General features: G+C 54.5%; 5 protein-coding genes across 7 annotated transcripts; 1 reads left to right on the top strand and 4 right to left on the bottom strand.

Moving 5' to 3' along the window:
• Positions 1 to 346: 346 nt before the first annotated feature.
• ALG1 (ALG1 chitobiosyldiphosphodolichol beta-mannosyltransferase) lies at positions 347 to 8,513 on the top strand (the record flags this gene model as incomplete). The annotated part of the gene is made up of 13 exons (XM_084249208.1): positions 347 to 554; positions 1,430 to 1,507; positions 1,637 to 1,740; positions 3,012 to 3,160; positions 3,844 to 3,933; positions 4,127 to 4,237; positions 4,514 to 4,635; positions 4,797 to 4,835; positions 5,152 to 5,211; positions 5,832 to 5,942; positions 6,188 to 6,302; positions 7,030 to 7,105; positions 8,382 to 8,513. 13 exons carry the CDS (start codon positions 347 to 349, stop codon positions 8,511 to 8,513), a joined length of 1,395 nt encoding a protein of 464 aa, XP_084105334.1.
• A 1,017-nt stretch (positions 8,514 to 9,530) lies between these two features.
• Positions 9,531 to 54,362, bottom strand: EEF2KMT (eukaryotic elongation factor 2 lysine methyltransferase; the record flags this gene model as incomplete). 3 transcript variants are annotated; one of them, XM_084251061.1, is made up of 8 exons in its annotated part: positions 9,531 to 9,701; positions 10,567 to 10,716; positions 11,429 to 11,712; positions 11,790 to 11,923; positions 13,489 to 13,590; positions 14,818 to 14,898; positions 16,407 to 16,469; positions 54,267 to 54,362. In XM_084251061.1, 8 exons carry the CDS (start codon positions 54,360 to 54,362, stop codon positions 9,601 to 9,603), a joined length of 1,011 nt encoding a protein of 336 aa, XP_084107187.1. In that variant the 3' UTR covers positions 9,531 to 9,600. The 3 variants fall into 3 exon arrangements, with proteins under 3 accessions (XP_084107187.1, XP_084107186.1, XP_084107188.1); XM_084251060.1 differs by lacking the exon at positions 54,267 to 54,362 and adding an exon at positions 18,252 to 18,347; XM_084251062.1 differs by lacking the exon at positions 13,489 to 13,590.
• Positions 19,543 to 33,729, bottom strand: LOC311180586 (ectonucleotide pyrophosphatase/phosphodiesterase family member 7-like; the record flags this gene model as incomplete). The annotated part of the gene is made up of 7 exons (XM_084248505.1): positions 19,543 to 19,600; positions 20,477 to 20,597; positions 20,972 to 21,042; positions 21,673 to 21,971; positions 22,868 to 23,494; positions 31,164 to 31,309; positions 33,474 to 33,729. 7 exons carry the CDS (start codon positions 33,727 to 33,729, stop codon positions 19,543 to 19,545), a joined length of 1,578 nt encoding a protein of 525 aa, XP_084104631.1.
• Positions 34,619 to 51,449, bottom strand: LOC311180585 (ectonucleotide pyrophosphatase/phosphodiesterase family member 7-like; the record flags this gene model as incomplete). The annotated part of the gene is made up of 9 exons (XM_084248504.1): positions 34,619 to 34,654; positions 34,744 to 34,806; positions 35,880 to 36,029; positions 36,293 to 36,539; positions 38,569 to 38,689; positions 39,804 to 40,068; positions 41,514 to 42,140; positions 48,126 to 48,271; positions 51,197 to 51,449. The coding sequence occupies 9 exons, from the start codon at positions 51,447 to 51,449 to the stop codon at positions 34,619 to 34,621; spliced, it is 1,908 nt and encodes a 635-aa protein (XP_084104630.1).
• Positions 54,363 to 54,649: 287 nt separating the features above from the next.
• On the bottom strand, positions 54,650 to 70,505 carry LOC311181807 (ectonucleotide pyrophosphatase/phosphodiesterase family member 7-like; the record flags this gene model as incomplete). Its single annotated transcript, XM_084250248.1, has 6 exons — positions 54,650 to 55,553; positions 56,733 to 56,853; positions 57,970 to 58,198; positions 59,097 to 59,723; positions 65,694 to 65,839; positions 70,250 to 70,505. The coding sequence occupies 6 exons, from the start codon at positions 70,503 to 70,505 to the stop codon at positions 54,650 to 54,652; spliced, it is 2,283 nt and encodes a 760-aa protein (XP_084106374.1).
• Between the last annotated feature and the right edge of the window lie 51,391 nt (positions 70,506 to 121,896).

The raw sequence follows: 121,896 nt of genomic DNA, 5'->3' as shown, positions 1-121,896 counted from the left end.
CAGCGCGGGGGACAGGAGAGTTCTGCTGCGCCAGGAGGGTCATGGTGCGTTGCTTGACCCCTTGCTCCACCAGGGAGGCCCCTACTCATTCTTACACCCCAGGGGCTCCTCAGGTTCTGCGGGATCTCAGTTAAGAGCAGCCCAGTCCCGCCCTGGCCCCGCCCACCGCTCCCTGGCCCCGCCCACCGCTCCACGGCCCCGCCCACCACTCACTGACCCCGCCCCATATCATGACAACGCCCACACCTGGCCCCGCCCCGCCCCCCCGCGGACACTCGTCCTGAGCCTGCGCACAGGGCGCCTGCCCGCGGGAGCGCCGTCACGTGACCGAGACCGGCCCGCCAAGATGGCGGCGTCCTGCGCGGCCCTGCTCGCTCTGTGTGTGTCCCTACCGCCGCTGCTGCTGGTCGTGTGGAAGCGCTGGCGGCGGGGGCGCGCAGCCCGGCACGTGCTGGTCGTAGTGCTCGGCGACGTGGGCCGCAGCCCCCGCATGCAGTATCACGCGCTGTCATTGGCCAAGCGCGGCTTCTCCGTGTCCCTACTGGGGTTCTGCAGTGAGTGCTTCGAGGGTCTGGGAGGGGGAATGGCTTGCTCAGCCATTGACCCTCGGCTTTGATCGCCCTAGAGGGGCCGGGACGGCGGCACCCCTTTCCTTAACCCCACGTCAGGCAGCTCTCCGAGGTTGGATTGGGGCAACCAGATTATGGCCTGGACAGCTGTTACTAGGTGCTGTCTGTGGGTGCTACTCTGTGGGTCTCTGAATGGCCTGCGTTGTCAAGTTGCTCTTGGCAGAGTCTCACATAATCCTCCCAGTAAGTGGAAAGACAACTGAACTCAGGTGCCTGTGACCCCAGGGCCTGTGCTGGTAACCACATCCTCTGTTGTTGGGGTAAACATACTGGCGACATGTGTCTCCTGTCCACTCCTCACCTGCAATGCAGAGCTCTGCAGGCTGATGTTTTATTTGCCCAGCATATTCAACTTTCCCCTTTAGTGTGCAGGGGCAGGGTGACAGCTCCTCCCTCCACCTCCATGCTGCCATCAACCCCCATCAGGGTACAATGGGAGGACCACTGCTTACCTGTGGTCCCTGCTTGGAGTCTGCTATCCCAAGGTGTGGGGCTTCCTGGAATTTCCGTGTGGTGGGATAATTCTGCCTGCAGAGACTAGAAAAGTTTGAGTGCCCACTGTGTGCCAGCCCTTGTGTTAAGTAATAGTGGATGGACTCAGACCCTCCCTGTGTCAACAGTCTGGTGGGATCTGGACAAAGATTGGCCTCATTCTCTGTTCTGGATACTGAGGAACAGAGAGAGGTTTGAAAAATTCTTATTTTCCACAACACTCTCCACTATTCAGCTTGAGTGGGAGGAATCATCTGACTTTAAATTTTTCGCCCTGTCCGGGACATTAAAGGGGACATTATTTTCAGACTCCAAACCCCACGATGAACTCCTGCAAAATGACAGAATTCAGATCGTGAGTTTGACAGAACTTCAGAGACTTGCAGGTAGGATGAAGTCAACTTCAGATTCCTCTGAGTGTGTGTGTGTGTGTGTGTGTGTACACGTACACGTGCGCACACATCTACAAATTGCCAGGAACTCCTTGGTGGTGACGGTTGTTTTCTGACTTGCAGTTGGACCTCAAATTCTCCAGTATGGAGTCAAAGTTGTGTTTCAGGCAGCGCACTTGCTGTGGAAGTTGATGTGGAGGGAGCCTGCAGCCTACATTTTTCTCCAGGTATATGCAACTTCCCTCCCCTCTTTAAAAATGCACAAATTGATAAGTAATTTGGGCATTACTTCATGTGTATATATAAACTTAATAGCATGAATAGGAGATTATGGGCTGTATTCCTTCTGTTTAAGGTACACATCCATGATATTTTTTCGTGATATTTGTACCCATAGATTTTTTTTTTTAAAGATTTATTTATTTATACAAGAACAGGGGTAGAGTCAGAGGTGCGGGAGGGTGAGAGAACCCACCAGAGACAGAGCAGGGAGCAGAACAGGCAGACAGATGGAAGACACTGCTGAGGGGAGTAGCAGGCGAGGCAGGAGAGGTCTGCTGTGCCATGTGGATTTGCTCCTGGCCGGCTGGGAAATGAACCTGCACTGCAGAGGCTGTGGACAGCTTCACAGCACGGCGCTCAACCCACTGTGCCACCGAGGGGAGCGGCCCTAGAGTTTGTTATATTTATTACTTAAATGTTTTACATGTGTTGACTCATTTAACTCTTCACAACAATCCCAAGAAGTAGCTCTTGCATTGCCAACATGGTAGAGCTGGATCTAGGCCTGGAGAGGTTCTTTCAGCAGCCCAACCTCACAGAGCTGGTGGCACTGGAGTTGGGATTTGAACCAGGTGGTCAGTCTGGAGTCAGATCCTCAGCCTCTTCCTTTATCACTTTTAAATCTTATAGTGGCCCTTGACCACTTTGTCCCAATATATGATGTACCCTAATATATTTATTTAATCTCATCTTAGTGGACACTCAGATTCTTCTTGGCTTCTTTACTTTTTCAAATAGCATGGCCCAGCATGTCATTATACATCTGTCTTTTGTATGGGTCCAGTTTCTTCCTTAGGATAAATTCCTAAGAGTGGAAGTACTTGGTGATAGCTGACACACTTTCAAATGTGTGGCCAGTCCTTGAGTGAGGTTGGGTAGAATTATCTCCCACCTGATGGACATGCCTCTTACCCGAATTCTCATGACCACTAGCTGTTGTCAGGGCTTTGAGAGTTTGCATTGTGATAGGTAAAACCTACACCCTTTGTTCCATTTTTCATCTTCTTAATTTTCATTGATCCAAGACGTTCATTGACCAACTTTGTTTCTTTATGATTTTTTCCTACTTTTTCCGGTGAGGAGGAGGGTCTTCTGCTTATTGATTACCAAGAGCTCTGTAAACATACCTACTCTTTGCATGAAATATTGCAGTTATTTTCACTCAGCTGTTGATTGCCTGGGTACCCTCCTTCTCATTCAAGCCTCTTTTTCCCAGAACCCCCCAGGCCTGCCTGCCATTGCCGTCTGCTGGTTTGTGGGCTGCCTCTGTGGGAGCAAGCTCGTCATCGACTGGCACAACTATGGCTACTCCATTATGGGGCTGGTGCACGGCCCCAGCCACCTCCTTGTTCTGCTGGCCAAGTGGTGAGGGCCTGGGAGGAGGGTGCAGGTGCTTTTCCTAAAACTGTAGTAGAAAGAAGGGCGTTGGAGTTGGTTACCTGTGGGATTAAGGGCAAGGCTGGTTACAAGTGACAGAAACAGACCTAAGCAGCAGAGGGTGCTTGTTGGTCCCTGAAGTTGCAGTTTGGATCCCCAGGGCATCACTGTAAAGAAAGATGTCCGCTCTCAGGCTTTCTCTGCATCCAGAGTGAGGGCAGGCCCTGGTCCCCGGCACAGATGTGGCCTTGAGCGACTGCTTCCCTTTCCATGTTGCTTCTGTTCTGCCCTGTCCACAGGGCTAATTGCCACTAACTTGTGTCTAACCTTTGCTAAGCTCCCTTTGAACTGTGGTAAGCAGGCCTGGCCCCATGGCTTCTGCCGAGCAGCTCTGACTTCATGACTAGGCCTTTCTTGAGCTTCTTTCTATAGCGAGAGGCTGGATTTCCCCTGCAGGGATACACTGTAGTACATCAGAGTAACTGTAGTTACACTGAGAAGCCATGGGCTTTGGTGGAAGGGGCGCAGGCTGAACTCAGGTGGTGCAGGCTCTGGGAAACCCTGGCCCTGCAGCCCCTTCACATGGGCAGGGGGATCCACATAGTTGTTGGGCGGGGGTGGGGGGCTCTCTCCACCCAGGCTCCAGGCTGACCAGCCACACATCTTTTCAGGTATGAGAAGCTCTGCGGGCGCCTGTCCCACCTGAACCTGTGTGTGACCAATGCCATGCGGGAGGACCTGGCAGAGAATTGGGGCATCAGGTACATGTCCATGGGGCACGGGGAGGTGAAGCTGCGCGGTCCCGTTGGTGAGGTGCCTGGAGGTTCCAGGGGTTCTAAAGCATTTTATTGTCTCACTCTGAGACTTGGCTTCCACAAATGCCCTTCTCTTTCTGGATGCTCCTGGGTCTCCTCCTCCTTGGCCCTCCCCTGCCCACCAATGATCTCATTGCAGAGCTGTGACCGTCCACGATAGGCCGGCATCTTTCTTTAAAGAGACGCCCTTGCAACGGCAACACCAGCTCTTCATGAAGCTGGGCCACACCTACCCTGCGTTCAGGGCCCGGTAGGCCTCCTGTCTTCAGCTGCCTTTTGTGTTCTCTGCTGTTGCCTCTCCCTGCCACCACCCTGCTTCCTTACTGCATCCCAGCCTCTCCTCTACCTCATCACTGTGGCCTCCATACCCAACTGAGGCTGTTAACACCAGGACTGACTGTCGGCTTTGGGTGGTCGGGTCAGCTCCGTGGCTCTGATGTGGCTGCCCCTTGACCTCTGGGGACCTGCTACCCGGGGTCCACAGGCCTGCGTGTGGCATCTCACAGCTCTGTTTCTGCCCCTTCAGCTCTGAGCCTTCGGATCCTGGTGTGGAGAGGTCGGCCTTCACGGAGCGGGCAGAGCAGAGTGGGCTGGTGACGAGACTTGGGAGGCGGCCGGCGCTGTTGGTCAGCAGCACGAGCTGGACAGGTGTCAGAACCCGCCCGGCACAGGGGCACCTAATGGCTGTGCTCTTCTCACCCCATGCCAGTTCAGGGGGAAGGGGGGGGTGCATCCCGGGAAAGGGAAGGGCACTGGGCTGGAGGGAGGAGGCCTGGAAATTGCCCTGACACTCCACTCTCTTCCTGTAGAGGATGAGGACTTCTCCATCCTGCTGGGAGCGTTAGAAAGTAGGTGTGTGGCTGTGATGGGAGGGCTTGTGGGGGGCACCCATTGAGCTGTGAGGTGCTGTGGGCCTTGCCTGGGTCCTCTGCAGTGTTCCTGCCCCAGGGCCACGTGGCCGGCCAGCTGGAGGACACTGGTGGTGGGGTTGATGGTTCTGAGTCCCCATTAGGGTCACCGAGTGACCAGGCCCTAGATCTGAAGAGTTGCCTGGGAGTGCGCTGGGGGTCCCTGGCTGTAGCTGGCAACAGCACCCCTCTCCCACCCGTCACTCACCTGACTGGATGCTTCTGGTTACTATCGGGTTTATTTTTGTAAATGCAGAGTTTGAGCAGCTGGTCCTGGAGGGAGCGCGCCTGCCTTCCCTGGTCTGTGTGATAACAGGTACCACCTGGCTCGTCCATGCTCCATGTTGAGTGGCTCTGTGGGCTGTGGGCCTTGCACACTCAGGTGCCATGCTCAGGTGCTCCTGACGTTGGCTTTTCTACACCCTCTTGATGGGGAACCAGGCTTAGGAGGCCTCGGCAGGGCATTGATACAGTAGCCCGACCTCAGTGAGACTGAGCTTTCTGCCTTGGTGTTTCCAAGTGTATTTTTACACTTCCACTTAAGTGGAAGAGGCCATGGTCCCCTGTGAAGTCTCTCCCACAGTGGCCCAGAGGCAGGAAGAGCTGAGGTCGGGGTGGGTCCTGGCCCTGGGTACTCCGGGGCGGCCAGGAGCCCAACCCCACGCCAGGCACCTGGGGGCCTGCCCATGTGCAGAGCTGTTTGGGGTCGGCACCCTGTGTTTGCCAGAGTGTCCTGAGTTTTCCCAGCCTGAGGTCCCTACGCCAGGATTGGGGGATGTTCGGGGATCAGGGATCCTTTGTGGACCGGGCCCTGGCGGAAGCCTGATGGGAGCTGCCCGTATGCCCTGTGCTTGGGCCTTGAGGGACCTCTAGGCCTGGGGCTGTGGGGCGGGGACAGAGGTGGGCCCTTGGCGGGACTTTGACTTTCTCTGCCAGGCAAAGGGCCCCTGAAGGAATTCTATAGCCGCCTCATCAGCCAGAAGCATTTCCGGCACATCCAGGTCTGCACCCCGTGGCTGGAGGCGGAGGACTACCCCCTGCTTCTAGGTAAGGGGGTCCCCAAGAGGCTTGCAGGAAGGGGACTTAAAAGTTGATGTGGGGTGTGCCACAGTCTTTTTCTGGAAAGGTCCAGACTGTAAACATTTTACTGTGGTTAAGTTGAAAAAGTGAGTCCATTGAAATAAAATAGGGGTGCGAGGCCAGCCCGTGGTAGGTGGCGTAGGGCGCGTTTCCACTTCCCACGCCCTCCCAGACCTGCAGGGTTTGTGGTCACAGCGCCCCCTGCCTTGCAGGCTCGGCGGACCTGGGCGTGTGTCTGCACAAGTCCTCCAGCGGCCTGGACCTGCCCATGAAGGTGGTGGACATGTTTGGCTGCTGCCTGCCTGTGTGCGCCGTCCACTTCCGCTGGTAGGAGCGTAGCCAGGTCTTCCTGTCGGGGCTCCCAAAAAGCACCCCGCTGATGCAGGTGTCCGGGCCGGGCTGGGGTGGAGAGCAGGCTGGGTGGGCGAGGCTGCCTTCCGTGTAGATTCTCATGCAGTCAGGAAGCTCCTCTTGGGGCCGTGTTCCGGGATCGAAGGGCAGCTGGGATTGCCCACACTTTACACAGTTTTATTTCTCCCCATCTGAGTTTGCTCACTTGTGTTTGAAGCAGCTAAGTGAGCATAACTCTTTCTCCACGTACACGCCGTGGGCCCGTGTGGAGAGGGCCGTGTTAGGAGAAGCTCGAGAAGCAGGTGTCTTGCCCCTGGCTGAGCGGGAATGTGGGGTGCCTGGCCCATGGGACAGCCGGGCTCTGCCCCAGGCCCTTCGGTGTGCAGAGCCGCCCGCAGTGGGTGACCTTTCACCTTGTTCTTCGCTGGGCAAATAAAAACACCTCGCTGAGCATGTTCTCACGGAAAGGAGCAGATGGCACAAAAGGTCCAAATTCTTTTACTGCCCTTCCTTCCTGGAATTGGCCTGGATTTCCCACAAGTGTCCTTCCGGGTCTTTTTCTGTTCAGATGCCAAATCTCCCAGACTTGCTGATATCAGACATGACTGTTCCTGACCCCAGGGTGGCCTGTGGGTGGGGTGGAGGTTGGGGGGCTTCTGGTTCCTTCCCTAGACAACTCTCAGCCTCCCTGGATTCTCTGCAGCTTGCACGAGCTGGTGAAACACGAGGAGAATGGCCTAGTCTTCACAGACATGGAGGAGCTGGCAGCTCAGCTGCAGGTAGCACATCTGCCCCTATCGTTGGCCACTGAGCCACGACCCCCAGTGCCTTGTTCCTGCAGCCAGTGGGACTTGGTGGGTCTGGAGGGAAAACTTTGGCCTCTGAGGATGGGCCTCGGGCTGGGGGCCTTGGGCCTCATTTACCTTTGGGTTTATGGCGCTGACACCACACAGGAGGCTGGGGCCAGGCAGCCATGGGCACCATTTAGGGAGCGATTGGACCCAAGACGTGAGGTGGGGTGGGAGTCTTCAAAGGGTGCTGATTTCTTACTACAATGAGGAATGTGTTGTCATTCTCTATATTGATACTGAGGGTTGGCAAACCTTCTGGAAAAGCCCAGATAGAAAATATTTCTGGCTTTTTTTTTTTTTAAAGATTTATTTATTTATGCATACAAGAACTGGGGTACAGGCCAGAGATACAGGGGGTGAGAGGATTCACCAGAGACAGAGTGGGGAACAGAACAGTCAGATTGACTGAAATACACTGCTGAGGGGAGCAGTGGGCGAGTCAGGAGAGGTCAGGAGAGGTCTGCTGCGCCATGTGGGTTGCTCCCTGGCAGGCAGGGGATTGAACTCATGCAGCAGAGGCTGCGGATTGCTTCATAGTGTGGTGCTTAACCCCTTGTGCCACCAGGTAGGCCCAATATTTCTGGCTTTGCCACACTGTCTTTGTTGGAACTACTCAGTCCTGCGGTGAAGCGTCCACGTTGTGTGGCTGTGTTCCAATAAAACTTTATTTAGAAAGACTGGTGGCAGGCTGGGGTTGGCCACAGACCATAGCTTGCACCTGAGTTCAGCAAAGAGGAGAGCACCCAGGTGTGCCTGGTTCCCAGCCTGTGGGCTGGGCGGAGGCTATGGGTGGGGGTGGGCTATGGGTGGGTGTCAAGGTGGCAGCTGCAGGCACAGAGTATGGCTAGTGGGGTGTGGCTGGTGAGTACTGTCAGGTAACAGAGCAGGAGTGGGGGTGTGTGGCTCATGCCCAGGAGGGATGGAGTGGCTTGTGGGGCAGGGCTTGGGACTCAGAGCTGTGTTTGAGCAGTTCACCAGGCTGAGTGGCAGCTGGGCTAGCCAGGGGGAAGCCCCGCAGAAAGACACAGTGGTGGCCCCTAAAATGCTGTCATGTGTGGGCGTTTCTGAAGCGTCCCTGGCCTGGCTGGGGTGTTTGGGGCGGGCAGGCCAGGACCCTGGGAAGGAGGGACGGCTCCCAGGTGGGACCTGGGTTGGATGGGAAGTGTTGGTGAGAGGACGTCAGTCCCGCTTATTTTTCTTCTAGATGCTTTTCACAAATTTTCCCGATCCTTCTGGCAAACTAAACCAGTTCCGGAGGAACCTGCGTGAGTCAGAGCAGCTCGGTTGGGACGAGAGCTGGAAGTGCACAGTGCTCCCCCTGATTGTGGACACGTGACCCCAGACCAATGCCTGAAAGCGCTGACCTTCCTGCTGGACAGTGGTGGAGGCCCCCACGCCCTTCCTGCCTCCTCCCGCTTCTCCCAGCGGCAGCCGAGTCCCTGGCCAAACACGGGGGAGCAGCGCCACCCAGTGGCCGCAGCTGGAAGGACGCAGGCCCGCGTTGGGAGGCAGCTGTGGAAGGGTGGGCATTGGGGGTGGCTCTGTGGCCGGAAGCTGGGTCAGCCTAGTTCCCTCTTAGGAGCCTCTGAATCACTCCTCTCTTTTCTTCTGTTCTCAGAGCCTCTTCGTTCCCCCAGTTCATTCCTTCTCTTTTCTTTGCTCGTGGTGTCTTCACACAGCTCTGTCTCCAGGTGTCCCCTTTGCAGGCATCTGCCCTGCGGTGCCCCAAAACTCGATCCTCCTCGAACACTGCCCCACAGCTGGCGCCGTGAGGGGGGGCCGCCTGTATCCAGGAGGGAATGCACTTGAGATGCGCACACACATACATAGTTTGTTTTTGTTTATTTGCCCAAGTAAGACCAAAATTTCCATTTCTGATAGATGGTCGTTTGCTTAAGAAACAAAATTAGGGCCTCCCCGGTGGCCTAGGGGTTAAGTCTCAGCGCTGTCACTGCTGTGGCCTGAGTCTGATCCCCGGCCAGGGAGCTACCCACATGGCGCAGCAGACCTCTCCTGTCTCCCGGCGCTCCCCGCAGCAGTGTAGAAGAGCAAAGAAAAGAGAAAGGAATGAACTGGGGGAACGAAGAGGCTCTGAGAACAGAAGAAAAGAGAGGAGGCCCTAATTTCAGTGGATCCGTCTGTTCTGCTCCCCACTCTGTCTCTGGTGAATCCTCTCAACCCCCCACACCTCTGGCCTGGACCCCAGTTCTACGCAAAAACAAAAAACCCAAAATTGCTGGCAAAAAGAGGCACTCACAGACTCGAACCGGTGGTTTTATTAGAGTAGTTTGTGGCTCCTGATTCGGAACTTAACATTCCTCATGCATTTGAGACCAGTGAAAGTCCCATCAGCTTTCCCCTATAAAAATCCTTTCTAGGATAGTGAGTTAATTTCACACACGTCTTCCAGAATGCTGGTTTGCCTAGAGCATGAGCCTCAGAATCCCCATCTCGGAATGCTCTTCGTAGGGAAACAGTTTCTGGTCATGAGGAGGCACTGCTTCCCATGGGATCCCAGCTTGGCCTGAAATGGAGCAAACACTGAGGACACCACCCTGCCGGGGCCTGGGCAAGCTGGTTTGCTGTGTCACTGACTCCAGGCCCCGTCTAGCATTGGCCTCCAGGGGCAGACCAGGAGCAGCGGTTCAAAACAGTCATGGCAGCCAGGTTTGCTGCCTCTACCCCGGGGCCTGTGCTTAAGAGGGTCGTGGCCCCTGTTCCCGCTCTGCTGCCGCCTCCACCCCATCACCAGCCTAAGCCTGAGTCTGCTCAAGCGCTCACGGTTGCACTCGTGAGTACAGGACTTTGTCCCAGGTTTTTACTAATGGAAAGTATGTAAGAATCATGATGTGAAGGTGTGGGGTGTCTAAGATCCTGTCACCCACGTGTAACACTGTTAATGGGTGTATACTCCAGTTTCCTCATATGGAGAGTAATGTGAAGATGTTTTTTAAAAATAAAAATGGACTTAAAGCATCTATAGTGTTTGACAGTTTGCTATTTTCACTCAAAATATACTGTAGATGTTTTCACCCCAGCACCCGAAAGCCTGCCTTCTCCCGAGCCACACAGCACAGCTGGCCCGGCTCTCTGAAAAGGCGGTGGGAGCTGCCTCCACAGCCTGTGCTTGACTGTCTGGCCAGGTCCGTCCTGACCCTGCTGGCATTGGCCCCTCAGTGTCAAGGCAAGGACACTGAGGCCCAAAGGCACTCACAACCTACTATAAACACAGTAGGGCAGCAGCCTTGGCCCCCTGGTATCACAGTAGGATTCCCCCGCCAGCACCTGTTGCTTGGCTCTCTCCACCTGAAATACCTACTCCCCAGCCCCTACTGTGCCCCCACCTGCGGGGCAGCATGTGGGCCTGCCGCCTGGGCAGCCCGGCTCACCTAGCTGGGTGGTAAACAGCTGGCACGTCTCTGGGTTGCGGACAGTAAAGGCGATGTAGGCATCAAGTACCTCCAGGCCCGCCCGGCACACGGAGAGTCTCTGCAGGGCAGTGACCAGGGAGAGGACAGTTTCCGGGCAATACAGCACATCTGTGACAGAAACGCCAGGTCACCAGAGAGGACTCCCTCTGGGATCCAGAACCCCAGGCAGGGCTCAGGGCTGTGGGTGCTAGGGCCAGAGGCTGTGCCTGCAGAGGAGACTAGTGAGCTTGGAGGAGGATGAGAGGCCTGTTTGCCAAATGACCCTTCTCTCAAAGACAGCAGGGTGTGGTCTTAGGACACAGATGTGCAAGGGGACCCTATGGCCACAGGGCCATGTAGACAGGACATGACATGACAATGCAGACATGTAGAGTGGACAGGAGTACAGACGGGCAGAGGTGGGCTCTGGGCTCCTCCCCCTACTCCATCCAGGCTTGGCCTGACCCTCGGCCTGGCCTGGGAGGCCCCCCTGACATACATGGGAAAGGGGAGTGAGCCATGGCCTGTGGCCCTGGAAACGCCAGGTTGCACGGCTGTCTCTGCCCCATGTCTGAGACTGAGGGGCGGCCTTATTGGACACCTGGGGGTGAAAGGGCAGGTGTGGCGGGGATGGGGCAGGTGCCAGATCTTGGGGTTGATCTGGCCACTTCCTTTAGGTTCTGGGTGGCAACCTCAACGTGTCCCTCAGGCTGCCGGAGAGGGACACGAAGTCCTTCTGCTAGCTGTGGCCTGGCTACCAGGGGCAGGCCCAGCTGTCCCATGACGCCTTTGTAACAGGAGCCTTTCCAGAAGCCCACACTCCCGTCTCTGCCCGCAGCACCTGCCGCGATGACGACGTCTGGTTGGAAGGCAGCGAGCTCAGGGCCGGTCACGACGTCCCAGTCCAGCTGGGCAACTGTCACCCGGGGGCTCTCTGGGTGTCCTGCGTGCTGCTCAGGGATGGTGACCTCTGGTTCCAACGAGAGGCCATTGAGAAGGACGTTCCCTTGGAGCTGCTCGAGGACACGGCTGTGACAGTCGCTGAAGACGTAGGCGCTGGGATGGCACGTCTTGCAAATGGCCAGGCCTGTGAGGCCTGCCCCACTGCCCAGCTCTAAGACAGTCCTGGGTGCGAGAAGGGGACCAGTGACCCTAACTGAGGGGCACGTCCCACCCCCTGTGGTGCCCTGCCCTGAGGTCACCTGTGAGCGAAGGCTGCCGGGTTCTCTATGGCCCATTCCGCGAGGTAGAGGGCAGCATTCCACGTGACCAGACCTGTTGTGCCGTGGGACACAATGGCGGTGCTCTCCGAGAGGGTGACCGAGTCCCCAGAGGGCTGGACAGAGACAGGGAGAATTAATTCAATTAAAAAAATCACAGCCAGAGGCTGGCCAAACACGACCCATGCCAGGGAATACTACGCAGCAACAAAAAGGAACGAACCAACGATCACACCCAATCTGGATGGACCCAAGGGTGTTATGTTGAGCCAAAAAGTCAATCTCAGAAGGGCATCTGCCCAACACTCTCACAACAATGGCAAGAGAAACAGCAGGTCGGGGGGCCAGGATGTTGGGGGCGGGGTGGAGTGACCACAGAGCAGTGGCCTGGGGGAGCACTTTGCGGGGACAGATAGTTCGTGTCTTGATTGGGGAGCCGCCTGCGCAGATGCATGTGTGTGATGAATGACGTGGGACCTCATGCCCTGGCCACCACAAGTCTGGCTGTCACCTCGGCTGTTTCCTTCAGGGGATCTGGGGGAAGGCACCGGGGACCTCTGGGTTCTACTTCTGCAGCTTCCTGTGACTCTGTCATTGTCAACCACCACCAAAAGTCACAGCTCTTGGGGATCCTAGCTCAGTGCGCAATATCACCCTGGGGGCCCTTCCTGAGTTCAGCCTGATGTCTGGGGCTGGGAATTCCTGGCTGGCAGCGCTGGGACAGCAGCCCTGAAACGCGTTCTTGGACCCAGGGCTGCTGAGAAAGGCACATCCAACAGGCAATCCCTGGGGGTGGAGCTCTGGGCTCCCTGTGACGTGTTCCTCCACACACTTCCCTGAGCATCCAGGGGGTCTGGGGTCCGGCTGCCACTAGGTGACCTCAGTCTCAGCCCTAGGCCAGGCCGGTAGGGGAGGCAGACCAGAACGAGCACACAAGGTGACTAGTGGCCCAGACCCATGAACCTCGAGATGCCGTCTAATAAAATACTGGACCTCACAGAACCCCTCTGACCATCTAAGAGAAAATGCCACATGACACAGAGGGACAGAGTCGAGATGCCCAGCAGGCACTTCCACAGCAGTGCTTTATGCTAAAGAGGACGGCGCGCGTATCGAGGGACTCGAGGTGGGATGTGAGGTCGGGTTCCAGCACAGGCGGCTCTGCCAGAACTCAGGGACGGTCTTATTAAAGGACCTTCCAGAGAATGAACAGCAGACAACCACGCTGGCTGGAGAGATGTCTCACACCCTGGGGATGGCCAATGGGGGCCTGGTGGGGGCGGCTGAGGGCCCGCCCTTCGCCGCCCTGTACTGTTTCTTTTGCATGGCCGCCTGGCTCGAAGTTCTATCTCATCAGAAGAGGTTAAAAACAAACAAAAGACCCGGGACCCTCTGGCTGTGGTGAGCAGACTGGATCTGTGGGGCATGGAGAGGGAAGGGCAGACGGGCCACGAGACCTGTCCAGGTGGGTAGGATGGCGGCTCAGGCCCCCGTGAGGCATCTCTGGGGGATGGAAGGCCAGGTCCCTGCTGCGCAGCTAGCGTGCACCCCTACTCTCACCCCAGCCCAGGACAGGCGCTTCCGCCTGATGTGCAGGTGAGGACACCAGAGCTGCTGAGACAGCACTGGGCCGTGTGAGGCCGATGGGCCCAGTAAACTGCGGGGTGTGGGCATGTCTTACCAGCAGGTAGCTGCGGTGGCACTGGGTGGTCTCCTTGGCCCTCAGGACCTCCGCCAATGCCTCGTACAGCTCATCCAAAGGCTCTGTGGGAACAGCCTCATGCTGCGGGGCGGGCAGAGCGAGAACTTCAGCAAGATGTTTGAGCCTCAGGCATCAAACAAAGGCTCCACCTGTTTGCTCTCTGTCTTGTAAAAATGGATGAGGGTCTTCACTCAACGTGGATGGGAGGAGGGGTGGCTGGCTCAGAAGGGCCCCCTGTCTTCTGAACACTTCACTCGCTGGGGCCCGGGGGAGGGCAGTGGAAAGGTGTGTGATGGGTTCAGAGCTTGTCAGGATGCCGGAGACGGACAGAACACGCGGGGCTTTGAGGTGGCCCAGGCACAGGGCCAGGATGGGCACCCACACGGAGGGTGTGGCCCACCAGAGTAGCCCCCTCTTGGAGGTGTGGGGGGTGCTGCTGCTCATGCCATGCTGGGGAGAACTGGGGGCTGTGGGGAAGCAGGGATCGTTCAGTGCGTTAGGGGCCTGTCCAGGAAGATGTGCGACTGTCCACTGAGGAATGGCCTCTGTGATGCCCTCTCTGATGTAGAAGCAGCAAGTCTGGGCTCATCCTTAAAACAGTGTGAACAGGCAGGAAAAGAGGCCAGACCAATGGATTCACTGGGTGAGACAAGAAGGGGAACTAGTTTCAAAAGTACTGCAAGGGGGGGGCCTCTCTGTTGGCGCAAGGGATTAAGTCTCAGCACTATGAAGCTATCTGTAGCCACTGCAGCAGTTCAATTCCCAGCCAGAGAGCTACCCACAAGGTGCAGCAGACCCCTCCTTCTCCCCGCTGCTCCCCTCAGCAGTAGATTTCAGTAGATCTGCCTGTTCTGCACCCTACTCTGTCTCTGGTGAATCCTCTCACCTCCTGCTCTTGTATGCACAGATAAATAAATCTTAAAAAAAAAAAAAAGACCTGCTACCCCTGAAGGGGACTGTGTGGCCAGCGGGAGACGGGCAGCAGCAGGAACCTGTCACCCACTGGCTGGCAGGACAGGAGGAGGTGGGGTTTTTAGCACCAGGGGCTGCCTGGTGACTGGGAGCTTCCCGGGAAGCTGTGACCACAGAGGAGGTGCAGCACTGCTAGGGAGCCCTGGAGGCGGACAGAGAAGGCCCTGACCTCTGCACTCTCACTGGAGAGGCCCCAGCCACTGGGGATTTGTAGAGGGGTAACGAGCCCAGGATGGACCTGGGTCCCACCAACACAGCGGGTGGTGAACTGCCTCTGCACAGCCCCCCATGTCCCGGAGGTGTTTGGCTACCAGATGGACAGGGCCCTTCACTGACCTTTCTGATGAGCTCCGAGAGAAAGGCCCGGGCATATCTCACGGACGGTGGATGTTTCACGCACAGAGGATGTTTCACTGTCTGCGACAGGACACAGAGTTTAGCTGGAGAGATGGCCGAGGTATCCTAAGAGCAAATCTGTCACTGACCCCTTAGCAAAGGCAGCCAGCCCACTAGATCTGGCCAGGTGACCTCATGCACCAGCGAAAGTAAGTCTTAATCTGGTTTGTTTCCTAAAGACACGTTTCCACTGCAGCGGCACCGGCAGGCAGGAGCTCGCACATGGGGTTATGCAGACACCCTGCTATAGACTGGATGTTTGTGACCTCCCCCCCAAGTCCAGTGCTGAAGCTTAGCCCTGAAGGTGACGACGGCAGGAGGTGGGGAGTGGGACCTGGAGAGAGGGGAGGGGCTGGGCCACTGGAGCCTGTTGTTTGGGGGGACATGGTTTTACTCCAGGGCAACAAAATCTCCTGCAGCCCCTGGAGCTTCCTTGTGGGGAGCGAGGTCTGAACATGATCCCCAGTGAATGCTCCACCATCTCTGGGGGAAGGTCGGGGTGAGAATCAGAATCGGCTGCTTTCAGGAGCTCCATATCTCTGGGTCGGGTCGGGGCCACCTGGCAGTGCTGGAAGCCATTCCCGCTGCGGCTGCCGCTGGGGGCCAGACAGAAGCTCCTGCCACACTCCTCCCCCTGGGAATTCTGACACCCCGGATGGTCTTGCTGGCTGGGGGTCTATCACCTTCCTGGATTTGTATACAAAATGTATCGTAGGCAGGGCCTCCTGGTGGCACAGGGGGTTGGGACGCAGCCTATGGGGCTGTCCGCAGCCACTGAAGCATGAGTTTGATCCCTGGCCGGGGAGCTGCCTACATGGCACAGCAGACCTCTCCTGTCTCCCCGCTGCTCCCCTTAGCAGTGTATTTCAGTCAATCCTCCTGTTCTGTTCCCGCTCTGTCTCTGTGGATCCTCTTGCCTTCTGTGCCCCGGTTCTTGTATGCATGAATGGATAAATCTTAAAAAAAAAAAAATGTATCCTAGGCATTTTTTCCCGGCAGAGGGTCCATAGCTTTGGACCCAGAAGGTTCATGGCCTTTAAAAAGGTTAAGAGCCAGGAAGCCATGTGATTGGAATGAGAGCCACATGGCCAGGGTGGGGTGGGTGGAGGCAGGCCGGGCACTCTGGAGGGTCCAGCTTCTACTTGCACCCAGATAGGCCCTGGAATCCCACCTCCGCAAAGAAAGAATTTGCTCTACCTAATCCAGAACTAAAGAGACAGGACTGGGCAAGACTCGCCTCTATATTTTTTTTCCCTAAAAATATGAAGGACATCTCTGCACAGCTCTTAAATTTGAGATGGTTTCCCACAGCTGCCACCTCACTGAGGATGATTTAAACCACACCACTCTTGTGTCTGTTCTGCATTCCTCTCAGAAAGCTCATGGGCCAGAGCTGCGAGGTGCTCACACCAAACGCAGGGTTGACCCGATGGTTTCTTTCTACGGGACACGCATAGCTCCTGACATCTGCTGTGCCTTCCTGGTGAGTCAGGAGGGGTGATGTGGCCCAGTGAGTCTGGGGTCCTTACCTTCTGCAAAATATCCAGCAGCAGCTCAGAACCTGAGGAGCCCCTTAATTTTGCTTCCAGGCTCTGTTCAGAGAGAGAGGAGAGGGAAGAGCAGAATGTCAAGGGCATTTTCACAGGAACATTAAACATGCAACAGGACATGTTGGCAAAGTGCTAAGTGATGTCTCCCCAGGGACCCGGGTCTAACTGTTAGTGGCAGACACAGGCGGCAGGACACCTCCTCTTGGGAAGCCCCAGATGACACCTGGAGAAGTCACAGAAAGAATGTCCGAAGACAAGTTCTGGGTTCGTGTGAGCTCTGGCTACGCAGGCCCCATCCGCCACAGACAAGCCATGTGGCTGAAGTGGTCATCAGGAATTACAGGGGTGCCAGCACGTGGTGTCTTAGCTAAAACGGACACACAGGACGTGCCTTGTCTGCACTGCCAGGTCCACTCTGCTGTCCTCTCTGCGGATCAGCAGTGAGCTCAGGCTCTCAGATCTGAATCTTCCAGCTCACATCCTCTGCCAGCAACCCGGCCCCACCACCTGCTCCCTCCACTCGGGCCACACCGGGAAGGCTCCCTTGCCTCCTCCAACCTCAGGAGCTGGTTCTCACCTCAGGGCCTTTGTGCTCCCGCTGCCCAAACACCTGCCCTGGCCAGTGGAACCCCTACTGCCCTTGGCCAGCCTTCCTGTTGAGTTGACACACCTCTCTGTGCTCTGCCTCTACAGCCACGGCCTCTCCTGTGCTGTCCCGTGCGTGCATTGGCCTGTCTAGTCTCTGGCGCGCCCATGTGGGCAGGGCCTCCTCGGGACATGAGCTGTGGCCCTCTGGTCCTGCCTCATGGAGGCCGTCAGCAAACATTCGGGGTGAGGCTATAAGGACTAGTAACGCTCGCTGTCTCACTAAGAGCCTCAGCTGCTGCGAGCTCCCTCATCCTGGCAACAGCCCAAAGCTTTACCACTAAGAAAACTAAGGCGCAGAGAGGTACAGTGGCTGCCTCCAGGTACCACAGCCTTGGGCCCGCGGCCCGGCCTTCCTGCAGACGGCACCTCTCTTCTGGTCACCCCTTTGTGGTGAAGCCCAGATGACAGCGGCCGCGCCCCCCTCTGGGTGCTGGTCCCGCCTAAGCTGGTCCCGGGCCTGAGCGCTATGCGGCTGCTCATTCCTTGTGGACAGTGCGGTGGACACTGGGACCTGTGGAGGCTGTTAGAAAGGTTTACATTTTGGGTTAAAAAATGTGAAAGTTCCGTTGCGACCAGATAGGAGAGCTGGAAACGCCGAGTGTGCTTTGGGGAGGAAAGAGCGGGAGCGAGGAAGCAGCACCCCGGGAGACGGCAGCGGCCCGGGGAGCTCGGGCGCCTGACCCGCACGGAGCAGGGGGACCCCGGCCTCGCTCTCCTCGGGCTGCCGTGCCCACCCACCGCGCGCGGTCCCGGGCCCCTGAGGCTCCGTCCTGAGCGACGCTGGCCCGGCGCGGGCGGTCCCCGCGCTGCTCCCGCAGGGTCTCCGCGGCCCGGGCGGGGCTTTCCGTGCGGGCAGCGCGGCCCCTCGGTGCCCGGAGAAGCGGCTTGTAAAGAGCCACGAAAACGCGCGTGGGCCGCCCGGGCCCTGACCCCGCGTGGAAAGCGAGCGGGCGGGACACCCCGGTCCCCGCAGGCCCGGCCCGGAGGGCGGCGCGGAGGAGGCGGTCGGCGCGCGCGGGGCCCGGACCCGCGCAGGAGCCGCGGCCGGAGGAGGGAGGGGCGGCCCCGCCCGCGCCCGCCCGCCCGCGCCCACCTGCCCGCCTGCCCGCCTGCCCGCCCACCTGCCCGCCGCTTCCACCTGCCCACCTGCCCGCCCACCTGCCCGCGCGCGCCCACCTGCCAGGGGAAGGAGCTCAGCGCGCGCGCGGCCAGGAAGCGGCGCTCGAAACTCTGCAGCAGGCGCGCGGCCTCCACGCGCTCCTCCAGCGCCATGGCGGGGGCGGGCGCGGCGTTGCCCGGGAGACGGGAGGCGTTGGCGCTCCCAGAGGGGCGGCCCGGGGCGCGCGCAGCCCGGGACTGCGGGCTTGGGCGGGGGAGGAGCACTCGGGCCTGGAAGGGGGCGGGGCTTGGGGCGGAAAGGCGGTGTGAGGGGCGGGGCTCCGCGCACGGGGCGGTGCTTGGGCTCGGCAGGCGGGGCTCTGAGCATGGGGAGGGGCGGGGCTTGAGCTGGGCAGGCGGGGCTCCGCACATGGGGCGGTGCTCTGGCCGTGGGGGCGGAGCTTGACCGTGTTTGAGCCGCGGGAGGCGGGGCCCGAGGCGCGATGGGCGGGGCGGGGCTCGGGGGCGGGGCCAGAGCGCGGCGGCGACTTCGCGCCCGGCGCAGCGACGAGGCCCGGGAGCGCCCGCTGGCGCGGCCCAGGTAGCCCTTCCCGTCCCGGCGCGGGCGCCCCTGGCGGGCTGGGGCGGGGCCGTGCGCCCTCCTGCCCGCGGCCCCGCCGTGGACCCGCCGGGAGCGCCGGCCTCGGCCCCGCGCGGGTCGGGGCTTCTCCTCAGCGGCGTCCGCGCGGGCCCCGCGCCCTCGCTGGCCGCAAGGGCGTCGAGGCCGGGGCGCCCGCACCCCAGCCCGGGGCCGCCGTGGGGTCCGCGCTCGCCGGGGCCTGCTGGGGGCCCAGAGCCCGTCAGGCGGGGCGGCCGCCCGGAAGGGCCGAGCTGGGGCCCGCGGGCGGGGCCGGGCCCAGGCCGGCAGCGGCGCCCCCAGAGCCCGCGGACCGCGCCGGGACCCCACAGCCGGCCGCGGGCGAGCTCGGGGCGCCGGGCCGAGTGGGACGGACCAGCGGGGTTCCCGCGGACCGGGGCCGGGTGACCGCCCGCGCAGCCCCGGGCGTGGGGCCGGGCGGGATCCCAGAGCTCCTCGCCGGGGCCACAGTAGCCGGGGCGGGCGTGACCCCCAGTAGGCGCGGCCCCCCCCACCGGGGCCTCTCCCGCGCGGTTCTGCCGCCGCACCACGTGGGCTCGGGCCCGACACACACATCGTCCCCTTTATTCCCCGACTCGGGAGGCGGCCGGGGCGCTGCTGGGCGTTTACAAGCAAGGACGGTGTCGGCCCCGGGCGTCCCCAGCCGGAGGGGGGGACGCCCGAGCGGGAGGCGCACGGGGATCCCGACGGCGCCGAGTCTCCGTGGCAGCTTCAGAAGGCGGTCGCGCCCCGCGGCTCCGCTGGGCTGCACTGGTCGCTTGTCCGGCCGCTGTGGACGGGGAGACCAAGGGACAGGTCAGCTGCACTCATCACAGCGGCTTACGTGAGGGAGGGGTCTGGGCTGGGGAACATGAGCAGAACTGGGGAGAATGGCGAGCCCGAGAGGACTTGAAAGCCCCACGCCCCCATCCTCACTCCCGGCTGGAGCCGAGCCACGCCTTTCCTGAGGAACTAGCAAAAGTCTCCGTGAATTCTGTCACCTGCTCCAGCAAACTTGCAAACGCAAGGAAGGGTCGTGGGAACAACCGGTGACAGCTGGACAGTGATGGTGTCTAGGGCGGCGGGCGGGGGCCCAGTCCTGTTGGCCTCAGCCTGAGGAGTGGGCTGCCGTCTCCAGGCAGTGTCAGAATTGAGTTGAACTGTCGCATCCCCTCCCAGTGGTGTCTGGAGAATTGTTGGTTGTTGGTGTGGGGAACCCTCTCCTCATGTTTAAAACCAGCAACCACCAGAATCTAGAAGGGCAAGGCAGGACCCTCCCTTCCAGGATTCTGGGCGCCTGGGCCTGCCGCCCGCCCGAGTGTGCACTTGCAGCCCCAGATCTTGGAGACAGCATGTTTCTGCCGTTTTCTGCCCTCCAGGGTGGTCTTTTGTTAGGCCTATCCTAGAAAACGAATACAACTGGTGTGTGATTTTTGGGGCCCAGTGCAAAATGGAAATTTGCCAAGTTTCAGGGCAGTGGCAGTAGGTCATTAAAGCCGGCGGGGGCTCTTCTGACCCGGGGTCCAGGTGAGCACCCAGGCAGCCGGCCCAGGACACCCGCCCAGGCTTCGGGGCTCCCAGGGTGCCGCAGAGGGCAGCAGGAGATGGTGAAATGGATCGTGAGAGTGTACACGGAGGCCCCAGGAAACCCAGGAAAAGCACTCACGTCTTTTTCCGCTGGATGGCAGTGTACGTGACCGCAGAGAGAAACACAATCAGGAGCACGGCTGTGACCGTTCCGAGGCCGATCACTGTGTTATGCAGCGTCTTCGAAGTGATTCCCCCTCCTGTTAAAACACCAGGCGGTTTTGAATAGTCTGATCAGGAAGAGGCTGTTCTGCTGCTCCAGGTGTCTGGGTTGTTCCCCCATGCAAGCGCTAGGGAATCTTTATTGTGGAAATGAGATGCACACTGCTCCCGGACAGTGTGTGCCGTGGAAGGACCCTGCAGGACACGTTGTTGAAAGCCGGTTTTCTAAACAACCTAGTTGCCAAATGACCCACCTGTCTAATGACCACTTTGCCAAAACACCAATTTGCTCAAAGAATTAATTTACTGAAAATTGGTTTGTGCGGCATCCTGCTGATCAATACCTGGCACCTTGGCTCCACTGGGCTAAGGGCTGGGTTGGGCCCAGCCAAACTCTGAAACTTAAACGAACCTAAAGAGTTGGTTGAGCTGGTTATCCGTTTACTTGGCTCTCGGCCAAAGGGCCTGCCTGCTGCCTGCTGCCTACTCAGTCACAGGAGATGGTGGGCAGAGGCTTGGGGAAGGCTGCCAGAGGCGTCCTGTGCATTGCCTGTCCATTGAGACCTGTTGCTCTCAGCACGCGAGAAATCAGAAATCATCGGGCAGTGACCAAGGCTCTCAGGTGGAAGACAAGCTGGTCGGGGTTTATAAGCCACCCAAATCCCAGAGATGGTACCATTCTTGTTTTAAATTGCCTGGGTTTAGGGTTTTGAAGAATTAGAAATCTCCTTTACAGAAACGCCGCTCCCCCTTTCAGCATTGAGGGGACTGAAGGCTTGTGTGAACAGCCTCCTCTGGGCTCCAGCCAGCACGGAGCTGCGGAAGGCTGCCTGACTGTGGGTCTGCAAGGGGCTTCTGGGGGCAGGCCACATGCCATTTCTGAGCTGCGCAAGGATTATCACCCACCTTGGAGAGTCTGCCATTTGCCCCAAAGGCACTGTTGAAAAGTCCCCATCCCTTGAGGGGTTCCTGCCTCAGTTTAGAGCTGTTACTTGTGTTAGGATGTGGCATGGGAGGGGTTTGAGGCGTTGGAAAACAGGCCTGCTCTGCCAGACCTGCACTCCTCCGGAGACCCCCTCTGACTCTTCTCTATCTCAGCACAGAACAGGCCACCTGGTGATTTTTTGCCGGTTGCTTTGTGCCTCACCTGAATTCTGGTCCGTGGGCATTCCCTGCGTGACACCTGGATTCTGGTCCACGAGCATTCCCTGCGTGACGGCCAGGGAGCCATTATGGGGCTCAGGGGTCACCCCCAGGAGATGACACATGAGTGGGTAGATGTGGATGCTGTCAAAGGGCTCAGCGAGGTAACCCTTCTTGAAATCTGGCCCGAAAGCTCTGAATATGGTCTTCATGTCCATGAAGTTGTTGTCAAAGCCGTGGTCGCCTTTGTTGACATAAAGGATGAGTCGCTGAAAAATAACAATAGCGAAAGGACCATTTTAGATTCCAAATGGTGGAAAGAAAACTGTCCCCGAGTGTGTTGCTGGTCAGAGCCACGAAATCTTTGTAACCGTGAGGACGCGGGTCTCCGCAGCGGCGGTGCGAGGAGCAAGGACCCGGAGCTCTTTAGGGAAGAGAATAGGAAACACACCCCAACAGCGTGGAGACGACGCCCTGACAGTGACCGTTCTCCAGCGCAGCTTGCTCTGTGCCGTGAACTGTTCGGAAGGCTTTTAAATTACATGTTAACTCCCCCTACCCCTTTTATCCTTTCACTGCAGCCCACAGGGCGCTGTCATTGTCACCCGCATTTTACAGATGAGGAACCGGAGGTGCAGAGACTCGGGAACCTGCCCTGAGTCACGCAGTGGCCAATGCTGCCGCAGGTTCCTGGTCCCACACGCTCCCGTTCAGAGAAGAGAGAATTTCTGAGGGCAGGGAAGTGGGTGTACATCGTGGGGGAGGGCGGGGGAGGAGGGGGAGGTAAGGACAGTGGGGTCACACCTCAGCTTTCTACTTCTAATTCCAAACCACTTCTCTCTGACGTGGGTTTCTTCCTCCTTAAAACTGGGGCAAATAAGAAGATCCGTTTGACAGGCACTTGGGAAGACAAAATGGAGTCACTCCTGGGAGACTGCCTGCGGTGCTCACCCTCAGTCTTGGTCGGGGGGTTTGTCACTATTTTTGCACAACGGTGACCAGGACAGGGCTGGGGGGTGGCCGTGGGGTGGGGTGGGGACATGTTGAAAGCAGCGATCAGGGCACATCAAGCGATCACTTCTGTTTTGATTTTTTCCAGACTGTCCCTCCCTGGTGGCTGTCTCCGGGGTCTCAGACGGCTCCACCCAGCTTAGAATCGACTCACCCCGTTGATGTTGTAGCCGGGATCTGTGTACATCAAGATGGGCAGGTTCCGCTGGTGTTTGGCATAATGGAAGCGCTCCGGAAACTCCTCCTTCTTGTAGACGTGGAGGTGAGGGTGCGCGTTCTTCAGCGCCTGGTAAAGCTTTTCCTCTTGCCCCGGTTTGGCCAGGATCATCCCTAAGCCGCCATAGTCCACAAGGTCAAACTTGACCAGATCTCTGTACTTGACGTAGTTGGTCAAGAGGATCTCGGTGACTTCGGGCTGCTTTTTGATCGTGGTCATGCCGTGGTCCGACGTGATGATGACGTTGAGGCGCTCGGTCAGGCCGTGCCTCTTGATGGCCTCCAGCAGGTACCCGATGGTTCTGTCGATCTGCCGGATCATCACCCTCCTGTTCTCCGTCTCGGGCCCAGAGCGGTGCCCCACATTGTCTGGCTCCCCGTAGTACAGCGTGACGAAGTCAAAGTCTTCCTTCTCGAACCAGCCCATGACGATGTCGATGTTCTCCCTCCATTCCGTCTCGTTGCTGTTTGGGTGAGTGTAGGACTCCACTAGTGCCCGCTGGATGGCCTCACCGTCATATTTCGCTCCGCCTCCGGGGTAGTGGAAGGACGCTGTCTTCCTCCCCTGTGAGCACAAGAGAAAGTTTGATCAGGGCTCTTCATCAGGCATGTCTCTCTGCCAGTCAGCCAAGTCTGACATGTCACCAGCCTTGCCCCAGTCCAGAGGCCCTAGGGAGCAGTGGCTGGGGCCGCCAGTGTTGCCCTTTATTCCTGGTGTCACTGAGTCCCACCGCTAAAACCTGTCAGCTGCAAGACATGCCATTGTGTACTGTGATACCTGGAAGAGAAATGCTGGCCTTTAAACGGCAGCACCCCCGAGTTGTGACATGCACCTGAGCTCTAGAGGGGCAGATGGGGCGGGGGAAGTTCCTCAGCCTGGAGGTAGACGGTACTTCCTGGGTCAGCTATGGGGCGAAGGCAAGGGACTTCTTTAATCCCAGTGCTCCCACCTGTTGCCAGAACCTGTTGGAAGCTTTGTGAGGATTAAGGCAGATAACTCAGTGCTGGGTGCCATGGTTTGCACATAGTAGGTTCTTTTTTCTGTGTCGAGATAGAATAAGCCTCCGCAAACCTGAGGTCTGGTGCTGCAGGAGGCCTTGTTGCTCCAGCCAGATAGGATACTGACAAGCAGCAAAGAAAAAGGGCCTCACACCGTGGGGCTGAAGATCTGGCATTCCTTTGCTTTTTGTTCTTGGTCAGAGAGAGAAAAAAATTTATCAAAAAGTATATTAGGCAATAAATTATATGTATCAGCATATTGTAAGTAAATAGCATGAAAAATTGTTTGTTTAGAAATTAGTTGTTGGGCAGTTTGGCCCACTTGACAATGGGAAATGGTTTATTAAACATGCCTGACAAGCATTACAATACAATAATTATAATAGGTCCTTCTATTTTGTTTTCTCTTGAAGTTTCTTGGGAAAGTTTTTAATATGAAGCTATTTGAGTTAAGGAGTTTCTAGGTAGAAAAAGTTCTGATAACTGAACAGCAGCTGGTCTCCGGCTGAAGGTCATGTAAATAGAATAGTCCTTTGATGCTTAGGCTTTAGCTGATAGGGATGCACTGGCGGTTATTCACTGTTTTAAATAATTGTCTAAATGAAAAAATAAGTAGCTTTAATGTTAGGTTTGGTTTATTATCTATTAACCTTGAAAGCTGCCGTCTAGCTGAGACCCGTAGGGGCCAGTAGTCTATGGGAAACAATATACTAATTGTTTTTGCTTTACACATGATAATGTATTTCCTTATTATTATTACTAATAATGAATAAATAAAGACCTGCTGAGTCTCTCGGCAGAAGATACTAGCACCTCACCAAGTGTCAGTGTCTCCTCATTCTACCTCATTCCCCTTCCCCTCAGCCCTTAAGTTTCAATTCTTTCGTTTTCGCCGACGCCGTCTCATCCTTTCAGGAACTTTGACACGACATTTTGCCGGAGGCTGGTCCCCGGCAGTCTGGTATTCATTAGTATGTTTTCATGCCCCAGCATCCCCACCCCGTGTCTGTTCAGAGCACCTGACCTCCTCTGCCTAGGCTGGTTCTGTTGGCTTCAGGGGTCAGGCGGCTCTATCTGGCCAATCAGGGGACATTGCATCCCCAGACCACAGCAGAGGGGTCAGCCTGGGGTCCATGTCCCAGCTGGTGCCACGGAGATGCCATCTCCGGCCTTCTTCTGGGGCTGGTGGGCACAGGAGAAGCTTTGCTGCTGGTGCCCATGTCTAAGGCTTGTGAAATGTGAGGGTGCTTGCCAGAAGGGGAGACTGCCAGCTTGCTCCCTGCACAGGGGTCTGCTCATCCACGGGCCACCCAGAGGCCGGACAACCCAGTGGTGAAAGTGCGCTCTGTGCTGGGTGCCAGGTGATGCACGGTGCTCAAACCCTCCACCTCAGCTTGCTCAGCTGCCAGACAGGGGTGATAGCATACCCTGGGTGCTTGTGAGGGCTGAAGGCTTACTCTGAGTGGGACTGACTTTTCAGACCAGAGTTGTGGTGATTGTAACCACATAAGAGACTACATGAGTGAAAATTTCTGGCGTGGCCTCCCTGGTGGCGCAAGGGGTTAAGCACCATACTCTGATGCAATCCGCAGCCTCTGCAGCAGGAGTTCGATCCCCGGCCAGCCAGGGAGCCACCCGCATGGCAAAGCAGACCTCTCCTATATTGCCTGCTGCTCCCCTCAGCAGTGTATGTCAGTCAGTCTGCCTGTTCTGTTCCCTACTCTGTCTCTGGTGAATCCTCTCACCTCCCCCTCATCTCTGACCTGTACCCCAGCTCCTGTATGCATAAATAAAATAAATCTTTAAAAAAAAAAAAAAGGGGAGTGTTCTAGAAGTGTTTACTCCCCATCATAGAGGTATTTTTTTTTTTTTTTTGACAAGCCTTCATAAAATTACTAGGAAAAAAATCCTATGTCTGCTCATCAGTGAGGTGGGCTGGCACTGTAAGTCATTCCTCATCCCAGATCTGACACAGACTAGGCACACATCAGGGTTTTAGTTATGGAGTGATTGGTCTGGTATTTGGGGAACAAGTCCTTTTCTTTGTGTCAGCTAAACTATTGACTTGAGGACTGTTCGGGGAACTTCCTGTGCAACACAGACTGGGATGTTCTGGAAAACACTTTAAAGTTGAAATGCGTGGGCCTCCCTGGTGGCGCAGCGGTTGAGCGCTGGGTGGCGAAGCTGCCCGCAGCCTCTGCAGCGCCGGTTCGATCCCCGGCTGCTCCCCGGCCACTGGAGGAGAGTCCCACATGGTGCGCAGACCTCTCCTGCCGCCCGCTGCTCCCCTCAGCAGTGTACTTTGGTCCTTCTGCCTATTCTGCTCCCCACTCTGGCTCTGGTGAATTCTCTCACCCTCCCGCGCTTCTGACTGTACCCAGTGCATGTATAAACAAAACAAATAAACAAACAAACAAATAAATAAATAAAACATGCCTCTATTAAAAAAAAAATAAAGTTGAAATGCGAGATGGTGATGGTGTGAACTCGGCCATTTGGTGTGTACATGACTGACCATGAAGAGCTGTGTGATGATTGCCTGGTGCGCTGGCCATTCAGTGAACAAATGACAAGGGAAGTTGAGAACAAATGAGTAAAATGATGCCAAAATATCCCAGGAGAGAGAGAGAGAAGCAGGAAAGCAATCTGTAAGTTGTAGGGGTTGCTATTGGGGACCCCCCCAGATCCCCAGGCCCACCTTTGGGGTTGGCTGCTGTGACTGTCAACTTGCCCATTTTCTGGAAAATCTCCCTGAGCCAGGTGGTCTGTCAGACTCACCTGATAGGTCTCACCTGTACCCCTAGCAGCCCGTGGCCAGTGGCTGGCTGGCAGGACACAAGACCAACTAACTGGCCTCAGGTAGGGATTACGTGGAGATGCAGCATATGCTTCAAAGCTCCCTGTGGGATTGGCTGAGCTCTCCCCCAGTACACTGCATGTGCTGAATCCCTGTCTCAAGCTCTGCTTTTAGGAAAGGACCTCAGATGGAAGTCTCAGCAGTGACTATTTTGTAAGGCTCGAGAGCTCTGCTGTCCATAGCTACATGACAAGCATTGAGCTTTCTGCCTCCAGCAGCCATTTCTACATTGTGATCCAGTTTCAGTTTCTCTAGTTTGCATTTTCCCCCGGCTGAAATGATCCTCATTTGCTTACTTACTGGTGGTCTGTTTCCTTCCTCTGGAATCAGGGAGTCAGGGACCGTGTCGATAATGTTGACCACCCTTTTCCTGGCTTTTTGGCCTGGCACAGAGTGGGTGCTCACCGTGGCTCAGATATGTGTGGAGCAAATACATGAATCTCAGCTCCTTTGTGGGTAAGACACCCATCCTGTTCTCCTGGTTGACTTCCGGAAATAGTCCCAGAGACAACTCCTTTCGTTCTAGCATCTTACCTGTCACCTCTGTAGGTAACACACTTTCCTTTCTGACAGTAGAGTCTCTATGGTTGCTTTAACTTGCAAATCCCCTAATAATAACTTTTTGTATTTCAGATTGGCATTCGATATAATTCTCCATTTTCAGAGAGGGCACTTTGTTTACCTTACATATGAATTGACTTTGCCCTGAATTATGGAACCGAGTGAAAGGGTGAAACTTTGAACATTTTGTAGAGCACAGTTTGGCTCTTTTGTTATTTCGGATAAGCTTTCATTGACTTCACGGGGGAGGAGGCAGCCCTGCATATTCAGTTGAGTTCCTGACGTTTGCTTGTGAAATCTCAGACCTTCCCACCTTGTTTTCCTGTGCTAGGTGCTTCACACACTTACTTGGAAAGGCGTTGCAAGCTGCTGTCCTAGGAGACTATGATTTCTCTCATTTGGCCCCATAGGAATTTTAGGAATTGTGCATCTCCATGAAATGAGCTCCGGAGAGAAATGTGCATGTGAGTGTGTTTGCATGTGTGCATGTGCGTATGCACGCGCACTCACACCCACACAAAGTGTTGTTTTCAAGAAATACTTCTGAGAAATAATCTGAGCACTTAATTGGATGCAAAGGAGTGGGTATTTACCAGTCTACCCTTTAATTAGCATAATCAGTGTTTCCAGTAGCAATAGCAATTGGAAAATCACTACTTTTATTAGGTTCATTATTCTCCCTTGGTGGAGTGCTGCACCCATGTGGTGGTAAACTTAAGTTGCTTCTTCAAAACTAGCACTTCTGATGGGCAGCGTCTATCTACTGGGTCTAGGAGAATCCACCAGGCTCTTTAGAACCAAACATTGGAGGACATGTTTCCATTTGCTCTTGCATTTTGTCTCTCGTCAGCTGATAGAATGAATATCCATAATTTCGGGAGGCCCGTGAAGGGTCCATCACAATTGTGCTTGGATGGGAAGGATGAGTAGTTTAGGGAAAGAAGGTCAGTACCTGTCTAGGCATTGACTATGAGGGAAGAGACACTCCATGCTGCAGCGGGTGAGCGCAAGATTCACTGTGAGGCCCCTGTCCGCAGAAGTGCCTCTGTCATGGTTAAGATTTCAGAGTTGTGACCCCAGTTCAAATTCTAGTTCTGTCTCTGGCTGCTTTGTGACTTTGAGAAGTTATGGCTCTGCTCTGTGCCCCACTTTACTCATTGGTTCAAGGGAATAATGATAATGCTCACCTATCCATTGTGATCCTTTGAGATGTATAGAGTGTTTGGTGTGTGGGCCGAGCCATGAAGGTTATTTTCTGGGGTGATGGAATTTACTGGTACAGTTTATGCCTCAAAGATTAAACACCTGATGGAGGAAGGTATTGAAAGCCCAGTGAGGGTAAAAAAGAATGCACTGTGATTCCCCTAGAGCTTGTTGTCTAATGGGATAGCTACGGGCCACATGGGGTATTTAAATTGAAACTGAGATTTAAATTAAATTTGAAATTAAATACAATTAAAAATTTAGCTGCTCAGTCTCAGCAGCTGGTGGTCTCCAGATTGGACAGCACAGAATAGAACATGTCCATCCTGACAGAATGTTCCATGGATTTGTTCTGGCTTCCAGCTGAAGGAGGGCTAAAATGATTCCACCTCTTTGAATAAGAAAAACTGACAGTTTTGAGCATTTCATTCTAAGCAGCGAATGGTCATTATCTGAGTTGGTCCCCCATGGGCCACGTGAAGCATGGAGAACTCGGGCAGTCTCATTGGGAAAACTCACATGGGAGAGGAAGTTGTCGCTGAGGTCACCCAGCTGCAGAGGGTGAGCTGTCGGGAACCTGCCCTAGGAGTCTAGGTCCACTGCCTGCTGCCAGTGTGCTGGGTCACACCACCCTGCAATGCATGGCGGGTAGAACACAGAGGGGAGTGCCCGGGGCAGCATAGAGCAAAGATGGTGACTTGGGGGAGAAGGAGGAGGTCTATTCTGAAGTGATGACTTTGAAAGCTCATAGAAAAAACACAAGGTGAATAGCAAGCACAATCCTGAGCAAGACAAGAGAAAGGGAGCATCGTGTTACCTGACCTTAAGCAATACAATAAAGCAACAGTCATTAAGTCAACATGGTATTGGAATCAAAACAGACACATGGTTTGATGGAACAGAATCAAAAGCCCAGAAATAAAGCCAATACTTATAACATGATAAAAGAGTCACAATCATACAATGGCAAAGGAGAGTTTCTTTAACAGTTGTGTGGGGAAAACTAGACAGCCACATGTAAAAGAATGAAGCCGGATCACTCTCTAACTCCAGACACAAAAAAAAAACTCCCAATGGATTATAAACTTCAAAATAGATACAATGCCGCAGTAAGAAAATATATATAGGAAAACACATTCATGACCTCAATGATAAAGACTGGATCCCTATGACAAAGGAATAGGAGTAAAAACAAACAATTGGGATTACCTCAAATTAAAGGATTTGTACATAAAAAGATACATAACTAGACTAAAACCATATTATACTGCATGGAAGAAAAAATTTACAGCTTCTAGCGCTGATAAGACGTATTATCCAAGATATACAAAACACACATTCAATTTAGCAACAAAAAGCCAAACAGCCTAATTGATAAATGGGCAGCAGATCTGAATAGACAATTCACCAGACGGCGATCCATAAGGATAATGGATGGATATATGTATGGAAAAATGTTCTTCATTGCTCTTCATTGTTCATCATTTCATAGGAGGTGTCATCTCATCTCACACATGTGAGAATGACACACACGCTAAGACCCCACAGCACGCGGGAGAGGGTGCAGAGAAGAGGATCCTGCTCCATTGTTGGCGGGAATATAACCTGGGGCCGCCGTTTTGGGAAGGGGTCTGGGTTGACCTTACCACCCTCACGGAAATACCGTGTGATCTGGCAGTCCCATCCCTGGGCATCGAGCCGAAGAAGCGGAGGCATCAACTTAGAAAATCGTAGGGGCCGCAGTGTTTCTGGCGGCGCTGTCTGCAGGAGCCAGGGCGTGGGAACGGCCGAAGTGCCCTGACAGGACTGGATAAAGAAGTGTCTGCCCGCCCAGTGGAATACTATTAGCCCACGAAGAAAGACGGAATGTGATCATTACAGCAAAATGGAAGGAGTTCGAAGGATTTCTGTGTTGTAAAGCAAGTCAGAATGACACAGGCAAATACTGGACGTTTTCATATACGTGACAGAACAAGGAACCCCAGCAGATGCGCCAACAGAGCAAAGTCATTATAAAAACTAGTGGATACGGAAGATGAAGTGATCGTGAAATGAAGTTGAGGCTCCTGAGTTTAAGAGGCATGGGGGAGCGAGAACGGGTCAGGGAGATAAGGGATGGTGGTGGGAATAAAAAGAGAGCCAGAAAGTTTTGGGGACGGGCAGTTTAACTCTGATTTGTGCCTTTTGGAAGCAATGATGTATGGCCCCTGAACCCTTCAAGCTAAAGTTCTCTTCAGAGCTTTCCACAGTCCGAAGATGCGCTAAACAATCAACCTCATTCCTCAGGCTTCTGTGCCTGAGTCGTAGACGGGAATTTATTAGACCTTGTAGGGCTGCTGGGTCCAGGCCTCTGGGGGGCCCTGGAGGTGCCATCTCGTGGAGACCCGCTCATCCTCAACAGCTGAGACCCAGCGGGTGAGTCTCCGTGCCCACTGCGTCATGCCTATCTCCATTCATCTTTAATCAGCTCCGCTAAGTAAGTCAGCACCGTCATGCTCCGCAGTTCACACTGACACAGGCTGCACCACCTGCCCAGGGTCACTGAGCTTTGACCCACAGGAGGATGAGAATGAGAGGCGGGGTGCTGGAAGCGGCCCCCGGGGCTGTGACGTACCTGTCTCTGTGCTGTGATCCAGAGGGGCAGCACCCCGTTGTCCCACCACTCAGTCTTGTTCTGTGTGGTCTTGAAGTCTAACTTCCAGCCCTTCTCCGCGTCAAACATCATGTTGTGAATGACTCCATGGTCTTCAATCCAGCGACCTGGGGGTATAGCGGGGTTGTGTGGATATGTCCCCGGAGCAGACGCTCACTTAACGACCACCTCCGCCACCATCCTGGCTGGCCTAGTTCCTCTGGGCCTCGGACTTTTTTGAGGCACAAACACTGGTAGTCTCAAAAGAAGGCTGATCCTGTCTCAATCTGCTAGACTGGTCTGCTCTGGGAACAAACTTGTTGCCCCTCTGATAGGGTCTCCTGGGGATCAGGGGTTAGACCTGGGGCCATTCTGGAGCTCCCCACTGGGTGCCACACCGTTACCTGTGCCTTTAAACAGAGACTGCTGCTAGCTCCCTGGTTATGTGAGCCCCATGGACGCCCTCCTTGTGGTGGGTAGAATTCCCAGCTTGCCGGTGTCCGGGAGCACGTTCCATTTATGTTGGGCAGCCAAGTCAGCTAATTCTGAGGGAGGCTGACCCATGGACCTTTGTGCCTGGCCCGGGCCCCGCCCATCCTTGCTCCCTGCCTGAGACCTGCTGGCCTTCCACCCCCTGGACTCTGGGCAGAGGCTCGGCTGGGAGGGGTGGGGTATTACCATGATATCCCATCACCTCCCTCCCCATGCTCAGCAGCCCAGGGGTGTTCCTACAAACACCCATTCATTAGTCATTGTCCAACAGTCCCTTTTATCATAGCTTTTATCATAGTCACTTTTATCATTCCAGGCCTGACCCTGGAATCTGATGAGGTCTTTAGGCATTGGCAACACCAACTTTTATCCACTATGTTGTCTATTAAATAGAAACGCTTCTTTTCACATGGAGGCAGACAGAGGGCGGATTGGGCCCAGTTCATGAAGACAATGCCAGTGGCTTTTCTGGGCCTGGGTGGCCTTTGTTTCAGTGATACAGCATATTCAGGCTTAGCCCCATTGCCTAGAAGTGCTGAAAATAGGCAGAATGACAAGGGCTTGCAATGATCCTTAATTAAACCAGACACTGGGGGGCTGTGGGCACGCTAGTGGCAGGGGTGGAGGGCCCGGGGTCTGGAACCAGCCAGGGCTGAGTGTGGCAGCTGGGGACAGCTTCGCATGTCCTGTGAGCCTGGGCCGTGCCACCGTCAAGAGGGTAACTGCCCCACTTTACATGGCTGCTAGGAGAATTGAAGGGGAGGAAGCTGTGGTGCCTGTTGAGCATTTTCATAAGCCAGGTACCAGGTTCAACCCCAGAAGTGTGGTTCTCAGTGGGGGCCAATTGTCCCCCAGAGCCATCTGGCGACATGTGATCACAGAGGGAGGAGCGGTGCTCTGTTTGCACAGTGGGTAGAAGGCAGGGGTGCTGCCAACACTGCAGAGTGCATGGGGTGCCCACCCCAGAGACAGACCTGGCCCCGAGGTCAGCAGTGCCAAGGGCGAGACACCCGCTTTCCAGTGGAGGCAGAGCACCCAGTGCGACAGATGGCAGGTCCCGTTAGAAATAAGAGGGCTGCACTCTCATGCCTTTTCTACTTGGGTGAAAGAGAGTGGTTCTCTGACGCTGCATCATTGGTTATTGATCAGAATGCATCTGCATGGCCTCAGATCTAGAAGGTAACACAGGCCCACAGTCCAAAGTCTCCTTCCCAGGCCCCCATGGAGTCACCAGTCTCATCGATCTTGTTCTGGACGAATCTCTAGAGATTGCAAGTGCATATAAAGGCACGTCATGTGTACACATACATGCATCATGCATATTTATACACACCACCTCATGCACACACACGTATGTGTGTAAACATGAGCACATATGCCATCAACACATACAGGGACTCCTCTGGGTTACAAGGAGACCATGTCTGAATACCCTTCGGGAAGCACTGGTGTCCCTCCAGCTCTCTAGTATTAAGTAGGGGAGTTACCTGATCCAACTGAGTTCTTTAAACTCCACTGTTTTATTATCTTTAATAAATTCTTCTAATGGTTTACTTAAAAAACAAAGATTATCAGACATTGGGTGGGGATTGGATGGAGGATCAGATATCCTTTAGGAGGTTGTGGCCCAGGTTCTGTAGCCGGTAGGGTTCTGGAAGCAGCCCTGGTCATCTCAGGAGAGGCTGAGCTAGTGCTTCTTTCAGGGGTGATCCTGGGGTGTGTGAGCTGCTGAGGTCTGCCCGGAGCTCACCCCTGTCTCAGGGTGTGACAGCCAGCTCTCAGCCCAGGGAGCGAGCTTACCTGTGATGGTGGTGAAGTGGGATGGGGAGGTCATCGTAACGAACGGTGGCGAAAGGTACTTGGCCTTCACACCCTCCTTAACCAGGAGGTCCATGTTGGGGGTGTCCACGTCCTGGTCATAGTCCCAGCGGAAGCCGTCAAAGGAAATCACCAGCAGCTTGTTGAAGTTCTTTCTCCCGGAGGCAGGGTGGCCAATGGCCCAGCCCAGCAGCAGGGGCAGCAGCAGCAGCAGCAGCAGGGACCTGAGCCCCGTCATGTCCCCAGGGTGGTGCACGCACACACTGCAGAGTTCACTGGCCCACTCCCCTGTCTCCTTTTTTTATCTGCAGCTGAACAAAGTCCAAATTGATAATTCTGATGTGCACATATTTTCTCCCATTCATTAAGGCCGTCTTCATTTTAATGGTCGTTTCTTTCACAGTGCAGAAGCTTTTGAGTGAGGGAGCCCCCCCTTGTTTATTTTTGCTTTTGCTTCCTTGCCTTGGAGTCCAGTCCCCAGAGACATCCGTGAAGCCAATTCATGGGGTGTTTTGCCACGTTGTCTTCTTTGTAGCTTCGTCCAAGTTTCAGGTCCTACATCCAAGTCTTTAGTCCATTCAGAGTTAGTGTGTGAGTATGGTGTGAGATTCTTTTGCATGTGGCAGCCCAGTTTCCCCAACACCATTTGTTGAAGAGACTTTCCTTTCTCCATTGTATCCCGGTGTATTTGTGGTAGATTAATGGCTCATATGGGTGTATTTCTGGGCTCTCAATTCTATGCCAATATTCTTTTATTCCAATACCGCACTGTTTTGAACGGGATGCCATGTGACTGGTATGAGATCCACGTGGTCAGGCTGTGGTGGGGTGGTTGCAGGCCTGGCACTAGGGGGTCCAGCCTATACCTGCACCCAGATGTGCTCCTGAATCCCAACTTTGCAAAGAAAGAATTTGCTCTACCTCATCCAGAACTAAAGAGACAGGCCTGAGCAAGACTCAGCTCTGTATTTTTTCCTTAAAAAATATGAAGGACATCACTGCACAGCTCTTAAATTTGAGATGGTCTCCCACAGTTGCCACCTCACTGAGGATGATTTAAACCACACCACTCTTGTGTCTGTTCCACGTTCCTCTGAGAAAGCTCATGGGCCAGAGCTGCGAGGTGCTCACACCAAACGCAGGGTCGACCCGATGGTTTCTTTCTACGGGACATGCATAGCTCCTGACATCTGCTGTGCCTTCCTGGTGAGTCAGGAGGGGTGATGTGGCCCAGTGAGTCTGGGGTCCTTACCTTCTGCAAAATATCCAGCAGAAGTTCAGAACCTGAGAAGCCCCTTAATTTAGCATGCAGACTCTGTTCAGAGAGAGAGGAGAGGGGAGAGCAGAATGTCAAGGGCATTTTCACAGGAACATTAAACATGCAACAGGACGTGTTGGCAAAGTGAAAGTGATGTCTCCCCGCGACCCGGGTCTAACTGTTAGTGGCAGACACAGGCGGCAGGACCCCTGTCCTTCAGAAGTGCCAGGTGACACCCGGAGGAGTCCCAGAAAGAATGTCAAGACAAGCTGTGGGTTCGAGTGAGCTCTGGCTACGCAGCCCCCGTCGGCCACAGACAAGCCATGTGGCTGAAGTGGTCATCAGGAATTACAGGGGCGCCAGCACGTGGTGTCTTAGCTAAAACGGACACACAGGAAGTGCCTTGTCTGCAGCTGTTTTTTGTTGTGTCTGTTCTGCCTCTACAGCCACGGCCTCTCCTGTGCTGTCCCGTGCGTGCATTGGCCTGTCTAGTCTCTGGCGCGCCCATGTGGGCAGGGCCTCCTCGGGACATGAGATGTGGCCCTCTGGTCCTGCCTCATGGAGGCCGTCAGCAAACATTCGGGGTGAGGCTATAAGGACTAGTAACGCTCGCTGTCTCACTAAGAGCCTCAGCTGCTGCGAGCTCCCTCATCCTGGCAACAGCCCAAAGCTTTACCACTAAGAAAACTAAGGCTCAGAGAGGTACAGTGGCTGCCTCCAGGTACCACAGCCGCGGCTGCCCGGCCTTCCTGCAGACGGCACCTCTCTTCTGGTCACCCCTTTGTGGTGAAGCCCAGATGACACCAGCCGCGCCCCTCTCTGGGTGCTGGTCCCGCCTAAGCTGGTCCCGGGCCTGAGCGCTACGCGGCTGCTCATTCCTTGTGGACAGTGCGGTGGACACTGGGACCTGTGGAGGCTGTTAGAAAGGTTTACATTTTGGGTTAAAAAATGTGAAAGTTCCGTTGCGACCAGATAGGAGAGCTGGAAACGCCGAGTGTGCTTTGGGGAGGAAAGAGCGGGAGCGAGGAAGCAGCACCCCGGGAGACGGCAGCGGCCCGGGGAGCTCGGGCGCCTGACCCGCACGGAGCAGGGGGACCCCGGCCTCGCTCTCCTCGGGCTGCCGTGCCCACCCACCGCGCGCGGTCCCGGGCCCCTGAGGCTCCGTCCTGAGCGACGCTGGCCCGGCGCGGGCGGTCCCCGCGCTGCTCCCGCAGGGTCTCCGCGGCCCGGGCGGGGCTTTCCGTGCGGGCAGCGCGGCCCCTCGGTGCCCGGAGAAGCGGCTTGTAAAGAGCCACGAAAACGCGCGTGGGCCGCCCGGGCCCTGACCCCGCGTGGAAAGCGAGCGGGCGGGACACCCCGGTCCCCGCAGGCCCGGCCCGGAGGGCGGCGCGGAGGAGGCGGTCGGCGCGCGCGGGGCCCGGACCCGCGCAGGAGCCGCGGCCGGAGGAGGGAGGGGCGGCCCCGCCCGCGCCCGCCCGCCCGCGCCCACCTGCCCGCCGCTTCCACCTGCCCGCCGCTTCCACCTGCCCACCTGCCCGCCCACCTGCCCGCGCGCGCCCACCTGCCAGGGGAAGGAGCTCAGCGCGCGCGCGGCCAGGAAGCGGTGCTCGAAACTCTGCAGCAGGCGCGCGGCCTCCACGCGCTCCTCCGGCGCCATGGCGGGGGCGGGCGCGGCGTTGCCCGGGAGACGGGAGGCGTTGGCGCTCCCAGAGGGGCGGCCCGGGGCGCGCGCAGCCCGGGACTGCGGGCTTGGGCGGGGGAGGAGCACTCGGGCCTGGAAGGGGGCGGGGCTTGGGGCGGAAAGGCGGTGTGAGGGGCGGGGCTCCGCGCACGGGGCGGTGCTTGGGCTCGGCAGGCGGGGCTCTGAGGATGGGGAGGGGCGGGGCTTGAGCTGGGCAGGCGGGGCTCCGCACATGGGGCGGTGCTCTGGCCGTGGGGGCGGAGCTTGACCGTGTTTGAGCCGCGGGAGGCGGGGCCCGAGGCGCGATGGGCGGGGCGGGGCTCGGGGGCGGGGCCAGAGCGCGGCGGCGACTTCGCGCCCGGCGCAGCGACGAGGCCCGGGAGCGCCCGCTGGCGCGGCCCAGGTAGCCCTTCCCGTCCCGGCGCGGGCGCCCCTGGCGGGCTGGGGCGGGGCCGTGCGCCCTCCTGCCCGCGGCCCCGCCGTGGACCCGCCGGGAGCGCCGGCCTCGGCCCCGCGCGGGTCGGGGCTTCTCCTCAGCGGCGTCCGCGCGGGCCCCGCGCCCTCGCTGGCCGCAAGGGCGTCGAGGCCGGGGCGCCCGCACCCCAGCCCGGGGCCGCCGTGGGGTCCGCGCTCGCCGGGGCCTGCTGGGGGCCCAGAGCCCGTCAGGCGGGGCGGCCGCCCGGAAGGGCCGAGCTGGGGCCCGCGGGCGGGGCCGGGCCCAGGCCGGCAGCGGCGCCCCCAGAGCCCGCGGACCGCGCCGGGACCCCACAGCCGGCCGCGGGCGAGCTCGGGGCGCCGGGCCAAGTGGGACGGACCAGCGGGTTCCCGCGGACCGGGGCCGGGTGACCGCCCGCGGCAGCCCCGGGCGTGGGGCCGGGCGGGATCCCAGAGCTCCTCGCCGGGGCCACAGTAGCCGGGGCGGGCGTGACCCCCAGTAGGCGCGGCCCCCCCCACCGGGGCCTCTCCCGCGCGGTTCTGCCGCCGCACCACGTGGGCTCGGGCCCGACACACACATCGTCCCCTTTATTCCCCGACTCGGGAGGCGGCCGGGGCGCTGCTGGGCGTTTACAAGCAAGGACGGTGTCGGCCCCGGGCGTCCCCAGCCGGAGGGGGAGGGGGGGAGGGGGGGGACGCCCGCGCAGGAGGCGCACGGGGATCCCGAAGGCGCCGAGTCTCCGTGGCAGCTTCAGAAGGCGGTCGCGCCCCGCGGCTCCGCTGGGCTGCACTGGTCGCTTGTCCGGCCGCTGTGGACGGGGAGACCAAGGGACAGGTCAGCTGCACTCATCACAGCGGCTTACGTGAGGGAGGGGTCTGGGCTGGGGAACATGAGCAGAACTGGGGAGAATGGCGAGCCCGAGAGGACTTGAAAGCCCCACGCCCCCATCCTCACTCCCGGCTGGAGCCGAGCCACGCCTTTCCTGAGGAACTAGCAAAAGTCTCCGTGAATTCTGTCACCTGCTCCAGCAAACTTGCAAACGCAAGGAAGGGTCGTGGGAACAACCGGTGACAGCTGGACAGTGATGGTGTCTAGGGCGGAGGGCGGGGGCCCAGTCCTGTTGGCCTCAGCCTGAGGAGTGGGCTGCCGTCTCCAGGCAGTGTCAGAATTGAGTTGAACTGTCGCATCCCCTCCCAGTGGTGTCTGGAGAATTGTTTGTTGTAGGTGTGGGGAACCCTCTCCTCATGTTTAAAACCAGCAACCACCAGAATCTAGAAGGGCAAGGCAGGACCCTCCCTTCCAGGATTCTGGGCGCCTGGGCCTGCCCCCCGCCCGAGTGCGCACTTGCAGCCCCAGATCTTGGAGACAGCACGTTTCTGCTGTTTTCTGCCCTCCAGGGTGGTCTTTTGTTAGGCCTATCCTAGAAAACGAATACAACTGGTGTGTGATTTTTGGGGCCCAGTGCAAAATGGAAATGTGGGGCCCTTTTTCCAAAAGCCAAGTTTCAGGGCAGTGGCAGTAGGTCATTAAAGCCGGCGGGGGCTCTTCTGACCCGGGTCCCGGTGAGCACCCAGGCAGCCGGCCCAGGACACCCGCCCAGGCTTCGAGGCTTCCAGGGGGCCACAGAGGGCAGCAGGAGGTGGAGAAATGGATCGTGAGAGTGTACACGGAGGACCCCAGGAAACCCAGGAAAAGCACTCACGTCTTTTTCTGCTGGATGGCAGTGTACGTGACCGCAGAGAGAAACACAATCAGGAGCACGGCTGTGACCGTTCCGAGGCCGATCACTGCGTTATGCAGCGTCTTCGAAGTGGTTCCTCCTCCTGTTAAAACACCAGGCGGTTTTGAATAGTCTGATCAGGAAGAGGCTGTTCTGCTGCTCCAGGTGTCTGGGTCGTTCCCCCATGCAGGTGCTAGGGAATCTTTGTTGTGGAAATGAGATGCACACTGATCCTGGGACAGTGTGTGCCATGGAAGGACCCTGCAGGACACGTTGTTGAAAGCCGGTTTTCTAAACAACCTAGTTGCCAAATGACCCACCTGTCTAATGATCACTTTGCCAAATGACCAATTTGCTCAAAGAATTAATTTACTGAAAATTGGTTTGTGCAGCATCCTGCTGATCAATACCTGGCACCTTGGCTCCACTGGGCTAAGGGCTGGGTTGGGCCCAGCTAAACTCTGAAACTTAAACCAACTTAAAGAGTTGGTTGAGCTGGTTATTCGTTTACTTGGCTCTTGTCCAAAGGGCCTGCCTGCTGCCTGCTGCCTACTCGGTCACAGGAGATGGTGGGCAGAGGCTTGGGGAAGGCTGCCAGAGGCGTCCTGTGCATTGCCTGTCCATTGAGCCCTGTTGCTCTCAGCACGCGAGAAATCAGAAATCATCGGGCAGTGACCAAGGCTCTCAGGTGGAAGACAAGCTGGTCGGGGTTTATAAGCCACCCAAATCCCAGAGATGGTCCCATTCTTGTTTTAAATTGCCTGGGTTTAGGGTTTTGAAGAATTAGAAATCTCCTTTACAGAAACCCCGCTCCCCCTTTCAGCATTGAGGGGACTGAAGGCTTGTGTGAACAGCCTCCTCGGGGCTCCAGCCAGCACGGAGCTGCGGAAGGCTGCCTGACTGTGGGTCTGCAAGGGGCTTCTGGGGGCAGGCCACATGCCATTTCTGAGCTGCGCAAGGATTATCACCCACCTTGGAGAGTCTGCCATTTGCCCCAAAGGCACTGTTGAAAAGTCCCCATCCCTTGAGGGGTTCCTGCCTCAGTTTAGAGCTGTTACTGTCTTGCGTTAGGATGTGGCATGGGAGGGGTTTGAGGCGTTGGAAAACAGGCCTGCTCTGCCAGACCTGCACTCCTCCGGAGACCCCCTCTGACTCTTCTCTATCTCAGCACAGAACAGGCCACCTGGTGATTTTTTGCCGGTTGCTTTGTGCCTCACCTGGATTCTGGTCCGTGGGCATTCCCTGCGTGACACCTGGATTCTGGTCCACGAGCATTCCCTGTGTGACGGCCAGGGAGCCATTATGGGGCTCAGGGGTCACCCCCAGGAGATGACACATGAGTGGGTAGATGTGGATGCTGTCAAAGGGCTCAGCCAGGTAACCCTTCTTGAAATCTGGCCCGAAAGCTCTGAATATGGTCTTCATGTCCATGAAGTTGTTGTCAAAGCCGTGGTCGCCTTTGTTGACATAAAGGATGAGTCGCTGAAAAATAACAATAGCGAAAGGACCACTTTAGATTCCAAATGGTGGAAAGAAAACTGTCCCCGTGTGTGTTGCTGGTCAGAGCCACGAAATCTTTGTAACCGTGAGGACGCGGTCTCCGCAGCAGCGGTGCGAGGAGCAAGGACCCGGAGCTCTTTAGGGAAGAGAATAGGAAACACACCCCAACAGCGTGGAGACGACGCCCTGACAGTGACCGTTCTCCAGCGCAGCTTGCTCTGTGCCGTGAACTGTTCAGAAGGCTTTTAAATTACATGTTAACTCCCCCTACCCCTTTTATCCTTTCACTGCAGCCCACAGGGCGCTGTCATTGTCACCCGCATTTTACAGATGAGGAACCGGAGGTGCAGAGACTCGGGAACCTGCCCTGAGTCACGCAGTGGCCAATGCTGCCGCAGGTTCCTGGTCCCACATGCTCCCGTTCAGAGAAGAGAGAATTTCTGAGGGCAGAGAAGTGGGTGTACATCATGGGGGAGGGCGGGGGAGGAGGGGGAGGTAAGGACAGTGGGGTCACACCTCAGCTTTCTACTTCTAATTCCAAACCACTTCTCTCTGATGTGGGTTTCTTCCTCCTTAAAAATGGGGCAAATACTCCCTGGTGGCGTAGGGGTTAAGACACAACCTATGAAACAATCTGCAGCCACTGCAGCACAAGTTAGATTCCTGGCCAGGCAGGGAGAAACCCATATGGCGGGACAGACATCTCCTGTCTCGCCAGCTGCTCCCTCAGCAGTGTACTTTGGTCCGTGCCAGATCTGTTCCCTGCTCTGTCTCTGGTAAATCTCTCACCCCTTGGGCCTCCCCTGGTGGCACAATGGTTGAGCGCTGGGCTGCGAAGTTGCCTGCAGCCTAGCAGTGCTGGTTTGATCCAGCCACCGGCAAGGGTCCCACATGGTGCACTGACCTCTCCTGCTGCGCCCGCTGCTCCCCTCAGCAGTGTATTTCATCAGTCTGCCTGTTCTGTTCCCCACTCTGGCTCTGGTGAATTCTCTCACCCTCCTGCGCTTCTGACTGTACCCAGTGCTTGTATAAATAAATCTTTAAAATAAATAAATAAATCATTTCACCCCTTGTTTCTCTGGCCTGTACCCCAATTCCTGCATAAAATAAATAAATCTTTAAAAAAAAAGGGGCCAAATAAGAAGCTCCATCTTACAGGTGCTTGGGAAAACAAAATGGAGGCACTCATGTTAGATTGCAAGCGACGCTGGCTCTCAGTCTTGGTCAGGGGGGTTTGTCACTATTTTTGCACAACGGTGACCAGGACAGGGCTGGGGGGTGGTCGTGGGGTGGGGTGGGGACATGTTGAAACCAGCGATCAAGGCACATCAAGCGATCACTTCTGTTTTGATTTTTTCCAGACTGTCCCTCCCTGATGGCTGTCTCCGGGGTCTCAGACGGCTCCACCCAGCTTAGAATCGACTCACCCCGTTGATGTTGTAGCCGGGATCTGTGTACATCAAGATGGGCAGGTTCCGCTGGTGTTTGGCATAATGGAAGCGCTCCGGAAACTCCTCCTTCTTGTAGACGTGGAGGTGAGGGTGCGCGTTCTTCAGCGCCTGGTAAAGCTTTTCCTCTTGCCCCGGTTTGGCCAGGATCATCCCTAAGCCGCCATAGTCCACAAGGTCAAACTTGACCAGATCTCTGTACTTGACGTAGTTGGTCAAGAGGATCTCGGTGACTTCGGGCTGCTTTTTGATCGTGGTCATGCCGTGGTCCGACGTGATGATGACGTTGAGGCGCTCGGTCAGGCCGTGCCTCTTGATGGCCTCCAGCAGGTACCCGATGGTTCTGTCGATCTGCCTGATGATTACCCTCCTATTCTCTGTCTCAGGCCCAGAGCGGTGCCCCACCTTGTCTGGCTCCCCGTAGTACAGCGTGACGAAGTCAAAGTCTTCCTTCTCGAACCAGCCCATGACGATGTCAATGTTCTCTCTCCATTCCGTCTCGTTGCTGTCGGGGTGAGTGTAGGACTCCACTAGTGCCCGCTGGATGGCCTCTCCGTCATATTTCGCTCCACTTCCTGGGTAGTGGAAGGACGCTGTCTTCCTCCCCTGCGAGCACAAGAGAAAGTTCGATCAGGGTTCTTCATCAGGCATGTCTCTCTGCCAGTCAGCCAAGTCTGACGTGTCACCAGCCTTGCCCCAGTCCAGAGGCCCTAGGGAGCAGTGGCTGGGGCCGCCAGTGTTGCCCTTTATTCCTGGTGTCACTGAGTCCCACTGCTAAAACCTGTCAGCTGCAAGACATGCCATTGTGTACTGTGATACCTGGAAGAGAAATGCTGGCCATTAAACCGCAGCACCCGAGTTGTAAGATGCACCTGAACTCTAGAGGGGCAATGGGGCGGGGGAAGTTCCTCAGCCTGGAGGTAGACGGTACTTCCTGGATCAGCTATGGGGCGAAGGCAAGGGACTTCTTTAATCTCAGCGCTCCCACCTGTAAGTTGCCAGAACGTGTCGGAAGCTTTGTGAGGATTAAGGCAGATAACTAAGTGCCGGGTGTTGTGGTTTGGCACATAGTAGGTTCTTTTGTCTATGTCCGGATAGAACAAGTCTCCACAAAACAGAGGTCTGGTATTCATTAGTATGAACACAGGATGCTGTGTTCACAGGATGCTGCCTGCCCCAGCATCTCCACCTTGACTGTGTTCAGAGGACCTGACCTCCCTTGGAGATTCTCCCCTGCCTAGGCAGGGTGTGTTAGCTTCAGGGGGGTGCGGCTCTATCTGGCCAATCAGAGGACACTGCATCCCCAGTCCACAGCAGAGGGGTTAGCCTGGGGCTCATGTCTCAGCTGATGCCATGGAGATGCCATCTCCGGCCCTCTTCTGGGGCTTGTGGGCATGGGAGAAGCTGTATTGCTAGTGCCCATGTAAGGCTTGTGAAATATAAGGGTGCTTGCCAGAATGGAAGACTGCCAGCTTGCTCCCTGCACAGGGTCTTCTCAGCCACAAGCCACCCAGAGGCCAGACAACCCGGTGGTAAAAGTGCACTCTGTGCCAGGTGAGGCATGTTGCTCAAACCCTCCACCTCAGCTTGCTCAGCTGCAAGACGGGGGTGATAGCATACCCCGGGTGCTTGTGAGGGCTGAAAGCTTACCGCCAGTGGGACTGACTGAGTTTTCAGACCAGAGTTGTGGCAGTTGTAACCACAGAAGAGACTGCATGAGTGAAAATGCTCTGGAGTGATTTAAGTCCCAGGAGAACGGTTGTGTTTGAAAAGCCGTCATAAAATTACTAGGAAAAGAAAAGAGTCCTAGGTCTGCTCATCACTCGGTAAAGCTGAGGTGGGCATATCTCCCCAAAGCTGCTGGTGCTATAAGTCATTCCTCATCCCAGACCTGTCACAGACTAGGCACACATCAGGGTTTCGGTTACTGAGTGACTTGTCTGGTATTTGGGGAACAAGTCCTTTTCTTTGTGTCAGCCAAACTATTGACTTGAGAACTGTTCAGTGAACTTACAGTGCAACCCAGACTGGGATGTTCTGGAAAACACTTTAAAGTTCCCTAGCTTTTGTTGAAATGAGAGATGGTGATGGTGTAAACTCAGCCATTTGGTGTGATCATGACCAGCCACGAAGCGCTGTGTTATGACTGCCTGGTGTGCTGGCCATTCAGTGAACAAATGACAAGTGAAGTTGAGAACATATGTGTAAACTGATGCCAAAATGTTCCATGTGTGAGAGAGAAGCATGAAAGCAATCTGGAAGTTGTAGGGGATGCTATTGGGGTCCCACCAGACCCTCAGACCCAGCTTTGGGGGTGGCTGCTGGTGACTGTCAACTTGCCCCTTGTTCTGAAAAATCACCCCAGCTAGGTGGTCTGTCAGCCTCACCTGAAAGGTGTCCCGTGTTCTACCTGCAACCCTAGCAGCCCCTGGCCAGTGACTGGCTGGCAGGAGGACACAAGACCAACTAACTGGCCAAGTTGGGATTACCTGGAGAAGCAGCTTAGGCTTCAGAGCTCCCTGTGGGGTAGGCTGGGCTCTCCCCCGGTGCATTGCATGTGCTGAATCCCCGCCTCAGGTTATGCTTTTAGGAAAGGACCTCAGATGGAAGTCTCAGCAGTGACTACTTTGTAAGGCTCGAGAGCTCTGCTGTCCATAGCTCTATGGCAAGCATTGGGCTTTCTGCCTCCAGCAGCCATTTCTACATTGTGATCCAGTTTCAGTTTCTCTAGTTTGCATTTTCCCCCGGCTGAAATGATCCTCATTTGCTTACTTGCTGGTGGTCTGTTTCCTTCCTCTGGAATCAGGGAGTCAGGGACCGTGTCGATAATGTTGACCACCCTTTTCCTGGCTTTTTGGCCTGGCACAGAGTGGGTGCTCACCGTGGCTCAGATATGTGTGGAGCAAATACATGAATCTCAGCTCCTTTGTGGGTAAGACACCCATCCTGTTCTCCTGGTTGACTTCCAGAAATAGTCCCAGAGACTCCTCCTTTCGTTCTAGCATCTTACCTGTCACCTCTGCAGGTAACACACTTTCCTTTCTGACAGTAGAGTCTCTATGGTTGCTTTAACTTGCAAATCCCCTAATATTTACTTTTTGTATTTCAGATTGGCATTCCATATAATTCTCCATTTTAAGAGAGGGCACTTTGTTTACCTTACATATGAATTGACTTTGCCCTGAATTATGGAACCGAGTGAAAGGGTGAAACTTTGAACATTTTGTAGAGCACAGTTTGGCTCTTTTGTTATTTCGGATAAGCTTTCATTGACTTCATGGGGGAGGAGGCAGCCCTGCATATTCAGTTGAGTTCCTGACGTTTGCGTGTGAAATCTCAGGCCTTCCCACCTTGTTTTCCTGTGCTAGGTGCTTCACACACTTACCTGGAAAGGCGTTGCAAGCTGCTGTCCTAGGAGACTATGATTTCTCTCATTTGGCCCCATAGGAATTTTAGGAATTGTGCATCTCCATGAAATGAGCTCCGGAGAGAAATGTGCATGTGAGTGTGTACGCGCGTGTACACACAACCACAACCACACCCACCCACCCACCCATACTCGTTTATTTGGGACCCATGATAATCAAAAGTGCTATTTTCAAGAAATACTTCTAGAAACAATCTGAGCACTTAATTGGATGCAAAGGAGTGGGTATTTACCAGTCTACCCTTTAAGTAGCATAATCAGTGTTTCCAGTAGCAATTGGAAAATCACTACTTTCATTAGGTTATTTATTCTCCCTTGGTGGAGTGCTGCACCCATGTGGCCGTTACTCTTAAGTTGTTTCTTCTAAACTAGCACTTCTGATGGGCAGCGTCTTATCTACTGGGTCTGGGAGAATCCACCAGGATCTGTAGAACCAAACACTGGAGGACATGTTTCCATTTGCTCTTGCATTTTGTCTCTCATCAGCTGACAGAATAAATGTCCATAATTTCGTGAGGCCCGTGAAGGGTCCATCACAGTTGTGCTTGGATGGGAAGGACGAGTGGTTTAGGGAAAGAAGGTCAGTACCTGTCTAGGCATTGACTATGAGGGAAGAGACAGACTCCATGATGCAGCGGGTGAGTGCAAGATTCACTGTGAGGTCCCTGGTGGCAGAAGTGCCTCTGTCACGGTTAAGGTTTCAGAGTTGTGACCCCAGTTCAAATTCTAGCTCTGTCTATGGCTGCTTTGTGACTTTGAGAAGTTATGGCTCTGCTCTGTGCCCCACTCTACCCATCTGTTCATAATCATAAGGCTCATCTACCCATTGACATACTTTCAGATATGCAGAGTGTTTGGGACATGGGTTATGCCATGAAGGTTATTTTCTGGGGTGATGTAAAATACTGGTATGGTTTATGCCTCACAGTGTAGCTCCTGACCAGGGGAGGATCGAGACCCCAGTGAGAGTAAAAAAGAATAGATTGTGATTCCCCTAGAGCTATGTTGTCTATGGGGTAGCTCCTGGCCATGTGGGGTATTAGGATTGAAACTGAGATTTAAATTAAATTGGAAATTAAATACAATTAAAAATTCAGCTCCTCAGTCTCAGCAGCCACATTTCAAGCACTCAGCAACCAGGCGTGGCCAGTGGCCTCCAGATTGGACAGCGCAGCATAGAACATATCCATCCCACAGTATGTTCCATGGGTTCATTCTGGCTTTCAGCTGAAGGAGGGCTAAAATGATTACACGTCTGTGAAATAGAGTAACTGACAGTTTTGAGCATTTCGTTCTAAGCAGCAAATGGTCATTATCTGAGTTGGTCTCCCATGGGCTACATAAAGCGTGGACACAGGCAGTCTCACTGGGACAACTCACGCGAGAGAGGAAGTTGTCGCTGAGGTCACCCAGCTGCAGAGGGTGAGCTGTCGGGTATCCTGCCCCAGGAGTCTAGGCCCACTGCCTGCTGCCAGTGTGCTGGGTCACATCACCCTGCAATGCCACATGCATGGCGGGTGGAACACAGAGGGGAGTGCCCGGGGCAGCATGGAGCAATGATGGTGACTTGGGGAGAAGAAGGAGGCTATTCTGAGCGATGACTTTGAAAGTTCATAGAAAAAACACAAGGTGAATAGCAAGCACAATCCCGAGCAGGAGATGAGAAAGGAGGCATCGTGATACCTGACCTTACTATACTATAAAGCAAGTCATTAAGTCAACATGGCATCAGAATAAAAACAGACAAATGATTCGATGGAACAGAATCAAAAGCTCAGAAAGAAAGCCAGTGCTTATTTCATGATAAAAGAGTCACAACCGAACAATGCAAAGGAGAGTCCCTTTAACAAACTGTATGGGGAGAAATGGACGGCCACGTGTAAAAGAACGAAGCTGGATCACTCTCGAACTCCAGACAGAAAAATAAACTCCAGATGGATCTCCAGACAGAGATGCATAAGGCCAGTGGATGCATATAAGTAGGGAAAAAGGTTCAGCATCGCTCTTCACAAGGGAGATGAAGACATCTCATGATTTCATAGGAGGTGTCATCTCATCTCACACATGTGAGAATGACACACACGCTAAGACCCCACAGCACGCGGGAGAGGGTGCAGAGAAGAGGATCCTGCTCCATTGTTGGCGGGAATGTAACCTGGGGCCGCCGTTTTGGGAAGGGGTCTGGGTTGACCTTACCACCCTCACGGAAATACCGTGTGATCTGGCAGTCCCACTCCTGGGCATCGAGCCGAAGAAGCGGAGGCATCAACTTAGAATATCGCAGGGGCCGCAGTATTTCTGGCGGCGCTGTCTGCAGGAGCCAGGGCGTGGGAACGGCCGAAGTGCCCTGACAGGACTGGATAAAGAAGTGTCTGCCCGCCCAGTGGAATACTATTAGCCCACGAAGAAAGACGGAACGTGATCATTACAGCAAAATGGAAGGAGTTCGAAGGATTTCTGTGTTGTAAAGCAAGTCAGAATGACACAGGCAAATACTGGACGTTTTCATATACGTGACAGAACAAGGAACCCCAGCAGATGCGCCAACAGAGCAAAGTCATTATAAAAACTAGTGGATACGGAAGATGAAGTGATCGTGAAATGAAGTTGAGGCTCCTGAGTTTAAGAGGCATGGGGGAGGGAGAACGGGTCAGGGAGATAAGGGATGGTGGTGGGAATAAAAAGAGAGCAAGAAAGTTTTGGGGACGGGCAGTTTAACTCTGATTTGTGCCTTTTGGAAGCAATGATGTATGGCCCCTGAACCCTTCAAGCTAAAGTTCTCTTCAGAGCTTTCCACAGTCCGAAGATGCACTGAACAGTCAACCTCATTCCTCAGGCTTCTGTGCCTAAGTCGTAGTCGGGAATTTATTAGACCTTGTAGGGCTGCTGGGTCCAGGCCTCTGGGGGGCCCTGGAGGTGCCATCTCGTGGAGACCCGCTCATCCTTAACAGCTGAGACCCATCGGGTGAGTCTCCGTGCCCACTGCGTCATGCCTATCTCCATTCATCCTTAATCAGCTCCGCTAAGTAAGTCAGCACCATCATGCTCCGCAGTTCACACTGACACAGGCTGCACCACCTGCCCAGGGTCACTGAACTTTGACCCACAGGAGGATGAGAATGAGAGGCGGGGTGCTGGAAGCGGCCCCCAGGGCTGTGACGTACCTGTCTCTGTGCTGTGATCCAGAGGGGCAGCACCCCGTTGTCCCACCACTCAGTCTTGTTCTGTGTGGTCTTGTGGTCGTACTTCCAGCCCTTCTCTGCGTCAAACATCAAGTTGTGAATGACTCCATGGTCTTCAACCCAGCGACCTGGGGGTATAGCAGTGATGTGTGGATAAGTCCCCTGAGCAGATGCTCTCTTAACGACCACCTCCGCCACCATCCTGGCTGGCCTAGTTCCTCTGGGGCTCTAGCCTTTTTTTTGAGGCACAAACACTGGTAGTCTCAAAGGAAGGCTGATCCTGTGTCCACCTGCCAGATTGGCACCGGTCTCACCGATTTCTTTTCTGGATGCATCTCTAAGAGATTGCAAGTGCATATAAAGCCACGTCATATGAGTATACAAACAACAGTGCGTATTTTGCACACACGTGCCACACGTGCACAACACACGTGTATTTTCACACACCACCCCATGCACACACGTATCACACACATGTGCATACATGTCATCAACACATATACGTAGCACACCCAATGAACGTGCACATTCACATACACTGTGTGCACACACATGTTGTTTGCTCACATGCTGCATGCTTCACATAGGTTTGCCTGGGAAAAAACTTGTTGCCCCTCTGACAGGGTCTCCTGGGGATCAGGGGTTAGACCTGGGGCCATTCTGGAGCTCTCACTGGGTGTCACACCCTGTTACCTGTGCCTGTAAACAAAGACTGCTGCTAGCTCCCTGGTTATGTGAGCCCCATGGACGCCCTCCTTGTGGTGGGTAGAATTCCCAGCCTGCCGGTGTCCCCGAGCATCTGGACAGGTTCCATTTATGTTGGGCAGCCAAGTCAGCTAATTCTGAGGGAGGCTGACCCATGGACCTTTGTGCCTGGCCCGGGCCCCGCCCATCCTTGCTCCCTGCCTGAGACCTGCTGGCCTTCCACCCCCTGGACTCTGGGCAGAGGCTTGGCTGGGGAGGGGTGGGGTATCACCATGATATCCCATCACCGCCCTCCCCCTGTTCAGCAGCCCAGGGGTGTTCCTACAAACACTCATTCATTAGTCATCGGCCAACAGTCACTTTTATCATAGCTGTGTCAGGCCTGACCCTGGAATCTGATGAGATATTTGGGCATTGGCAACACCAAGTTTTATCCACTATTTTTTCTATTATGGATGCTTCTTTTTACATGGAGGCAGACAGAGGGTGGATTGGGCCCAGTTCATGAAGACAAATGCCAGTGGCTTTTCTGGGCCTGGGTGGCCTTTGTTTCAGTGATACAGCATATTCAGGCTTAGCACCATTACCTGGAATTGCTGAGATTGGGCAGAATGAAAGGGGCTTGAAATGATCCTACATTAAACCAGACATTGGGGGGCTGTGGGCACGCTAGAGGCATGGTAGAGGGCCCGGGGTCTGGAACCAGCCAGGGCTGAGTGTGGCAGCTGGGGACAGCTTTGCATGTCCTGTGAGCCTGGGCTGTCCCACCGTCAAGAGGGTAACTGCCCCACTTTACATGGCTGCTAGGAGAATTGAAGGGGGGTCAGTTGTGGTGCCTGCTGAGCATTTTCATTAGCCAGGTACCAGGTTCAACCCCGGAATGTGGTTCTCAGTGGTGGCCAATTGTCCCCTAGCGCCATCTGGGGACATATGATCACAGTGGTAGGAGGGGTGCTCTGTTTCCACAGCGGATGGAAGGCAGGGGTGCTGCTCAACACTGCAGAGTGCATGGGGTGCCCACCCCAGAGATAGACCTGGCCCCGAGGTCAGTGGTGCCTAGGGGGAGACACCCGCTTTCCAGTGGAATTGTTATGGGGAACAGGATGTCCTAAAGCTAATTCCATACAGGCTTCGTGGACTCCACTCCCTCCCCAGGTCAAAGCCAAAGACACTGGGAACTCCAAATCCCATCACCACCCAAGGGAAGGTGGCTGGGACCTGAGGGTGGGGTTAAGCAGCCAGGTTGGTATAAAGCCAGATACGTGGGGTTGGAGGGGTTCCCCCATTTTGGCTCTCCAACAGCTCGCAGCGTCCGGCCAGCTCTGAGAGTGCTTTTTGGGTTTCCAGGTCGGCGGATCGGGTAGGACGCATTAAAGACTTTATTTGCCTATTTTCTCCCTGAGTTGTACATTTTCCTTATTTCCTTTTCCCTTGGAAATAAACCTTTTATGAACCTTTTGTGTGTGCCTGTAGTGGAGTATTCATAAGTCCCTTGTAAGCGCGCGGGTGAGGACCCACAGCCAGGCAACCCGTTCAATATCGGGGCTGCCCTATAACAGCAGCAGAGCCCCAGCGCGACAGATGGCAGGTCCAGTTTGAAATAAGAGGGCTGCACGCTCATGCCTTTTCTACTTGGGTAAAGAGAGTTCTCTGATGCTGCATCATTGGTTACTGATCAGGAATGCATCTGCACAGTCCAAGATCTAGAAGGTCACACAATGCACAGTCCAGTCTCCTCCCCAGGCCCCATGGAGGCACCACTTTCACTGACTTGTTCTGGACACATCTCTAAGCGAAAGTAAGTGCATATAAAGGCATGTCAGGTGTACATGCACATGCATCATGCACATATAACACAGGTGTATTTATACACACCACCTCATGCACACAGATATATGTGTGTAAACATGTGCGCACATGCTATCAACACATACAGGGGCTCCTCTGGGTTACAAGGAGACCATGTCTGAATCCCCTTCGGGAAGCACTGGTGTCCCTCCAGCTCTCTAGTATTAAGCAGGGGAGTTACCTGATCCAACTGAGTTCTTTAAACTCCACTGTTTTATTATCTTTAATAAATTCTTCTAATGGTTTACTTAAAAAAACAAAGATTACCAGACATTGCGCGAGGGTGGGGGTTGGATGGAGGATCAGAGATCTTTTAGGAGGTTGTGGCCCAGGTGCTGTAGCCGGTGGGGTACTGGAAGCAGCCCTGGTCATCTCGGAGAGGCTGAGCTAGTGCTTCTTCCCGGGGTGATCCTGGGTTGTGTGAGCTGCTGAGGTCTGCCCGGAGCTCACCCCTGTCTCAGGGTGTGACAGTCAGCTGACAGCCCAGGGAGCGAGCTTACCTGTGATGGTGGTGAAGTGGGATGGGGAGGTCATCGTAACGAACGGTGGCGAAAGGTACTTGGCCTTCACACCCTCCTTAACCAGGAGGTCCATGTTGGGGGTGTCCACGTCCTGGTCATAGTCCCAGCGGAAGCCGTCGAAGGAAATCACCAGCAGCTTGTTGAAGTTCTTTCTCCCGGGGGCAGGGTGGCCAATGGCCCATCCCAGCAGCAGGGGCAGCAGCAGCAGCAGCAGGGACCTGAGCCCCGTCATGTCCCCAGGGTGGTGCACGCACACACTGCAGAGTTCACTGGCCCACTCCCCTGTCTCCTTTTTTTTTATCTGCAGCTGAACAAAGTCCAAATTGATAATTCTGATGTGCACATATTTTCTCCCATTCATTAAGGCCGTCTTCATTTTAATGGTCGTTTCTTTCACAGTGCAGAAGCTTTTGAGTGAGGGAGCCCCCCCTTGTTTATTTTTGCTTTTGCTTCCTTGCCTTGGAGTCCAGTCCCCAGAGACAGCCCTGAGGCCAATTCATGGGGTGTTTTGCCACGTTGTCTTCTTTGTAGCTTTGTCCAAGTTTCAGGTCCTACATCCAAGTCTTTAGTCCATTCAGAGTTAGTGTGTGAGTATGGTGTGAGATTCTTTTGCATGTGGCAGCCCAGTTTCCCCAACAACATTTGCTGAAGAGACTTTCCTTTCTCCATTGTATCCCGTTGGATTTGTGGTAGATTAACGGCTCATATGGGTGTATTTCTGGGCTCTCAATTCTATGCCAATATTCTTTTATTCCAATACCGCATTGTTTTGAATGGGATGCCATGTGACTGGTATGAGATCCACGTGGTCAGGCTGTGGTGGGGTGGTTGCAGGCCTGGCACTAGGGGGTCCAGCCTATACCTGCACCCAGATGTGCTCCAGAATCCCAACTTTGCAAAGAAAGAATGTGCCCTACCTCATCCAGAACTAAAGAGACAGGCCTGAGCAAGACTCAGCTCTGTATTTTTTCCTTAAAAAATATGAAGGACATCACTGCACAGCTCTTAAATTTGAGATGGTCTCCCACAGTTGCCACCTCACTGAGGATGATTTAAACCACACCACTCTTGTGTCTGTTCCACGTTCCTCTGAGAAAGCTCATGGGCCAGAACTGCGAGGTGCTCGCACCAAATGCAGGGTCGACCCGATGGTTTCTTTCTACGGGACACGCATAGCTCCTGACATCTGCTGTGCCTTCCTGGTGAGTCAGGAGGGGTGATGTGGCCCAGTGAGTCTGGGGTCCTTACCTTCTGCAAAATATCCAGCAGCAGCTCAGAACCTGAGAAGCCCCTTAATTTCGCATGCAGGCTCTGTTCAGAGAGAGAGGAGAGGAGAGAGCAGAATGTCAAGGGCATTTTCACAGGAACATTAAACATGCAACAGGACATGTTGGCAAAGTGATAAGTGATGTCTCCCCGCGACCCGTCTAACTGTTAGTGGCAGACACAGGCGGCAGGACCCCTGTCCTTCAGAAGTGCCAGGTGACACCCGGAGGAGTCCCAGAAAGAATGTCAAGACAAGCTCTGGATTCGGGTGAGCTCTGGCTACGCAGCCCCCGTCGGCCACAGACAAGCCATGTGGCTGAAGTGGTCATCAGGAATTACAGGGGTGCCAGCACGTGGTGTCTTAGCTAAAACGGACACACAGGAAGTGCCTTGTCTGCACTGCCAGGGCCACTCTGCTGTCCTCTCTGCGGATCAGCAGTGAGCTCAGGCTCTCAGATCTGACTCTTCCAGCTCACATCCTCTGCCAGCAACCCGGCCCCACCACCTGCTCCCTCCACTCGGGCCATACCGGAAAAGCTCCCTTGCCTCCTCCAACCTCAGGGCTTTTGTGCTCCCGCTGCCCAAACACCTGCCCTGGCCAGTGGCATCCCTACTGCCCTTGGCCAGCCTTCCTGTTGAGTTGACACACTTCTCTGTGCTCTGCCTCTACAGCCACGGCCTCTCCTGTGCTGTCCCGTGCGTGCATTGGCCTGTCTAGTCTCTGGCGCGCCCATGTGGACAGGGCCTCCTCGGGACATGAGCTGTGACCCTCTGGTCCTGCCTCATGGAGGCCGTCAGCAAACATTCGGGGTGAGGCTATAAGGACTAGTAACGCTCGCTGTCTCACTAAGAGCCTTAGCTGCTGCGAGCTCCCTCATCCTGGCAACAGCCCAAAGCTTTACGACTCAGAAAACTAAGGTGCAGAGAGGTACAGTGGCTGCCTGCAGGTGCCACAGCCTTGGGCCCGCGGCTGCCAGGCCTTCCTGCAGACGGCACCTCTCTTCTGGTCACCCCTTTGTGGTGAAGCCCAGATGACAGCGGCCGCGCCCCCCTCTGGGTGCTGGTCCCGCCTAAGTGCGCCCCGGGCCTGAGCGCTACGCGGCTGCTCATTCCTTGTGGACAGTGCGGTGGACACTGGGACCTGTGGAGGCTGTTAGAAAGGTTTACATTTTGGGTTAAAAAATGTAAAGTTCCGTTGCGACCAGATAGGAGAGCTGGAAATGCCGAGTGTGCTTTGGGGAGGAAAGAGCGGGAGCGAGGAAGCAGCACCCCGGGAGACGGCAGCGGCCCGGGGAGCTCGGGCGCCTGACCCGCACGGAGCAGGGGGACCCCGGCCTCGCTCTCCTCGGGCTGCCGTGCCCACCCACCGCGCGCGGTCCCGGGCCCCTGAGGCTCCGTCCTGAGCGACGCTGGCCCGGCGCGGGCGGTCCCCGCGCTGCTCCCGCAGGGTCTCCGCGGCCCGGGCGGGGCTTTCCGTGCGGGCAGCGCGGCCCCTCGGTGCCCGGAGAAGCGGCTTGTAAAGAGCCACGAAAACGCGCGTGGGCCGCCCGGGCCCTGACCCCGCGTGGAAAGCGAGCGGGCGGGACACCCCGGTCCCCGCAGGCCCGGCCCGGAGGGCGGCGCGGAGGAGGCGGTCGGCGCGCGCGGGGCCCGGACCCGCGCAGGAGCCGCGGCCGGAGGAGGGAGGCGCGGCCCCGCACGCGCCCGCCCGCCCGCCGCGCCCACCTGCCCGCCGCGCCCACCTGCCCGCCCACCTGCCCGCCCACCTGCCCGCCGCGCCCACCTGCCAGGGGAAGGAGCTCAGCGCGCGCGCGGCCAGGAAGCGGCGCTCGAAACTCTGCAGCAGGCGCGCGGCCTCCACGCGCTCCTCCGGCGCCATGGCGGGGGCGGGCGCGGCGTTGCCCGGGAGACGGGAGGCGTTGGCGCTCCCAGAGGGGCGGCCCGGGGCGGGCGCAGCCCGGGACTGCGGGCTTGGGGGGGCAGGAGGACTCGGGCCTGGATGGGGGCGGGGCTCGAGGTGGGGGCGGAGCCGGGGCGGGAAGGCAGTGCGAAGGGCGGGGCTTGGGCTGGGCAGGCGGGTCCGCCCATGTTGCGGGGCGTGGCTTGGGCTGGGAGGGCGGGGTTTGGGCTGGGTGGGCGGGGCTCCGCCTATTGGATGGGGCGGGACTAAGGCTGTGCAGGTGGGGCTCCGCGCATGGGGCGGGGCTTGGGCTGGGCAGTCAGGGCTCCGCCTATTGGGTGGGGCGGGGCTTGGGCTTGGCAGGCGGGGCTCCGCGCATGGGGCGGGGTTTGAGCTGGGCAGGCGGGGCTCCGCGCATGGGGCGGGGCTTGGGCTGGGCAGTCAGGGCTCCGCCTATTGGGTGGGGCGGGGCTTGGGCTTGGCAGGCGGGGCTCCGCGCATGGGGCGGGGTTTGAGTTGGGCAGGTGGGGCTCCGCGCATGGGGCGGTGCGGGCGGTGCTCCGGCTTTGGGGGCGGTGCTTAGGGCGGGGCAAGACCGTTTTTGAGCCGCGGGAGGCGGGGCCCGAGGCGCGATGGGCGGGGCGGGGCTCGGGGGCGGGGCCAGAGCGCGGCAGCGACTTCGCGCCGGGCGCAGTGACGAGGCCCGGGAGCGCCCGCTCGGCGCGGCCCAGGTAGCCCTTCCCGTCCCGGCGCGGGCGCCCTCCTGCCCGCGGCCCCGCCGTGGACCCGCCGGGAGCGCCGGCCTCGGCCCCGCGCGGGTCGGGGCTTCTCCTCAGCGGCGTCCGCGCGGGCCCCGCGCCCTTGCGGCCGAAAGGGCGTCGAGCCGGGGCGCCTGCAACCCAGCCCGGGGCCGCGCCGCCGTCGGGTCCGCGCTCGCCGGGGCCTGCTCGGGGCCCAGAGCCCGTCAGGCGGGGCCGGGCCCAGGCCGGCAGCGGCGACCCAGAGCCCGCGGACCGCGCCGGGACCCCACAGCCGGCCGCGGGCGAGCTCGGGGCGCCGGGCCGAGTGGACCGACAAGTGGGGTTCCCGCGGACCGGGGTCGGGGTGATCGCCCGCGGGCAGCCCCGGACGTGGGGCCGGGCGGGATCTGAGAGCTCCTCACCGGGGCCACTGCGGGCCGGGGCGGGCGTGACCCCCAGTAGGCGCGGTCCACCCCCCTCCCTTCCCCCCCCCCCCCGGGGGTTCTGCCGCCGCACCACGTGGGCTCGGGCCTGACACACACATCGTCCCCCTTTATTCCCCCACTCGGGAGGCGGCTGGGGCGCTGCTGGGAGTTTACAAGCAAGGCCCGGGGTGTCCCCAGCCGGGGGGCGCCCGAGCGGGAGGCGCACGGGGATCCCGACGGCGCCGAGTCTCCGTGGCAGCTTCAGAAGGCGGTCGCGCCCCGCGGCTCCGCTGGGCTGCACTGGTCGCTTGTCCGGCCGCTGTGGACGGGGAGACCAAGGGACAGGTCAGCTGCACTCATCACAGCGGCTTACGTGAGGGAGGGGTCTGGGCTGGGGACCATGAGCAGAACTGGGGGGAATGGGAGCCTGAGCGACGCCTTTCCTGACTAACTAGCAAACGTCTCCGTGAATTCTGTCACCTGCTGTAGCAAACTGGCAACGCAAGGAAGGGTCGTGGGAACAACCGGTGACAGCTGGACACTGATGGTGTCTTGGGCGGCGGGCGAGGGCGCAGTCCAGTTGGCCTCAGCCTGAGGAGTGGGCTGCCGTCTCCTGGCAGTGTCAGAATTGAGTTGAACTGTCGCATCCCCTCCCAATGGTGTCTGGAGAATTGTTGGTTGTAGGTGTGGGGAACCCTCTCCTCACGCTGAAAATTGGGTGCAGAACCCCCAATGTCCAGCAACCATGAGAATCTAGAAGGGCAAGGCAGGACCCTCCCTTCCAGGCTTCTGGGCGCCTGGGCCTGCCGCCCGCCCGAGTGCGCACTTGCAGCCCCAGATCTTGGAGACAGCACGTTTCTGCTGTTTTCTGCCCTCCAGGGTGGTCTTTTGTTAGGACTATCCTAGAAAACGAATACAACTGGTGTGTGATTTTTGGGGCCCAGTGCAAAATGGAAATGTGGGGCCCTTTTTCCAAAAGCCAAGTTTCAGGGCAGTGGCAGTAGGTCATTAAAGCCGGCGGGGGCTCTTCTGACCCGGGTCCCGGTGAGCACCCAGGCAGCCGGCCCAGGACACCCGCCCAGGCTTCGGGGCTCCCAGGGGGCCGCAGAGGGCAGCAGGAGGTGGAGAAATGGATCGTGAGAGTGTACACGGAGGACCCCAGGAAACCCAGGAAAAGCACTCACGTCTTTTTCTGCTGGATGGCAGTGTACGTGACTGCAGAGAGAAACACAATCAGGAGCACGGCTGTGACCGTTCCGAGGCCGATCACTGCGTTATGCAGCGTCTTCGACGTGGTTCCTCCTCCTGTTAAAACACCAGGCGGTTTTGAATAGTCTGATCAGGAAGAGGCTGTTCTGCTGCTCCATGTGTCTGGGTCGTTCCCCCATGCAGGCGCTAGGGAATCTTTGTTGTGGAAATGAGATGCACACTGATCCTGGGACAGTGTGTGCCGTGGAAGGACCCTGCAGGACACGTTGTTGAAAGCCGGTTTTCTAAACAACCTAGTTGCCAAATGACCCACCTGTCTAATGACCACTTTGCCAAATGACCAATTTGCTCAAAGAATTAATTTACTGAAAATTGGTTTGTGCAGCATCCTGCTGATCAATACCTGGCACCTTGGCTCCACTGGGCTAAGGGCTGGGTTGGGCCCAGCTAAACTCTGAAACTTAAACCAACCTAAAGAGTTGGTTGAGCTGGTTATCCGTTTACTTGGCCCTCGGCCAAAGGGCCTGCCTGCTGCCTGCTGCCTACTCGGTCACAGGAGATGGTGGGCAGAGGCTTGGGGAAGGCTGCCAGAGGCGTCCTGTGCATTGCCTGTCCATTGAGCCCTGTTGCTCTCAGCACGCGAGAAATCAGAAATCATCGGGCAGTGACCAAGGCTCTCAGGTGGAAGACAAGCTGGTCAGGGTTTATAAGCCACCCAAATCCCAGAGATGGTCCCATTCTTGTTTTAAATTGCCTGGGTTTAGGGTTTTGAAGAATTAGAAATCTCCTTTACAGAAACGCCGCTCCCCCTTTCAGCATTGAGGGGACTGAAGGCTTGTGTGAACAGCCTCCTCGGGGCTCCAGCCAGCACGGAGCTGCGGAAGGCTGCCTGACTGTGGGTCTGCAAGGGGCTTCTGGGGGCAGGCCACACGCCATTTCTGAGCTGCGCAAGGATTATCACCCACCTTGGAGAGTCTGCCATTTGCCCCAAAGGCACTGTTGAAAGGTCCCCATCCCTTGAGGGGTTCCTGCCTCAGTTTAGAGCTGTTACTGTCTTGTGTTAGGATGTGGCATGGGAGGGGTTTGAGGCATTGGAAAACAGGCCTGCTCTGCCAGACCTGCACTCCTCCAGGCGACCCCCTCTGACTCTTCTCTATCTCAGCACAGAACAGGCCACCTGGTGATTTTTTTGCCGGTTGCTTTGTGCCGCACCTGGATTCTGGTCCACGAGCATTCCCTGCGTGACAGCCAGGGAGCCATTATGGGGCTCAGGGGTCACCCCCAGGAGCCGACACATGAGTGGGTAGATATGGATGCTGTCAAAGGGCTCAGCCAGGTAACCCTTCTTGAAATCTGGCCCGAAAGCACTGAATATGGTCTTCATGTCCATGACGTTGTTGTCAAAGCCGTGGTCGCCTCTGTCTATATAAAGGATGCGTTCCTGAAAAATAATAATAGCAAAAGGGCCTTTTTAGATTCCAAATGGTGGAAAGAAAACTGTCCCCGAGTGTGTTGCTGGTCAGAGCCACGAAATCTTTGTAACCGTGAGGACGCGGTCTCCGCAGCAGCGGTGCGAGGAGCAAGGACCCGGAGCTCTTTAGGGAAGAGAATAGGAAACACACCCCAACAGCGTGGAGACGACGCCCTGACAGTGACCGTTCTCCAGCGCAGCTTGCTCTGTGCCGTGAACTGTTCGGAAGGCTTTTAAATTACATGTTAACTCCCCCTACCCCTTTTATCCTTTCACTGCAGCCCACAGGGCGCTGTCATTGTCACCCGCATTTTACAGATGAGGAACCGGAGGTGCAGAGACTCGGGAACCTGCCCTGAGTCACGCAGTGGCCAATGCTGCCGCAGGTTCCTGGTCCCACACGCTCCCGTTCAGAGAAGAGAGAATTTCTGAGGGCAGAGAAGTGGGTGTACATCGTGGGGGAGGGCAGAGGAGGAGGGGGAGGTAAGGAGGACAGTGGGGTCACACCTCAGCTTTCTACTTCTAATTCCAAACCACTTCTCTCTGACGTGGGTTTCTTCCTCTTTAAAACTGGGGCAAATAAGAAACTCTGTCTTGCAGGCGCTTGGGAAGACAAAATGGAGTCATTTGTGTGAGCTTGTGAAGCATTGGGCCCTCCATCTTGGTCAGGGGTGTTTGTCACCATTTTTGCACAACGGTGACCAGGACAGGGCTGGGGGGTGGCCGTGGGGTGGGGTGGGGACATGTTGAAAGCAGCGATCAGGGCACATCAAGCGATCACTTCTGTTTTGATTTTTTCCAGACTGTCCCTCCCTGGTGGCTGTCTCCGGGGTCTCAGACGGCTCCACCCAGCTTAGAATCGACTCACCCCGTTGATGTTGTAGCCGGGATCTGTGTACATCAAGATGGGCAGGTTCCGCTGGTGTTTGGCATAATGGAAGCGCTCCGGAAACTCCTCCTTCTTGTAGACGTGGAGGTGAGGGTGCGCGTTCTTCAGCGCCTGGTAAAGCTTTTCCTCTTGCCCCGGTTTGGCCAGGATCATCCCTAAGCCGCCATAGTCCACAAGGTCAAACTTGACCAGATCTCTGTACTTGACGTAGTTGGTCAAGAGGATCTCGGTGACTTCGGGCTGCTTTTTGATCGTGGTCATGCCGTGGTCCGACGTGATGATGACGTTGAGGCGCTCGGTCAGGCCGTGCCTCTTGATGGCCTCCAGCAGGTACCCGATGGTTCTGTCGATCTGCCGGATCATCACCCTCCTGTTCTCCGTCTCGGGCCCGAGGCTATGCCCCACACTGTCTGGCTCCCCGTAGTACAGCGTGACGAAGTCAAAGTCTTCCTTCTCGAACCAGCCCATGATGATGTCGATGTTCTCCCTCCATTCCGTCTCGTTGCTGTCGGGGTGACCGTAGGACTTTATTAGTGCCCGCTGGACAGCCTCTCCATCATATTTCACTCCGCCTCCGGGGTAGTGGAAGGACGCTGTCTTCCTCCCCTGTGAGCACAAGAGAAAGTTTGATCAGGGCTCTTCACCAGGCATGTCTCTCTGCCAGTCAGCCAAGTCTGACATGTCACCAGCCTTGCCCCAGTCCAGAGGCCCTAGGGAGCAGTGGCTGGGGCCGCCAGTGTTGCCCTTTATTCCTGGTGTCACTGAGTCCCACTGCTAAAACCTGTCAGCTGCAAGACATGCCATTGTGTACTGTGATACCTGGAAGAAAATTGCTGGCCTTTAAAAGGCAGCACCCCCGAGTTGTGACATGCACCTGAACTCTAGAGAGGGCAGATGGGGCGGGGAAGTTCCTCACATGGAGGTAGAGGGTACTTCTTGGGTAGGCGAGGGAAGGGACTTCTTTATTCTTAGCACTCCCACCTGTAAATTGCCAGAACCTGTTGGAAGCTTTGTGAGGATTAAGGCAGATAACTAAGTGCCCATTGTCATGGTTTGGCACGTAGTAGTTTCTTTTGTGTGTCTCCAGATAGAACAAGCCTCCACAAACCTGGGGTCTGGTGTTCATTCATATGTTTGCCTGCCTCAGCGTCTTCACCCTATCTCTATTCAGAGGACCTGACCTCCCCTGGAGATTCGTCCCGGCCTAGGTGGGTTATATTGGCTTCAGGGGTTGAGCGGTCTATCTGGCCAATCAGGGGACACTGCATCCCCAGACCACAGCAGAGGGTTCAGCCTGGTCACAAGGAGATGCCATCTCCGGCCCTCTTCTGGGGCTGGAGGGCATGGGAGAAGCTGTACTGCTGGTGCCCATGTAAGGCTTGTGAAATATGAGGGTGCTTGCCAGAAGGGAAGACTGCCAGCTTGCTCCCTGCACAGGGTCTGCTCAGCCGCAGGCCACCCAGAGGCGGGACAACCTAGTGGTGAAAGTGCACTCTGTGCCGGGTGCTGGGTGCCGGGTGATGCATGTTGCTCAAACACTGCATCTCAGCTTGCTCAGCTGCCAGACGGGGGTGATAGTGTACCCCGGGTGCTTGTGAGGGCTGAAGGCTTACCGCCAGTGGGACTGAGTTTTCAGACTGGAGTTGTGGCGGTTGTAGCTACAGAAGAGACTGCATGAGTGAAAATGCTCTGGAGCAATTTACTCCCAGGAGAACGGTTGTGTTTGACAAACCTTCATAAAATTAGTAGGAAAAGAAAAGAGTCCTAGGTCTGCTCATCAGTGGGTAAAGCTGAGATGGGCATATCTCCCCAAAGCTGCTGGCGCTGTAGGTCATTCCTCACCCCAGACCTGACACAGACTAGGCACACATCAGGGTTTTGGTTACTGAGTGACTCGTCTGGTATTTGGGGAACAAGTCCTTTTCTTTGTGTCAGCTACACTAGTGATTTGAAGACTGTTCAGTGACTTTCTTGTGCAACCCAGGCTGGGATGTTTTGGAAAACACTTTAAAGTTTCCTGGATTTTGTTGAAATGCGAGATGGTGGTGGTATGAACTTGGCCATTTGGTGTGTACATGACTGACCACGAAGAGCTGTGTGATGATTGCCTGGTGCGCTGGCCATTCAGTGAACAAATGACAAAGGAAGTTGAGAACAAATGAGCAAAATGATGCCAAAATGTCCCATGACAGAGAGAGAGAGAAGTAGGGAAGCAATCTGGAAGTTTGGGGGTTGCTCTGGGGCCCCACCCAAATCCCCAGACCCACCTTTGGGATGGCTGCTGGTGACTGTCAACTTGCCCCTTGTTCTGAGAAATCACCCACAGCTAGGTGGTCTGTCAGCCTCACCTGAAAGGTGTCCTGTGTTCCAACTGCAACCCTAGCAGCCCGTGGCCAGTGACTGGCTGGCAGGAGGACACAAGACCAACTAACCGGCCTCAGGTAGGGATTACTTGGAGAAGCAGCTTAAGCTTCAGAGCTCCCTGTGGGGTCAGCTGGGCTCTTCCCTGGTGCATTGCATGTGCTGAATCCCCGCCTCAGGTTATGCTTTTAGGAAAGGACCTCAGATGGAAGTCTCAGCAGTGACTACTTTGTAAGGCTCGAGAGCTCTGCTGTCCATAGCTCTATGGCAAGCATTGGGCTTTCTGCCTCCAGCAGCCATTTCTACATTGTGATCCAGTTTCAGTTTCTCTAGTTTGCATTTTCCCCCAGCTGCAATGATCTTCATTTGCTTACTTATTTGTGGTCTGTTTCCTTCCTCTGGAATCAGGGAGTCAGGGACTGTGTCGATAATGCTGACCACCCTTTTCCTGGCTTTTTGGCCTGGCACAGAGTGGGTGCTCACCGTGGCTCAGATATGTGTGGAGCAAATGCGCGAAGATCAGCTCCTTTGTGGGTAAGACACCCATCTTGTTCCCCTGGCTGACTTCCGGAAATAGTCCCAGAGACTCCTCCTTTCGTTCTAGCATCTTACCTGTCACCTCGTCAGGTAACACACTTTCCTTTCTGACAGTAGAGTCTCTATGGTTGCTTTAACTTGCAAATCCCCTAATATTTACTTTTTGTATTTCAGATTGGCATTCCATATAATTCTCCATTTTCAGAGAGGGCACTTTGTTTACCTTACATATGAATTGACTTTGCCCTGAATTATGGAACCGAGTGAAAGGGTGAAACTTTGAACATTTTGTAGAACACAGTTTGACTCTTTTGTTATTTCGGATAAGCTTTCATTGACTTCATGGGGGAGGAGGCAGCCCTGCATATTCAGTTGAGTTCCTGACGTTTGCCTGTGAAATCTCAGGCCTTCCCACCTTGTTTTCCTGTGCTAGGTGCTTCACACACTTACCTGGAGAGGCGTTGCAAGCTGCTGTCCTAGGAGACTATGATTTCTCTCATTTGGCCCCATAGGAATTTTAGGAATTGTGCATCTCCATGAAATGAGCTCCAAAGAGAAATGTGCATGTGAGTGTGCTTGTTTGCATGTGCGCGCCCACACACACACACACACACACCCACACACCCACACACACACCCATACTTGTTTATTTGGGACCCATGATAATCAAAAGTGCTGTTTTCAAGAAATACTTCTAGAAACAATCTGAGCACTTAATTGGATGCAAAGGAGTGGGTATTTACCAGTCTACCCTTTAATTAGCATAATCAGTGTTTCCAGTGGCAATTGGAAAATCACTACTTTTATTAGGTTCATTATTCTCCCTTAGTGGAGTGCTGCACCCATGTGGCTGTTACTCTTAAGTTGCTTTTTCTAAGCTAGCACTTCTGGTGGGCAGCGTCTATCTACTGGGTCTGGGAGAATCCTCCAGGATCTGTAGAACCAAACACTGGAGGACATGTTTCCATTTGCTCTTGCATTTTGTCTCTCGTCAGCTGATAGAATGAATGTCCATAATTTCGTGAGGCCCGTGAAGGGTCCATCACAGTTGTGCTCGGATGGGAAGGACGAGTGGTTTAGGGAAAGAAGGTCAGTACCTGTCTAGGCATTGACTATGAGGGAAGAGACAGACTCCATGATGCAGCGGGTGAGTGCAAGATTCACCTGGGCGTTCCCTGGTGGCAGAAGTGCCTCTGTCACGGTTAAGGTTTCAGAGTTGTGACCCCAGTTCATATTCTAGCTCTGTCTCTGGCTGCTTTGTGACTTTGAGAAGTTATGGCTCTGCTCTGTGCCCCACTCTACCCATCTGTTCATAATCATAACGTTCATCTACCCATTGTCATACTTTCAGATGTGTAGAGTGTTTGGTGTCTGGGCCGAGCCATGAGGGTTATGTTCTGGGGAGGACGGAATTTACTGGTATGGTTTATGCCTCAAAGTGTAAGCACCTGACCACGCAAGGAATGAGAGCCCAGTGAGAGTAAAAAAAGAATACACTGTGATGCCCCTAGAGCTATGTTGTCTATGGGGTAGCTCCTGGCCATGTGGGGTATTAGGATTGAAACTGAGATTTAAATTAAATTGGAAATTAAATACAATTAAAAATTCAGCTCCTCAATCTCAGCAGCCACATTTCAAGCACTCAGCAACCAGGCGTGGCCAGTGGCCTCCAGATTGGACAGCGCAGCATAGAACATATCCATCCCACAGTATGTTCCATGGGTTCGTTCTGGCCTCCAGCTGAAGGAGGGCTAAAATGATTACACGTCTGTGAAATAGAGTAACTGACAGTTTTGAGCATTTCGTTCTAAGCAGCAAATGGTCATTATCTGAGTCAGTCCCCAAGGGGCTACATTAAGTGTGGACACGGGCAGTCTCACTGGGACAACTCACGCGGGAGAGGAATTCATCGCTGAGGTCGCCCAGCTGCAGAGGGTGAGCTGTCGGGGATCCTGCCCCAGGAGTCTAGGCCCACTGCCTGCTGCCAGTGTGCTGGGTCACATCACCCTGCAATGCCACATGCATGGCGGGTGGAACACAGAGGGGAGTGCCCGGGGCAGCATGGAGCAATGATGGTGACTTGGGGAGAAGAAGGAGGTCTATTCTGAGCGATGACTTTGAAAGTTCATAGAAAAAACACAAGGTGAATAGCAAGCACAATCCCGAGCAGGAGATGAGAAAGGAGGCATCGTGATACCTGACCTTACTATACTATAAAGCAAGTCATTAAGTCAACATGGCATCGGAATAAAAACAGACAAATGATTCGATGGAACAGAATCAAAAGCTCAGAAAGAAAGCCAGTGCTTATTTCATGATAAAAGAGTCACAACCGAACAATGCAAAGGAGAGTCCCTTTAACAAACTGTATGGGGAGAAATGGACGGCCACGTGTAAAAGAACGAAGCTGGATCACTCTCGAACTCCAGACAGAAAAATAAACTCCAGATGGATCTCCAGACAGAGATGCATAAGGCCAGTGGATGCATATAAGTAGGGAAAAAGGTTCAGCATCGCTCTTCACAAGGGAGATGAAGACATCTCATGATTTCATAGGAGGTGTCATCTCATCTCACACATGTGAGAATGACACACACGCTAAGACCCCACAGCACGCGGGAGAGGGTGCAGAGAAGAGGATCCTGCTCCATTGTTGGCGGGAATGTAACCTGGGGCCGCCGTTTTGGGAAGGGGTCTGGGTTGACCTTACCACTCTCACGGAAATACCGTGTGATCTGGCAGTCCCACTCCTGGGCATCGAGCCGAAGAAGCGGAGGCATCAACTTAGAATATCGCAGGGGCCGCAGTATTTCTGGCGGCGCTGTCTGCAGGAGCCAGGGTGTGGGAACGGCCGAAGTGCCCTGACAGGACTGGATAAAGAAGTGTCTGCCCGCCCAGTGGAATACTATTAGCCCACGAAGAAAGACGGAACGTGATCATTACAGCAAAATGGAAGGAGTTCGAAGGATTTCTGTGTTGTAAAGCAAGTCAGAATGACACAGGCAAATACTGGACGTTTTCATATACGTGACAGAACAAGGAACCCCAGCAGATGCGCCAACAGAGCAAAGTCATTATAAAAACTAGTGGATACGGAAGATGAAGTGATCGTGAAATGAAGTTGAGGCTCCTGAGTTTAAGAGGCATGGGGGAGGGAGAACGGGTCAGGGAGATAAGGGATGGTGGTGGGAATAAAAAGAGAGCCAGAAAGTTTTGGGGACGGGCAGTTTAACTCTGATTTGTGCCTTTTGGAAGCAATGATGTATGGCCCCTGAACCCTTCAAGCTAAAGTTCTCTTCAGAGCTTTCCACAGTCCGATGATGCACTGAACAGTCAACTTCATTCCTCAGGCTTCTGTGCCTGAGTGGTAGACAGGAATTTATTAGACCTTGTAGGGCTGCTGGGTCCAGGCCTCTGGGGGGCCCTGGAGGTGCCATCTCGTGGAGACCCGCTCATCCTTAACAGCTGAGACCCAGCGGGTGAGTCTCCGTGCCCACTGCGTCATGCCTATCTCCATTCATCCTTAATCAGCTCCGCTAAGTAAGTCAGCACCATCATGCTCCGCAGTTCACACTGACACAGGCTGCACCACCTGCCCAGGGTCACTGAACTTTGACCCACAGGAGGATGAGAATGAGAGGCGGGGTGCTGGAAGCGGCCCCCGGGGCTGTGACGTACCTGTCTCTGTGCTGTGATCCAGAGGGGCAGCACCCCGTTGTCCCACCACTCAGTCGTGTTCTGTGAGGTCTTGTGGTCGTACTTCAAGCCCTTCTCCGCGTCAAACATCAAGTTGTGAATGACTCCATGGTCTTCAACCCAGCGACCTGGGGGTATAGCAGGGATGTGTGGATAAGTCCCCTGAGCAGATGCTCACTTAACGACCACCTCCGCCACCATCCTGGCTGGCCTAGTTCCTCTGGGGCTCTAGCCCTAGGGTCATTTTGTAATATTTAAATTTTTAAATTTTTTTTTTTATGGAGGCATGTTTTTATTTATTTGTTTGTTTGTTTGTTTTTGTTTATACATGCACTGGGTACAGTCAGAAGCGCGGGAGGGTGAGAGAATTCACCAGAGCCAGAGCGGGGAGCAGAGCAGGCAGAAGGACCGAAGGACACTGCTGAGGGGAGCAGCGGGCGGCAGGAGAGGTCTGCGCGCCCTGTGGGACCCTCCTGCGGTGGCCGGGGAGCAGCCTGGTATCGAACCGGCGCTGCAGAGGCTGCGGGCAGCTTCGCAACCCAGCGCTCAACCGCTGCGCCACCGGGAGGCCCTCATTTTTTAATATTTAAAATTTGCTACTAACACTGGTAGTCTCAAAGGAAGACTGATCCTGTGTCAACCTGCCAGATTGGCACCGGTCTCACTGATTTCTTTTCTGGACGCATCTCTAAGAGATTGCAAGTGCATGTAAAGGCACATCATATGAGTATACACACAACAGTGCATATTTTGCACACACATGTGCCACAGGTGCACAACACACATGTATTTTCACACACCACTTCATGCACACACGTATCACATACACATGCATACATGTCATCAACACATATAGGTAGCACACCCAATGTATGTGCACATTCACATACACTGTGTGCACACAAATGTTGTTTGCTCACATGCTACGTGCTTCACACAGGTTTGCCTGGGAACAAACTTGTTGCCCCTCTGACAGGGTCTCCTGGGGATCAGGGGTTAGACCTGGGGCCATTCTGGAGCTCTCACTGGGTGCCACACCCTGTTACCTGTGCCTGTAAACAAAGACTGCTGCTAGCTCCCTGGTTATGTGAGCGCATGGACGCCCTCCTTGTGGTGGGTAGAATTCCCAGCCTGCCGGTGTCCGCGAGCACGTTCCATTTATGTTGGGCAGCCAAGTCAGCTAATTCTGAGGGACGCTGACCCATGGACCTTTGTGCCTGGCCCGGGCCCCGCCTATCCTTGCTCCCTGCCTGAGACCTGCTGGCCTTCTACCCCCTGGACTCTGGGCAGAGACTTGGCTGGGAGGGGTGGGGTATCGTCATGATATCCTATCACCGCCCTCCCCCTGTTCAGCAGCCCAGGGGTGTTCCTACAAACACCAGTTCATTAGTTATCAGGCAACAGTCGCTTTTATCATAGTTGTGTCAGGCCTGACCCTGGAATCTGATGAGGTCTTTGGGCGTTGGCAACACCAGCTTTTAGCCACTACTTTTTCTATTACGGATGCTTCTTTTCACATGAAGGCAGACAGAGGGCGACGGGGCCCAGTTCATGAAGACAAATGCTTTTCTTGGCCTGGGTGGTCTTTGTTTCAGTGATAAAGCTTATTCAGGCTTAGCCCCATTGCCTGAAAGTGTTGAGATTGGGCAGAATGAAAGAGGCTTGCAATGATCCTTAATTAAACCAGACATTGGGGGGCTGTGGGCACGCTAGTGGCAGGGGTGGAGGGCCCGGGGTCTGGAACCAGCCAGGGCTGAGTGTGGCAGCTGGGGACAGCTTCGTATGTCCTGTGAGCCTGGACCGTGCCACCGTCAAGAGGGTAACTGCCCCACTTCACATGGCTGCTAGGAGAATTGAAGGGGGATCAGTTGTGGTGCCTGCTGAGCATTTTCATAAGCCAGGTACCAGGTTCAACCATGGAAGACAGGTTCCTAGTGGGGGCCAATTGTCCCTCGGTGAGCATCTGGTGACATCTGGAGACAGTTTGATCACAGTGGGAGGAGGGGTGCTCTGTTCGCACAGTGGGTGGAAGGTAGGGGTGCTGCTCAACACTGCAGAGTGCATGGGGTGCCCACCCCAGAGACAGACCTGGCCCCGAGGTCAGCAGTGCGGAGCGGGAGACACCCGCTTTCCAGTGGAAGCAGACCCCTCCCAGTGCGACAGATGGCAGGTCCAGTTAGAAATAAGAGGGCCGCATGCTCATGCCTTTTCTGCTTGGGTGAAAGAGAGTGGTTCGCTGATGCTGCATCGTTGGTTATTGATCAACAATGCATCTAGAAGGTTACACAGGGCATAGTCCAGTCTCCTCCCCAGGCCCCCATGGAGCACCAGTCTCACCGACTTCTTGTTCTGGATGCATCTCTAAGAGATTGCAAGTGCATGTAAAGGCACGTCATGTGAGCATACACACACCAGTGCATATTTTGCACACACGCATGCCACACGTGCACAACACACATGTGTATTTTCACACGCCACCCCATGCACATGCATATCACACACATGCGCATACATGTCATCAACACATATAGGTAGCACACCCTACATACATGTGCACACACACCCTACATACACTATGTGCACACACATGTTGTTTGCTCATATGTTACATGCTTCACACAGGTTTGCCTGTCACTTTCCTTATTTTCTCTGCCGTGGAAGCTTCTTATGAGGCAAAAAGCCTCATCACCTTTTCCACGAGAGCCGACCGAGGAGGGTCACCTGGTTTGTCCAGGACTTTCACAGCCACCCCCCTCGGGACATGTGGTGGTTTCCATTCTGTTGCCGTTACAACCACCAGGGCCCCGAGCGCCCTGTGTGCAGGTCACTGCCGCTGAGCTCAGGCAGCCCTATCAGGTCCTGCTGGTCAGAGGACTTGTGTTGGCTCTTGCCAGTCTTCCCCTTTATGGCTGGACCCATTTCCATTCCCCCTGGCAAGGCACAGAGGAGTCGGGGTCATTTTGTAATATTTAAAATTTGTTCTCACTGTTTACATCTTGTCATCCCAAACCTTCTGGGAATAAATAAAAGGTGGGCACACCTTATCATCTTCCATGTGCCTCGTGTTCTGAGCATTTGGGGACCCCGAGTCTGTCCACAGGAGAGCTTGGAAGTGTGAAGTTAACACCGCAGAGGGAAGACACGTTCACTTTCTCCAGAAAAGGGCTGTTTCGTTCCTGCTTCCCAGTGCTCATAGGTCCCAAATGACTTGCCTCTCAGACTTTACATGTAGGAAAATCTCTCAGCAAATCGCCCTCTGGGTGGTTGTTCAGGTTTATTTATTACGTTTTGAGGGGTCCCTGGAGAGTCTGTTGGAAAGACCCACCCCTGTCCCCACAGAGGTGACCACCATCTGCACATCTTCCGAGGTGCCCCGTTGTACTTGGACCTCAGAGAGTGGCTGTCTGGTTGGGGTGAGGCTCAAGCTGCAGGGCACAACTCCTGGCCCCAGTTCTTTTCCTGGAATGGGGTAGAACCAGTGCCAGGTGCTGGGGACACCGTGTTTCCAGCCCTAAGGCCTGGTGACATTCAGCCCCTCTGAGCCTTGGCTTTCTGTCTGTGCAGTCGGAGCCCATTTGCTGTGCACTTACTTGGGTTACAGTAGAGCACAGCGCCCCCATCAGACCTGCCATGGGGAACGGCACCTGCCATGGCAGCATCCTTGGCATTCTGGCTGCCTCCTCTTCTCCTCTCGTAGATTGCAGTCCCCCTGGCCAGGGGGATTCTGGGACAACGTGTTCCTTCCTATCACAGACCTCCTACTGTTCCCTCTGCCTGGAATGGTTTTCCTTCTCTGGTCTCTGAGGTTTCTTTCAGCTCTCAGCCCACCTGCCACACCTCAAGAGCCCTGCCTGACACTCTAATGCCAAGTCAACCTGTCCTTACTGTCTTTTCCAAGAGCCTCTCCAAATTGTAATGACATCTATTAGTGTTTTTGTTTGCCTAATGTCTGTCTTGTTGGACTGCAAACTTCAGGTGACCTGGGGGATGGGTTGTAGGATCAGCACATGCAAAGGCCCTGAGACAGGAAGGGGTAGACTGGGTGGAGGTGGTAGGAGTTCTTTGTGACCTGGAGAGGCATTGTCCAGTGGAAGACTGAGGAGAGTCAGTCAAGATCCAGGCTGGGGGGCTCCTCTGGGTTATAAGGAGACAATGTCTGAATCCCCTTCGGGAAGCACTGGTGTCCCTCCAGCTCTCTAGTATTAAGCAGGGGAGTTAAATGATCCAACTGAGTTCTTTAAACTCCACTGTTTTATTATCTTTAATAAATTCTTCTAATGGTTTACTTAAAAAACAAAGATTACCAGACATTGTGCGAGGGTGGGGGTTGGATGGAGGATCAGAGATCCTTTTAGGAGGTTGTGGCCCAGGTGCTGTAGCCGGTGGGGTACTGGAAGCAGCCCTGGTCATCTCGGAGAGGCTGAGCTAGTGCTTCTTCCAGGGGTGATCCTGGGGTGTGTGAGCTGCTGAGGTCTGCCCGGAGCTCACCCCTGTCTCAGGGTGTGACAGCCAGCTCTCAGCCCAGGGAGCGAGCTTACCTGTGATGGTGGTGAAGTGGGATGGGGAGGTCATCGTAACGAACGGCGGCGAAAGGTACTTGGCCTTCACACCCTCCTTAACCAGGAAGTCCATGTTGGGGGTGTCCACGTCCTGGTCATAGTCCCAGCGGAAGCCGTCGAAGGAAATCACCAGCAGCTTGTTGAAGTTCTTTCTCCCGGGGGCAGGGTGGCCAATGGCCCAGCCCAGCAGCAGGGGCAGCAGCAGCAGCAGCAGCAGGGACCTGAGCCCCGTCATGTCCCCAGGGTGGTGCACGCACACACTGCAGAGTTCACTGGCCCACTCCCCTGTCTCCTTTTTTTATCTGCAGTTGAGCAAAGTCCAAATTGATAATTCTGATGTGTACATATTTTCTCCCATTCATTAAGGCCGTCTTCATTTTAATGGTCGTTTCTTTCACTGTGCAGAAGCTTTTGAGTGAGGGAGCCCCCCCTTGTTTATTTTTGCTTTTGCTTCCTTGCCTTGGAGTCCAGTCCTCAGAGACAGCCCTGAGGCCAATTCATGGAGTGTTTTGCCTGTGTTGTCTTTGTAGCTACATCCAGGTCCATTCTGAGTTAGTATTTGTGTATGGTGTGAGATTCTTTTGCATGTGGCTGCCCAGTTACCCCAACAGCATTTGCTGAAGAGACTTTCCTTTCTCCATTGTATCCCGTTGGATTTGTGGTAGATTAACGGCTCATATGGGTGTATTTCTGGGCTCTCAATTCTATGCCATTACTCTCTTATTCCAATACTGCACTGTTTTGATTACTATACCTTTGTATTATAGTTCAAATCCTAGGGTTTTGATACAGCTGTTCTTTTTTTGGTCAAGATTGCTTTGGCTATTTGGGGTGTTTTGTGATTCCATACAAATTTCAGTTAAGTTTGCTCTATTTCTTGGAAGAAAACCATTGAAACTTTGATAAGGATTGCACTGAGTCTGTATGTGGGCAGATGGCCATTCTAACAATGCTAATTCTTCCAATCCATGAAGGACTATTTTATTTGTGTCTTCTAGTTCTTCTAACAGTAGGTTTTCCAGTATACAATAAGCCTTTCACTTTGTTAACTTTATTTCTTAGATATTTAATCTTTTTGGATACTAATGGAAATAGGATTGCTTTCATTTCTTTCTCTTCTAATTTGTTGCTTGTATATAGTAACACAATCAATTTTTGTATATTGGCTTTATAGCCTGTTTCACTGTACTGATTTATTGTTTCTGATAGTTTTCAAGTGGCATCTTTAGGATTTTCTATGTACACTATCATGTCATCTGCAAATAGTGATAGTTTTTCTTCCTTTCCAGTTTGTTTTTATTTTTTAAAGATTTATTTATTTATTTTTTATGCAAGAACCGGTGTGCAGGCCAAATGAGCAGGAGGATGAGAGGACTCATCAGAGACAGAGTGGGGAACAGAACAGGCAGACTGATGAAAAACACTGCTGAGGGGAGCAGTGGGCACGACAGGAGTGGTCTGCTGCGCCATGTGGGACCCTCGCTGGCCGGCTGGCCGGGATCGAACTGGCGCTGCAGAGGCTGTGGACAGCTTCACAGTGTGGCGCTCAACTGCCTGTGCCAGCAGGGGAGGTCCCTTCCTTTCCAGTTTGGATTCCCTTCATACCTTTCTCTTGCTTAATTTGTCTAGCTCGGACTTCTAATATGATGTTGAATAATTGGGCTGACAGCCAATATCTCAAAGAACTCACATAACCCAACAACAAGAAAATAAATAAACCTATCAAAAAATTGGCAGAAGATTTAAATCGACACTTATCAATTCTAAAGATGACATCTAGATGACTAACAGGCACGTGAAAAAATGCTCATCATTGTCTGTTATCAGGGAAATGTCTGTTATCAAAACCCCAAGGAGATAACCACCTCACACCTCTGAGAATGGCCCATATGAAAAATACCAGAAACAACAAATGTTGGTGAGGATATAGAGAAAAAGGAGCCCACGTACTTTGTTGGTGGGAATGTAGATTGGTCCAGCTCCCAAGGAAAACAGTGTGAACGTTCCTCAAATTCATTAAAATAAAATTTACTGTATGATCCAGCAATTTCCCTCTTCTGACTACCTGAATAATGCAGAAACACTATTCCCCCCAGCCCATGACTCCAGTGCCTGGAAACCCCTTGTCTACTTTCCATCTCAAACATTTTCCTGTTCTGAATATTTCATATAAATGCAATCATACATTTTTTGACCTTGTGTGTCTGGCTTTTTTCACTGAACATAGTATTTTCATGGTTCTTCTACATTGTAGCAGGTGTCAGCACTTCATTCCTTTTACTGGCTAAATAATATTCCACTGTGTGTGCAACCACATCTTGTTCATCCATTCGTCAGTTGATGGGCATTTGCCTCCAGGCTTTTATTCATGCTGTTCCTTCTGCCTGCAATGCTTTTCCCTATTCCTGGCTAGTGAGGTTGTCCTTCAAAGCTGATTCTGCCTCTTGGGCTTCTCTTGAAATCTCAGGTGATGCTTTCTTTCTGAGTTCCCTGTGGCTCTAGTCCCTTGCTGAGGGGCCACAGACCAGCAGCATCACTGGGGAGTTAGGCAGAATTTCAGGCCAGACAGGTTGAAACAGTTCTGTCTTTAATAGGGGTTCTATGATTCTCAGGCATACTGAAGTTTGAGAAGCTCTGGGCAGACTTACTTTTAAACCGTTCTCAAGTTATTCATTGTCAATATCCACATTAGACCTCAGCTGGGCCACGGTGCCTGCGGGTGTGCAGAAGTTGTTGAGTGTGGGGTGCCTGGAGTGGATCCCAGCTCTACCAAATTCTACCTGTGACTTTGGGGAAGTTATTTAACACTTCTGTTTCTTCAGTTTACCATTTTCATGGGGATTGATTGAGTTAAGGACTAAGTGCTGTGTTAGCTTCTATTATTTTTGCTATTGTTAATGATCATCTTCAAATTTCCATGGTTTACCCCATTTGTTGATGTGCAGTGACTGCTCAGTAAATGCTTGTAACATGCACATATGACAATGTATTAGAGATTTTTTTTTTTTTTTTTGCTTGTAAGTCATAGGAATTCAGCTCCAACCCATTTACACAAAGAACGGAATTATCATGCACTGAAGAAGATGAGTTGGCACAGGACTGGCTTAAAGTTAAATCTAGGGTTCCAACATCATCAGCCTCTGTCTTGCACTCTGTTTCTCAACTTTTTTTTGCTTCTGTGTAGCTTGCATCTTTAGACAGTGTCTCTCCTTGTGGTGCAAGATGGTTCTGGAAGTTCTAACCAGGGAAATCCTTGAAGTACAAGCAAAAGCCTCAGGGGCGATTCTGATAGGTATGTCTGGGTCATGTGCCTATCTCTGAGTTGACCTTGAGCTTGGAATCTGGCCAGGAAACTGCACTGGATCTTGTGTTTGTACTTGAGTGGGTGGTGTCCACTCTGCCCAAACCAACTGAAACTACAGAATTGGTTTATAAGGTAGGGTTTGTGGTCCCAGAGGTGATGGGGCCCTTTAGTGCCCTTTGGGTAAGAAGGGTTTGCAGGCACCCTGTAGGATGCTGAAAACATGTGGCCCAAGGTTTCATGCTGAGCAATACTTAATTAGTCCAAGTCTAGCTACTTGCATTTTTGGGTAACCAATAATTTAACATTTCTTCTTTGTTCTGATTATAAAGACAACATATGTATATTTAGGGAAAATTATTGTGAAAAATTATGAAGAAAAAATCACCCATAATTCTACACTCAGATGAATTTTGCTTATCACTTGGGTGAATTTTGCCGGCCTTATTTCTACATGTGTGTGGTGGGGTACATACCAAACTGAACTTGTATCCCGCTTTTTTTCTCTTTTGACAAGAATGTTGCTTTTCGCTTTTTTTCTCTGTTTTTCATTCTAGTCGTTTTGATCACCATGGTTTTTAATGTCTTCACCCTGCATTTAGTTTTGAACTTTCAAGAATTCAGATATTCTGTCAGTTAGACCAGCCGCCTCTCGAAGGCCGTTTGAGCTTGGAGGAGGAGGAAAGCCACCTGTGGAGCCAGACGACTCGGCTTGCTAATTCTGGAATCATTAGACTGTCTGTCCTGTGAGCCCAGTCCTGCCTGTGCTCAGGTCACGCTGGAGTTAAGGATGGCGTTTCCAGCTTTCAAGGGCCGTAAACAAGAGAAAGGGTGTCTTCTGGAGAGACCCTGGAGTCCCTGGCAGGCAGGTCCTCTGAGGGAATGTGAGTGCTTGGACTCAGCTGTTTGGCTCTTTGGGACTTGGATGCTAACTGGTTAGGCCTGTTTAGGGGCAATCCCATCCCTGTGGTCTGGAAAAAATATCCAGCTGTCACGCCAATCGGCATATCCACTGAAACTCCCCCAAAGAGCAACATTTGGCGTAGTCAGCAGAGTTTAGTGGAGGTGGCTGGCCAGGGAGAATTCTTATTATATTCGCTGTGAGGTTGGTGGTCATGGCATTATGACTGTCTTGGTTTCTCTGGCAAGTTCTGGTGTGGAAGGCTCCAACAGACACTGCCGCGCAGAGCTGCCCCGAGAGCGAGATGAGGGGAAGGGTGTCAGGGGAGTGAGAAGGTCAGGAATGAAGGCTGTGGCTCTGCCGGGATGTGAGAGAAGAACAGGAGACTGCCTGCGTGAATCATGAGAAATCTCTGATGGAATTAGCCGTGCAGAATGCGTGCTAAGTGCTGCTTCCTTCCCCTCACAGTCAGACGTTTTGGCCAAGGCTGGAGGGGGAAGAAAAGGCAACTCTGTAAGGGTCCCATCTCACCAAGCATGGAAGGAAGATTGCTGGAAAAGGTCTCAGAAGAGCGACTTGGGGATTCCTTGCACTCCCGGGGCCGGGAGGTCGGGTGCCATGTCCCCAGGTCTCTGCTGGTGCAGCGTGCGCGTGGCTGAGAGGTCAGCTCTTCGCCCAGCCCGTCCCGACCATCTGCTCTCTAAACTTGCTTGCTAGGTGGGCCCCTCTGTTTCCGTATCTGGCCCCTGTCACCAGCTCACACTCCCCCTACCCATCTGACTTTTTTCTTGGTTTCTCCACTTGTCACACAGTTCGCGTCTCAAGCTTCCCAGGCCCAAAGCCACCCCGGCGGCCCAGCTCTTGCTTTTCACTCCCTCCCTCCCCTTAATCCTTCTGTGTTGCCTGTGTTCCTTAAAGGGCATCCCAAGGCCATCAATCAGACCTTGCCCCCTCCCCCCATCAGCAAATAAGTCCCATGATCCTAAATCTCTTACATTGTCCAGTCTCTCCATCTTTGCTCCCCATCCTCGACCAGGACGCCACCCTGCCTCTACTGGGCTATAGCACAGCCTCCAGGCCAAGCAGTTGGCTGGCTCCTGCTCTCCACCCTCCGCAGCCTGCTTCTTGCAGGCCCCTAGTGCCACGCTTGGCTCCAGCTTTGGCGTCCTGTTGCAGGGAGTGTGAAATCGAGACCTGAGTTGCTGCCAGCACCTGCCCACCTGCACACCTCCCTCAACCCCTGTGTCTGCTCTGCTCCAGTCACCTTGGCCTCCTGTTGGTTTTTTAAAACCTACAAGCCTTCCCTACCTCTGCAGCTGTTGTTCCCCTGCCCAGGAGTGGTGCCCTGGGCTTGCCCCTTGCCATCGAGCTTATATGCCGCCTCCACAGAGGGCTTTCCGGAGCCCCTTTCTCAAGTGAGCTCTATGCTGCTCTCCACCTCCATCTCCTTCTGCTGCCTTTTTTTTTTTTTTTAAGATTTATTTATTTATACAAGCACTGGGTACAGTCAGAAGCGCGGGAGGGTGAGAGAATTCACCAGAGCCATTGCGGGGAGCAGAACAGGCAGACTGACGAAGTACACTGCTGAGGGGAGCAGTGGGCGCGCCACGTGGGACCCTCACTGACGGCCGGGGATGGAACCGTGCTGTAGAGGCTGCGGGCAGCTTCGCAACCCAGCGCTCAACCGTTGCACCATGAGGCGGTCCCGCTGCCTTTCTTATGCTTAAATGTTCTTTCTTTATTGTTATCTTTGATCTTCAGCACCTAGGGTGTCTCCCTTGGTTACCATGGAGAGCCCGTACCCAGCATGCTGCCTGGCTCTTGCTAGTTGCATAAATAAATCCAGCGTGCATGGCCGAGCACATGAGACAGAGCACATCAGCACTCGGTGCTTTCCTTAGTCAGACATTGTGCACGATTTGGTGGGCAGTAGTGACACGACCTGCCCCGTGCTCACTGCCAGTCACTAAGTGAGCCGCTTGTGCCCATTTAAAAAAATTTTAAAAAAGATTTTAGTTATTTTTGTGTAGAAGAACTGGGACGTGGGCCAAAGGTGCCAGGGGTGAGAGGACTCACCAGAGACAGAGTGGGGAGCAGAACAGGTGGATCTACTGAAATCCACTGCTGAGGGGAGCAGCAGGGAGCCAGGAGAGGTCTGCTGCACCCTGTGGGTCAGCTCCCTGGCCGGGAATCGAACTCAGGCCTCAGCAGTGGGTTATCCTGGTGACAGTGCTCAGGCTTAACTCCAGGCCACCAGGGAGGCCCACTTGTGCCCATCTGACCTTCTGTCTTCAACCTAAGGATATGTTTCTTCTAACCGGGGGCTGTTGGCGCTGTTTGGGTTTCCTGCCCTGACAAAGTGGCAGATTATATCGATCTTTGCTCTTCTGTTTACAATGTCATTAGCTTCACAGATGTCTTTGCTTTTGGGGAGAAACCCTCCTTGGGCAAGTATTGTCAGGGTGGCCAAGGTTCTGCTATGTTAACAATGACCCCCATCTCTCAGTGGTCTGATGAAGCAAGGTCTGTTCTTGGTCCCGGCACATGCCCAGGGTGTGTTTCTTGCTTCCTTCTCACACAGGGCCAGCCAGCCTCCCCCTCAAAGTGTGTTTCTTGCTTCCTCCTCACACAGGGCCAGCCAGCATCCCCCCCAGCACCCCCTCCAGCCTGTGACCCTCCAGGTGTGAGTTCGAGTCACTAGTTTCCAAGCTAGGATCAGTGGAGTGCTGTGTGGGAGCCCAGAGAAATGCCCCCTGAGCTTCTTTCCAAAGGCTCTGCGGACTGTGGGCAGAGAAAACAGCCTCAAATGAGGTACACCCAGAGAGAAAGCAGGTTTCAAGTGGCGCTGTGTTTTTGGAATCTGCCAGATGTCAGAAACTCTTTGAAACAAAACAAATGCTGTTTCAGTTCCACAGAAGGAGCCCTGCGAAGCTGATGTGATGTGTGGAGAACCCAATTACCAACCCACTGTGCAGGAGAAGAGTCTCTTCTTGCTCATGGGGCTGTGGGTGCACGTGATCACAAGCTAGATCAAGGTCAAGGTCAGCGCAGAGCAAAAGCCACTGGCCGCGAGGTCTCTGGGTTCCTCTCTGCCAAACCTCGAGTGTGACCAGGCCACTTACTCTTCGGGGATGAGCTGGGAAGGGTCATCCAGAGACCCTTTCACAGGGCCTGCGGTCAGTGCCTGTAGCGCCTGAGTGGGGCTGCGGTGGAGGAAACGCCCACATCCACTCCCACTGCAACGGCAGCTCCGCTCTGCGCGTTGAAACCGCTCTCTGTGCTGGTCAACATGTGCTTCCTGAGCCACAGAGCCACCGCCAGGGTGGGGGGACCCTCCTCTGCCAACCACAGAGGCAGCTGGTCCACGGACGAGGGTGGCGAGTGCCAGTGTGCACTGGGGGTTCTCAGGATGGGGACGATTCCGAGGGGTAGAGAGGGCCCAGCCAGCCTGGGTTAGCTCGACGCAGACAAAGCCGGGCTGTCCACAGGGCGCCGTTCAGAGGACGCGCTCGTCCTTGCTGATGCCAGTGGGCTGCTTGTGAGATGAGCGCGAATTCAGTGTCCGCGCCAGGGCGGGCTCTGCCGGGGCAGCGTGGGTGACGAGAGAAGGTGAGGTGCGTCGCACAGTTCCTGACAGTCTGAGGCGAGGGCTGCGTGAGAAGGAAAAAGAAGAATATTGGATGGTTTCACTTGTAGGAGGAATGTAGAGGAAGCAAATGAGGGATCGGGGGAAAAAGTAATTATAATAAATTAAAAATCAAAATCAACAGGCAACTATAAATCAGAGGCTTCGGGGCCAGGGGAGGGGTCCACACAGGGGCGGGAGGAGCACAAGGGACTGTGGCGACGGGACACGGGTGACGGGGCGGTGGGAATTCCACGGGGACTGCGCCTGCGAGGAGAAAGCAGACACTGTACAAAAATGAATGATGTAAAATATATGAAATAAAAATAAAAAAATAAAAAGTAAAAAAAAAAAATCATGAGATACCATTTGGAAAGAAAAATAAAGTCTCTGCTGCCGCAGCACATCCTTGTCCTTGGGGGGGGGGGGCGCGTGACGGCTGCGACTGTCCCCACCCCCCCTCCCTTCCCTCGCTGCTGCTCATTCATTCATTCACCCTGTTGCGGTGTTGGCTGCCCCTGCCCTGCACCCTCCGCGCCCAAACTGAGAGGAGATTTTGCCGCATGGCTGCTCCCTCTCGCCTGTGCAGGAGAGGGGCTTTTTTTTTTTTATTTTAAAAAATATTTTATTTTATATAATTCTTACATAATTTTTCATTTTTGCACACTGTATGCATTTTCATTTTGGTTATATTCCCCATACAATTCCCACCCCCCTTATTTTGTCCCTAATCCTTCCTCTCCCCAACCCCCGCCCCTGGTGTATGGTTTTTTGTTGATTTTGATGTTCACTGTCTTATAGTTATTCATTCTCCTGGTCCCTTATTTAAGTTTTCTAGATTCCTGCTATGAGTGAGACCATCCGGTATTTTCCTTTTTCTTTCTGGCTTATTTCGCTGAGCAGGATCCCTTCCAGCGCCATCCATGTTGCTGCAAATGGCGTGTTTATCTTTTTTGAATGCTGAGTAATATTCCATGGTGTCTATGGACCACATCTTCCTGATCCAGTCATCTATTTTTGGGCATTTGGGCTGTTTCCAAAGCTTAGCTATTGTAAACAGTGCTGCTATAGGTGCCCTTGGGAATGAATGTTTCTGTGTCCTTTGGGTAAATACCTAGGAGTGGAATTGCTGGATCCTATGGAAGCTCCATCTTTAGCAGGTCGAGGAATCTCCACACAGCTCTCCATAGTGGTTGGACCAGTTTGCACTCCCACCAGCAAAAAAAAAAAAAAAAAACCAAAAAACTAGCAACAACAAATGCTGGCGAGGAAATGGAGAAAAAGAGGGGCTTTAAAGGCATTTTCAAGGTAGGGGCTGGAGCCTGGGGACGCAGGGTGAGGGGGAGAAGCAGAAGGGGAGGCTGGGTGGGATGGGGCCGGCCCGCAGTAGACAGGGAGTGCTGAAAAGCGACCCTGCACAGGCCTGGGGCGCAGAGGGAGCTTTCGGTGTCATGTGGGCAGCTGGGATGAGCAGGGAGAAGGGCAAGAAACGAGGCTGGAGAGAGTGACTAGGGTCCTGAGTTAGACCGTGACCCTCCCAAAACCCGCTCAAGCCTTACCATGTTCCTGTGAGCAAAACCTTTGGAAGGGGCCTTGGCAGACGGGGCGAGTGCAGATGGCAGGGAGGAGGAGGCCAGGACCAGAGGGAGGCATCCCCAGCCATGGGACAGGGACGAAGGACTTCCTGAGCCCAGGAGCAGAGCAGGCAGGCAGGAGTGTTCTCGAGCCTTCCAGGGAGCACAGCCCTGGGCACCTTGGTTTGGGCTTCTCTCTCTGGAAGTCCTCGTCATCTTAAGCCACCGGGTCTGTGCTGGGGCAGCCCCTGGACGCTGACACGGAGGGGTGGACCGTGTGGGAGGGTGGCCTTGGCCCTCGGTTTCCCTGAGGGAGAGCTGTGTCATCGCCAGAACTGTGCAGCCACTCCACTGCCCACAGGGGCTGGGCCGGGGCTGGGATGGGGGGCAGACAAAGGCCCCCATTTTGAGGGATAGCTCCTACTTGTTTTCTCTGACTTTTCAGTAGAAGTTGGAAATCATATCTTTAAATATTGGCCACGAACGAGCATAAACTTGGAAGCCATGCAGACACAGCCCAGCAGTGTGTACCCCGCTGGGCTGCGGCCTCAGCCCCGGAGACCCCCGCCCAGCAGCTGCAAGTGCAGGAAAGCGCCGAACACCGTCGTGTTGGTCCCTGGGGGCACGGTGTGAAAACCTCTCGTTTCCTGTAACATGGAGAAGCGCGTACCCCAGCAATGTTGGGAGTGCCTCTGTGGGGAGACCAAGGTCCCCCGGGATAGCCTGTCCTGGAGACAGCCGAGGTCTAGGGTCCCCCGCCCCGAACCGTCTCACCCCTCACACGGAGAGGACGTTAAATGCTGCTGTGAAACTGTGGGGCCCTCAGACTCAATTCGCACCCCCATAGGCCCAAGGATCATGTTTAAACACCGATTCAGATTCCGTGAGTCTGGGGGTGGGGCTGAGGGTCTGCATTTCTGATGAGTTCCAGGGTTGGTGCCAATGCCAATGCCTCTAGCCTGAGTACCCTACTCTGGGCCACAAAGTGTTCAGGGATCTTGGACTCCATAGTGCATGCCAGAGAACCCCCCTCTCCACCCCTCCCCCCCACTCTGACACTCATCCGAGTCCATGGCCCGCTGTGTGGGGAGGCGGGACTGTGTCCGGGGGACAGGGAGGCCGGGGAGTGTGCTTTCGTGGCCCCTGGCCAGTGCGTGGATGTGGCAGGGCCCTGTCTGCTGGAGGAAACAGGAGACCAGCTACCCCTCCCTGACCAAACTGCAAGTCGGGACCCTGCGCTCCTGCTGCTCGCCAGACCCCCGTGCCTGGCCTCTCTTTGCGGGCAAACATTTTTCTTTACGCTCTGGGAAAAATTGGATCCATAAATTGAATCTGCCTTCAGGCAGTTTAACTTGCGTGGCCAGCACTTACTCAGCAGATCGCCCCCAGCCTCATTAACCTCGGCTCCTTCTCAAGAAGTTTTTTTGGGGGTGGGGGCCGGGGGGAGGTGGTGGTGGGAGCGCTTTCGAATTATTCTGTGATCATTCCCGGAGCGCGTGGAGCAGGGCCATGTGTTCTGCCCCGTGTCTTGGTGTCGGGCTGTGTGTGTGTGTCTCTGTGTGTGTCCGTGTGTCCAGATGTAAAAAACCAGCACCTCGAGTTCTGCTGGCACCATGCCTTGCCTCCATCTCCCATCACCTGGAGAACTGCTCGACTGCAGACTCCTGGCCTCCACCGGGCATCTCCTGCCTTGTGCATCACCTTTCCCCGCTGACCTCACGCACGGGATCTGGAAAACACCACTGGAGAGGACGCTCAGAAGGTTCTTCTTGCTTGTTGGCTGGGTCCTTCTGCCCGTCTTTGGGTCACAGCCCCAATGCCTGTATTGTATATGGCAAAGGAGCTCTGTTTCTCAGAGGCCCCTGGATTCACGCTGGATGTGGTCTCTGATGTGGTGTCATGGCGTTTGCCTCTCCCCTCCATTTCCTCCCATTCTGATTACTTCCTGGGGACCCTCACCCCCCCACCCCCCAGGCTCTACAGCTGCCAGATGGTGGGCCTGGCAGACCGGCTTTAAAGTCTGTTCTTGATCCATGGAGCTGTGGAGGGGCCCTCGTTTCCCCCCTCAGCACGCACACTCCTTTGTACAGAGCTTCTGCCTGCACCGGGCCTGCCTGCTTGTTCACTCAGCCAGTCCTCAGCCAAACACAGTGGATGCCAGCCCACCGCCCCCACCTTCTCCCATGCCCTTCCCCTCCAGGAGAGAAGGTTCTAAGACACTGTATCTCGGCTCCCTGGGCTCCCAGTGGGGTGGAGCTCCAGCTGCCCACAGCAGGCACCTGCTTTTCAGACCTCTGGGAGTAGCTTCTTCCTGCCACCAGCTCATGGCCCCAGTTCCCACAATGCTTCCCAGGATTATCTCCCAAGCCAATTGCTTGCCTCCAAATCCTCACCCAGGCCCTGTCCCTGGAACATCTTCAGTGCTGAAATGGCCTTAAGCACGTTACCTTCACATGCCCCTCACTCAGTGGGCGCCGCCAGCAGCAGCGCTGAGAGCTGAGGATGTGGAGGCTTGGAGAGCTGAAGCCACGTGGCCAGCTCAGGAGCCGGCCCTCCGGGACCGGAACCCAGGTGTGCTGGTGCCAGCACCTGAACTCTCAGCCTTGACTTTGTTCTGCGAGTCTGTGGCAAGGGGTGGGTGGCGTGTGTTGGGTGGGGGTGAACTTCTGGTCGTCTCTTGCCCCCGCCCCTCCTCCTTGCACCTCCTCAGAGCAGTCACTGAATCAGTAGCATGGGTGGAGAGGGTGAGAACCCCGGGTGAGGGTGGCTGTCAAACCCAGCTGGAGCCAGTGTGCCCGCCTCAGACCCGGCGTACTTGTGGGCCAGTCTTGACAAGGACTGGAGCTGAACTGGGGGCAGAGCAAACCTCAGCCGAGAAAGAGCCCTTCTGGTGGAGGGGCCCCTCCACTGCCCCCGGCCAAGCACCCCCGTGAGCTGACCTCCACATGCCGGCGAAATGCTCCCTTGGGTCGGCCTTTCCTGGTGGAGGGCCTTCCAGTCGCGTTGATCGGTTTCTGCCTCTGATCTGGCTTGCGGCAGCCCCCGATCTTCCCAAGCTCTGTGCCCTCATGTGATAATTTTGCACTTGAGCCCACAGGCTCTTCTGCCAAGAGCCGACTTTCTGTTTTGAAAGAAACAATAAGCTGCTCTGGAATGGTAATGACTCCCCGGCCCCCACGGGTCCAGCCCCTCGCTTGTTCATTTGGTGGGTTCGGCAGACTCGGGGGCTGCCCAGGTCTGAGGGCGTGAGGTCAGACTCCCACTGTGGTGACTGATGTGCTCAGGCCTGTGGGTGTGTGGTCAGAAGCCGGGGAAGCTCTCTTAGGAAAAGAAATGCCGATGCAGGAGACAGTACCAGCAGGCCCAGTTTTGTGATGGGGCTTTTGTAAAGATCATCACAGGGTTTGTAGATTTCATAATGAAATCACCCTAGAGCTTATAATTATTACCTGTAAGAACAATCATCGCTTATTCTCCACACTTACATTCCTATAAAATACACACACAAATGGGATTATACTGCACATGTTTCTTTTACTTTAGAATATATCAGGGACCTCTTTCCAAGATGGTGCACAAAGACTCTGCTTCATTAAAAAAACCTATCATGGGGCCTCCCCGGGGGCGCAGCGGTTGAGCGCTGGGTTGTGAAGCTGCCCGCAGCCTCCGCGGCGCTGGTTCGATCCCCGGCTGCTCCCCGGCCACCGGAGGAGGGTCCCACATGGCGCGCAGACCTCTCCTGCCGCCCGCTGCTCCCCTCAGCAGTGTACTTTGGTCCTTCTGCCTGCTCTGCTCCCCGCTCTGGCTCTGGAGAATTCTCTCACCCTCCCGCGCTTCTGACTGTACCCAGTGCTTGGATAAATAAATAAATAAATCTTAAAAAAAAAAAAAAAGTCTTCTCACATTTAAAAAAAAAAAAAAAACCTATCATGACAGAAACTTTCAAAGGTGTACAACAGTAAGGAGAAGAGTAAGATGAACGCACCATCGCCAGACTTCAGCATTGGCAGCGCCTGGCTAGCTGTGTTCCATCTGGATAGCCCCCTCCACGCCGGCTGCTTCTGCACTTCCCAAATGCTTGGCAGAAAGTCCCAAACATCATATACTATCACAGTGTCATCATATACTATAACATCGTTATAAGGATCACAGTGCACCTCATTCTTTTATTTATTTATTTATTTATTTATTTATTTATTTATTTATTTATTTATTTTAGAACAGTATTACTGCCTTTTTTTTTTTTTTTTAAAGATTTATTTGTTTATTTATACAAGCACTGGGTGCAGTCAGAAGCGCGGGAGGGTGAGAGAATCCACCAGAGCCAGAGCGGGGAGCAGAGCAGGCAGAAGGACCGAAGGACACTGCTGAGGGGAGCAGCGGGCGGCAGGAGAGGTCTGCGCGCCATGTGGGACCCTCCTCCGGTGGCCGGGGAGCAGCCGGGGATCGAACCGGCGCTGCAGAGGCTGCGGGCAGCTTCGCAGCCCAGCGCTCAACAGCTGCGCCACCGGGGAGGCCCATTCTTTTTTTTAATGTTTATTTTTGTGTAAAAAACTGGGGTGTAGGCCAGAGGTGGGGGGAGTGAGAGGATTTACCAGTACCAGAGACAGAGTGGGGAGCAGAACAGGTGGATCTACTGAAATCCACTGCTGAGGGGAGCAGCAGGGAGACAGGAGAGGCCTGCTGCGCCAAGTGGGTAGCTCCCTGGCCTAACTCAGGCTGCTGTGTTGGGCCGTTTCAGTGGAAGCACCAAGACTTAACCCCTAGGCCATCAGGGAGGTCCTCTCATTCCTTTTGAATGACCATGTAATACTCCATCGATAAATATACTATAATTTATTGAGCCTGTCTCCTCTTGATGGACAATTCATCTGTGTTTCATGCAGGTGAACACACATTTTCTACTAGCAGATGAGGAAGTCAATGGAAAGTTTTGTCTCCTCTCTAAGGACTCTCTGGACTTGAGTAAAATTGAAGAATGCTTTCTCGCTGCCTCCTGCCTCCTCTAGACCCAGTGGGGAGGCTTGCTAGCCAGAGGCGGGGGTGGGGTAGTCATCCCCACAGCCTGAGAGGCCCAGGAAGGGTGTGCATCAGGCCATCTGGTCCGCGCTCCCAGCAGAGGACAGAATGACTAGAATGAGTGTCGTGGTGTCCTGGCGCTGCTGCCACAAGCCACTACCACTGGGTGATTCAAGAACGCAAGTTCATTCTCTTCTAGTTCCAGAGGCCAGAAGTCTCAAGTCAGGGTGCTGTTAGGTTGTAGCCTCTCCAGTGTCTCTAGGGAGACTCTAGCCCTCTGGCCTCTCCCAGCTTCTGGAGGCTGCTGGCAGTCCGTCACTCCCGCCTCTGCCCTCAGTCACCCGGCCTCCTCCCACGTTACAAGCGAGGGCACGAGGACAGGCCGTGAGCCACGGCCCAGCTGCCCTGCACCTCGCTGAGGAGGCTGCCAGGCGCCCACCAAGCCTCTCCGCGTCACCGCCTCCGCCCAGACCAGGGCGTGTGTTCAGGACCGTCTCGTTGCCAGGCAGCACTGTGGGGCTCCCGTTCCAAGAGGAAGACTTTGTGGAGAAACCCTGTTCAGCCAGTAGTTTAGTGTTTTTTCCCCTGAGATGAGGACGGACAGCGCCGGAACCAAATCTCTGCCCCTAAAGGTTTGTCTGTGTATTGGTGGCTTTGGTTTCTGGACGAGGATGGCTCTTTGAACAGCCCGTGCGTTCTCGCTGGGAGCCGTCTCCAGGCTGAAGACCCCCTTCCTTGCTCCTCTTCACGCCAACCACAGCTAGGGAAGGGAAGGCTGAGCGGGAATACTGGCGTCTCTCACCCCCCAATGCAGTGCCTCGGCCGTCGTGCCATCCGTTTTGGCGGCGAGGCCCTCAGCCTCCGGAGCTGCATATACATTATTCATACGTCTTTTTATATCACCTACTGTGGCACCAGCTGGGCACAGCAGCTACTACAAACATGGCAGCAATAAAAAAGAATGTGTAATCAGCCTTTAAACATCCCTGCTCATCTGCCAAGGGGGGTACAGAAGGTGGAAGCGAGCAGCTGGCTGGTCCCGCTAATTTCCAGGCGTCTTTCCCATCAGAGCCCCCGACCTCAGCGAGGCTGATCCCAGTAGCCCGGCAGCCTGTATGGGGAAGGGTGGGTATTTGATGCCATAAGTGAGGGAAAATGTAAAAATATACATACTATCGAGCTGCTCCACAAGTGGGGTGTCACTCCTGGTCCTGCCTTCAGGTGCTGGCGGGGGGCTCCTTGGTTACTGCTCTCTCATCTTTTCCTTCCATTTTGTTTTTCCGAGACACGCTGTTGCTACAGGAAAGTGCGTCCATCTCCAGGGTGCCGGGGACGGCTCTTTGCGCAGATGCACACCCGCTGTGGCGGGGTCGTGTCCCCCGGGAGAAGGTGGAAGGTCTCGCCCCAGGGCTTCGGCATGTGATGCCCTTGTTTGGAATAGGGCTGCTATGGGTGGGATGAGCTAAGATGAGGTTGTGACTGGGTTGGGTGGTCCAGTCGGACGCGTGTGTGTGAGAAGAGGGAGATCTGGATGCAGTGCATGCCCACGCGGAGAAGCCGCAAGAGCAGGAGCTTCCTCTCCGAGCTTGGGAAGGCAAGGGTTGCTGGGAATTCCTGCTTGAGCTGCCCCCCGACACCCCACCTGGGGCTTCTGGCCTCAGGTTGAGACAAGTTCCTGCTGTCTCAAGCCAGCCAGTTTGTGGTGCTTTGTAGGACAGTCCTGGCACTCTGGTCCACCGGTATAGGCACCCCTGAGACGCAGATCTAGAACCTTCTAGGACCCAGAAGTTCCCCTGGTGTTTCTACCCCTCTCCACCGAGCTGTCTGTTCAGAACTCTGTGGCCACTGAGACGTGCTGCCTGTTCTTGACCTTCATGTCACCGGATCACCGGCTGGAACCCCTGAGCGTGCAACTCTTCCTCCTGGGGTGCATCACCCACATTCCTGTGTGCTGCGCGCGTGCACATTGAGGCCTGTTTTCCCCACAGACACTGGCGGCTGCACGGATTGTGCTGGGCGGCGTGTGCTGGAGGGCCCCAGAACTCTCGTGTCCCCTGGGAGCATCGTAGGCCACTCCCCATGAGATGGCTGCACCTGCGGCTCCGGGCAGTGAAGGAGCAACGGGGAGTGACTGCCGGTGCGCCTGGGGTTCCTTTCGGGGTGAAGAAAATGCTGTAGAATTTGATAGTGGGGAGGGCTGTACACCTTTGCAGGCATACTGAACACCGGGTTCAGTTATGATGCGGGAGTCATCGCTTAATAATAGTAGAAGTGATAATTATAACAATGATGGTGACGTGATAGTAGCGATAATAACAGCAGCAATAAAATAATGATTAAAAATAGTAATAATAATGATAATAATAGCAATAATGATGACAGAAAACTAGTAATATTAATAATAATAACAATAATGATGATGATACTAATAGCAATAGTAATAATAATAAAATAAGAGGCTCTCGTCCTTGAAGACATGGAGAGCTGTCCTGGCCGAGGCTGCTCACTCCCCGGGCAGGCCTGGACCCCATCCCTCTAGACCCTTGTGCGTCCAAGTGGGATTTGTTCAAGTCATACTTAAGGAATCCCGAATTACTGCTTTTACATGCTTTAGAGGGAAACACACACTGGGTGGCGAGTGGCTGCCATGCTTCAGCAGCGCCTCAGCTTCCCCACTTGGTAAATATGGTTGTCAGTACCGATCCGGAGGGCTGCTGGGAGGAGTCAGCGAGGCAATAGGTGTGGTAGGTTTTGAAGCACGGCCAGCTAGTCGCAAGGCATTGCTTCCCTGTCTCTTAGTCCCCAGAGGCCTCATTCCTGACCCGGTTCATCACCTGTGGGTTTGGGTGCGTCTGCTGCTGCCTCATCTCAGTGATTGAAGAGATGATAAATGGTGAGATCAGGCTGAAGCTGTGGTCGGCCTGTGACCCTAGAGTCCAGTGATTGTTCCTGGCATCATTCACTGCTTTCAGCTCTTCACAGCCCTGATCCCGGGCTGATATAAGTAAAGCTTAACAGGATCTGATGGTGCAGGGGCCGCGTGGTAATCACAGTGAGTTTTAATATTCAAATTAGAATGTGGATGAACTTGGATAATCAAAAACTTTTCAATTCTGCTCTCTGTTCTCTGTTACGTCTCCTCAAGGCTGAATAGCTTTGAAATGGCTATAAATTTGCATAATGGTTCCCATAAAGCTAATCACTTTAGGTCTGGAAGCTTTTTTGCCTGGGGTTACTGGAGTCCTCCAAGCTCCCCTAGCTGCTGTACACAGTCAGAGGAACTGAGGACTTTTTAGGGAGAGCAAAGGGTGTTGAAGAGTAGCCGTGGTCACGGGGGCATCAAAAGACAGACCCAGGCTCCAACGTGACCTTGGAGCAATTCCAAGGTGACCTTGGAGTGATTCCTCCTGCCATTTGGTGGTGTGGGGGGTAGGAACAGAGTCCGGAGGCCCCGGAAGATCTGCAGTATGGGTTTTTATAGTGTTTGGAGACATTCTTCTCCCTGGGCCTCTCCCTTTGAGTTGGTGAATGCCAGCTAGCCCCTTGAGATCTGGTAAGCTTTCCCTCCCATATTTGTCTCTCCTTCCCAGGAGCCCCTGAGCACTGGGGCTCACTGCTCATGCTTCTTGAGTTTTATACATTTCAAATAATCTGAATCTTGAAAATCTGCACGTCCTGGTAATGGAGAGAGGCAATGGTTGTTTTCATTAGTCAATATATTCGAATTGTACAAAATTCGAAAGGTACAAAAGGGTGGCTCCGGACAGAAGGTTTGTCCCTCCTCCCTCAATTCATTTGTTGAGATTCTAACCCCCAAAGTAATGGTATTTGGAGGACAGGGCCTCTGAAAAGTCATTAGGTCATGGGGAAGGAGCCCTCAGGCATGGAATTAGGTGCTTTAAATAAAGAGACTGTAGAAGTTGTGATAGCCCTTCTACCATGTGAGGACCAGACCCCAGACCTCAGAATCTGCCAGCATCCTGAGCTTGGACTTTAAGCCTCCAGAACTCCAGAACTGAAAGAAAGAAATTTTTGTTGTTTATAAGCCTCCCCAGTCTGATACAGATTCATCTAGTAGCCTGAACAGACCAAGACAGGAGTGCACGTGAAAAGTCTCCCTTCTGCACCTCTTTCCTGCCGCTAGTTCTTCCCACAGGTAATTGTGCTACCAATTTCTTATCGCCTTCTACGAGAAAGATGACACCCATCGCTTATAAACAACAGCTGACTCCAACACCAATTTGTAACTTGCTTTTTCCATTTAAATTATGTGTTGGTTTCCTAATGCTGCTGACCACATACTTGGTGCTTAAAACACACAAATACAGTTTTGTACAATCTGGAGGCCAAAATCCCAAATGGGTCTCACTGGCTAAAATCAGGATGCTCCCCCACTTCCTCCAGGTTCGAGAGGCTATCTGTGCTCCTTGGCTCATGGCCTCTTCCTCCACCTTCAGAACCAGCAGTGTCACATTGTCCAGTTGTCCTTGACTCTCACCCTCGTCCTCCCTTCTCACTTCTTGCATTGGGATAATCCAGAATAATCTCCGCATCTCAAAATCCTTAACTTACTCACAGCTGCAAAGTCCCCCCTTGCCATGGAAGGTGACGATTCCAGGTTCTGGGCGTTAGAACATGGGCTTCATTGGGGGAACATGGGTCTAGCCACCACAATTTATATTGTAATGAATTTGTTCCATGTTAGGGCAGAATGTTCTTTTCTTTTTATCAGCTGCAGCTTCCACTGTTTGCATTGTGTTATGGTTTACGTAACTGTTGCCCGCTCGGCCAGCACTTAGCTTGTTTCCAGTCTCTTCCTCCTACAGCCAATGCTGCAGAAACAGCACTTTTTTGGGCACCTTTGCTGGCAGAGTTGTCGGATGAATTTCAGGAGATGGGGTTGCTGAGTCAAAGAGTATGTTGGCTGAATTTCATTAGATATTGCCGAATTGCTCTAAGGGTGGTTAAAATTTATTCTAGAAAATTCCAAATATATTAAAAAAGAAAGACTAGTTTAATGCGCTCTGTGCACCCATCGCACACTTCATCAATTACAGTGACCAACTCCAGGCCAGTCTTGTTTCGTCTACACCCCTGTGGGCCGTCTCTAGCGCCTTGGTTGTTTAGAAGCAAAACCCAAACCCAGGAAGTCCAAGGGACTCAAAACATTTAAGCACGTGGCACCTGTCAGTGAGATTCTTGTGGCGGAATGGAACTGAGAGGAGGAGCCGGCCCAGTATGCTACACTGGGGACACCTGGGTTCCCGGGACAGTGGGGCCAGTGCCCTTCACCTGGAGACCCTTGGCACTGCCCCCCTCGTGGCCCTGCGTGGAGATGGTGGTCCCGTTGCCTCATCCTTTCCACCCAGAGACAATCTGTAAAATCAGCACTGCACTGCAGATTTGCGGAAATGATGTTCTGGAAGGTTGTGTGGTGAGGATGAGCTGACTCAGCAGCTGCTTTGGAACTCCGACACTGAGCGAGAGCCCGAAAGCAATAAAGAAGTGCTTTTTGACCTGCCGTATCTGTAATTATCAGCAAGCGAGAGTCCTCTCTGCAACACCAGAACTTTGCTATCTCGCCTTATCAAATTTTCACACCGCTCTTCTGAGAGTAATAAAAAGGAGTGGGGATTGGCTTCCGGGAAGACGGCACTCCGTGGAGAGGCTGTCCCCCCCAGAGCTCAGATCTTGACCGAGGATGGGCTCTCAGCGAATTCGAGGGTGCGGTGTTTGTGACGGTGAGGCCAGGATGGTGGATGTCGGGGTGTGGTGTTTTGCGATGGCATGGCCAGGATGTCAGTTCCCTTCCCACCACGTCACTGTCAGCAGGGCCAGTTCCTCCTCTCTGAGACTTGCAGCCCCTTAGGTCACAGAGTCTGAGGAAATGTGGGGAGAGCAGGCAAGTGATTTCGGGCCCTAGCTCAGGAGAGGACAAAGGAGACAAGGATATGTGAAAAAATACAGGAAACGCCACCACTCCTAGGACCCACATGCTCTGCAGCCATCCTGACACCTGAGCCAGCTCCTCCTCCGCCCCTCCACAGCTGGCAGCCTGCTCCAGTCACCCGTCCTCTGGGTCATTTCAGCCCCTGCTCTGTCTCTCCCCTGCCGCATCAGCCAGAGTGACTCATGAGGCCCCCTCAGCCCCGTCTCCCTGGGCCACAGAGCAGTCCCCACCCCTGCTGCTCTACCCGCTTCTCCTGCAGCAGCCCAAGCCTCAGGGACCCACCCTTGCTATTGCCTCCATCTGAATGCTGTTCCTGAGAGAGCTGCAGGGCTTGACCCGGGTGCCAGGGCCATCTTTAAAAGAAGTCTTTCCTGGCCACTAGCTGAGACTGCAGCCCCCACCCCTGCACGCTCCTTATTCCATCTCTGTCTTTACTTTTCCCCTTAGCCCTTCTAATTAACTAACTAATGAGCTAGATAACTGCGAATATAAATGTGTATGCAGCATATATCTTGCATAAGGGATGTCTCAGTAGTTACACATGCGTGTACTGTTACATCACCATATATTAACTGGCTGTAACTACCCACGAGGACTCCACGCGGGTATATCCACAGCGAACGTTAACACGCGGGCGTGCTCGCTGCCTGTCTCCCTCCACCGGCCCCCCCCCACGCTTGTCCTGCTCACGGCTGCTGCCTCAGTGTGCCCGGTGCCCAGTAGGCGCTCAGTGACCCATTTTTGGGTGATGTCTGGGTCCAGGGCTGATTGAGGAACCCCGTGGGGTCCCTTATTCCCAGAGCCGTGTCTTAAGTGTCTTATTTTTATTCATTTGATTTTTTTTTTTTTTAAATCAGAGGAGGGATTTTGTCTCCTTGGTCGAAGGGGCTTTCCTAGTTGGTGCTCGGGGAGCAAGGCAGCAGCCTCGGCCGTAAACTTTCTGCTCCTACTCCCACCGCTCGGCCCTGGGCGACATGGGGAGGGATTGGCCACCCCTGCCTGGCCCTGCGCCACGCACCACCTCCGTAAGGAAACTCCCTCAGAAATTCTACTGGCTCCTAAAAGGAAAAATGTAGGTGAGTGAAAGACCAGTTTTAAGCTAGAATTAAAAATGGAACATTCCATCTCAGATGGAAATGTGTGGTGGACTTTGGTGTTTCAGTGCTTAACCAGGTGGGCATTTTGGTGGTCAAATGGGTCAAAAAATATTCCGGGCTCATTCCCGGAGCCCTGAGGGTGACACAAGGTGGATGGGGAGTAAAGACGGGGGTAGGGAGCTGCAGGCACTCCCCCCGCTCCCCCAAATCAGGATGGAGCACTGGGTGCAGGGACAACACTTGGGGTGTCTCATCTCCCTTCTGGGGCTTTCAGCCTTGTCTCTAAGACCAACAGCCGGTTCACAGTCACAGGCAAACCTGACGGCCCGCTGAGTGAGCCTGCAGGACGGTCTGATGCTCGCTGGCCTTCCCAGCCGGGCTGCCCTTGGCTGCCCAGCAACGTCAGAGGCAGTTGGGGTGTCACCTGAAAGGAGGTTCAGATGTTTCTCCAAGTTCTTCTTCTTGTAGCTTATTATTTTCTTGTAAATTGTGTAATTTTGCAAACACACCAGAAAAAAAAAAAACCCACAAAAAAACAAAAGAGAGGGAAAGCATCACAGGACCTCATTAACAACATACTTTTGCAATATTTGCTTCAGATCTCTACTGCTCTCCTAAGAGATGCTGTCACAGTTACAGCTAAACCACCAGCTCATTTCCCTCCTTCCCCAGGGAAACACGGTGCAAAAGGCCTTCCTTACCCGCTTCCCGACTGCACGTCTGTCACACGGGCTCAACCTGCGCCGCGCTGCCCAGAGGGGCTGGCGCCGGGATCCGTGAGCCGGGCCATCTGGGACACGGCCCAGGGACGAGCTTGCACTTGGCCTCTGGAAGATGATAGGCCGCTCTGCTCGCGGAGGGCGGCACATTGCGCCTCCTCCAGTGGCTCTGCTTCAGCACGCAGCGCGCGCCCGCTTCTCTGCCCCCGGGGGGGTGCTCCGGCCCCTGTGCTGCGCCTTCTCGTCTCTGCTTCTGCCCCAGCGTGACCTCGTGGCAGTGCCCACCCAGGACGTCCAGTTCCTAATCCGGCACCTGCGGCTGTGTCGGGGCACGTGGAAGAGGAACACGAACATTTCGTTATTGTTGCTGATGAAACAAAGGCTGCTGGTCCCCAGCCTTCAAGCAGGCAGGACATGAGGGTTGTCAGGGTGGGGCTGGACTGACCCCAAGGGCCCTTAATGGGAGGGCGAGGCAGACAGTCAGAATCAGAGCTGGGGTGCGAGAAAGACTTGATGCACAGCTGTCGTGTCGAAGTGGAGGCTGGGACACCAGCCAAGGAGTGCGGGCGGCCCCGGGAGCCGGGGAAGCGAGGACACCCACTCTCCCCTCCGGCCTCTGGCAGGCGCGCAGCCCCGTCCACACCTGGTTTTACCCCAGTGAGGCCCACTTTGGACTTCTAACCTCAGAACTCTCGGGAAATAAATTTGTGTCGTTCAGGTTTGTGGTCATTTGTTACAGAGGCCGCAGGAGGTCGCATGTGCCTTCCATGCGGGGCCTCTCCCTACCAGCTCTGTGCCTCTCGGTTCCTTGCCTGATTTGTAGCTTTTCGTGCTGTTCTTGGAACAGTGCCTGCACATAGTAGGCGCTCAGACTCCCCTGCAGGGTGCCTTTCTTGGCCACGCCTGACCTGACGTGGCCAATCGGTTTCGCTCCCTGGAAACTGGGCTTTGGGGTTGAGTGGTTGGTTCTCTGTCCCTGATGGCGGTGCCTGAAGAGGAAAGGAGAGCTCGAGACCACCGGCACTGCACACAGATGAGTCCTGAGCCCTGGATAGCGGGGTGCTGAGGAGACGGGGAGGGGGGGACCAGAGGAGAGTCGTGGGAAATTTGTAGGCCCAGCCCCTGGTGCTGGTTCTGCTGGCCTGTGGGACCTGGGTCTTACTTGGCTTGGGGCTGAGATTTCCTGGGGTGCCAACACTGGGAAGGGAAGGTCTTGGCCACACGGATGGTGGGGCGGCCTTCTCTCCGCCGTGGGTTTCACGAGACACCCCGATATCCGTTCAGTAAATCCCCCTAGAATCTGGTGTCGGGGAGGAAACGCTTTGACCTTTGACTGGTGTAGTAACTAGAATGCGATAAGATAGAGGAGTGGGAGAAACACAAATGTAAGCTCATATGTTGGGAGCCCCACAAAACCTTGGGGCTTCCCAGGAGCCTGTCAGTTGGGTTTTACCTGCCACCCTGGGCTAGGGAGAGGGGGTTTCCAAAGGGAAGAAGACAAGTCCCAGGAAGATGGACGAGCAATTGTTCGGCAAATTAATATTTGCTGGGCCAAGCGGAACAGTGGGGTGCAGAGAGGATCTGAACAGACTTTGCCAGCCTCTCCCCGCCTGCCACGCCTTGCCACAGCCGCCGTGTCACTCTGGGGCCAGCCTGGTCCTGGGGCAGGGCCTCTATCTAAGTTGTTTCAGGCAGCTGGGGGAGGTCAAAGTTTTCTGCCTGTGTCTCTTGGGCTGTGATGTTTTCAGTCCAAAGCAGTCCATGTGCCGAAGTCACATCTGCTTGGGTGCTTGTGTTTGTCCCCCACTTTCTTCCTCCCGCTCCCCGCATAAGCTTCCACCTGTTCCTACGACCTGCCGTGAAGACCCCTCATGGTTTAGTGCTCGGCTGACCCGACTCCTAGAGGCCCTGCTCGCCCCGGGGAACAGCTGTCACCCCTCACAGGGAATGGCACCGCCTGGGCAAAGGTGAGCCTGTCCCATATCAGGCTGTCAGCCGGAGCTGGGCAAAGGTGCCCCCCTTCGGGGGCAGGCTGTGCACCGCAGGAATGCCCGGCTCCTCGAAGTCACCTGAGTGTTAGCTGCTGCCGTTGCTGTTTTCTTGACTCCGTTTACACAGGAGACACGGGCCACATGTAACAGAGTGACACGCGTAACGGCTGCACAGTAAGAAAGTGTATGCTGCGTTCTGTGTGTCATATGGTCACACATGTGACGTAACCACACATAGGGCGCAGCGGCCGCCACGTGCGGGGGATGTTTGTATGGGGAGATTCGCCGTGTCGGGTCGGCTCACGCAGAGGGGAGGCGGCCCTGCCCCTGCTGCCTGGAGACAGATGCTTGGGGTTCAGTCTGAGCCCGAAGGCCTGAGAACCAGGCGGCGCTAATCCCAGTCTGAGGGCAGGAGAAGAGGAGAGGGCCTGAAAGGAGGGCCCCTCCCTCCTCCAGCTTTCATCTCTTCCATCCCCCCCCCACACCGTGGACTGGGCGGGGCCCTCGCCCTCCCAAATTGCGGGGGGCGGTCGCTCTGCTGACTCCACCATTCAGCTGCTCACCCCACCCAGAAACTCCCTCATGCCCACGCCCAGAAATCACAGTTCAGCTGGAATTCAGTTCTCAGGCACCAACAGGTTATGGTTTTGGGGTTTCTTTGGGGTCGGAATTTAGGACTAAATAATGTCCTTTCAGTCATTTTTGTAAAAATGGATGATGCAGATGGCATTTCCTCAAGTTCATACTCGTACACACGCCACACCCCACACACATCACGTACACACAAACTCTGCAGGTGCTCACACCATGCACTGCACACCAACTCTCGCGCACATCACCCACAGCTCACATGGACTCTTACATAGCTCACACATACACACTCACACACTCATGCATGCCACAAACACATAACACACATTCCTGTCATGCACTCACCTCACACGGACTCACACACACACACACACACACGCAGCGTGGACCCCACACGTGGGGAGCACACAGCATCTTGTGCTTTCCTGTGGGGACACAGGGCCCTGCACCCTGATTATCCCTCTACCCGACACATTCACTGCCCACCGTGCTGCTTCAGCAGCGATGTGAAGGCGGCGTGATGAAGTCACAAGCATTTGGAAAACTACAGAGCAGACATCTCCATCCCACCCGAGGTTTTTTACGGTTTCTCTCTTTCTGCTCGGCCCTATTCTGCTGCTAACTTGATCTGGCCACCACCCGAGTTACTCTTCATCTTGAATCCTTTATCCACTTCCCACTGGACTGACTGTAACGAGGGCTTTCCCCACCCAGGCTGCTTTCCCTGAATGGACGCGCCGTCCATCCGAGCCGCCCTGTTGGTGGACATACGGGTATTTCTAGGCTGTGCTATTTTAAATAACGCAGCTGTGCACCTCTTCCCACCTGTGACTTTTTCCTGTTCTTTCACTTTTCGGAGACATGCCCTTTTCTGTGGGAAGCTTTTAGTCAAAATCTATAAACATGCCCACGGGACTGAACATTTTGTGCCCTGCCCGGCGCTCGGGCCTCATCGGTCCTGAGGGTCACATCCTCACGGTGGGCCGGTCCCCGCATGAGAGGCCCCAGAGTGCGCCTCCCTTGTGCCTTCCATCTCTTGGGGACACAGCAAGAAGACCCGTCTGTGCAACAGAAACGGGTCTTCATCAGGCGCCTGATTCTGATCTTGGCTCCGACCCCCAGAGCGGGGCAGAGCAGGGCCCCTGGTGTTCCTCCCGCCACCCAGACAGACGGCTGAGGCGCTGGGCGTTTGCGGGATTGCTTCGACAGGGTCGCCTTATTTTATGTCATCCCGCGCGCTGAGTGAGTGCATCGGTTTTCCTCACTCTGGGAAGCAAAGTATTAGCACTTAAAAATAATTTGGATTTTAATACATGACAAGATTAGTTCTTATGCTCACTGGAATTCCTTCTGTCATTTCCCTGGATTCTCTCAGATGTGCTCATTTAGGGGGGTGATTCTCGTGTTGTTTCACAGATGTGTCTTTTGCTTTGCCAAGTGAATCATAACCTTAGGCAGGGATTTCTTTTTTCCAGAACGCCTGCCTGCTGCCGGGCATTGTGTGGGGCATCAGAAGTCTCGCACACGCTTTTCCTGCTTAACATCCGGCACAGGGCCTGAGATCCAGGCCTCTTTCTTTTTGCCCGGGCACTGGGCCAGCTTCTACTCCCAGCGCCTCCAGGATGGGGCTCACACTGTGGCCCATGCAGTATGAGTGGGAAGCAAAAGACTTTCTCTAGGCTTGGCCTTAAAGACCTCTGCGTGGGACCTTCTGCACCCGCCTCGGAGCGTGTGGTAAAGATGACAAGGGCCAGCTGCCAGGGGCACGGGCCTGCTGGCTGCGTGGGCAGCTGCGTGATGGCTGTCAGCAACGGGTCTTGCTTGAATTGGGTCGCTGACATTTTGGGGCATTTTGTGTAGCTTCCAGCTTATGTTATTAGCCCTAATGTTAGAGGGCAGACTGAGGGGCACTGTGGGGCCCCCAAACTTGTACAATCCAAATAGGTTTTGTCATTCACTGCCTAAAGACAAGATAACCCTTAGTGAGACCTTCAATAGAAAAGAACTTTAATAGAATCAGTGTGCAACAGAGAGAGAGAAGAAAGGATATAGTTTCCCAATGAAACACCCCAAGTGCCCCATCCCCTCGTGGGTAAATGCCCAGACAGACAGGGTTGGTCAAAATCAGAGCTGCTGAGGCCCAAAAGCTTGCCCCAAGTCTAAGGCACCTTCTGGTGGGGACGGGGGCAGAAGGGCCGGGTGAGTCTGGAAGGAAAGGAGCACGAGGAAAAAAATCAAATTGAAGGGTGCTGCTGCCAGCCTCCCCGCGGCTCTCTCACCCACGGCCCTCCCAGGCGTCTCCTTCCATGCCCCCAAGTCCCTGGTGTGCCAAGTACAGACACGAGTACTAGGGCTTGTTGGAAACGACAGGGCGAGAGACAGAGCTCCAGGGACACCCAATAGGAGGAGGCTCCCTGAGCAAGGGAGGGGCCTTCCAGGGACGCACTTGCACAACTTGCTTTGTCATATGTGGAATGGTCTGGAAGTGGAGGCCGAACCCGCACGGGTGGGGATTTTAACATTCGAATGAGCCCAGGTCCACTGCGGGCCACTTTGGGTCCTTTCGCACATGCCTCATAACCCGGCTCTGGTCGGTCGGGCCTCAGGGTCTGGCCACCTCCTACTCCCACCTACGAGAGGGCGCGGCAAGCTGTAGAAACAGCTCAGGAACGCATCAGTTGCAAAGAAGTTACTGACAGAAACAGCGGGTTTAAAGAAATGGGTGGTGGGGTGTTCCCGACACGGCGCCGCTCCCTCCCAGGCACCTGCCGCTCCACAACGGTTGTGTCTTCTTCGCAGAGAAGTCGAGGTCCTTGCGGTATCACTGAAGGTGTTCTGTAGCTCGAGGGCTCATGAAATGGCGGTACCTCTAGGGTGCCTTGGAGGCCTTCCTCCTCCTCTTCCCTTTTATAGGCCAGAGCAAAGGAATCCTGGAGACAGGAAGGCACTCGCCCCGGCATGGGCGGCAGAGCTGAGGCCAGCGCTGCTGCGGCCTCGCCCTTCCGCCATCTCGTCGTTCTGCCTCCATCTTCGCTCAGCCCCTCCCAGCCACCTCTCAGTGCTGAGTGTGCAGAGTAGGTGATTAAGCCGAGATCCTCAAGGAAGTCCTTTCCTGGCTGGCATTCCTGGTTGGAGCAAGAAATCTCCGAGGATGGCAAACATTAAATAGTAGCACTTCTGTGAATGGCTCCCAAATTAGTCCCTGTCTCTCTTTTTTTCCACGAAGCACAGTTGCAGGAAACACACTTAACCTGAGATGAAGCACATATTAGAGAAAGGTTCTCTCCATTGCATTATCTATTACTCTAATGAGCATGAAAAAGGGGAGCAGGGACGTGCTCTCTCTCGCTATTATTACTTCCACCACAGAGTTGACATACACAAGCTCATTATTGCATTATGTTTTATTCAACAAAATAACTTTAATGTTGTAGCTTAAATTGAATTCGCTAAAACATCTTCATCTCCGGCATAATGTGCCTCAAGTGTCTTCTTGGTGCCTGCGTTTTCTCCAGAATTATAGTGCTGAAGCTATGGAAATGGCGAAATTATATGCAATCTGCAAAACAATGTGGCTATAACGTGGTAATTGGCCTTCCACATAATTAAAGGAACATTTCCTCATCAGCGCTGTTCCACCCGAGACCCAAAGGCTATCGTTGTACAAATCATCCACTTAGGAAAACCTTTATTCCCAGTAGCCTATAAAAATCTGGTTATGCAAACAGATTTGCTTATTCAGTAACATTAATGGCTCTTCACAGTTAAAAAATAATCAAGGTGATTGACCTATAATTTGCCTTCTCCGAGACCGAGTGTCATTTTTATTTTGATGGTTGGGAGCTTTTCAACTCTGAAAATTATTCACAGCTGGCATCGAGACCCAGGGAAGAGAATCTCAAAAACCAACAACCTGTGTACCCCAGCCTGGTAATCAATAGAAACCACTTCGACCGGATTAGGGTCTTGTGCGTGGCGGAAAAGCTCTCGGAGACAACGGAGTCGCTTCTGACTCGGATGGACTCCCTCTCGAGCCACATCAGAGTCTCGTCTGCTAGACACTCCCTGGAGAGTCCCTCCAGGCTCGAGGCAACAGCCGAGCGATTGTTTTAAAAAATTATTTATTTAAAAAGGAAAGCAGCCTTCGGTGCGGGAGACGACCCCAGCAGTTACTCTGAACGCGCTCCTTAGACATGGTGCTGAGAAGCCTCCAGCCAGTGTTTTCTGGGAAGCAGTCTGATGGCTGGCTGGCTTTCATTGCGAGTCTGCCCCTTCATCTGTCCCCTCGGCTCTGTTCTGATTCCTCCTCACCTTCTTGTAGGGGATGCACTGCTGGCGAGCTTACATTCTAGAGCTCTCTGAATACGCTCTCCAGAAGGCTTCTGGTTCTGGTCTGGCATATCCTACCACCTCCTGGTTTTCTCCACTTGCCCTATGTAGGGGCAGGAAGACCACAGAGCAGGTTTTCTGACCCAGCAGACCGGGTCAAGGAGGAGTCAGAGCCCTCAGTGGCTTTTGCAGGTCTTTTATTTAGATTTACCAGGCATATGGCTGGCAGGGGTGCGGGGGGGGGGGCAGGAGGCTGGCAGTCCTCCCAGCCCCCAGCAAATCCTCACTCTATCTGGGCTCTCTGGCGTTCTCTCTGCTTCTCTTCTTCTTCTCTCAGCTTCTGCTGGCGTCCCCGTGACGCCGCCCTTATAGCCTCAGTCTCTCAGCCCAGGTGCACCCACTGCAGGTGCCGCCATCAGGCGTGCATTCAGGAGCACAGGGTTCCCTCATCTATCCTAATGGCGGGAAGGCAGAAAAGCCTGATACTTTTTCCCTTACCCTACGCCCTGACCTTGGATCACCCTTTCTCTCCTGGGCTCATCAGGTACCACTAGCCCCCTCCGACCCCATCCCCCGAGCTTCCAAAACACCCGGATGAGGCCTGCACCCTCTCCTGCCCTCCATCAGGTCAGTCTGCCCTCTCCTGTCCACCTCAGCTGTGGCATCTCTCGGGTTATTGTGGGTTCCCGCCTGGTCCTCTCCCCTCCTGCCCGTCCTCCAGCCTGACCTCTCTTTATGGCACAAAGTGCATCGTCCCGCCTCTGTTTCAAGACCCCCCACTCCCTTTTAGCCTCAGGATAAGCTGACAGGCCCTGCCTAGTCCGTTTCCTCCTCGCCTCTCACACCCAGAACCCCACGAGCTCCTTTTGGCTCTTTGGACTCTCAGTCTTCACCACGCTCGTCCTTTTGCTTGGGGCAACCTCCCCCACCCCCCGCCACGTCCGCCTGGGGTGCTGCTGTCCTCTAGCCTTCAGCGTAGGGCTCCGAAGGGGGAGCTTGCCCTGTGCTCTCCCACTGTCCCGTGCCAGCCCTTATCTAAACACCTCTCGGAGCTGCAGGGGATTTGGTGACTGTTTATTTCCCTCATCAAATGCAAGCTCATCCAAAAGGGGCCACGGCTGCTCCCTGTCCCCCCGGCGCCTGGGGCTGGACCAGACTTGTGCTGTTGCCCGCGTGCCATGAGGGCTGCTCAGGGCAATGCGCGCAAGTTCAGACGTTGTAGAAAGTCCTTCCTCACTCCTAGTCCGAGTTGGCTTGAGAAAATCCAGGAGGAGCTTCCCAAATTCTGAAGCAGAAGGTGAGCTTGAACCCGAAGTCCATCAGCTCAGGCTGAATCGGAATCTCCCGAGAAGCCTGTTAAAAACGGCGGCCCCTGGGGCCCCCGGCTACGGACTCAGTGAGTCGCTCCAGCATCACAGTGTTTCCAGAATGTCAGCACCGGCCTGGACTGAGCCCCAGAACACTCTCCCTGGGGCGCAGCAGTGTCTCCTTGCTGCCTGCCTGGGCTGCCCTTGTCTGCCTGGAGTCTGTCCTCTGCAGGGAAGCTGTCCTTCAAAAACAGGAATCGGGCCACGTCGGTCCTCAGTGCCTCTCTCTCACCCAGAGCTGAAGCTGAAGTTCATTTTGCAGCCCCCGGGGCCTCTGTGTAGGACCTGCCCCCCCAGCCTCCCCTGTCCTCGTCCCCGCCCCCCATCACTCCTTCCGCGCGGCCACAATCTGGTCTCTCTTCCCTGATGATGCTGTGCCTGCTCCTGCCCCAGGGCCTTTGCCCTTGCTGCTCCCTTTGCCTGTAATACCCCCTTTTCCAGGCACCCGGATGGCTCGCTCCTTCTATCCCCATCAGCTCTGTGCTTAACTGTCACCTCCCCACGAGCCTCCCCGGCTCTCTGCCTGAAACCTCACATCCTCTCGCAGTTCCTAGCCCTTGCCTGCTTCGCTTTCTCCTTCACTTTCTTCTCAAACACATACCGCTTTGTTTGTCCTATTTTCCACTCCTCCCCCGAGAAAGTCAGCTGCGCCAGAGCAGAATTTTGTCCGTGGTGCCGTCTCTAGCATCCGGAATGCACTTGGCACATCGTAAGCCTCAGGTGTTTGTTGACTGAATAGTGAAACTCAGGAAGCTGCACTTTTTCACTGTGGCAAAATACACGTGACATTTACCGTTCTGACCATTGAAGAGTGCAAGCCAGTGGTATGGAGGTGCTGAGTCCCTTCACGCATTGTGCCATCTTCCCCCTGCCTGGAGCTTTCCCATCGCCCCCCAGAGAAACTCCACGCCCATCGCAGCTGCTTCCCATTTCCAACTCCATTTCCCTCCCCAGGTAACCACAGGTCTCCTGTCTGTCCCTGTGGACTGGCCTCCTGCGAACACTTCCTGTAAGTGGAATCTCCCTGTGTGGCCTTTCCGCCTGGCTTCTGTCACTTAGCAAAGTGTTTCTGAGGTTCATTCATAGAGGGGAACCTGTATTTTAAGAAGCCTGCCCCTCCCTCGTTCTGATGCGAATGGTTTCTCTCCCTGCCCTCTCCTGGCCTCATCAACTGTGTTTCTTCTCCAAAGCCACCAACCTATATTTCTCACTCCCCCCCTTTCCTCAACCCAGGGTAGGTGACTTCTCTGTGCCACGCTAGCAGAGTCATCTCGTCTGGGCTTCGGGGAAAGAAAGAATGACTCTGAGTCCCTGCTTCAGCACTCGCTGGCTGTGTGACCTTGGGTTAGTGACTCACCCTCTCTGAGGTCAGTTCTGCTCTGTGAAGTGGGACTTGCCTGGTGCCTACCCCCTAAGGCTCCCAGGAGGAAGTTCCTGACCTTGCGGATGCCACAGGAAGCCAGTCTCTAAGGCCCCAGCAACCTCACTGGAGCACCAACCAGAGCTTTGCTCCAGCGTGGGAAGAAAGACCCCAGCCCCACACACAGTCTCTGAGATGCCAGAGTGAATCCCCCCGGCAACTGCTTTCTCATCTAAGCTCGGTGCCACCTGACCATTAGGAACGAGGCAGGACTGGTAACCATTTTGGAGGTGAAGCTTCGAAAGTTCAACCAGAGAGCGAGTATGGAGTGGGGGCAGTGGTGTGTCTGACAGATGGCAGCTCAGAGAACAAATTAACTCCGACAGAGAAACTCACCTGTCAGGGCACCTGTGCCCAGTCTGGCAGCCACCCCAGGATGGAGGCCTTTTCCAGCAGGCTCTCCCAGGTGCTAACAGCCAGAAGGTTCTGCTTCTGAGCTGAACGGAGCCAGTCCCTCACTGCACATCGCCAGGCTGCAGCAAATGTTGATTCCTGTTGCATTGATTAAAAGTGCTTACAGAAGAGGTTTGAGGGGGTGGTGACAGCCTGAGTTATGGCCCTGCCGGCTGCCGCTGTGCCAGGGTGTTTTGAGGAGTGGCTTGGCCCACCAGGAGCGACAGTGTCGATGTGGCGGCCACGGCATCTTGTTCCCGATTGGGGCTGTATTAGCAGAGCAAATATCAGGTGCATAGGCAGGGGAGAAAAACTTCCCCTGCCCTTCCAGATGCTGAGAATCCTCCGTAATGAGAGACAGATTAATTAACAGGAGGAAAAACATTTAATTACTTATATCCAGGATCCCCACAAAGACATGGGGTGCCCCCAAAGGCTGTTGGGGTTTATTGGCAGCCCTGAACTAGGGAAACGGGGGAGGTGTCTGGTATTCCACAAGGGAGGGAGACAACTTATAGGAAGACGAGAGCAGGTGGTGGGCAAAGAGCTGTCTCCCTGCTGTTACAGGCTGTGGGGCCCGGAGCCAGCGGGTGGGCCGAGAGCCCAGGCCCGCCACCCCTGTGCGGACGCCGCCGTTATCCGGGGTGAGGGCTCCCTGCCCAGGCCAGAGCCCCCGTGGAAATCCTTGGGCGCTGAAGGCAGAGGTGAAAAGAAAAACTTCCTTTAGAACTCCCCCAGAAGTCTGCTCACGTTACAGGAAGATTGCTCTACACGCCGCGCTCTGATAGCACACACGTATGTCTTAGTTTTCTTTTTATTATTTACTTTCATTATGATTTTGAAAGTATTTTTTTAATTGTGGTAATGTTGGCTTACAACACTATGCATGATTTAGGGGAACAGGCTCTCACCTCCTCAGATCCCCGTTACTGTGCCACGCTCCCCACCGAAGCCCCCGCGGGCTTTCACCCTAATCCACTGGACCTTCCCTTCTTGCTGCCCACCCCCGCCCGTCCCCGCTGGTAGCCTCAACGTAGATTTTCTCAAATGACTATCTGTTTTCTGTTGTCTGTTCCCAGTATTATTAAGTTGATTCTACTAGTTACTCCCCCCACCCCCGCCGCCCCAGCATTAAACAGAATAACTTGCATTTGACCACAAGTTCTTCTTCATAAGATCTGTGCAAACTTCAAATAAAATTCTCTGTAACTCAAAAAAAACACAAAAAACCAAAAAAGCAAAATACCAAAACTTCCTGGGTCTGCTGTTTCTTACAAAGTAATCAGCCTAAAATAACCCCATGCCCAAGAGACATACGTCAGGGTGGCAACGCCTGCTCCCCCTGCTGCCTTCCCCCTCTGCCCAGCTGCCTGGGCTCTCGATCTCTCTGCCTCTATCCACAAGCGTTTTCAGCAATCCAGTTGCCCAGTGCCCTCCCCAGCCTGTCCTTGCCACCGCCTCTCAGCTGGGGGCAGGAGGAAATCCTTGATGAAACCAATTTGTATGACTCTTCGGAGGACCCCAGTAGTCCCCCGGAGGTGTTTGCATTTTTAAATTGGTTACTAGTTATCTCAAATGAGTTTCTAATTAGTAGAGCTCCAGGCATTGTAAGGAAATGAAGTGAAAATATGTAAATAATGTGGGGGAAGCCTCCCTCCCCAAGCCTGCTTTTCCTTTTCCTCCCAGTCTGAGTCTAGAGAGTCTCTAAACTCACTGTTGGGGTCTCCGGGGTGACTTGTGCCTTCAGTCAGGTTTCTTTTTTTCTTTTTTTTTTTGATAATAAATTTTATTTTTATATTCCCCATACAGTTGCAACCCCCCCCCCCATCCCAGTCAGGTTTCTAAGCCAGCCGAAGTGGGGTGAGGGAGTCACTCAATAGAGTTGGCTGTGGCAGAGTGGAGTCTCTGAAGATGCCCACAGTCATCTCTCCATTCTGTAGATTCTTCCAGAAGCCTTCACACCTCCACGTGTGGAGCTTAATTCCCTTTCCTTTGAATCTGACCACTTCCACACATAGGGTACAGTGGCAGGCCTGGTGTGATGCTAGAGGCTGTGTGGCCTCCTTGCTTGCCTGTCTCTGCCGGTCCAGGCAGAGAACCCAGCCACCATTCTGGGAGGAAGCCCAACAGCTCAGTGAGGCCACGTGCAGCCTCCGGCTGATGCAGTGAAGAGCAGAAGTGAGTCTTTCTTGTGAACCCTGCCCACGTTGTAGGCTTGTTAGCACAACAAATAATGTATTTTTTTTTTAAACGGTACTCTAAGTCTCCCCAGAATGCAGTGTACTGGAAAGAAAGCCACTCCGTGGTCTAATCTGATGGCTCTTGTATATTGAGCACCCCCACCCAATCTCAGCACTAGACATCCGTCATCACGTTTTGTGATGATAACACGTCTCAGAGGAATGTATTATCCCTTTTTTCATGATAAACTGAGGGACATAGTAGTGTAACAGGAACCACCTTGAGCCTCCCTGGTGCTGTGGGGCATGACCAGTTTGCTGAGGTCCACCTCAGCTGCCGGGATTTATGGCTGGAGCCGTGGAGAGAGACCTGTGGGGCACTGCTCAGCGTGCAGCCTGAGCCCAGCCCCCTAGGCTCTGACGGTGGGGATGCGCCTGTGCCACGGCACAGGCTCTGTGCTCTGGCTGCTCAGGTGAATGTGTGGACCCTCTGAAGCCCACCTAAGCAGCTGGGTGTGCTGCATTCTCTTGCTCCACTGCTGATGTGAAACTCTGGTCTCAGTGAGTGTTGGTCGGGTTTGGACGCACTGGCCAGAGTTTCAGTTTTTTTTTTTTAAGATTTATTTTATTTATGCATACAAGAGCTGGGGTGTAGACCAGAGGTGGGGTAGGGGTGAGAGGATTCACCAGAGACGAAGTGGGGAGCAGAACAGGCAGATTGACTGGAACACACTGCTGAGGGAAGCAGCGGGCGAGACAGGAGAGAGGTCAGCTGCAGCATGTGGGTCAGCTCCTTCCTCAGGGATCGAACTCTTGCTGCAGTGGCTGCAGATAGCTTCATAGTGCTGAAACTTAACCTCTTGCACCACCAGGGAGGTCCCACAGAGTTTGTTTTAATACTGTGTGGAATTGAAAACGGACCAATCAGTTTCCAGATTTATGGGCACCAAACAGCTAGAATTGTAAACAGACCAATCAAATTTAAAAGGATATAACCCTGAAGAGGATACAACCAGGACAGTAGCCAGTGTCAGGCCATTCATCAGATGGGATTCATCAGACGGCTTCAGACATATTCTTTGGGGTCAGAGACCTCTGAGGCCTATTAGCCCTTTGCATCTGATCTGCATTTCAAACTGCAGCCTGGCCACTGCTCCTCCTCCGGCCCTGTGTCTGGCATTGCCTGCTGACTGGCACCCACTAACACCCTCCTTGAAATGCTTTTCACGGTGTGTGAGGGTGTGGCTGTGCTCCCTGCGTCCTGGACAGTGGTGACTCCAGAGATCATTTTCCCTTTTCTTCACCTTCTCTGCCTGATGGAAGGTACCACCGGAAACTGAGGTCCTTGTCTGACCAGGAGGCATGTGCCCACCTCCATCCGGGGCTCACGATGTCCAGGGACATCACTGCTCAGGATGCCTTCCTAGTCCCCTTGTGGCTTCTGTGGCCCTGACATGAGCACTCAGCTATCACGGATGGGGTGAGATGCAGCCTCTGGCTTGGTTTCCCTGTTCTCCCCTCTGCTCTGCACCCCACTTCATTATCAACAGGCCAAAGCATTCTCTCCTTATGCCGTGCGCCCAGACCTTGGCTCTCAGCATGGGACAGACCTGCAACCCCTTGTCCTTGTGTGGTGGATTTGACCTTGAGACATTCAGGGGATGGGGCTGGCTTGGGCCTATGGGGAAATGAAGGGCAGGGAGATGAAGCAGAGTGGGGTTGGGGGAACTGAGTCAGCTTTCATGAGAGGAAGGTGAACCCCAGCATTCTCAGTGAGTGATACAGAGGGTTGTGGAGCAGGAGGCTCTGGGCTGGTGACGCTGTCCATAGTGGCTCAGCCCTGGGTGGGGCCAGAAGTCACAACTGGGATCCGTGTTCATCCTTGATCCAATATTGGGGGTCTGAGAACTGGGGGAGGTGCCAGCTGGTATCAGAAGGTGTGGTGAGGTGACAAGAGTCCAATCTCTTGGGAGGAGTCTGGGTGGGGAGCACATGGGTCGTGGCTTTGGGATCCTAATACCTATGTGGAATCCGGGCTGTGCCGCTAACTTGGTGAAAGAGATTTAATTTCTCTTTATTTAACAGTCTCCTCATCTCTAACATGGAGTCCACTCCTTACTGGATTATTGCAGAAATGAGTAAGTATGATGCCCCTAAGCTCACATCGCTGTTCCTGGCACATAGAAACGGCAGCTGTGTTAGTGAGGAGGGGGTGCTGTGGCCGGTGGGGCGAGCGGTGGGTGTCCCCGCTCCTGGCTTCTCGCAGGACATGGAGTTAGTCTGCAGCTGCAAGGCGGCATCTAGGAGCCACGGCTGGGCCCTGTGCTTGCTGGTCCTAGAGGGCTGCCGCCTTCAGTGCCTGTGCCTGTGCCTGAGGCCGCGGCCGTTGTCTTCTCTCCATAGACAGCCCCCTCAGCCCCCTGACCATTTGCCGTCCCTCGCCCCCCGCCAATCCTTTCCTCCCTCCAGGCTGAGGATACCTGTCTTGCCTTCCTGCCTCCCAGGAGGCTGCTTCCCCTCTGGCAGCCCACTGGCTAATGGCACCCTGTCTCAAGTGCTGGTTCTCTCACATCAGGCCCTGGGGCCTCCCAGGAGAGATCAGAGCCCCTGAGGGCCTGGTCCCTGGGGAGGGGTTGGCTTGCTGATGGGAGGGTTCCTGGGCTGAGGAGGAGGGTGGGGCGGTCCAACAGCCCTACTCCTGGCAGATGACCTCGGTCTTTTGGGTTCTGTCAGCTAAGGTGGGTGTCGCAGATCAGTCAAGTATGTGGATGTGCCTCAGGAAAGGCCAGAGTGAGGGGCGTCTTGGCTTCATCTCCTCACAGGGTCTTCTCCCAGGGCTCTGCCTGTCACTCCTGGAAGTGGAAAGGGAACGTGTTGCTGCTAGAAGCGACCACAGAGCAGCTCTTTCTTGCCTCCGTCTTGCCTCTGCGTCTTGGTTTACTTCCTCCTGGTGTACGTGGGGTTTTGTACGTGTCGGGGGTCTTGGCCACTCATCCTCATGGCCTTGTTGCCAGGAAGGAAAGGGATCCCTCTGCCTGCTCCAGTGTGAGCCTCCCAGGGGTGTGAGCTGCTCTGCTTGGCTCCACTGGAGTGCAGGGGTGCTCCAGAAGTGTGCTGTGCGTGTGTGTGTGTGTGTGTGCATGGTGCATAGAGGAGGTCCCCAGGAGAAATCACTGTGAATTGAGTGGACCGCAGTGGGTGGCTATTTCCAATCCTGTTTTCTTAGCCATTTCAGCTCCTCTTTGGAATAAACAAGGCCGGGCTCCGATGCATTTATCAATAAAATGTATGATTTTGTTATGGCAGAAATGCGCGTGGAGTTAAAACAAAGAAACCCACAAAGAGTTCCAGTAACCACGAGATGACAAATAAATCAGCTCTGCCTTTTTGTTGTTGACTATTTGTAGTTTTGAAGGACGGGTGACTAAGACATGCGGGTAGGGCGAGAGCCTCGGCTCTCAGCCTGGAGACAGCTGGAAAATGGAAGCCCAGGACTTTGAACCTGTGTGGGGGTGTCCTCGCAGACTCTGACCACACAGAGGCCCCGGGCTGTGTGGTTGTAGGGGAAATGATTCCAAGACTTGGGGAGCTGTAGACCCAATCAGGCAGCTCCTAAGCACACTCAAAATATTACAGTTGAGGTCCCCGTGTAGACACATTTTCGACATCTTTTTTTTCTGTATAATTCCGCGTTGCCCTGGGTCAGGGGTGGCCTGCATGGCTCTTAGCTTCACATCTCAAGGCGAGTGGTGTTTGCAGAGGGCTGAGGTAACTGAACAACTCGGGCAGTGCCACATTTTTAATTAACTATTGATTTGTAGGATTTGTGTATTGAGGTTAATCAGGTACAGCAAGAACAGATAACTTGACTTGGCTTCTTTAAACTCAAGTATATAAATCTGATGTGGGGTGACTGTGTATTAGGGATGCAACTTTTTCTTTGTCTAGAAGTAATCAATGCAGGTTGGAAGCTGAGAATAACAAGCCCAAGTCCACCTCCTCCTTGTTGTGGGAATCTGTTTTATTTTCTTCTTGGATTACGGAGCAAAGGGAGCATATTTCTCTTTTTGGGTCTGGAAACCTTACAGGTGGCGAGCCCAGCCCTTTCCCCGGAAGCGACAAATGTGCTGTTTTCCCAACAAGTCACCTTGCAATTGCAGACCTTGTGGCTGCAGAAGTGGCTGGAGCTGAAGAACAAGAAATTGTCGGGGAAGAAATATTGCTGAGCTTCCTAGTAACTCAGGAGTATCTTCGGGTTAGATTTGAAGGTCTGGTGACAAGGCTGAGAAAAACGCACCGAGAGAGAATTCAAACTTGGTGAAAGATGGTGTTGCCCGCGCCGCTGCCGAGAGCCAGCCCTGTGTGGTCGCGAGCGTGGGATCCAAGAGCGAATTGTAACCGCGTGGCAGCCTCCCAAGAGAGGCTGGGGCTCACATCTTTCTTTAGGAAAGCAAACAAACAAGCAACTCACTGGGCCGTCAGTTTTGGAATTGGGGATTCGGCCGTCATTCTTCACGCCTGGGGAGAGAAAAGCTAAGGCGGGGGCACCCGAAGCATCAGAGGATTCTTGTCCCTGCCATTGCCCCAGAAGTTTTGGGGTTCTAGAGCCTGCTGCTTGGCACCAACTGGAATTTCCTGTTTTTTTTTTTCTTTTTTTTTCAGATGGGCTTGCTGAGCCAGGGTACAAAGGACAGGGCAACATGGCAGCTTTTGGGGAACCCCTCTCCTTTCAGAGTAATCTTGCTTAGCTCACGTGATCTGGGACTCAGGCTTGTCCACAGAGGACTCACTCTTGCTGACCGCGTGACTGGATCTGGAAAGAGGGGTGTGGGAGGAAGGGTGGCCAAGCACGGTTTCCTACAAGTCTTTCTCAGAGGTTTTGGGAAGGATACTTTTTTCTTAAGCTGGCTCCAGGAATGCAGGGCACGGGCTTGGGGCTCTGTGCCACCCTTTCCTGCCCACCTGGGTCAAGCTTGTCTGATAAGAGAGCAAAGCTGAGCTGAGGGATAAAGAAAGAAACAATTGCAGAGTCCTGATGACATTGCTTGAACCTGGATCCAACTGAGCCTGAAGCTGGAAACCCCTCCCATTGCTAGGCACTAGCAAAAAACAAAAGCCAGTAATATTTTCGCATCAGCTAGTTTGAATTGTGTGTCTGCTGTTGTCATGTTAAAGAGTCTTAATGAATGCATTGGCTGAGTCTGGAATGCTGTAGGTTTTACCAGCAAAATACAGTTTTCTGACTTTTTAATTTTATAAAATTATGTTGATTTACAAAAATATGCAAGTTTGGGAGTACATCTTCCTCTCTGCGTGCATGTAAACCCCACTGCACCCACCACCGAAGTTCTGGCCCCTTGTTGCTATGAGTTGGTGCCCCTGCCCTGCCCTCCCTGCCGCTGCCTCAACCCCTGGTAGTCATTACACTTTTCAGAGTAGAAACCAATGAATAATGGTCTTTCACTTCCTGAATGATTTCGCTTGGCAGCATCCCCTCCAGTTCCACCCATGTTATTGCAAAAGAAAAGATGTCACCTTTCGTAGCAACCGAGCTGTACTGCGCTGAGTATCCCCACCCCCGCCTCATCCAGCATCCGTCCCTGGGCACTCAGGGTGGTCCCACGCCTTAGCTTTTATGAGCGGCGCTGCTGTGAGCCTAGGGATGCTTACATCTTTTCAAATTATTGTTTTCATATTTTTTTTTCCAGATAAATACTCAGGAGAGGTCTTGCTGGATCACGTGTTGTTTCCATTTTTAGCTTTTTAAGGGATCTCCACTTGTGACTTGTACAGGCCTCGTTCCCTGGGGCGACACCCGTTTATATTCCTGCCGGCAGTGACAAGGGTCCCTGTCTCGCTGCGCGCTCCCAAGCACATGTTGTTTCCAGCTTTCTAGGCTTTTTAAAAAAAAAAGATTTATTTTTATTTATTTATGCATACAAGAACGGGGGTGTAGGCCAGAGGTGCAGGAGGTGAGAGGATTCGCCAGGGACAGAGTGGGGAACAGAACAGGCAGATCTACTGCTAAGGGGAGATACACTGCTGAGGGGAGCAATGGGGAGACAGGAGAGGTCTGCTGCGCCCTGTGGGTAGCCCCCTGGCCAGTGATTGAGCTCATGCTGCAGTGGCTATGGATAGCTTGATAGTGCTGAGACTTAACCCCTTGCGCCACCAGGGAGGCCCCTGTTTCCAGCCTTTTTTAAAGATTGTTCTCATAGGCGTGAGGTGGTGGCTCATGGTGGTTTCGATTTGCTTTTCCCTAATAATTAAGTGAAGTTGAGCATTTTTTCTTGTGGCTGTTAGGTTTGGGGCCTCGTGTGCTGGGCCCTTGGCGAGCACAGTGTTCTAAACCTGGCCAGCGTTCTACACTTGACCCACTTATGCGGAGGGGCACTTACATATCACATGCGGGGAGTTTCTCTGCATGTTCCTGGATGTGAAAATGGGACTGGGAGCCCCCAGTGCTATCACAGCGCCCCTGTGAATCGGAGGGGCGCCGGTCTCCTGATGGAGTGAAGACTGAGAGGCAGAGAGCCGAGGTTCATGGAGTTGTGTAGATGCGTCCGGCACCAGGCCCTGCCGCTTCTCTGGCCGGCCATTTATATACGAGGACATAAACTTCCTCACTGGTGAACAAGCTTGAGCCCAGATATTCTCTCCCTTGATTCCCCAAAGCATCCTGACTTACTCGAGGTTCAACTGGATTTGGATGAACCTCTGGGTCCTTGGTCACGAGGAACCTGGGTGGCTTGGAGTGCATCACCATAACCCTTCGAGGGTGATGTCACGAAGGGAAGCCACACACCCTGAAGATGACCCCAGGCCAGGCTTGTAGGCCGGGTGGGAGTTCCTATAGTGTGGATGGACGTGGAGAGCAGGAGCACGGATTCTGGAGTCTGGAGGAGCATCACGAGGCCTGGTCTGGTCTCTAAGTCAGGAAGTAATCACGGCTGTCCTGGATGCACTGATTTGGGGTGGAACATTTTCTCACAGAAAATCAGAACAACCGCTTCAGGTTGAGGGCAGGTGTGGCAGGGCCCTGGGTAGAGGGGCTCTCAGCTGCACCTCCTGGGTCTCCCCCCATATGTGGCCCTTCCCTGGTGTTCCTTCCTGTGAATGCCATGGGTTTCCCCGCGTGGTTTAGGAGGATAGCACATTTGCAAAACTTCTTTTTTGGTGGTAAAATGTATATAACATCAAAGTTACCCATATAACCTTTTTTCATCATGTAATTCAGTAGAATTAAGAATATTCATAGATCGTGCTGCAGTCTCCACCATCTGTCCCCAGAGCTCGCTCATTTTCCATGCTGGAATTGGTAACCACTAAACAACACCCCCTGGCCCACCCATGTAGGAGTCTCCCCTCATCTGTGTGAGTTTGACTCCTGCTCCTCCGAGGATTCCAGCGTTCTTGTCCTCCTATCTGCTTTGCTCACCAAACACGATGTCCTCCAGGGTCAAACATGTGTAGTGGGTGTGAGAACTCTGTTCTTTGTGAAGGCTGCGTACTATTCCACTGTATACATATCCTATGCGTTATTTTTACATTTTTATCTTTTGATTATTAATTCTTGGGAGATGGTACCTTTTTAGAAAGCGTGATTGCAAAACTGAGTTCAGAACAAGAGAGGCACAGCTACATCGGAACTAGCTTAGGAAAAAGAGCTGGTCCACACCTCTGGCCCTGCTCTGGGTCAGCTCTCCTGGCTCTCGTAGCTTCTCTTTCTGTGTCAGGCGCCAGGACGGTGACTCGGGTGGGCGTGGAGGCCTGAGATAAGGCATTTCCTAGCCCAGGGGAGGGGCCTTAGGGATGTGAGTCTCGGTGTCTTCATCTGAAATATGGTAGTGAGGGGGTGTTCATGCGTATCTGTGTACATGTGCATGTGCGTATAAACACGCATAATCACACACATGTTCAAATACACACGGGTGCACACACAGGTAGGTGCCAATGCCTGCACAGTACACACACAGTGCACACTCATGCAAGTGAGCCAATACCTGCACACCCATGTGCATGTGCACACGTCCTCATGTACTTGCACATGTGTGTGTTATGCATACCTGTGTGTGTGTGTAAGCACAAAGTCAAACTGACATTGTGTGACATTTCACAGCTCTGTTCTCATCAACAGCATGGCCCGGACATCTTTCCATGTCAGCGCGTCCGCCTCTGCTGCGTTTTTTAGTGGCTGCTCCCATTCCGCCTTGGCTCCGCCGCGTGTGCATTTAGCCAGTCTTCTGTACGTGGACATGGAGGTGGCTTCCGCCTGTTTGCTTTTCCAAATGACCCCGCACTGAATTTCCTCACATGCCTCCTGGCCACTCACGTGAGCGCTTCTCTGGATCGATCCTGGAAAGTGCGATTTCTGGAGCAGAGGGTTTGAGCATTTAACATTTGGAAAGATATTACCAAATTAGACAGTTTAATTTGCAAGTGTGTCTTATTAGGAGAAAATCTGTTAGATTAAGTCCACCCTGTAAATGTTATATTTGAGTAGTTCATTTATTAAATTGATTTGTGTTCTGCCTCTTCCCCTAAAGGGCTCTGGGAAGCTTATAGCAAGAGGCAAATCAAGTAAGACTGAAAATAATAGATCTGCAGCGGAAAGCAGGGGTGGTAATAGTAATGGCTGACACTCTGAGCACTTGCTGTGTGCCAGACAAGCTTCCGAGTGCTTTATATGTGTGAACTCACCTATGCCCCTCATGAGGAGGGATTAACACTCCCTGCTTTTTTGCAGCTGGAGAAACTGAGGCACAGAGGGGCAGATAACCTGTTCATGGTGACACAGTTAGGAAGTGGTGGAACTGGGACTTGAGCCCAGGCAGTCTGGGTTCAGAGTCTGCCCTCGGAGCAGCACGATGTTCTGCCTCCCCCAGATCAGGAGTTAGAGGGAGGAAGGAGGAGCTGATACATAGGACTGGTGTGATGGCTGTGGTTCGTTTACTCAACTTTTCCTTCCTTCAGTCATTCAAAAGCTGGCAGGGGCTCCAGGATTAACAGGGTGTATGATCCCCACATGGATGAACTAGAAGACCACACAGCTGCATGGGTGCTCCCTTTGAGGGCCCACACCTGGGTCCTTAGCACCTGGGTCTGCGGCCTCTGTGCTGCTGTCTTAGAAGGTGAACTCTTGTGCCACTAGCCAGAGCCTGTGCTTGATCTTAGCAGCCTCAGGCCCTCTAGGAGGGGAGGGGAGGGGAGCTGGCTTGCACTTCACAGGCAACCTTGTGAACCTCATTCCTAGGCCCCTGATGTCCCATTTCTGAGCAGAGAGGGGGCCCCGGCCCCCAGGAGAGAGGTCTCTACCCCCTGATCCCTGGCGGGGAAGTTCTGGCCTCATGGGGTCTGGCCTTGCTTGAATTCCTGGTCCAGGCTTGGAGAAGTGGAGGTTTCCAGCCTGAGTTTTTGCATCTGCAACATGGTAGAAGTCAGTGCCACATCTGCTTTGTCTCTTTATAACTTTTGCCAGATGAACACAACACAAACTTCTATTCATCCAAGAAGGATTTTGTAGTTCCCCCTGGGTGCCAGGTGCTGGAGTGGCCCTGGGGCTGTGGCAAGGAACGGGGTGAGCAAGCCCTGTGTTCACGGAGCTCCTGGAGGGGGTGGGGAGACAGGAGTGACTCCAGCTGCCCGGACACACAGAAGCGCACTGGCGTGGAGTGGCCGCCACACACCAGGCGCTTTTCTGAGCATCTTGCAGATGTCAGCTCAGCTCATGGTGGCCGCAGCAACAAGAGGTGGGTGCTCTTACCCCGCCTTAAGGGAGGAAACTGAGGCACATAGTGGCAGGCCCAAAGCAACATCTGTCTAGTAAAAGTATTAGTGAGGATTCATCCACAGGAACCTGCTTCCCAAACCTGCATCCCTAAACAAGATACTGTCTTGCTTCTAAGACATGGACAGAAGAAGAGGATGATTCATGAGAAGGACAATAGCAAAGAGCTCACTTGTACTGGGGTCTGGGGAAGAAGCCTCAGAGGAGCTGGTCTTGGCAGAGAGATAGGGAAGCCGGCTTTTGCAGAGGTGTGTGTGTGCAGGGAGTGGGAACAAGGTGGTGGCGGGAGCAGCATGTGCCAAGGTCCCGAGGTAGGCAAGATTTGGGGGCATTTGCAGACTAGGAGGAAGCCCCTGTGACTGGGTTATTAAATTGCACGTGCCTTTGAGACTCCGCAGATCCTGCACCTTGGCAGAGCTCAGTCAAGGTTAGCGCTTGCCGTGTCCTTGTTGAGTGCTGAGATCAGAAGAACCAGGGAAACAGAAGATTCCAGCGATGGCTTTCCCAAGCCGGTGGTGAGCACAGCAGGCATCACCTCAAGGCATTAGCACTGAGAGCAGATAAATCCCACCTGGTTCACCTCTGGCCTCTTGCCCCAGGCGTGGTACCTGGAGGAACTCCTTTGCCTGGGAATCCTGGGAGCACTCTGGGCCCCCACCTTCCAAGGAATCGTCTTTTGTCCAATTCGTCCTTTCTCTCCATCAGCCCTGGGTTGGGGAGAAGGCAACTCCGACCTGCTTTCAAAGCTGAGCAGAGAAAGCTCTTCACAATCGGTTCCATTGTAGAGAAAGCATTAGGCTGATTTATTCAAATCAATTCTGGGTGAAAGCCATAAAAGGGAACTTAAGAATGAGTTCGGTTTCCCCAGGAAACCCAGTTGATGGATGAGCACCTGAAGGGGGGCTGCAGAGACGGCTGCGGAGGGGACGGGGCAGCTGGCACCTGGCAGGCTCAGCAGGCCTCTCCGTGGCTTGCAGTCACACATGGTCCCGGTGGTGGCTCTTGAAGGGAACGGGGCCTCATCACGGAGCGCCTTCGGGGGCCATGAGCCACGATGCCTGGCAGAGTCATTGGAGAGCCTGGTCGGAATGCTTCCTTTTTGGCAGCTGAAGTGGAAGGAGGCTAAAACCCAGAGACATGAAGCAGCTGCGCAAGAGCCAGCGTCCAAGTTCACGTCTCCCGCTGCCTCGTGTTTGCACCGCCACACGGTCGCCCTGGTTTTAGAAAGCACCGCACTGCGAGGCCTGCCACCGCCGCACTCACGCTCTGCTGCCAGTCACTTTTCTCTGGCTTCCACCCACATGGAGAAGAGCTCCCCAGCATTATCTTTTCGCAAGCTCTTCCCTGACGTTGGAGGAAAGGGGACACGGCCTCGGGGCTTGCTAAACCCCCCTCTCACCATAGGACTGGTTTCTGCCCTTGAGACCTGCATGCACTTGCCTGCGCTGTGTCCGGCTTCCGCGCTGTGTGGCTGTGATCTAGTCACTCAGCTGCTCGGTGCCTCGGTGGTCTCAGCTGCCCGATGGGAAGAGTCCCGGCCTCCAAGTGTTGCTGTGATTGGATGTGTTGCTGCATATAAACCAAGAGCAACCTCTGGCTATCGCTATTGCTCAGGCAGCCTTATTAGCTGCGTAGGGAGCAAACCTCTTTCCAGTTGAACGACGTGTTGTTTTTCTTCCCTCGGACTGATCTGGACGGTGCCCTACCTATTGTTGGGGTCGCTCCGTCCCTAACCCTCCCTGCCTCACCGCAGCATAGGTGGACACACTTTCTGTACACAACACAGGCCCCTTCTTCGTTGCAAGGAAGTATAGGAGGAGTAGCAAGTGCGGGAAAGAATCTGAGTCCTTACTTCTAGCCCATTTATGCCCCATTATTCCCCCTGCTCTGGACTGGGTGCAGAACATCCGCCTTGGAGCTAGTGCATCCTGGGACTGGAAGTGCAGTGTGGACCCTCACGTTCCCTCGTCCCTTCCCCAGGGGCTCGGCGGCCGAGTGGGCCAGAGGCAGGGCTGAGACAAGGCGTCTCCAGGTGCCGCTGGGCCCTGCGTGAGCTGTGCTTTCTCAGCAGCCGGAGGATGTCGCCTTAGGGACGTCTCTCCTAGGGTGCAGCTTTGATGTCGCTGGAGGTGATGCCCTCAAGAATTAGGTGGAGGGGATGCGAGGAAGAGGGCAGGAGGCAGGGAGAAAAGGAGCAGGGGGGAGTGAGAGGGAAGGGTGAGGAGCGAGCAGGAGTCAGAAATCCAGCCAGCCATCCTGGCCCTGGAGGGACGGAGCGCTGTGCCCTGGCCGTGGTGCTGATGCGCGAGTCCTGCCGCCAAGCACTGGACAGCAGCCCCCGGGGCGGGAAGGAACGGGCTGCCCAGCTGGGGTCAGCAGGGAGTGGGTGCAGCCCGGGGAGGGCGAGATGGGGAGGGCGAGGGCGTCAGTGCTCAGGCGGGGACGGAGCAGATGTCTCCTGCCCAGGTGCGGGGCCAGAACCACAGGGAGACAGCGCAGCTTTCGGAAAACACTTCCTTCACCTTCCCAGCGCCCCTGAGTCGTGTGTGCGCGAACACGGGTGACTTTTACTGTGTGAATCTGCACAGCAGGCGGCGCCGGAGAGCAGCGTGGTCCCATCGCTGGCACAAAATGCAGGTGGCCTCGCCGCCCGGGACTCTGCGAGGGGTGGCAGCTCTGTGGCTGTAAAGATGAAAGAGACTTCTGTCTCTGGAGGCTTCGACTCCTTGCTCAGCCCAGCGGGTGGGGAGTTTCTTACTCTGCCTGGATTATCAGGAGCCTCTTCCAACCCGCATGACCCAGCTGGTTTTCTCTGATGCGCTCCTTGAGCTAACCAGGGGTTTGTTGTATTGTGTAGACCTTCCCTGCACCGTGCCGCCCCTCACCCAGGCAGTGCTTGCAGGAAGGTAAGATTTGGGCAGAGGCCTCGGGAGACAGATGCCACTGGGTTCAAACCTTATTTCCCCCAGTTACCGAGGCCGCAGGGGAGCTTTCTTCACCTCTTGTCTTGTTATAACGGGGGCCGGAGGGGAGTGTTGTTTGAGCACAAGAGAAAACTGAGGATGAGACTCTTCGCTGATGTTGACCTGGGGGTTATTACAGAACCCACGTGGTCCTAAACAGTCCATGGTATGGTGGACACCAGAGAGTTCCGGACCGTGGTGCCCCTGGGAAGTTTGAGGCTGGAGGTTGAGAGGCAGGGCCGGCTCCATCCTCCCTGGCTGCTGACCTTGGGCAGGCATTTGGCTTCCCCGAATGGTGGCTCCCTCATAGGTACGGGGGATAGGGGTGATGCCAACACCACAGCCGCCTCACTGGGCATGGCCAAGATGTGGTAAGTGACCCCCCAAATTGTTCAGGACCCTGCTTGTCACATACTCAGTCCTCAAAAACATGAGTCGTTTTTATTTGCTAATATGATTAACACTGGGCACCCCAGAAAGTGATTTGCTCTGTCTTCAGCCTCCTTATATGAGAAGCGCAGATGCTGCTAAGACTTGCTGATAGGAGTTTGCAGATAGAGGGGCACCCTAGGACCCCCCCATGCACGCTTTAATGGGGTCCAGCCATCCATGTGCACAAAGACAAAGCAGACGTAGCGTGAAAGAGCAGTGACAGACAAGTGTGCACAGAGAGAGAGAAGAAAGGAAGAAAACCCCCAATGAAACACCCAAGTGACCCACCCCGTTGCGGGTAACTGCTCAGCCAAACAGGGGTGTCCCAAAGTGGGGCCACTGAGGCCTGAAAGCCTGCCCCAAGTCTAGGGCACCTTCTGGCGGGGACCCACAAGATAGGGGCGGAAGGGGCCAGGCAAGTCTGGCCCCCCATGCTGCTGTCTTGCCAGGTAGGTGCCACGTCGGTTCAGAGCTGAGGAGGGAGAAATCTGGGTGCTGCATGGCGTGGGAGAGACCCCCAGAAGCCCTGTGCAAAATCAAGGCACAAACCAAGACAATGGCCGCCATTATCAGCCTCCCCATGGGTCTCCCACAGGTGTCTACATGTCTGTCCTCCATGTGTCCCCTCCCAGTCCCGAGTCCCTGGTGCAAGCCCAAGGCTGAGAAGCAATCGCCCTCCTCCACGAGTCTCCCTCTGTGGCCCAGAGCCCGCCCCTCTCCGTGTCACCCGGCTTCCCTGGCCGTTCCGCTGCGCCCGCAGTTCAGTTGGGGTGGGGTGGGGGCGCCGTGCACCTGCCCCTGTATGGAGGTGTCTGTGTACGGGTGACCTGAGTGTCCACGCGAGGGAGGACAGAGACGTTCACTCGGCCCTCCTTGCCGAGGGGCGCCGGCGCCAGGCCTCCCCCCACCCCTGCCGCGTCATGGTCACAGCCCAGGCCCATCACCCGCTGGAGCCGACGCTCGTTAGGTGGCTCCCGCCCGTGGCAGGGCGGGAGCCACAGCGCCCTCCGCACACTCAAAGGCAGCATCCGATTTCCCTCTGAGAAGAACTGAAATCTGCACATATAATTTCCGCGGGTTCAGCAGTTCATGAGCCATTACGGGTTTTTATCCCATTGCTCACAGAAACTCATTTTAATCTCCCCTCACACAATGAATTACTTAGTTTTCTGGCAAAAAATGTGACCCAGAAAAAGCCTTTGAACGTCCAGCTGTGGTGACAGGGAGGTGTCAAGAGTCTGAGGGCCCCAGAGGGCGCTCCGGGCCTCTCCAGAAGCTTCCGGGCTCAGGGCCTCCACCTACCCCAGGACTCGCTGGGTTCAGGCGGCATCGCCGCCCCGGCCTGTCTGGACCCTTGGGGTGGCCGAAGGCCACCCTCCTCTTCCCGGGCTGTCCTCACGCACGCAGGCTGGGTGGGCGCTGCCTGGGCCACCCCCCGCCCCCCCACTCTGCAATTTACGGTGCCGGCCTGCCAGGGAGAGGCCAGGGAGTCGTCTCTGTTGTAAGTGCTGCCCTGTGTTAAAGACTCCTGCAGCAGCCAGCACCCCGCCCGTGTGCCCATTTAGTGAGAACGAGGGCAGGGAATCTGGACAATGCAGACGAATGTCCATGTGCCCAGATGCCCCCGGGAAGGGCTGGCGGGAAGGCGTCCGGTAAGTGCTGACATCGATGTCTGTGCTGCTGTCTTGCCAGGTAGGCGCCACGTCGGTTCAGAGCTGAGGAGGGAGAAATGTGGGTGCTGCGTGGCGTGGGAGAGACCCCCAGAAGCCCTGTGCGTGGCTCACCCAGGTGAGTGAGGAGCCGGGTTGCAATCATTCTTGGGGAGAGGAAGAAAGGCAGAGATTCCAGTCACATCTCAGAATGAAGGTGAGGCCGGCAACAGGTGCCATTGTCGAGCCTGGTGACTCGTTGGAATGTCGTTTGCATCTTGATAATATGTGGAGAAAATGTAGGATGCAGAGCAGACCCCCCGCAGGATTACACCTGTGCGGCTGGGCTGCTAGAAGCTTGTTGATGGGCCTGGTGGGACAATGGTCTCTGAGTCGTTTACAAACGAAAGACACACAGACACCTGCTGAAGGAGGGAGACGCTGAGAGATTGTAATCGAGATTATAATCTGAGGGTTCAGTTTAGGAGGAGAAAGTCACTCTGTCCCCAGTAACTGCTGGTGGGAAATGCAATGGGACTTACGGGGTTCTTTAGCATAAATCCTGATTTTTCAGTTCAGCACACTCAGTACATTGGGGTTAGGGGTGACATTGGGGTCAAAGATGACGTTGGGGGTCATGGCTGATGCTGGGGTGATGACTGATGGAGTTACTGGCTGTGGGGCAGTTCCCTGAAGAAGCTGTGGGGGGGAGGGGTCTCTGCCCCTCTACCTCTTGGGATTGCTCACTGGAGAGGAGGAAGCAATGCCTTGAGACCAGGGTTCTGCCCTTAAGGGGTGGAGGTGGTGCCCTGATAGCTTGGACATGGGCAGGCACTTGGGGGTAGTGACAGCCTCATCCTGACAGAGCCGGGTCCTCAGCGAGCCCCCAGAAGTGGGCATTAGGGGAAGAGAGGGCTCCGAGCTGCTGGGTCCCTCCTCACAGATCCCAAATGGCTAGTGGTTGGCAAGAGGGATTTCAGCAGGGCACGTATGGGGTTTACGTTCCTCATGCCCCAGTTCATGGCCAGCTCAAGGTCAGACTCAGAGCTTCCGGTGGCCCACTGGCATTTTAGTTCTCCTGGGTGAGTGTCCCTTCACAGGCGGTGTCAGTGATCCCGGGCAGTGCTGATTCTTTCCTCCTTCCTCCTACCCCCGTGTGGGCACTGGTGAAAGGCTGAGGGTCCCTCTAGGATGGGCTGGGAGAGAGGTGCACGTTTTTGGCAGTGTCCCGGGTCTTTCCTCGAGGTTACTGGCGGATAAACTGGCAATGGATGGAGGGCTGGGATCTCTGTTAGTAGGATTCAAGTTAGTTCTCTGCCCACTTGACCTAGACCTCGTCTGCCTGTGCAGATCAGGCCAGGATGGCGTGGCCTCCCCATCTATTTTGCTTCTGGGGACACCACCATCCACCAGTGGGCACCACAGGCCTGCGCAGGGCAGACAGTCTGCTGCCTGCTCCTCTCTGCTGTCCCTCGCGTAAACCACGCCCGCCGTGCCTGGCCCTGCCCCCGGGGGCCCTAGAACCCCTTCCTCCAGGGTTCCCCTTCATGCTTCTGCTCCCACTCTAGTGCGCCCTGGGTGCTTCTCTGACCTTCCTCGTGCCTGTTCACGCCTCTGTACGGTGGGGATTACAACAGGGCTGTTGTCAAGTGTCAGGGGGTCAATACATGGAGAGATGCCAGGAGGCCCACCTGGGGTTGTCACAATTATTTGTGCCGACACGGGGTGCAGATGGAGGAGAGAGGAAGGCACTGCAGCAAGAGGGGGAGACAAGCACCCTGGGCAGGGGCAGATCCATTTACTGACCCAGCAGATGTTTCTGGAGCACCTACTATGTGCGCACCTACTATGCTACCATGATAATTTTTAAGGATCCAATCATGAACCCAGTTGAGGCGGTGACCCCCTGCGGGAGCTTTAGTGGTGGAAAGAATTAAACAAGCGAAGGCAACACCGTCTCCGCGTTGCCTGGGGAGGCCCGGGGAGCGCAGGCACTTGGAGCACAATCAGGGAAGGGCTGCCCGAGGCCTCGCCTTCCTGTAGGGGCACCAGGAGCCCCTTCTGGCTCTCACTCAGCCTGCCCGGGGCACTGGGTCTGGCATTTCAATGTCCAGAAAGTGCCTCCTGGTTCAACTCGCCCCACAGCCAAGGAGGGAGCCCCACGCTGACGGTTAAGTTGCACTAGGGGCACACTCAGCGCTCTCAGCCTGTCCCCCACACGGGTCTCTGTCTCCGCTGACTCCGAATTCTGCTCTCTGAACCCCGCCGTTGCCCCCTCTCTGGCCCTCCCGGCGTGGGCCCCTCCTCGTCTCCACCCGACTCCCCTCACCCACTTCGT

Source organism: Talpa europaea (genome assembly GCF_964194135.1).
Source record: "Talpa europaea genome assembly, chromosome: 12".
Lineage (NCBI taxonomy): Eukaryota > Metazoa > Chordata > Mammalia > Eulipotyphla > Talpidae > Talpa > Talpa europaea.
This window is presented reverse-complemented; position numbering and strand designations above follow the sequence as displayed.